Source organism: Temnothorax nylanderi, unplaced genomic scaffold, assembly GCF_030848795.1.
Source record: "Temnothorax nylanderi isolate EJ_2023f unplaced genomic scaffold, tnyl_v1.0 TNYL_tig0241_pilon, whole genome shotgun sequence".
Lineage (NCBI taxonomy): Eukaryota > Metazoa > Arthropoda > Insecta > Hymenoptera > Formicidae > Temnothorax > Temnothorax nylanderi.
Genome location: NW_027249303.1, coordinates 132,729 through 276,907, shown reverse-complemented (window position 1 = coordinate 276,907; position 144,179 = coordinate 132,729). Strand labels below are relative to the sequence as shown.

At 40.0% G+C, this 144,179-nt stretch overlaps 8 protein-coding genes, 1 long non-coding RNA gene and 1 pseudogene across 10 annotated transcripts; 4 read left to right on the top strand and 6 right to left on the bottom strand.

The window, feature by feature from the left end:
• Window positions 1–2,374: 2,374 nt before the first annotated feature.
• On the bottom strand, window positions 2,375–7,597 carry LOC139779775 (uncharacterized). The gene has a single exon (XM_071718250.1). The coding sequence runs from the start codon at window positions 7,595–7,597 to the stop codon at window positions 2,375–2,377; it is 5,223 nt and encodes a 1,740-aa protein (XP_071574351.1).
• A 30,843-nt stretch (window positions 7,598–38,440) lies between these two features.
• Window positions 38,441–40,828, top strand: LOC139779774 (uncharacterized; annotated as a pseudogene).
• Window positions 40,829–53,212: 12,384 nt separating this feature from the next.
• LOC139779777 (tubulin beta-1 chain-like) lies at window positions 53,213–67,253 on the bottom strand. Its single transcript, XM_071718253.1, has 5 exons — window positions 66,658–67,253; window positions 65,409–65,764; window positions 64,948–65,321; window positions 64,740–64,855; window positions 53,213–54,089 (listed from the first exon to the last, which is right to left on the bottom strand). The coding sequence occupies exons 4-5, from the start codon at window positions 64,835–64,837 to the stop codon at window positions 53,915–53,917; spliced, it is 273 nt and encodes a 90-aa protein (XP_071574354.1). The 5' UTR covers window positions 64,838–64,855; window positions 64,948–65,321; window positions 65,409–65,764; window positions 66,658–67,253; the 3' UTR covers window positions 53,213–53,914.
• LOC139779776 (uncharacterized) lies at window positions 54,098–62,764 on the bottom strand. 2 transcript variants are annotated; one of them, XM_071718252.1, is made up of 13 exons: window positions 62,491–62,764; window positions 61,823–61,954; window positions 61,519–61,741; window positions 60,440–60,601; window positions 60,234–60,335; window positions 59,888–60,034; window positions 58,511–58,768; window positions 57,795–57,887; window positions 56,161–56,374; window positions 55,983–56,085; window positions 55,751–55,850; window positions 55,601–55,655; window positions 55,120–55,261 (listed from the first exon to the last, which is right to left on the bottom strand). In XM_071718252.1, the coding sequence occupies exons 3-12, from the start codon at window positions 61,736–61,738 to the stop codon at window positions 55,612–55,614; spliced, it is 1,443 nt and encodes a 480-aa protein (XP_071574353.1). In that variant the 5' UTR covers window positions 61,739–61,741; window positions 61,823–61,954; window positions 62,491–62,764; the 3' UTR covers window positions 55,120–55,261; window positions 55,601–55,611. The 2 variants fall into 2 exon arrangements, with proteins under 2 accessions (XP_071574352.1, XP_071574353.1); XM_071718251.1 differs by lacking the exons at window positions 55,601–55,655; window positions 55,751–55,850; window positions 55,983–56,085; window positions 56,161–56,374 and adding exons at window positions 54,098–54,500; window positions 54,594–54,753 and having other exon boundaries at window positions 55,038–55,261; window positions 62,491–62,757.
• Window positions 67,254–68,524: 1,271 nt separating the features above from the next.
• LOC139779784 (uncharacterized) lies at window positions 68,525–81,977 on the top strand. Its single transcript, XR_011719994.1, has 4 exons — window positions 68,525–68,658; window positions 68,768–69,396; window positions 69,467–69,608; window positions 81,787–81,977. It is a non-coding gene; the product is annotated as an uncharacterized lncRNA (long non-coding RNA).
• Window positions 81,978–85,822: 3,845 nt separating this feature from the next.
• Window positions 85,823–86,537, bottom strand: LOC139779773 (uncharacterized). Its single transcript, XM_071718248.1, has 2 exons — window positions 86,470–86,537; window positions 85,823–86,405 (listed from the first exon to the last, which is right to left on the bottom strand). Exons 1-2 carry the CDS (start codon window positions 86,535–86,537, stop codon window positions 85,823–85,825), a joined length of 651 nt encoding a protein of 216 aa, XP_071574349.1.
• Window positions 86,538–88,589: 2,052 nt separating this feature from the next.
• On the top strand, window positions 88,590–89,304 carry LOC139779772 (uncharacterized). Its single transcript, XM_071718247.1, has 2 exons — window positions 88,590–88,636; window positions 88,731–89,304. Exons 1-2 carry the CDS (start codon window positions 88,590–88,592, stop codon window positions 89,302–89,304), a joined length of 621 nt encoding a protein of 206 aa, XP_071574348.1.
• Window positions 89,305–104,455: 15,151 nt separating this feature from the next.
• On the bottom strand, window positions 104,456–105,421 carry LOC139779770 (uncharacterized). Its single transcript, XM_071718246.1, has one exon. It carries the CDS (start codon window positions 105,419–105,421, stop codon window positions 104,456–104,458), a length of 966 nt encoding a protein of 321 aa, XP_071574347.1.
• Window positions 105,422–106,195: 774 nt separating this feature from the next.
• On the top strand, window positions 106,196–106,928 carry LOC139779769 (uncharacterized). The gene is made up of 2 exons (XM_071718245.1): window positions 106,196–106,263; window positions 106,328–106,928. Exons 1-2 carry the CDS (start codon window positions 106,196–106,198, stop codon window positions 106,911–106,913), a joined length of 654 nt encoding a protein of 217 aa, XP_071574346.1. The 3' UTR covers window positions 106,914–106,928.
• A 14,885-nt stretch (window positions 106,929–121,813) lies between these two features.
• Window positions 121,814–124,546, bottom strand: LOC139779768 (zinc finger MYM-type protein 1-like). Its single transcript, XM_071718244.1, has 2 exons — window positions 124,419–124,546; window positions 121,814–124,007 (listed from the first exon to the last, which is right to left on the bottom strand). The coding sequence occupies exons 1-2, from the start codon at window positions 124,544–124,546 to the stop codon at window positions 121,814–121,816; spliced, it is 2,322 nt and encodes a 773-aa protein (XP_071574345.1).
• Between the last annotated feature and the right edge of the window lie 19,633 nt (window positions 124,547–144,179).

Genomic DNA, 144,179 nt, shown 5'->3' with positions numbered 1-144,179 from the left:
AAGTAACTTGTTACCGTTACTCGTTACTCATTGAAAGAAGTAACTCATCGTTACCGTAACTCGTTATTCTCGTTGAAAAGAGTAACTCGTTACTGTTACTCGTTACCTATTGGAAAAAGTAACTTATTATCGTTATTGTTATTTAAGAAGTAATGAGTCGTTACAAGTTTCGTAAAATTTGACGTAGAACTACGTCTTTGTCAACAGTAAGTAGGGGTAAAATATAGGGAGCACAGATGCAACGAAAACATGTCACACTTTGAACGTTTATATCTTCGAAACTAATAATCGTAGAGTAATGATTAATACGTCATTAGATAGCTTATATAGTCTTATTTCTTCTTGAAAGTCTCAAAAAGTTTCCTAAATGAGGAAGCCAAACAATTATATTTTAATTCTGTACACTTTATACATGTTTTTATATTTACATTAAACAGATAGAGACAGAATAATTGGATTACATGAAAAAAAAGCTCATAAAAGAATCAAAGAATTTTCTGAGATATTTTAAATTTTGTCAATGGTATTCTTTTAATATAAAATATAGGTAAAATTGTGTACATGGAGGGGGTCACCTTGGATGACCTTGATATTTTAGAATGTTTCAAGGTCATCCTCCTGAGTGAGCTTCAGAAGGTTTCAGCCCGCGTTTGTTGTTTATTCAGAAGTTATTAACAAAAAAAATGTGAGAAATGTAGCAGTTATTTTGAGTATTAAAAGGCATAAATAACTAATATATATGTGGAAATAGTACATGTATGAACAAAGGAAAGTCTTTTAAAGCAGTGAATGGAAATTTTAAAGCAGTGGAAAGCCCACGCATGTACTTTGAAGATACATTATGTGTCTAGTTTAACAATAGTGGAACTACCCGCAGGGGGCGGTACCTACTGCCTCCACGCATACACTTTTCACGCGAGACGAGTTGTCACATGGGTTCGTGTCGTGCTTTACGAGCTCGTTTAAGTAGAGGTGGTATTAAACAAGATAAGTTAGTCGATCATCTGTGTGAATATTTGTGGCGATATACAATAAAAAGAATTGGAGGAGACCCATTTTATGTATTACTAGATGACATAAAATATGTGTATTCAGGAAATTAATAGAGAATATATAATATGTTTCATTATGTATATATATATAAACGAGTTCGTAAAACACGCCACGAACCCATGTGACAACTGGTACAATAATTTCGCAGAAAACATGTAGACTCGTGAATGGAGGAGCCGAAAACAACGATTTGCTGCTATAAATAACTTTTCTTTGTTCATGCATGTACTATTTCGACATATATATTAGTCATTTATGCCTTTTAATACTCAAAATAACTGCTACATTTCTCAAATTTGTTTTGTTAATAACTTCTGAATAAACAACGAGCGCAGGCTAAAACCTTCTGAAGGTCACTCAGGAGAGTGACCTTGACAACATACTAAAATATCAAAGTCATCCAAGGTGACCCGCTCCATGTACACAATTACCAAAATATGAAATATTTCATAACGTATTGACTTTTCGATGACTTTACCTCGATACTTTTATACATAGAATAATGAAAGGAATCAATTGTTCTAAAAAGAAAACAGAAAACATTATTTTAAAAACTTTGATTGCATTTTGTAGACGCATTCAATTTGCAAATTGCAAATATAAAAATTAATATTATTATTCGATTCCTTTCACCATTCTGTGTATAAAAGTATGAAGGTAAAGTCATCGAAAAGTGAATACTTTACGAGATATTTCATATTTTATATTAAAAATATTATGATATTGTTTTGTGAGGGTGAATAATGTTAGGAACACTATTTGACTATTTTACAATGGTTTTACTGCGATAACTATTTCTTTACAAAATTCCGCGTGCGTGTGGCTGCCGCCATGTCTAATAACTCTCTGCCTCCTCCTTGCGCGGCCGGCGCCTCGATAGCTCTCGCAGCGCTATCTCTGAGCTTCCATTAGAACTTTTATTCTCACAACCATGAACATTCCGCCTCCCTTGAAATAACCTTTTTTCAACATGTAAGTCAATCTAAAAATTCGCCAGGGAGTCAGCCTTAAATTCACAACCCTTTTAAAGTCAGATAGCAAATTATATTGTCGTTGAATACTCTGAAAATAGACGAGTTAATTATACAAGTCTTAAACTATAGATAAACCTAAAGATAACTAAACCTAAAAACCTAAAATCGGAGCAAAGAAAATATTATTTCGCTGAAACAAAACGCTATTGACTTATAATGCAATTTTTCCGAACAAAAATAAATTAAGCTGGCCATTTCGGCTAACTAAAAAAGGAACGATCTTACATTCTTTACCCGAATGGTGATAATCATAGTGCGATTTAGCACAAGACGTTCCGTAGATATAATTAATCCAGCGATAATCCATCCTGGGGAATCGGACATAAATTTCGGACGGATCGCTTAAAAGTGCCGCTATGAGTCCGCACCGTTACAACTCGTACAATATTATCTGGTCCAGGGTAGAGTTCGACAACTCTCCCAAGCATCCACCTTAGAGGAGATAAGTGATTCTCCTTGAGCAATACTAAGGTATTAAGCGTGATGTTGTCTCCTTCTTTGGTCCATTTGCCTCGTTTCTGTAGTTCTTGTAGATACTCCGTTTGCCATCGAAGCCAAAATTTTTGACGAAGCTTTTGCAAATGTTGCCATCTTGATAGTTTATTATCTGGAGTCTCGGTCCAATCTTGCTGAACGGGCTGTGTTAGAGAATCGCCAATAAGGAAATGGGAAGGAGTGAGGACTGACAGATCCGCTGGATCACTCGACAGAGGGGTCAGGGGTCTGGAATTTAGAATGGCTTCTATTTTAGTAAAAAGCGTGTTATATTCTTCGTAAGTAAGTGTTAAGCCTTGCGTCAGTGTGTAGAGATGACGCTTCAAAGCTTTCACTGCCGCCTCCCATAAACCACCGAAATTTGGAGTTCGGGGCGGAATGAAATTCCATTTTATACATTGTCTCGCGAGATATGTCTCTATCTCGACCTTTTCTTTCTCTAGAAACTCGTAGATTTCTTTCAGCTCCCGAGCCGCACCAACAAAATTCGTTGCGTTGTCGGAAAAGAGCTGTGAACAGATCCCTCTTCGCGCGGTGAATCTTCGTAAAGCTGCGATGAACGCTTCAGTAGTGAGATCGGTCACTAATTCTAGATGCACGGCTTTTGTACTAAAACACGTGAATACTGCTACGTAGCCCTTGGATACGTGAACTCTTCCACGCCGTCGGCTTTCTCGGATTTGGAGGGGACCGGCATAGTCTACGCCGGTAGTCACAAACAGGCGAGAAAATCCGCTAACTCGCTCAGCTGGTAGATCTCCCATTTTTACTTCAGAGAACGTCGGTCTGAAACGATAACAAGGCAGACAAGCCTTTATTACCTTTCGAGCCTCTCTTAAACCGCTTAACGGCCAGAACCTGTATAGTACAGCACTCAATGACTGAGTAGGTAGACAGTGGTGTAAACGTATGTGTTCACTCTTCATTATCAAATTTGTAACGAAATGCTTAGCGGGTAGAATAATCTGATGCTTTTGATCTTCGGACATAGCTGCATGTCGGAGCCTACCGCCAATGCGAATCAATCCTTCTTTGTCTAGAAAGGGGTCTAATGGTCTCAATTTACTTTTGCGATGTACTTTTTGACCGTTTTCTAAGTCTTGAACCTCTTGCAAGAATGCTTCTCGTTGCACTATTTTTGCTATGATTTTTTCGGCATTTCTTAGTTCTTCCACAGCGACAGGGCGATTTCTTGGACCTGCTTGACTGCTGCTTCTCCATCGAAAACAGTAAGCGATAACTCTTTGCAGTTTGCTATAAGAAGAGAATCTCTCGAGAATCTTCTCTGCTGTAGTTGTCACCAATGGTACAGTTACTGGTTTCATCTCTGGTAGTGCCGTATCAGGTGTCTTCATGTTCTTTGGCCACTGATTTTCTTCTGTCAACCACTGAGGCCCATGCCACCACAGCTTATCTTCGATTAATCGGTCTATTTCAATTCCTCGCGACAGCATATCTGCCGGATTATCTTCAGAGGGCACGTGGTACCATTTTATATTCTTCGTTAGCAGTTGGATTTTAGATATGCGATTAGCCACGAATGTTTTTAACACGTTGGGTAAAGTATTGATCCAACCGAGGACTATGGTATTGTCGCTCCATAGTCGCACATTACGGATACGAGCGCCGTAAGCCTTCTCTGTAGTATGATAAAGATCAGATAATAATAGCGCAGCTTCTAGCTCCAAACGTGGCAGAGTTATAGTTTTTAACGGAGCTACTTTGGACTTCGCGCAGATGAGATGAGATTGGACTTTTCCCGATTTGTCTATGCTCACAGCGTACAAACAAGCACCGTAGGCCTTTTCAGACGCGTCTCCAAAACCAAAAATATCGAACTTCTCTTGTGAATTAGCAGGTATGACGTTTCTCGGTATGCGTAATTCATTAACTCTTGGCAAGGAAGTGTAGTACTTTTCCCAAGTCGATAGAAACTCCGGCGGAAGAGTTTGATCCCAACCAATTTCAAGCAGCCATAATCGTTGCATGATGCACTTGCCGTTAATGAGTAGCGGCGCTATCAATCCCAGCGGATCGAATACTTGCGAGATCTTCGAGAGTAAAGTGCGCTTCGTTGTGACCTTTGCCTCTTCGATCTCTACCTTATATTGCAGGCAGTCTTCTGCCGCATTCCAGAGCAAGCCTACAGTTTTTTGGGCTCCTTCCTTGTCCAACACCAGCAGCTTATCAGTTTTACATGCCTCACTGAGATGTTGCAGTATTCTCGAATCATTAGCTCTCCATTTTCGAAGATAGAATTGTCCTCGTGCTAGTAACTCGGACAGTTGTCTCTGCATCTCGATTGCTTCTTCCAATGTGTCAGCTCCTGTTTGGACATCGTCCATGTAGGTTTCTTCTTCCAATGCTTTTGCCGCGAGTGGCAAATCTTTTGCTTCTGCAGCTAACTGCCTCAGACAGCTAATGGCTAGAAAAACCGCACCTGCCTGTCCGTAGGTCACAGTGTTTAGCTCACATAACATAACGCGTACACTCGGACTTCTTCTCCATAGTATGCGCTGAAATATACGATCTGGCTTGGCCACCAAAATCTGCCTGTACATCATGGCCACGTCCGCCGTCATTACGTACACATAGATTCTGAATCGCAGGATTATGTAGACTAAATCCTGTTGCAAGTTCGGTCCCGGAATGAGCTTGTCATTCAGTGATGTTCCGAGTGTTGTCTTGGCAGACGCATCGAAAACAACACGCAATTTGGTAGTGACACTGTCTGGTCGTATCACCGCCTGGTGAGGAAGTACGTAACCTTCCGATCCTTGAATTTCTTCATCCGCTAATACGGACATGTGACCTTGCTTTAGATAGTCATCCATAAATTTGACATACTCCTTCTGAAATTCTGGATCCTTTAAGAATCTTCGTTCGAGCGACAATAACCGTCGATATGCCTGCTCCTTCGAATCTCCTAGAATGACATCCGATCGCTGCGGTAGTCGCACAACGAATCGACCGTCTGGCTCTCGCTTGACTGTATTCACAAAGTATTCCTCGCAATACTTTTCTTCTTCGGTGTATTGAGGGATTTCCGGAAACTTTTCCTGCTTCCAAAATCGTTCGATTTGTCTGTTCAGCACATCATTCGTGATCGATAAATGCGCCATTGCTGATTTCGATTGCTTTCCAGGTATTTCACCTCCGATTATCCAACCTAAGCGCGTATTTTGTAGAGCTGGTTGTCCAGGAACTTGATTCCTCGGGTTGCCGATGAGGATCTTCCAATAGAGTCCTGCTCCTACTAGTAGATTTATTTGACCAGGTTTGTCAAACACTGGGTCTGCTAAACGTATGCTCTTTGGCATTGCTATCTGCGTTACGTCGATTCGACTTTGTGGCAACTGCTCCGTAATGTTTGGCAGTATCAAGCATTCAAGATTCGTCGAGAATTCCTCTTGAAGTGATTCTATTCGAACTGTGACTACCTTGCTGGCATTTGTCTTTGCTAGATTTATACCGCTGATGGGTCGATGTTCCGTTTTATGCCTCAATTTTAGCTGTCTCGCAAAACTTTCCGTTATCAGGTTCGACTGCGACCCTGGATCCAACAGTACTCGACATATCTGAGGATTTCCGTCCATGTCGTAAGCATGCACCCGTGCCGTTGAAAGAATAATGCTCGATGTCGGCTTATGGACGCAATGAATATTCGTTATGTATTCTTCGTCTTCGACCTTCTTTGATGATCTTGACTTTTCAATGGATTTATCTGCACAGTACGTGACCACTGCCGTTGTGTCCGGTTCGCTTTCTGCTTTCGTCTGCGACTCTGTATCTCTGTGCAACAAAGTGTTATGACGCATAGAGCACTTCTTACATGAAGTCGATTTGCAATCTCTTGCAATATGCCCTTCTCCGAGACAATTAATACATAGCCTTTTGCTAACGATTTCCTTCTTTCTGTCGACCGGCGATAGTTTTTGCAACTCTTCACATTTGTAGATTGAGTGAGTTCCCTTGCAGTACTTACATTCCTGCGCCGTGACAGCTAGTGTGACCCTTTTATCACTTTTCTTCTTCTCCGACGATTTCGTAGTAGCTGACTTCTCTTTCTCTTGGTTGAGAACCCTTAGAGTGTTGCACCGATCCGTGAGAAATTTGAGAAATTCCTCTATTCTGGGCATGTTTGCCGCATTCCGATCTTTTATTACGTTTTGCCAATCTCTCTGTTCCACGAAATCAAGCTTCTTCTTCGCTAAATGGAGTATTATCGTTTCCCATTGATTTACTGGCTGACCAAGTGCTTCCAGCGACGTCATGTGTGTTCGTATGTGCCAAACGAACTGTCTGATTGAATCTGCTTTATTTTCCTTGGAGATAACAGGGAAATTTAAGAGCTCGTCGAGATGTGCTTCGATTATGATTATTTTGTTGTCATATGTATCCTTTAAAAGCCTCCATGCATGCTCGTAATTCTCGTTCGAGATCTTGTATCCTTTTATTACTTTTAGTGCTTCGCCTTTGAGTACACCGACCAAATACTGGTGCTTTTGCATCGGGGTGAGATCTCGCTCTTCATGAATCGTCGTTTCAAAGCCATCTTTGAAGAACATCCATTTCGTAAACTCGCCGCTAAACTCTGGGAGTTTTATTTCGGGTAGCTTCGGCCTTTGCCTCGGCATTTCTTGAACGATTGGTCCGATAGGCGGTCCATTTGCCATATCCTGCGCGGCGTTTAGACCCTGCCGGTTTTGCCTTCGATCTTGATCGATAATTGCCTGAGCTTTTCCTGCTGCTTTATAATAGCTCGCCTCGAACACTTCTCTTTCCGCTTCGCCGTCCAACATATGCTGCGCGAGTACTTCCTCGTCTTCTATCGACAATACTTCAATTTCTGTTTGTATTTCTTCGAAAGCTGTCCAACAGTCTTCGAGCTTTGCTAGCCTGATTTGCGCATCTGCTGCCAATTTTTCTTCCGGTGACTCGAAATATGTCAGCACACAAGTGATTTTTCCTTTTATCGTAGCACGCTTTGCTTTTAACTGCTTGTACTCTGCCATTTTGTATGCGAAAAATAACAAGAATACCTGAGGACAAGGAAAGGATTATTAGCGATTCACTTACCCAATATCTAGCCACACGTTGCGTTCATTTTTGCAAGTGGCTGTGCACGAATCTTAATTCGAGCATGCAATACTTCCCTTTGTTTATGAGAGAGACGCTGTGTGCCGTCTCGAGCGTGAGAGAGAGAGACGCTGTGTACGTCCCGCGCACTAGTAGTAGAGAGAGACGCTGTGCCGTCTCGAGCGTGAGAGAGAGAGACGCTGTGTACGCCTCGCGCACTAGTAGTAGAGAGAGACGCTGTGCCGTCCCGAGCGTGAGAGAGAGAGACGCTGCGTACGTCTCAACCGTTGAGAGAGACGCTGTATGCCGCCTCGACCTTGAGAGAGACGCTGCGCGCCTTCCTGGTTGCGCGAGAGGCGCCGTGCGCCGTCTCGATTGCGCGAGGCGCCGCCCGTGCACCGTCTCGATTGCGCGAGGCGCCGCGCCGTGCGCCGTCTCGATTGCGCGAGGCGCCGTGCGCCGTTCCGATTTATGAAAGGCGCCGTACGCCGATCCGATTACGTGAGGGACGCCGTGCGCCGCCTCGATGCGTGAAAGACGCTGTGCGTCGTTACCTTCTTGAAAGAGAGGCTGTGCGTCTTCCTGCTTGTGTTTCTACAGCGGACACGAGTTCCCGCCTTCGGCCATACTTCCTCGTGTCTCGACCGTTTCGTGCTTCTCACACGAATTTTGCGCTTGGCTCGTCTTCCCAGCGCCGTGTGTTCGTATGCTTGTTGGGCGCCAATGTTGGCGAGGGGATGAATAATGTTAGGAACACTATTTGACTATTTTACAATGGCTAACGATTTAGAAACGGCCAAATTTGAGCAATAAACAGATGTTAGAGATATATTTAATTTCGATAAAAAGTATACAGTCAACGTTTCGAGCCTTACTTGGCCTTCTTCAAAACATTAAAAAATAAAAAACTATAAAGAATAATGCATTACATAAACTCGTCTTACTTTACAATCAACGAAAATTTGATCCAACGCTACGGTTTCCATTACTCAAATCTCACCCAAGCAGATGAACAATTAGTCATAGTGAAGTCGGAAGTATATCGTCGAGTATTCGTCAAATCACAAGTCGAATCGGTCGCTACCCTCGTTGCATGACACTCGTGTGTCCATGAAACCCGTGTAATTGTCAGGTCTTTGTCGCCAGACCATCTTAGTGGCAGCTACATCGAAAGTATAGAAATTCACGTAAGATAAAACTCTAAATTTAATTATTGAGTTTGAACTCATAAACGGACTCACATAAGCGGTCAATGCAACAAGGACGCGGGTGAACCCCTTCCATCGTCTCCGAAAAGCGTGTGCTCGACGCGAAAGATAACAGACGACTGAGACGATACACGCATCGCAAGGACACAGCAACCACTAGTCATTGTTATTAAAGGAACATTTATGATAACCGATACAAAATATCAAAATAGGCATCGTTCAGTAATTCCGTGTCCTTGTTTAAATTTATACCATTTGGCTGCTCTTTAATATGTATCATTTCTGCAGTCAATCTCTTTTTGTAATTATGCTCAATTTCCAAGATGCGTGCATTGTCCCAGTCAAACGAATGATTGAATTTGGTAGCATGCTCTGAGACGACTGAATGTTTGGACTCGTCCAATCTGATGTTGCTTTTATGTTCTTTTAATCTAGTTTGTAATTGCCTCTTAGTCTGACCGACGTAAGAGGCATCACAATTCTTACAGCAGATTTTATAGACTACATCATTGTTGGAAAAATGGGCGTTTTTATCTTTCTGGACCTTAATAATACTACTCAGTTTATTTAGAATACGGTATCCCACCGAATTCTCTGATTTATTAACTGCTGAGGCGATGATTTCAGAAGTAGATTTTAAATATGGCATAACAATAAAACTTTTCTTTTGTTGTGTAACCTCCGAATCATTACCTGTATTAATCTTTCTTATCAACTGAAGTTTCCTCAGTCTTTTATTAATATGCAAGAAAATTAGATCGATGGAATACCCATTCCCAAGCAATACGTTGATGACAAACGTTAAATTTTTATTGTAAAAGCTGGGATGTGACAACATGATTGCTCTATCCACTAAGCTATAGATTGTTCCTGTTTTGTGCTGAATAGGATGATTTGAAAAGAAGGACAGTAGCCTGCCAGAAAAAATTTCCTTATGGAACCAATCCGTTATAATCGTGTCACCCTTTGCAATCAACATCAAATCCAAAAAGCTAAGGCGGCCATTGTCTTCGTACTCTATTGTAAATTTTAGTCTGTCATGGTAATTATTAAAGTGATCAAGAACATCATTACTGAACAATGCCTATTTTGATATTTTGTATCGGTTATCATAAATGTTCCTTTAATAACAATGACTAGTGGTTGCTGTGTCCTTGCGATGCGTGTATCGTCTCAGTCGTCTATTATCTTTCGCGTCGAGCACACGCTTTTCGGAGACGATGGAAGGAGTTCACCCGCGTCCTTGTTGCATTGACCGCTTATGTGAGTCCGTTTATGAGTTCAAACTCAATAATTAAATTTAGAGTTTTATCTTACATGAATTTCTATACTTTCGATGTAGTTGCCACTAAGATGGTCTGGCGACAAAGACCTGACAATTACACGGGTTTCATGGACACACGAGTGTCATGCAACGAGGGTAGCGACCGATTCGACTTGTGATTTGACGAATACTCGACGATATACTTCCGACTTCACTATGACTAATTGTTCATCTGCTTGGGTGAGATTTGAGTAATGGAAACCGTAGCGTTGGATCAAATTTTCGTTGATTGTAAAGTAAGACGAGTTTATGTAATGCGTTATTCTTTATAGTTTTTTATTTTTTAATGTTCTGAAGAAGGCCAAGTAAGGCTCGAAACGTTGACTGTATACTTTTTATCGAAATTAAATATATCTCTAACATCTGTTTATTGCTCGAATTTGGCCGTTTCTAAATCGTTAGCTGTTGCTTTGTCAAGCAAAATTATATTGTTATTTTACAATGGTTTTACTGCGATAACTATTTCTTTATAAAATTCCGCGTGCGTGTGGCTGCCGCCATGTCTAATAACTATCTGCCTCCTCCTTGCGCGGCCGGCGCCTCGATAGCTCTCGCAGCGCTATCTCTGAGCTTCCATTAGATTCCTTCCACTAAATTTATTCTCACAACCATGAACAGATATAATTTGAAATATCAGAAAATTCTTAACAAAAGAGAACTTTATTACAGTGTAAAAAAATCATACAATTTTATTTAAAAAAATATAATTTTATATGACGATAATTTGGGTTGGGTACGTCCCTGTAAAACGCCAATGGTTGTACGGAATAGACTTAGGCGAATATTGAAAGATAGGATTGTACAGGGTTGGGTACGTCCCTTTAAAACGCCTTTTAAGACCCCTTGGGGGTAAATAAAGTACCTATTCTAATCTAATCTATATGACGATGATTTTATGTGACCTAAAAAAATTAATTTTTTAAAAATTGACTTTACCATTATTTGTCCTCCTCCAAGTCATACAACTTTTGTCTGAAACATTTTTTCCTAAAACTACATGAGATATCGATATTTGATTGTTCAAATTACTTCCAAAACTTTATTTTTGATTGTAGAAAAAAATGCTTTAGACAAAAGTTGTTTGGTTTGAAAAGAGAATACATAATTCTTACGTAAGTTATGTCGTAGATGTTGTTTTTAATAAATTTTAAAGCGACTAATTTCTTAAATAACTTAATTTTGCCCTTGAGAGAAAAGTTGTAGATCTCGTCGAGACGTTTTCGAAACACTATAATAAATCTCTCTTTCGTTAAAGGTTTCCTGAGATATTTTAAATTTGTCATGATATTTTTATAATATAAAATATGAAATACCTCGTTAGTCTCTAAAGTATTCATCTTTCGACTACTTTACCTTGACACTTTTGTATATAAAATAATGAAAGAAAGCGTATAATAATAAAATTAATTTTTACATTTGCAATTTTGCAACATTGAATGCGTTTACAAAAGGCAATCAAAGTTATTGAGGTGGGTAAATATTAAAATGACTCACTCTGTATGTGCGTGCGTGCGTGCGTGCGTGCGTGTGTGTGTGTGTGTGTGTGTGTGTGTGTGTGTGTGTGTGTGTGTGTGTGTGTGTGTGTGTGTGTGTGTGTGTGTGTGTGTGTGTGTGTGTGTGTGTGTGTGTGTGTGTGTGTGTGTGTGTGTGTGTAAAGAGGGGGGTAACACTATGGTAATATAAATACGGTGCCAAAATTCAATGTATGTAATTTAATTTAAATTATAATTAACATCGATTCTATTAGAAAAAGAGCAAAACTGCTGTTATGCCAGCAAATTTATATTATATTTATGTGCTCTCTCTCTCTCTCTCTCTCTCTCTCTCTCTCTCTCTCTCTTGGATCACGTAAGTACAGATAGACGTGTCATATATCGCTCCGTATTTAGCGAATATTTTCTGCCGCCCACTGCCCTCCGGGGCCTTCCTTTTCTAGTGCATGGATACAGAGCTATCTTGGCTTGCATTATTCGTTTCTGTTTATGCTGGATCCGTTCCTGTGGTGACTTCTGCCTGCATCTATTTCCTCTTTTCCTGGAATTTGGCATCTCCACGTTTCGGTATCTGCGGATCCGAGCGGGCATGCGCTGGATTCCCTGGCTGGCTGCGGGCGTGCGAGGAGTTCGGGAGCGATGCTGGAAAGGGAAACAACTTCGCCCTCCGCAGCGGGCGGAACACGACGGTCGTAGCGAAAACAAAAACAAGCCTGTTAGGAGGGCTTTCTCTTCTGTTTCAAATCGATCTGCTTCGTTTGACAAAGCGCATGAATTCGTTATGAATGTTTCAAGGGTAAATGCATTAAAACAATCGATTAAAGTGCATAGCGATGAGGTCATTTCATCGCTCTTGTCGAGTAGGGAGTCTAAAGACAGGAAGACTCAGATTGAGGCTGCTTTTCGCGTTTGCAGGGAAGCATTTGTAGAACTTTCGGCCGCTTATATAAGTCTTTTAGAGCGTCAGACGCATGCGCCTTTTTCCGAAATGATCGGGGACATTGTTAGGGATGTTCTGGCTGAGGCTCGCGATTGCCCCCGGGCGTGTGAGTCCAGCGGGTGTTCTGCGTCGTGCGAACCGGTGGGCGCTGCTTCCGTGTGCTCATATGCATGCGTTGCTGCCTCCGAGCGGGCTGAGACTAGCGTAGCGGGTGGCCCTCCGCTGAGAGTTCCAAAGACGACGAACCTGATTGTGGTCCCGAGGGATGACTCCTCAACCAAATACGTCACGTCAAGGGACACGAGGGAGGCTTTGCAAAAAGCTGTGAGACCATCGGACTTTAACTTAAAAGTTAAAAGTATATCATCGACCAAGAAAAACGGTGTCCGCATTGAGGCCCTCTTCGTGGACTTGAACAAGATGAAGGAATCGATAATGCTGGTCTCATACTAGAAGAAGAAAGAAAGGCTAATCCTAGGCTGCTTATTCGAGGAATACCTTGCAATCTGTCACGCGATGAAATAAGATGTGAATTCATTGCATTAAATCTGAAAACTTTTGATGCCTCAGAGGTAAAAATAATATATATTTTTCCCGCGAAGAATAATCGCAGGACCACGAGCTGTGTAATCGAAGTGACACCGGGCATACACTCGTATTTGCTGGAGAACGGACTTGCTTTTATTAATTATTCCGCTTGCAGAGTGTCGGATCATATCAGAGTGCTGCAGTGCTACAAGTGCCTAGCTTTTGGTCACTTCGCTGAGCAATGCAGTTTCTCCCCACTTTGCGGTCAATACGCTGGCAATCACGAGACCAAAGCATGTTCCAATAGAGATGCGACTCCCGTCTGCGGAAACTACAAAAGATGGACCTCGCAGGAAGCACAACACCATTCGGCTTTGGACAGTAAACGATGTCCCATTCTGAGACGAAGAATAGCGGAAAGAACAAAAACGATCAACTATGGTTAACGAACTTCCAGAATTTCTACGTATATGTCATGTTAACTGTCAATCGTTAATGGCTCACCTTGACGAGTTTCAAGCCTATTTTGATCCTTCTGGATATCATATAATATGCCTATCCGAGACCTGGTTGAAGCCTGCTGTTTCGGATGGTCTTATCTCACTGCATGGGTACCAAATTTTCAGATGCGACAGGCAGGGTAGGAATGGCGGTGGAGTTGCTTTTTACATCTCTAACTCCCTTCAGGCCAGGATTCTGCTGCATTCGGAAGGTGTATGTGACGGAAAACCGGAATTTCTAGTGGCCGAGATCTCTGTAGGTAGTAGCTCTAAGATACTCCTGGCGGTGGTTTATCGGCCGCCTCATTGTGGCTATAGAATAAGGCCTTTTTCGAATTTTGATATTTTCTTGCGGTTTTCTTGGTAAAAACCTTTGTTGTGACTCCGACAGTGATAATCAATCGGGGGAGCCCGAAAAATATGCACCCTACCTATTTTTTACCTATTTTTACTTTATTTTTTTCCTATTTTGGTAATTGTATAGATGGGGGGCACCTTGGATGACTTTGATACTTTAGTATGTTGTCAAGGTCACCCTCCTGAGTGACTTTTAGAAGGTTTCAGCCCGCGCTCGTTATTCGTTAAAAAGTTATTAACAAAAAAAGTTTGGAAAATATAGCAGCTATTTTGAATATTGAAAGGTATAAATGACTAATAAATATGTCGAAATAGTTCACGCATACACTTTACACGCGAACCTAGGTTCACCCCCACCCCTCCTGCTTTCGGGGAGGTGCGGTAGCCCCTCCCTCGCTTACGTGTGTACTGTTTATACACATGTACTATACACATGTATTATATATACACATGTATTATACACATGTGTATAAACAGTACACAAATAGGCGGGGGAGGGCATTCTCACTGATTTTAGGACACGCCTTCGGCGTATAGATTAGTGACGCGCTTTAAAAGTATTTAAGTGTTTAAAGCGTGTCAACTAACCTATGTAGTGTCTATTAGTACTCAACCTATGTAGGTTAGTTGACGCGCTTTAAACACTTAAATACTTTTAAAGCGCGTCACTAACCTACATAGGTTAGTTGACGCGCTTTAAACACTTAAATACTTTTAAAGCGCGTCACTAACCTACATAGGTTAGTTGACGCGCTTTAAACACTTAAATACCTTTAAAGCGCGTCACTAATCTATTGGGAACGGGCACACGGCCAATATGGCGGCCATAAGCCGGCTCATATACACGCAAAACAATATGTAGGCTACCACACCTCCCCCGAAAGAAGGGGGGGTGGGGGTGAACCTAGGTTCGCGTGGAAAGTGTATGCGTGAACTATTTCGACATATTTATTAGTCATTTATACCTTTCAATACTCAAAATAGCTGCTATATTTTCCAAATTTTTTTTGTTAATAACTTTTTAACGAATAACGAGCGCGGGCTGAAACCTTCTAAAGGTCACTCAGGAGGGTGACCTTGACAACATACTAAAATATCAAGGTCATCCACGGTGGTCCCCCCATCTATACAATTACCAAAATAGATAGGATAAAAAATAGGTAGGGTGCATATTTTTCGGGCTCCCCGATTGATTATCACTGTCGGAGTCACAACAAAGATTTTTACCAAGAAAACCGCAAGAAAATATCAAAATTCGGAATAGGCCTTATTCTATAGAATTACCTTATGATTAAATTATAATTGTTATATTAAGGTGGGGGAAGGGGTTGAGTGGAGCGTGCAAAGCACGTTAGTTTATCTAGTAATTGCAAATTTTCCCCAAAAACACGAATTTTCAGTATGAAAAAATTATTTAGTATAGTTAACGTCATCGTTTCTTTTCTACTGCAACTAATATACTCCTAAAAACGGATACTTTACCAAATTAATAAATGCTAATTTTCTAAAAAAATTAGTAATATATTTTCTAATAATTATCTACTAATTGTTCAAATAATTTACTTTTTAAAAACTACTAATTTTTCAAAAAATTGAAAATATTTTTTTCTAAATGAGTAATTTTTTTAAAAATTGACAATTTATTTTATATAATTGCCAATTTTTAAATTATGAGCAATATATTTTTGATTATTTATTAATTTTTCAGACAGAGTATTATATTTTCAATTAATTAATAATTATTTTAAATTTAGAGCTTAGTATTTTATTAATTACCAATTTTTTGTTAATTAAAATTAAAAACATTCAAATTTTTTATTTTCGATTAATTAAAAATAACCGCCGATATCATTACTAAAAACAGAATTTTTGCCAATCACTGTTTTGGTGTCAATAAGACTTTAGAGAAGATCCGGAAACGTTTTTATTGGGCTTTCTGTAAGCAGGATGTCGAACATTGGTGTAGGACTTGTAAAGTTTGCGTTGCAAGGAGAGGCCCACCTGACAAAGAGAAGTCTTCTATGCAAATTTACAATGTCAGTGAGCCTTTCGAAAGAATTCAAATGGATGTTCTTGGTCCCCTTCCAACTTCTTCTTCGGGAAACAAATATCTGTTGGTGGTTACAGACTGTTTCACGAAATGGGTGGAAGCTTTTCCGCTTGGAAATATTAGGGCTAAAACGATTGCGGAAATTTTCTTGAATCAAGTGGTTTCTAGATACGGCATTCCTTCGGAATTACATACTGACCAGGGAAGGAAGTTTGAATCTCGATTATTCTTGGAACTAACTCAGTTATTGGGAATTAAAAAAACAAGAACTACTTCATTTCATCCTCAATCCAATGGTTAGGTGGAACGTCAACATCAGACGTTGTTAAATTATCTGGCAAAGTTGGTTGCTGAAAATCAACGAGATTGGGATCGTTGGATTTCATTAGGGTTGTTGGCGTATAGATCTTCTAAACATGAAACTACTGGTTTCACTCCTTCTGAATTGCATTTAGGTCGGGAGTTAAGATTACCCTTGGATCTACTTCGCGGACATCCTTCTGATTCTGAGGCTATTCCTTCGGAAAGAGAATATTTCCGTCACTTGAAAGAAAAAATGGATCTCATTCATAACATTGTATGTCAACGTATGGAAATTAAGTCTCAAAAAGCCAAGGCGGAAGGCGCTTTATGATCGGAAGGATAGACAATTATGCTATGAGCCTGGGCAAAAAGTCTGGTTATTTAATCCTCGAAGGAAAATAGGAATAACTCCTAAGTTACAAAGTAATTGGGAAAGTCCTTTTGAAGTCGTTAAAAGAATAAATGATGTAGTTTATTGCATTCGTAGGTCTAAACGGCATAAGAACAAAGTCGTTCATTTAGATAGATTAGCTACTTTTTATGAGAGGTAATTCCTTTCGAATCACGACTTTCATCCGGAGCCCGAAAAATTTCAATTTATTCAATTAGTTTTTAGGTTTTAAGAAGAAGATACAATACTTTTCTTTTGTTGTTACTTTCAGCTACTTCTCCGGGAAGATGGTGCCGAACAACATCAGGCGAAGATATTAGTTGAAAGAAGACCGCCTTCTTGCCCACGGTTTTTGACCGTGGTTTTTCCGTGGAACTTAGGGCAAATGCCAAGGCAGGGACTGGGGAGTCTCGCGAGACGCAGGGTCCACGAAAGCTTCCCCCTCCAGTCCGAAGACTCTCAAGAGGACAGCGCTGGTAGCAGAAGGAAAGCCGACGTTGAAGAGGTTCACACGTGGAAAGAAGCGTTCTTGGATTAAAGGAAGAAACGAAGCTCGTTAACTCGCAGCTTAGCTCGAGGTAGAGCAGGAACCGTTTCAAGTTTCCGAAAGTCTAAGAGAAAGAAACTGCTTGCAACTTCCCTCTAGTTGTCGGGACGACAATTAAAGAAGAGGGGGGCGGTGTTGCGCCCGTGCTGGACACTGAGTAGAGAAGTTGCGGAAAGCTGTGAAGCGCGCTCCTTGACAACGGGAGTTTGTTTAAAAATTTATTGATTTTCTGTCTGGCGGATTTTTGGAATCCGCACGCGTTCTGTTTTTCGAGCTTTGAATAAACGCATTATTTAAGTTTCTCTGTGTTCCCTTTCCTTTCGCGAGTTTCGCGGAGTACGTGCGCGAGTGTAGAGTGCGCGATAGTGCTTCGACGGCGAACTTGCCTTGACGAGCGCAACAATATAATCAATGAACGGACTATTAGATCAAACCTAATATAATTAGAATTCAATATAAATTCCGAATTACCATGCACATATTATACATAATAATATGAAATTCCATATATGGAATAATGCGTGAACTTATAAACAATCTGGATAAACAGAATATATTCAATAAAATAAGTATCGTGAATCTTGATAAGTACGTTAAGGAAACTTATAATCTCAGGAAGACCTTGAATATTGTAATGAATAATCATAAGTATAATTTCTCATTTTGATAAGAAAATAAATCTGAAATAAATATTAACCGCATTAATCCATATCAACTTTTCAAGAAATAAATGTATCAGTGTTATAATTCGCATTAGTAAATTATCTCAATTAAGTACGTTGCTATGCAACCGCTTATCGCAATTCTTTATGTATACTTTGTTCGCAAGAAATGAAGGTTAAGTCCGTATAACAATTTGTATCGTATCAATTACTCAATCTTAGATTCGTTTGAAATAGACCGTAATGTCTTGTTTCGTACAATAGAGTATATCTAGTTCGTTAGATCAAAGTAATTACAATCAAAGAATAAAGTAATGCTTTGCAGAACTTCGTAGTGAAAGCTTTTCTCGAATACAATTAATCCGTCAAAAGAGAAGTAAAGAAAATTAATACTTATAGTTTGGTTGCAACCAGAACGCAAAGAAATTTGTACTCAAATCAGAATTCACAAGAACGAGTATCGTTCGTCTCAGTGCCTCGTATACTCGTATAGCGAAGGCCACGTAAAGTAGAATTGCAATGCCTCGCAGTATAGCGAAGGCCTCTCGAAGTATCTCTCAATGTCCTTTAACGAGGACGGGCAAATCTCTCGAGATTTCTGGAACCAAAGATCAGAAATGTACGCGGACTGAAGCATCTGCGATCTCCCGCTAATATCTAGCGTAATCTCTATATTGATCGATAGCTCGTGTTCAGAAATCTAAGAGTTACCTGAATAATTGTATCCACAGTATGTGGAAGCACTCCTAAAAGGAGATCTCTTTGTACCAAACCAGTAATGGCCGCTCTCTCTCGTCCTTTAAGTACCCGCCGTTGTCTTTAGACGAACCGTGTAATGGCGTCGATCTCTTGTCAAGCCGTGTAATCGAAGTAGCCTTTCGTCACGCCGTGTAATTACGTATCTTCTCTTCATCGAGCGTAATTTGCAAGTGATTCGTTTTACAACTCGTAGAAGTATTCGTAGATACCATAAGAATCGCAACACAGAATGTACGTAAAAGAAATCAGACTTGCACGGCAGAAGGCCAGAATAATGAACCGTGACTCGCAACGGAAAAGAATAGAATGGCGCCGGTAGCCCGGGTCGCAAGCTCATGCATGCACGCACGCACCCCTCTTCACGCGGTGATCACGTGAATCGGAGACGGTTGCGCCGCGCGGTGCGCGCGGTGCGCGCAGTACGCGCTACACGAGTAACTAGGGGAACTAAGTCCGCCATCTCGAGCGTGTTTACAGAATCGCTAGTAACTTAAGGAATGCCATAGATGGCAGCATATATACCTTCTCTCCTCGATATAATCTCGTATTTCAAACAAATAAAGTAAAGTATTTTTATAAAGTAACATTTTTGCTTATAATAAAAATTATAATGTATCTATTATATATATATAATAAATAAAAATTAACTAAAGATCCTATAAAGCAATTAACACACAAACTCAATCAATTGGTGAAATCTTGGCTAGACAATGATATCATATATAATTATATACTCTCATATATGGCCATATAATATTGTTTAAGATTATATTTTCCATTTCTTAAAAAAAAAGAGATAAAAATATATACTTTATTTACCCCGAGGGGCCTTAAAGGGCGTTTTTTGAAGGGACGTACCCAACCCTATTCACTATTCCATCCTATTCTATTCCTCAATTCCTATTTCCTCCTTTGGACCAACGGTTTAACGTCTCTTCCGAAAGACGGAGCCCAGTTTTCCATCTAGGGATACTGTATCCATTTGGGATCTATCCGCCAGATGGGGGGCAGCGTTTTGCTGAGAAAAATTCTCATCGGCCTAGCGGGATTCGAACCCGGTTCTCCGGATTACGAATCTGGCGCTCTACCCACTAGACCAGCCGTCTCCCCTATTTTCCATTTCTTATATGATCATATATGGGTGTTTCTACGTAAATAGCGTTTTTTCAGATTGCAAATATCTCAATTTCAAACATACCTAAAAAAAATTTTTTTTTCCTGTTTTTGAGTGAATATAGAAGCAGAAACATACCCTGAAAGCCAGCGTACTACAACATCAAAAACCTGAAAGTAATGGCTTATTCATCAGTGATCTGGTAAAGTGCGGTAATGAGTCGACTTTGCATATCTAGTAAAATATTGAATTACCTCAACAATGAGTGATTTTGAGAGGAAATGTCAAAAAAATTACGTTTTTGGGGCCAAAACGGGGCCAAAACGTTTTGGGGCCCTTGGGGTCAAAAAAATATTTTACCGTATTTGATTTTATTTCGCCGTATTTTACCGTATTTGATTTTATTTCGCCGTATTTTACCGTGTTTGATTTTATTTCAACGTTTTTTACCGTGTTTGATTTTATTTCAACGTCAAACCCATGAATGGCCAGGTGAATGACATGCCAGTAGACTGACATTTCATGGTTGAATTAATCTCACTTTCTCCTGAATTGACGTAAACCAATTTCCATTAAAAATCAAGTTTAGCCTACCGAATATCATCAGAATTTTACCACTAGAAGGAAAAATTTACTGCGATATAATAAAAAAAGATGTGCCAGGCAAATGACGCGTAATTTTATGACATACCTTTTCTCAAGTGAAATACACGATTACGATTGTATCACGCTCAAAACAACCAACCACCAACAATGTAAACAACACACCTGATGTCCAATTCTTGAAATCTCCACACCAGACTCCCATTGAATCGATGCAACATGGCGGAACCGCGGTAAAATTCAAAATGTGCAATTTTACTCCATATGTCCGGACCAAGTTTGAAGCCGGTTTTTTCGGTTCCAAAGGGAGATTTATGTTTAATAATGATGTTAAAATCTTAGTTCTATATTATGATTGAATGAACATGGGGAATTTTCAATTGAGTTTGCAATTGGAGGGAGTAAGTGTAACTGGAATAGAGAATTTTCGACAATGGACAGGCCAGGTAACTGACATTTTTAGGAGTTTCTGCATGTTTCCATTGGATAAGCCACTCCCCAATTAACAGATTATTGTGCAATACTTCAAATACGATGCAGTAGTGAACTTTCACAACGCTTGCTTACCCTCCTCTCAATCATGAACATATAACAAGCTTGGACAGTAAAAAACGCTATTTACGTAGAAACACCCATATAATCATATATCTACTAATATAAACTAATATGAATAAATAAGAGGTTTTTTTTCCGGGCAATTAAACCACTGCGTGCTGATTCATTTTGGTTAAACCTAACAGGTCATGGGCCCAGCTACATGCTCATAACTGTGATTGTGAGTGAGGTAGAGGTAAAAATCTACAAGAAAGCTGAAAAAGGCAGTGCGGTACTCGTGTAACGGAACGACCGTGGCGGACATTTTGTCCTTGGCGTGTCGGTTAAAAACGAAACGAGCTGCTAATTAAATATTGGCGATCCGAGAAACAATGAATCAGTTAACATCTGCAACCACAGTAAGCGTCGTGAAGCTGGAAGGTGCCAAAAACTGGAATGTGTGGAAATTCCAGGTGGGCGTATTGCTGCGAGGTCTCGGAGTTTTCGAGATCGCAGAAGGTACGAGTGAAACCAGAGGCAGAACCAGATCGGACAGCATGGCTGAAAGAAGATTCCAAAGCTCAAAGCCTAATCGTTACAAGAGTGTCAGAATCTGTAATGTTGCATGTTCTGACATGCACAAGTGCAGCGGAAATGTGGAGAAAGCTGCATAGTGTGTACAAGCAGAGGAGTGACACCAGCATTCACATGGTGCAACAGCCATTTTTTCAACTGAAGTATACTCAAGGTATGGACATGTCGCTATTTATATCAAAAGTACAAGAGTTTCAGAGTAAATTGAAACAACTGGGTGAAGAAATATCGGACAAATTTGTTATGACAAAGATCTTGATGTCCTTGCCTGAGGGATACGGCCACTTTGTATCAGCATGGGAGTCGACATCAGATGAAAGGCAGACGCTAGATAACCTAATAGCGAGACTGATGGTCGAGGAAGAACGGCTGAAAGCGAAGGTGGATACATCTGAGAAAAGTGTTGCGATGTCAGCAGTGAAGAAAAATATAAAATGCTTTAAATGTGGACAATCAGGACATTTTAAGAAAGACTGTAAAAATAATAATGATAGTCGGAACGTGAAACGCTGTTATGTGTGTAATAAAAAGGGACACCTGAAAAGTGAATGTCGGTTCAATAGTGACAATAGCAATAAAAAACAAGCAGAGAACAAGAAGGACAGTAACGCATTTATAGTGTCAGCCATGGTTGGTGACAACCGTGTTACAGTAAATGGTTGGTAGACAGTGACGCTAGCGAACACATGACTTTTGATCGCACCTTGTTTGCGAGCTACAGCAAGCTGCTAAATAAAAGGTTAGTGATCATAGGTGACGGAACAAAATTAGACGCTGTTGATGTGGAACAGATAGTATTAAAAGCGTTTAATGGAAAGTGCTATATTGAAACTACGTTGAACAATGTACTACATGTGCCTGATTTGAAGATGAACTTATTTTCTGTGGCAAGCGCGGTAAATAAAGGTTAAGCATAAAAGCAGACATTAATAAATGCGAGTTCGTAAAAGACAATAAGATAGGTGCCATCGCAACGCGTGATGGAAAATTTTATATAATGGATTTCAAATGTGAAAGTTCAAATAGTGTCTCAGCGAACGTAGGGTACAGCTTGAAAGACTGGCATGAAAAACTGGCACATCAAAATTTTGAGTGTGTTAAAGACATATTAAAGAATAATAATATCAAGTTTTCAGGAAGGGGCAACACTTGTACGGCATGCTTGGAGGGAAAGCAACATAAACTCCCATTCCAGAGAAGCGAATCATCTACATCAAAGGTGGGTGAACTGGTTCATGCGGACGTGTGTGGACCAATGGAGGAAACTTCAATAGGAGGCTCCAGATATTTTCTGCTGTTGAAGGATGACTACTCAAATTACCGCACAGTATATTTTATGTCACATAAATCAGAAACAGAAGAGAAGATCAGACATTTCTTGAAGTTTGCAAAGACCACCACAGGAAACAAGATTCGAACCCTACGAACTGATAATGGCGGGGAGCTTGTCAACACAAGAGTAAAAAAGCTTCTGGAAGAAAAAGGTATAATCCATGAAACAACTGTCTCCTACTCTCCAGAGCAAAATGGAAAGGCAGAGAGGGACACGAGGACAATAGTAGAGGCAGCGCGGACCATAATGCAAGCAAAAAAGATGAACAAAAACTTGTGGGCGGAGGCGGTGAACACATCAGTATATGTATTAAACAGAACCAGTAAAAGCAGAGTGCGCAAGGAATAACGCCGTTTCAACTGCGGACTAAAAAGGACTTTGATCTAAAAAATTTACAGGTATTTGGTACAGAAGTTTATGTACATATCCCAAAGGAAAAACAAAAGAAATGGGACTTCAAGGGAGAGAAAAGAATATTTGTAGGTTATGGAGAAACAACAAAAGGGTACAGAGTGTATTTCCCAGAGAAAGAAACAGTAGAGATTAAACGGAATGTAATATTCGTTACACCAGAAGAAGAGGAAAGCTGTAAAGAAGATAGGCAACACTCCATATGCCTGTAAGATGGCCTCATATTGGATCGAATGGACGGTGGCGAATCCGAACAACTTGAAGAGAGTATCGATGATGAAGAAGTAAGTAAACCTGGGATTGAAGAAATTCAAGAAACAAAGGGAGAAAGTACTGAAGAATACGACACATCAAATGAGGAGACGGATATACCTGCGAATACAACTCGAAGTGGAAGACGAGTAAGGAGACCACAGAGATTAAATGATTACGAGACAGGCTTTGTCGTAAGTCTTGATAACGGACCAATGAGTTATGCAGAAGCCATGAGAAGAAAGGATGCTGAAAAGTGGAAGGAAGCCGTAAATACTGAACTAAGTTTGTTAAATGAGAACAACACATGGACTGAAGTAAGTAAGTTGCCCGAAGGTAAAAAAGCAATAAATACTAAATGGGTATTTAAAATTAAGAGACTAGGTAATAATGAGATTAAGTATAAAGCTAGGTTAGTAGCTAGGGGATTCGAACAAAAAGATAATTTTGATGTTTATTAACTATATGCTGCTGTTGCAAAGTTAAATACGTATAGAGTGTTTATGTCTGTAGCTACAAAACTGAATTTACCAGTGTATTAAATGGACATGTGTAGCGCGTTCCTTAATAGTAAAATCGAAGAAGATATTTATTTAAAGCTTCCAGACGGTACTGTGTGTAAATTAAATAAGTCGATTTATGGTCTTAAAAAGTCCCCAAGGTATTAGAATCAAACATTTGATGAAGTAATGAGTTCAGAAGGCTATGTCAAATCAAGTAAAGATTGTTGCTTGTATACAAAATGTAACGAAAGCGTTAAAATATTTCTGCTATTATATGTTGATCCCGGGAAAAAATGGAGGAGATCTGACCATGTCTGATTTGATAAAATGAGATACAACGAGATCTGAAATTCAAGTAAAGTCAGATCTGATTGGATACAATTTTATCTCGCCAGATCTGCATGGCCATATCTGATCACATGCAGCCAGATATGCTGAATTATAATCCGATCTCACCAGATCTGACCATTGCTGCCGTTCGATATTGAATCGCAGATCCAATCGGATCTCTTCCGATCTAATCGGACATTATCTGATTGCTTCAGATCTCCTGAAGTACGAGCAGACATTACGCCTCAGATCTTGCTGGATCTGAGCAGACTTAGTCAGACATATCTTGATCTCACCAGATAAGACCAATCTTGGCTTACAAAGTTGTGTTGCTGATTGATAAATAGGCAATATATTGACAATGTCTTTGTGTTCTTAAAACTCAGTGCGCCTGCGTTTTATGTCTGACTGTTCGTTCTAGTGAGTTTGCCTATCTAGGTTCAGTTTTTATTTTTATGTTCTTCCTCGCTAGAGAGGCCGCTGTACTCTACTCTTGTTTTATACGCCTGATCGACACAAGTCTAGTGTGTGTCGACTATAATAAAGTTCTGTTTGCCTGAAGTGTTTATGTCCTATTCTGCACAAAACTATCCTGATAACGAAGCGCTATTCTGTCAGGTTATGGGCCCAGACTGATAATAAGTGATTGTTCGGGCAAATAAGTGTGCAACCGCGAATCCTTGTGACGCGTCGTATCGAACGGGATTCCTCTATCAGTCATGGCGGAACAGGACAGGTTCAAGGTCCCTTTGTTTGACGGGACGAACTTCGACAATTGGAAATTTCGCATGGAAACGTTATTAGAGGAACATGAACTACTCGAATACGTAAAAAAGGCGTATACGTCAATGGTCACCATTGAGGAAGCCGATAGTGCGGCAGTGCGTTCTGCAAAAGAGGGACAGTTGGAACAGTTCAAAAGGAATGATCGGAAGTGTAAATCGCAGATTGTGCAGCGGATTGCGGACAGCCATCTTGAATACGTGAAAGATGAAGATACAGCGCATGGAATCTGGACAGTTTTGTCGAACACCTTTGAACGGAAAGGCATAGCTAGCCAACTTAGACTCAGAAAATTACTTCTAACCATGAAATATTCGACGTCGGAAACAATGGGAGGTCACTTCCTGAAATTTGATAGGTTGATACGAGAGTTGCGCTCTACAGGGGCGAAGTTAGAGGACACGGACGTGGTGTGCCATCTACTGTTAACTATGCCTACGGAATATGACGTAGTGGTAACAGCGATCGAGACGTTATCGACCGACAAGCTGACTCTTAGTTTTGTGAAAAATCGTCTACTCGACGAAGAAGCGAAACGAAGCGGATCAGTCGAGAAAGCGCAGAACGATAGTAAATCTTCGACGGCGTTTGTGGCTGCGGCAAATCACAGCAAGGCTAGTGGAAATAAACAACCGGCGTCAAAGCGTTTCCCGTATAAGTGTTACAACTGTGGCCTGATTGGTCATAAAAGAACTGATTGCAAGAAGAAACCAAAGAAGAACAATAACTCGGAGGTTGCAAACGTTGCAGCTGAAGCCAATACTGAAAGTGGTCCAAGCTACACTTTTTGTGCAGGAGAAGAAAACTTTGTTGAGAACTCCGACTGGTATTTGGATTCTGGTGCGACGGAACACATGGCGAACGAACACGTTTGTCTGAATAATGTAAAACTGTTGCCTAAACCATTAAAAATAAAAGTGGCAAAATCCGGTCAAATTCTAACGGCGAAGGAATTTGGCGAACTAAACGTACAGACTCTGGTGAATGGAGAAGTGAAATCAATCACGGTTAAAGAGGTTCTGTTGGTGCCGGGTTTGCAGTGTAATCTCTTGTCAATCAGGAAGTTGGACATGAACAAATTTATTGTAAGTTTTGAAGACAGTAAGGGAGTGATTCGCAAAGGAAATACAGTCGTGGCAATTGCGTATCGGAAAGACAAACTGTATAAACTTGACTTTTGTGAGAAAATGGAAAGTGCAAATATGTGTACGGTGTCAGAAGATGCGGAACTATGGCACAAGAGGTTGGGTCATATCAGTAACAACGGGCTGAAGAAGGTTATGAACATCACTGATGGAATCAAGATCGACAAAGAAGATAAGGTTTCGAAGTTATGTCAGTATTGTGTTGAGGGCAAGCAGACGAAGCTCCCTCATAAACTGGATCGGGTAAGAGCTAAACGTCCGTTACAGTTAATTCACAGCGATCTCTGTGGACCGATGGATACTACTTCATATGACGGAAAGAAATACGTATTGACCTTTATAGATGACTTCACGCATTTCACGGTAGCTTACACTTTGAGTTTAAAAAGTGAAGTACTTAGACACTTTAAAATGTTCAAGGCAATGGCTAAAGCGCACTTTAACAAAAAGGTGAGTCGTTTCAGATGCGATAACGGCCGAGAGTATATCTCCAACGAAACAAGAGAATATTTCGAGAGTAACGGTATACAATATGAATTTACAATCAGGTATACTCCACAGCAGAATGGGGTCGCAGAACGTATGAATAGGACGATTATAGAAAAGGCTCGATGTATGATACTTAATTCAAACACAAACAAACGGTTTTGGACGGAAGCGGTGCTGGCTGCTGTATACCTGATCAACCGTAGTCCAACATGTGCCTTGCAAGATAAAGTACCGGCAGAATTATGGTACGGTGAGCGACCAAATCTTCGGAAACTGAGGGTATTCGGAAGCATAGTTTATCTACACATTCCCAAGGAAATTGTGGGAGGAAAATTCGAGTCTCGCTCGAAGAAATGTCACATGATGGGATATTGTCCAAACGGATATCGATTGTGGTGTCCTGAGGACAATAAGCTACTCTTTGGTAGAGACGTCGTATTCGATGAAACGAAATTTAGTTTCGAAACTGACAACTTCTATGACAAAAGTCTGCCAAGTCAAGCGGAAACTAAAGATAATGAGAAGTTGCGGGATCAAGGCGAAGGAGCAGGAGTTCCAGAAACCAGCGACGATACTGGAAATCAAAGTGAAGTATCAACAGATGACCAATCCGATGAAAAGTCAGAAGCAACTCGACAGAAGGAAAAAGGCAGCAACACAGGTTATCGACGGAGTTCCAGAGTTAGAAGCAAGCCTAAACATCTGGATGATTATTGTGCTATGGCACTCAGCGCGGAAAGTTTTCTTGATGAAATTCCTGAAAATCTCAGCGAAATAGAAAATCGAGAGGACAAAGATCACTGGAAGAAGGCTGTACAAGATGAGATAGATTCATTACTGGAAAACGGAACGTAGGATCTTGTGGAATTGCCGCCTGGGAAGAGAGTGATCGATAACAGATGGATATTTAAAATTAAAAGAGACGAGAACGGAGATATCGAGCGTTATAAAGCACGTTTGGTGGTCAAAGGGTGTTCGCAACGAAAAGGTTTCGATTATTCAGAGACCTATGCACCAGTGGCACGTTTAACCACGGTTCGAACTCTACTATCCGTCATTAATCACGAAGGTTTATTGGCGAGTCAAATGGACGTCAAGAACGCGTTTCTTCATGGACACATCGAAGAAGAAATCTATATGAAGCAGCCAGAAGGTATCAATAACAATTCCAATCTTGTGTGCAAGTTAAACAAGTCCCTATATGGATTAAAACAGGCGCCACGCGCTTGGAACGCAAGATTTGATGAGTTTGTGAGAAGTCTAGGATTTAGAAGATCTGAAAATGATAGGTGTTTGTACATCCGTACGAATGAAAATTCCAAGATCTATCTGCTGCTGTATGTGGATGATATCATCATTGCTGGCGATAATGAAAAGGATTTATGTAAATTAAAGGCCTACCTGATGAACGAGTTCTCCATGAAAGACCTGGGAAAATTGCATAATTTTCTGGGTATTAAATTAGAAAGAACAAAAGCTGGAATGTTCTTAAGTCAAACAGCTTATATGAAGAATCTGTTATCTCGTTTTAAAATGGACGAATGTAAAGCAGCGAAGACGCCGATGGAAGTCAACCCGTGGAAGGAGCAGGACAACCTGAACAAGGAAAATTTGGAGTGCATCATCGAGAAGAAACCATATCGGGAGCTCATCGGATGCCTCATGTACCTGATGTTGACAACAAGGCCGGACTTGAGTGCATCAGTGAATTACTTCAGTCGCTTTCAGAGTAATGCCACTGATCTGCACTGGAATGGTTTGAAACGAATTTTACGTTACATAAGAGGCACGCTCAACTATGGTCTCTTCTATCAACGGTCTGGAAGCGGAAACGACGCAGCACTGATGGGATATGCTGACGCGGACTGGGCAGGAGATGCGGATCGAAAATCGACGTCAGGGTTCCTGTTTCGGGTATACAACGCTACAGTGTTATGGGCAACGCGTAAACAAACCACTGTAGCCCTGTCTTCTACAGAGGCGGAGTACGTGGCACTGGCTAGTGCTGCAACAGAGCTGGTTTGGCTACAAAATTTATTGCGTGATTTTGGTGTAAAGTTTGATGGTCCCACCGTAATTTTTGAAGACAATCAATCTTGCATTCATTTGCTTGACAAATGGGAACATCGTAGACTCAAACATATAGACGTAAAGTATAATTTTATTAGAGAACTGTTTGCTAATAAAGTGATTGATGTAAAGTATGTTCCGTCCAAAGAACAAGTTGCGGATATTTTTATGAAAGGTTTAACTGGTGAGCTCTTTATAAAATTGCGTGAATCTCTTGGTATTACGGAAATGTAAATAAGAAAAATAGACATTTTTGTTTTGTTTAAAATGTTTATGTAGGTACGACATTTTCGTGTTATATTGAGGCGGAGTGATAAATAGGCAATATATTGACAATGTCTTTGTGTTCTTAAAACTCAGTGCGCCTGCGTTTTATGTCTGACTGTTCGTTCTAGTGAGTTTGCCTATCTAGGTTCAGTTTTTATTTTTATGTTCTTCCTCGCTAGAGAGGCCGCTGTACTCTACTCTTGTTTTATACGCTTGATCGACACAAGTCTAGTGTGTGTCGACTATAATAAAGTTCTGTTTGCCTGAAGTGTTTATGTCCTATTCTGCACAAAACTATCCCGATAACGAAGCGCTATTCTGTCACTGATTCAATCAGATCTCTTCCGATCTTGCCGGATCTGAGCAGACTTAGTCAGACATATCTTGATCTCACCAGATAAGACCAATCTTGGGTTACAAAGTTGTGTTGCTGATCCAATCAGATCTCTTCCGATCTTGCCGGATCTGAGCAGATCTCGTCAGTATAGAACTTATAAAAATTTCGTTCTCAAATCGTCCATTATTAATTTTTACACCCAATGTTGGACATTATATCAAATATAATATTAACTCTGTAAAGGGGAAGCTTAAATGATTTTTGGTCAAAAAATCAATTAATTTTTATATTAAAAACAGTTTTCTCAATTTTGAAACATTAACATATATAATAAATATAGTCTCTGCCAATTTGATAATAATTGTTAATTTCAACACCATATTTAGAATTTATTATAAATATTCCATTAAAAAAGTACCATGCAAAATTAATTAATAATAGGTAAATATAAGATTAATGTGTATATGTATATATAAAACATAAATCTTTTAAATTATTTTGCAAACATACCTTATAATTTAAACTGATTTATACTGATAAAATAATATAATCACATATAAACTTATATAGTCTGTCACGACTTTTTCACTCCCGGAGCGGTCCGGGGCGTGTGCCAGATCAAAAGGGGAAAGGAGAGCGGGATGGTAGGCCTCTCCGGTGATTCTCTTGCACCTCCGACACTCCACGAAACGATTTTAATGTTGGGCGCCAGACGCGTAAATTCACGTCCACGAAATCGCGAGAAACCAAAAACGAGACGTAAAACGAAATAAGTCGGTGTGCGAGGGAATGGCTAGCTCGACCTAATAGCAGGGCGGGGTTGATGAAGGGCAGCGCGATACTCGGCGGGGTGACATGTGAATTATCAACTCAGTCAGTTAACAAATAAAGAGCAACATTTATTCTGAGGTATCGCTCAGGCGAAATTATAAGTGCCAATTCGGCTTCCATTACTCAATCATGGAGCTCAAACAAATAACTGATAATACGGGCGTCACGGTGTAGGCAACAAAAATAATGGTAACGCGGACGCCAGAAATGAACGGAGTAATACGTAATTTCATAGTAAACGCGGAGTGCGCCGTTATCAAATTAAGAGGTAGCAATAGAAAATCAAACTTACAACTAACATAAATTATCGACAAAAGGCACAACCGAATGCACAAGAATGGGCGTGAACACGAAATAGTAGAATCAATAGGAAGAATAGTTGAACGTGAAAGATCGCGAAATAATGGTATATCACGCCCGGAGCGCGTGAACGCCACGGTCCAAACCCGTACAGGAATTCTGTCGCCAAACAATCTTAATCCGACGCAAGTAATAATCTTAATCTAACGCAGGGAAATATCTTAAACTAACGCAGAGAACGAACGTGACGCGAGTAACGTCCCAACGCAAGAGGGAACGAATGCACGGTGTGATATCGCCGAGGATATCCTAACGCGAAGAATAAGGCGCCGAGGCGCTCGACGTAACGCGAAACACGATTCTAACGCGAGGAAATATGCGGAATTACCGCAAGCAATACTATAACTAACGCGAAATTACCGATTTACCCTAAAGCCGGGATTACGATGAATTTAACGTAACGGGACGCGACGGACGCGAAGTAACGTAACGTGAACTTAAGAAATTACGATCGCCGTAACGTGAAGCAGCGTGCATTTCAGAAATGATTTGACAGCTTGGTGTGAATAGAAGGTTCGTTGTCATTCTCGTTGGTAGTTCCTGCTTGGTAATTCTAAATGAATTCTGCTATGAGGCATTATCAGTGTTTTAATTTAATTTTGGCCGGATATTTGTATCTTCAACTGCGGAAGAAGAAACGAGTACGAACCGTTGGTGTGAGAGAGATTTTTCGGAGAAGAACCCAGTTTGGTGATGGACATAATTTACTTGAAGAACTCCGTTTCCGTGATCCACTCTTTTTTTTTATTTACACAAGGATGAATGTCGAAAGGTAAGATTTAATGATTGTCTAGTACAAAATATAATCATTTTTACAAATTAATGTCTGTTTTCCTACATTCTGGTTTCTCGAATCTAAGAAAGCGAACATATAATTTGTAAAAATAAACTCTGTGCCAGAAAAATATTTATCTTTTGCGCTTCTTTATCAGTAGACCAAGCAAGATCAAGAGGTACCAGAATGTAGGAAAGCAGACATTAATTTGTAAAAATGATTATATTTTGTACTAGACAATCATTAAATCTTACCTTTCGACATTCATCCTTGTGTAAATAAAAAAAAAGAGTGGATCACGGAAACGGAGTTCTTCAAGTAAATTATGTCCATCACCAAACTGGGTTCTTCTCCGAAAAATCTCTCTCACACCAACGGTTCGTACTCGTTTCTTCTTCCGCAGTTGAAGATACAAATATCCGGCCAAAATTAAATTAAAACACTGATAATGCCTCATAGCAGAATTCATTTAGAATTACCAAGCAGGAACTACCAACGAGAATGACAACGAACCTTCTATTCACACCAAGCTGTCAAATCATTTCTGAAATGCACGCTGCTTCACGTTACGGCGATCGTAATTTCTTAAGTTCACGTTACGTTACTTCGCGTCCGTCGCGTCCCGTTACGTTAAATTCATCGTAATCCCGGCTTAACGCAGGAAACTGAGGTTAACGCAAGTGATTCTGATCGAACGCAACACCCGCGATCGTCAGCGATCGTCCAACGCGAAAAATGATGCACCGAGACACTCGGCATCACGCGAAATACTCGAATTAACGCGAGAAAATTACAAAATTATCGCGAGTAATAACGAGACGCCAGATTAGGTCGACGCGAATGGTATCTTAAGACAAGCAACATCCTAACGCGAATAATATCTCAACGCAGCCGAGATCGCGAGGATAATCTAAGGGTCCGGACGCGAATCGCAAGTACGCACTCAAACCAACGCGAATCACCGTCTGAGGCAATTAATATCGCGTGCGGAATCTAAGATTCGACCGGGCGAAATACTACGCACAACGAGACACGCGGTCGTGAACGCGAAGAAATGGCGAGAAATGGCGTATTCGCGATATCGAACGTCGTCATTGACGCGCCTACCGCGATCTACAGGAGTTCGTAGATTTCGATCGCAATCCCACGGCCACGAGACCATTCCGGTGCCCCTCGCTCTCGCTATCGATCGCTAAATACGCCTTGTCGGCGAATACGCTAATTATCGCGAATATTCCCGAGCGAGAGCGCGACCCGGGGAGCGGTGTCGTGGCTTTACATGCTGAATATTACCGAGGCAACCTCACCGTTCTTCTGCTCTCCCTCGAAAGCTTCTCGCCGTCGCCCAAGGGTCGGGAGAATCGCCAAGAGAATCGTCCCGATATTCGCCAAGAAAATCAACTGTATTTCGCGACTGACTATTTCACGCGTGTTTCGGCTGTCGAGGACGATCCAGGAGTGCTCCCGAAAATTTCGCTCGATGGCGGAATCGATTGCGCGCCCCACCCCGGGCGTACGCAGCCGCTCGACGTTAACGCGCGGACCAATTAGGGGCGAGCACGCAAGCTCGCGACGTATCCTTCCGCAGGGCCGACAATTCCGGCTCCCGCAGGGCGCTTAAGATTTCCTCGCGCGTATGACGATTTCGCCGGGATCCTTCCCGGTAGCGGACGAGACGCAAACGTCCCCGGTTTTTGGTTTCGGTCCGGGAGTGGTGGCCAGCCACCCCGGAGTCCTTTTTGCAGGTGAGGAGGGCAGGCGAAGTTCATTCCGCCCCGGTAACCCGGGGCCCTGCCTCTACGAGTCCGTCCTTCGCCGTATCATGCGCCACGCGCGTGTCCTTCCGCGCTCCCCTGCGCCCGCCGGCCTGCGAGTCTCGCCGCGGTCCGCTCGCGTCGATCGATATCCTGGCTCGATTCCTCTCGGTCGACTCAATCCGCATTTTACGGTCCGCTGCATCTCCTCAGGAACTCCAGTCTCAGCTCGGTGAGGCGCCACGTATCAATACAAAATAACAAAAAAAAGGATCAAAATACGGAAACGCAATTATAATCATGCCCCTGGAGATCTCTCGCTCTGACTCTGTGAACCGTCCTCAGGCGCGAAACGAATAATTATCGAAAACCCGCGCCTTGTGACGGCGGCGGGGCGCTGCCACGTTGCAGCGAAACTGCAACGTCACAAGTCATATAAGATTATATATGATCAGATCATAATGTTGCATCTCAAAGTATCCGATAGATGGCATACGACGGAATCTGATTCTCGTATTTAAAATTTGATGAACAGTGGTATATAAGAACGGTATCAGACACGGCAGTGTCGTGCTAAGTTGCGCCAAGTTATGTAAATCGTGGAACGGCACAACTTTTGTATCGTGGAGTCCACTTTTATAATAAAGTGGCACATTTAAAAAATAACATTTAAAAACAACAATTTTCTGCAGTGGATAGACACCGGATCGGATCAGATCTACTCATGTCTGATTAGATCTGAGCAGATATAATAGATTATTCTCGTTACATATCTGACTCTATCTGCTAGGATCGGATCAGATCTACTCATGTCTGATTGGATCTGATCAGATAGGGCCAATATTTTGATCAAACCAGATCTGAGTGGATCGGATCTGATGAGATCTGATCAAGTTTGTTCAGATCTCTTCCATTTTTTCCCGGGATGACATCTTATTGTTTGGAAATTGTAATACTGAGATAAGAAGGTTGAAAGAAGCATTATCTAAGTTTTTTAAAATGAAAAACATGGGAAAGATAACAAAGTACCTAGATATGAACGTAGAGCAGGATCTTAAGAAGGGTATAACAAGAATTAGTCAGACTGAATACTTAAAAAATATTTTAGAAATATATGGTATGTCAGATTGTAAACCTTTGTCGTTACCTTATGACGACGACGAGTCCCCTCAGTATCGCCTGCCAAGAAGGAGCGCGCCGTCAATTCACGAAATATACTTCAGATTTACAATATTAAGAAATCGGTAAAAGGTATTACTGGTACTGAATGGTAGCTCGACCAGGTATGTCCTCCAGAACTCGGTATGGGCGCCAGGCGCGAATACTCGCACCACGGTACACTAAATCCAAGCCAACGCAAAATACACAAAGATCTCAATATCTCAGGCGTGAATTCTTATTAATTAGTCCAGTCGGCAAGTACATTTTAAAATCGACTAATTAGGACAAAGCTGCAAAAAATTTTAATCGCTTTGTTTGGGTGTCAGTAATGACATACTAAGTTTCCGACCTCCCCCGTGGTGTGCTTCGGCTGCCATTTTGGAAGAAAGGGGTAAAAAATCGGTTTTTCGCGAATATCTCGGTTTCCATTAGACTTAGGCTAAAATAATTTACAGAATAATAACTTCTCTTTTCGCCAGTAATAGAATAACAATTAAAGTAACTTAAATCGACTGTAACTGACTGATCCGAAAAAAGTGCTGTGTGAATCCGACAAAGTGAGTTGGCTCACAGTTTTTTCTATGTTCATATCGGAAAGACGTTATATATTGCCAGTTACAGTCGATTTAAGTTACTTTAATTGTTATTCTATCACTGGCGAAAAGAGAAGTTATTATTCTGTTTATTATACACCGTAGACTAAAGAATCGGTGCTCCATCCTATAGTTGTTATTGCGATAAGAATATTACCACAGCCCCAGTGGTCGAATTGGCACGACACCCGCACGGTATACGGGAGGTTCCAGGTTCAAACCCTGGCTGGGGTAATATTTTTTCGCAATAAAATTTTAAACTATTCAACTTAGAAATTACATCAACTGACCAAAAGTGATGGTCGAAATTAATAATGTCTCGATTTGATCCGAAAAAAGTGCTGTGTGAATCCGACAAAGTGAGTTGGCTCACAGTTTTTTCTATGTTCATATCGGAAAGACGTTATATATTGCCAGTTACAGTCGATTTAAGTTACTTTAATTGTTAAAATAATTTAATACAATATTGTAGGGAATTAAATTCTCTACAAAAAAGGAAGTATATGTTTTTTTCCTAAATAGTTTTGGCGCTAGAGCCGGGAAAAGTAGGATACTTTTTGTAACAAACGGTTTCAGCGACTTTATCTCGCCGTATTTCACTTCTCAGAGGCTGTAGTGTACTTTTGAACTCGTTTCCTCACCACCTTGCGGTAGAGTTAGTGGCGCGTTTTTTTTTTTATGTGGTGTTCCCTGTAGGCCTAATCCACTCAGTTTATTATTAAGATTATGAGAATTTTTTTACCAGGGTTGTCTTAATTATTCAATAATATAATTAAACTCGTGAAAATGTCAACGATTTAAAACGGCGAATGCGAGTCAGGCACGGAACGTGGTGCGCAAATAAAAAAGAAAAAACCGTGTATACAGATGTAATGAACGTTTCGGCTCTTTTTTCGAGTCATCTTCACCATTTATTGAGATAAGAAGATTCTATTCCTACAGAGCTCGAGGCAGAAAGTTCCCTTTTTGAGGAGATGTCGTGACAAGCGAGCTGGTATGCACGGTTATAGTGGACATTTCCGCCGTGAAAAGGAAAAATATATTTAATCAATCGTTAAAACAGAAAGAGAAAGGAGAGAGCTCACCTCAAGGTCTGCAGCAGTCAGAGAAGTACAAAAATTAATTATTCAAATCTTGTTCTTTTTTATGTAGAGGGTCGGCAAATGTCGTCTTCCGCAGCATCTTCCTTTTCCTCAATATTATCTTCCTTTTCTGCTTCTTCTGGTTCTTCCTCGTTGTTCGAATCAATCTCATTGTCAGGATCGGTCAATGTCTCCTCAAAATGTTGAACAGTTACGTCGATTTCTTCATCGTCACAGTGATCTATTATAATGTCGATGTTTGTGCATGCTTGACCTCGACAGTTGAAACAAGTCACAGAGCATCGCAATCCAGCTTTTCTGCAACAACAATTCGCTTTGCAGCCTTTTCTGCATTTGCAGAAGATCTTCTTCAGAATATCCTGCGGAGCGGCTTTCTTCATTGAAGGAACTGGAAATAAACCATTTTTTGTGTATTTCCAGCCCCAATCTTGAGGATTTTTTTTTAAACTCCGCGCCACTGCTGAATCTGATGGTAGACTTTGAAAGAGTGTTGACGTGCAGCTGCTTCAGTAGGTGGTATAGAAGCAATGTTGAACATTACTTTCGACGTAGATTTGGCGAAGCATGAAAATCGAAACTCATCCAGAAAACTATTGCTCTTTGCTCCGTATAAAGCGAGAATACATTTTTGTCCTGCTATGTCAATGAAATCTGGATGAGCATCCGGATCTCCAAAAATTTTTGAAATATTCTGCAAATTTTCATCTTTTTGAAACAGTTTAATAAATTTAATTTTACCCTGCCTGAAAAATGTTGAAGTGGTATCACAACCAGTGAATGCTTGAAGAAACAGAATATGCTCAGCAATATCAGGATTGAAAGGAAGTAGATGAATAAATCTTCTGCTCTGTTTTTCCCTTGCTCGGTTTCATGAAATAGATGTTAGATTTAGATGATGCTAAGGCTGTCAGTAACACTAAAAGATCAATATCTTCGCCAACTATTACTACGGAATCGTAATTCTTCGATGCATCAATCGCAGTATTGACAATAAGAGTGTCAACATCTTCAATAGCTTGCTTGATAATAAATCCTGCAGTTTGAAGTTTTTTACCCAACATTGAGATAAGTCTATCCTTATTTTTTTCATTCGATAGAAATTTTTCTTGGGGCATGGTAACTATCATAGATTCATTGAAAAGTACGCTCGCAGAAACATAATCGTCATAACTATATCTTTTAATTTATTTAAAATCTTGGATGCTCCTAGCTTTTAACAAGGAGTGTACTTATAGCACTGTCGAGTAAATAATACAAAGCCAGATGTGTGAAACAACAACGGTTCACTAGCACAATAACAACGCCATTTACCTGAGAAGTGAGATACGGCGAGATAGAGTCGCTAAAACCGTTTGTTACAAAAAGTATCCTACTCCTCCCGGCTCTAGCGCCAAAACTATTGGTCGTAGGAAAAAAACATATATTCTTTTTTTGTAGAGAATTTAATTCCCTGCAATATTGTATTAAACTATTTTAGCCTAAGTCTAATGGAAACCGAGATATTCGCGAAAAACCAATTTTTCACCCCTTTCTTCCAAGATGGCGGCCGAAGCACACCACGGGGGAGGTCGGAAACTTAGTATGTCATTACTGACACCCAAACAAAGAGATTAAAATTTTTTGCAGCTTTGTCTTAATTAGTCGATTTATTTGTCATTTTTAACGACGTGCCGACTGGACTAAATTCAGATCACTGTTAAGCCGGCTACACACGTTCCGGTAGAACTGTCAGGTATGCCTGCGCAGGCACGCCTGTGCAGGTCTATCGGAACGTGTAGATGATAAAACTGCGCAGTTATTTTGACCTGTGCAGGCGACCGGAGCAAATACGAAAAGTCATTCGATATGCCTGCGCCGGAGTGGCCTGCGCAGGCAAACCGGAGCGTGTGTACCACCAAAGAGAAGCCTGAGAGCGGCCATTGGCGCGATTTAGCTATCAATATTATATGTATATCCATGAAGAATAGAGATAAGGAGGCCGAACTGGCATGGAAAAATTGTCAAAACGTGCGACCGAATGCCGGGCCAAGTAGTAGTATACTAATGCTCCGCAAGGTTGCGCTTTCATCTCACGGGACTCACACGTACATGGTACATACACACACATCTCTATTCTTCATGGATATATCGAAAGCCACCATTTTGTTTTTAGTATAGATGCTCATAAGAAGATGCCAAAGGAGGAAAGTTAAATTGTTAAGAAAAGAAGAAAGTAAGTATTTTCTAAATGAAATTACTGTAGATATTTTTCTATTGTTGTTTTTGTTTCTGACGTTTTTTCAGTTCAGTTCCCGCGTCGTCTCAGATACGAACTTTAGTGCGAAAAGCGTGCGGTTTCTTTGTTTTGTGCTCCCGTTGATTTGATTAGCAACGAAATGGCGTCCCGCAGACTTCAGAAGTGCATAGAAGAATTTATTGAGATTTGTAGAAGTGAACCTTGCCTATGGCACATTAAGTTTAAAGACTACCACGATCGTGCAAGGAGAGAAGCAGCATATTCAAAATTGGTTGAAAAATTGAAAGAGGTTGAACCTTCTGCCAACAAAGAAAGTGTGGTGAAGAAAATAAATAACATTCGAAGCAATTATCGAAAAGAATTTAAAAAAAGTTAAGGCATCGAAGACAGGATCGGGTACAGACGACATTTACGAACCAAAATTATGGTATTTTAAACTCCTATGTTTCTTGAACGATCAAGACATTCCTCGAAAATCCCGTACAAATATTGAAAGCGATGACGACGAAACAAGGATTGAAGTAAGTTAAATAAACATATTTAATTTTTTATGCATGTTATATTTAAACAAAGTGTGTGAAACGTAAAATAAAGCGTGAGATATGGTGTAAAGAATGGCTTAAAAAAAAACAACGTTATTCACATGTGAACTTGTTAAATGAACTGCAGTTTGCACCTAAAGATTGGCATAATAAACACATTGCAACCTTAGGTGCAGTTACAATAAATGCGTTAAGTTTAATAAATGAAGTTATTTTGCCATGGAATTTCACCTTCATTTACAAAATAATTCATAAAATCTTCTCTAACTTTTTTAGCAGCATTAGCGGTATTTCCTGGGTTTCTACGATCTAAACTTTCCATGTTAGAGTCTCTTGTATAAAACCCTGACGCAATAGTCCCATCTTCTGTATTTTCTCGATCAAAACATTCTGGAGGCGAGTAAAAATTCGGCACCGATTTCATTAAAAAATTGTGCAATACACAACTTGCCATTACAACGGAATTAATGTTTTTTGGTTCTAAATTAATTTGTGTATGAAATATTCGAAATCGGGATGTCATGATGCCAAACGCGTTTTCAACAATACGTCTCGCTCGTGATACGCGGTAATTATATACTTTTCTTTCTTGAGAACATAGATCTGCTTGTCTAAACGGTTTCATCATATCCACTCTCAAAGGGAAGGCGTCATCGGCTACAAACACGTAGGGCAGACTTCTAGAACTGTTCTTTATATTCTCTTCAGTTGGTATGCTTAAGAGTTTGTTTTGAAGTCTTTCAAAAAATTTTGTGTTTTGAAGAACACCTCCATCCGAAACTCTGCCGTTTGTACCAAAATCGCACATTATAAATTGATATTTTGCATCCACTATTGCTAATAGAACCATGCTGTGTCGACCTTTGTAGTTGTAAAATTCCGACCCGCTTCCACTTGAAAGAATAATTTCGATGTGCTTCCCATCGATTGCTCCGAGGCAATGTAGAAAGTGCCACCTTTCTTCAAAAAGTTTCGTTACATTTTTCCATTCTTCTTCTGTTCGTGGAAACTGAAAAGAGAAAATAAATACATAAATAATAAAATAAAATAAAAATAAAATAATAAATAATAAATAAATAAAAATAATAATAAAATAATAATTAATAAATAAATATAAATAAATATAAATAATAATAAAATAATAATTAATAAAATTAATAATAATAATAAAATTTAATAACAATTAATAAAATAATGAAAAGTAATTAATAAAATATTTATTGTTTCAGGAATACGACATAGGAATTACATCGGGTGAATCTGTGCCTGATGGTAGCATCGAGGACGCTGACGAATCGCCTGTCTGTACAAGGGATGAAAATTCGTCAGAGCCAGCTGCATTCACTTCTGCATCGACACCTCAATACAACCGTCCAAGACCATCGAAAAAGAATTTATCATCAGATCAAGAAGCCTTAACGAACGACGTATTATTGTCAATAAATAATCATTTCAAGCGTCCAGCAAATCAAGATGATCGTTTTGATATTTTCGGCAAGAACGTTGCCATGAAATTACGCGATCTGCCTAAACAACAAAGGCTCATAGCAGAAAAAATCATCAATGAAACTTTATTTGAAGCCGAAATGGGCAATTTAACTATGTCTCAAGGATTAACTTATCAACATCAACATCAACTCCATACAATTAATCCTATACCTCCGCCAATGTATCAGCAGTACCAGCAACAAGCGTACTCTTATCATTCAGCAACTCCCAGTGTCACGCCAATGAGCCAGCAGCAAACAAACCCTTATGACTTTTCAACTCCTAGTCCAACTACTTCCAGTAGAACTACTCCTAGTCCCAAGCCAATGCAAGGTGTCACGCCAATGAGCCAGCAGCCGAGCCCTCCGCCAGCACCTCGTTCGGTAATTACATATGGTAAACATGTGTTCCGCGACTCTACGCGACTCTCGGAAGGGCCTCGGCCGCAAGAAGAATCTTACTTGTACCCAGATGCTTATTACAAGACGTTCGAGTAGTGGGTGTCGCAAGCTCGGTGGTCCGGGATGTTACCTCTCGCCACGCTGACAAGACAGTGACGATCCTCTGGTCCGGCGGGACCACGCTAGGCCCGCGCGCCTGCGCGCCGTGCTTGCAAGTCCTCCTTGCCGATCAGCCCTTCGCGAACGGCGCGTCCGATCCAAGCGCCTTCCGCTCCTGTCGGCGCCCCTCGCGTCTTCCTCGCCCGCCGGCGGTACGTTTGAAAAACTCCTATGAGTCCGGGTGTCCAGGCCGCGACTTCTGGGCCGGTTATTCGACTGCCAGGCTGGACGGGCCATGGCTACGTCGACCGGTAGGCAGTATCCTGTGGCGATAGGGTCGTTCCGCACCCTTGGCTGGATCCTCCGTGAGCGGGCTTCATCTCGGCGTCGTTGGGGCTGATGCGCTCGCGCTGCGAAACGCTCCAAGCGGTATCGGCAGTGGGCTCAAGCGTGACCCGCCCGCCGGCCAACTCCTCCGTAAAACGCCTTCTAAAAATTCCCGCGGTGCGACTCAAGCCGTTACAATTCCTCTTGGCCATCTACTCGGCATCTGCAATTCTCGCAAAATAATGCAGTTTCTAATAAATTGTGACGTGGTCGCCCCACCCCGCTCAGGCGGAGGCGACATCCCGGACGTTCCCCTCGGTCGAGCTACCGTCTGGACAGGGGACGTGACCTTGTCATGTCACAACCTATAGATAAGAACTTGAAATTTGATACATTGAAGAGAACTATGTCAGAAAGTAAAGAGATAGAGACTGAATGTAGGAAACTAATAGGCTGTTTTATGTACGCTGTAATGAGTTCTAGACCTGATTTATGTGCAACTGTTACAATGTTAAGTAGATTTCAAGACTGTGCAAGTGAAATGTTATATAAACTATTAAAAAATGTATTAAGATATATAAAAGATACGATTGACTTAAAGCTAGTGTATAAGAGAGATGATTATAATGCTGTAGAAGGCTTTGTGGACAGCAATTGGGAAGGTAATTTATAAGACAGAAAATTTATAACAGGTTATTGTTTTAAGGTATTCAATTGTACTGTGGTATGGTCGTCAAAGAAACAACAGTCAGTTGCATTGTCAAGTACAGAGTCAGAATATACAGCTTTAAGTACTGCAACTAGCGAAGCGTGCTGGCTCAAGGAATTGTTATTAGAATTCGGTATTATTGTCGATTGTATAACCTTATACGAAGATAATCAGTCAGCAATTAAGATCGCACATAATCCTGCAAATAGGAGAGTCAAACATTTAGACATTAAACATTACTTTATAAAAGAAAAGTTAGATGCGGGTATTATCAATATTAAATATGTATGTACTAGTGAACAGATAGGCGATATATTTACAAAACCACTGGGAGGTAACTTGTTTAAAAAGTTTAGAGATAAAATTCTTAATACAGAATAGTGAGACAACGTAGTAAGTAGTACGGCAGATTAAGATAATATAATTACTCTGTGTTAAGTGATTGTAAAAGAGTCAGTTTTTTTGTTTGTGTTTTATAAAATAATTCATTGAGAGGGAGTGTGAGGAAAGGCAATGAATTATCGGTGCAAGAGTGCAGTTGAACCGTGTTTAGTAAGTTTAGTTACACCGCTAGAGCAGTTGGCAGTATTGTTGCCGATCTCTTCTTATGTTTGTAATCGTTGAGTTTCGGAACGCTAACCGAGAGAGCCATGCCTGCTAATGGTGGAATGTATAACGTTTCTTTTTAGCTTTTGTGTTTAATAAAGTAATACAATTAAACCACTGCGTGCTGGTTTATTTTGGTTAAACCTAACAAAAAATAGCATGATATTGTTTAAAAAATTATGTATATATACATATACACACTTAGAGAAGGAGTGGGAGTGGGAGAGGGAGAGGGAGAGGAAGAGGGAGAGGGAGAGGCAGAGGGAGAAGCAGAGGCAGAGGCAGAGGGAGAGGGAGAGGGAGAGGGAGAGGGAGAGGGAGAGGGAGAGGGAGAGGGAGAGGGAGATGGAGAGGGAGAGGGAGAGAGAGAGAGAAAGAGAAAGAGAGAGAGCACATGAATATAATATAAATTTGCTGGCATAATTTGCTGGCACAGCAGATTGGCTATTTTTCTAATAAAATCGATTATATTAAATTATAATTAATAAATTAATTAATTATAATTTAAATTAAATTACACATACATTGAATTTTGGCACCGTATTTATATTACTGTACGGGGGGATGTCAGTCCCCCGGAGGCGAGATTGTCTAAATTGCTAAGAAGTGACTCGAAGGACCAAAGGAGGTGCGTTTGCGTCTCCTCAATGCAAATTAAAGTGAAATAGCGATTCACCGTTCGGTCGGCCATCGTCTCCTGGAGGGATTCGTCCTTCTCTAGGCGAAGCTCGTAGGCAGGCAAAGGCGCAAGCAGGCAAAGCAGACAAGGCAGAGGCAAGCAAGCAAAACAGGCAAAGCAGGCAAGGCAGACGCAAGCTTGCAAAGATCAGGCAGAGATCGCACTCCCGGAGGAGCGAGCACTATATGGCCTTCCGGAGGTTCAAGCGTGCACTTGTAGAGGTGTGCACCCCGAGACTTTGTTGCGATGAGTGCCGAGCAAGTTCTGGAACTCGTGTCGCGAGCGAGTACTTGCTCTTCCCTTTCATGACGGGTGCCCTCGTAGGGTGTACGATAGCAGCACCGATTAGTGAGTCGCGGAAATATCGATAACACGATCCGATTGCGATCTACTGACGTTTCGCGCGAGTCACCGAAAATATTGATTTATTGGTAATGTACCGAGTAAAGAGCATTGGCAGCTCATGGTAAAGCCCAAGGGCAAGTACGCGAAATGACTACCGAATGAGAATATTAACGCGAATAATACTAATGACTAATAATACTAATACTAATACTAAATGAAACTAACATCTACTATATACAGAGGCGTGCGCCAAACAATTACCATAGTAACATATCCAATAACTAATACTAAATAAAAGATTAATAAAAATTAAATTAACAGTTAAAATGAAATAAAAGTTGTAAAGATGGAGCGGCACATAAATGCAAATTTAAATATAGCAGAAAGAGAAAGGATAATTGGATTACATCAAGCAGGTCACAACAAAGCAGAAATTGCGCGCATTGTGGGATGCAGTCGTCGAACAGTTGCGTTGTGGATCACGAAGTACGAAGAAGGAGGAATAAATAATCTTCAAGATCATCGAAAAAATAACAGAGCTTCTCAAAAAACAACATCGGAAGAAAATAAAGAAATTGTTAGAGTTATGGATGAAAATCCATTTGGTGCAGCTGAAACTGTATTACAGAACAGGAATTTAAATATTTCAATGAGAACAATTAGACGCCGATTAAATGCTGCAAAGGTTTACTCCCGTCCTGCAGCAAAGAAAATAGAACTAAAGCCAGAACATCGAAGACAAAGAATGCAGTTTGCAAGAGAACATTTGAATACACCTTAAGAAGAATGGAACGCTGTTGTTTGGATGGATGAACAAGTCTTTTCATCCGCAGAAGATGGACGATATCGTGTTTGGCGACCAGAAGGAAAACGTTTAAATCCAAAATACGTTCTCCCATCAGGATATAGCGGGAAAATCACATTAGGATTTTTGGGAAGCATGACTGCCAATGGATTATTAGATCTCGTATAGATAACACCAAGAATGGATGCCGAAGAATATGTAGAAATCTTACAAGAAGTATTAAAACCTGGCATTAGATGCGTTTATCCCGAAGAACAGTATCCGGTCGTGAAAATAGTGCAAGCGTGTAGCAAGACAATAGTGCCGTTCATACCTCTAGATTGGTGCAAGCGTGGTTCGAAGTAAATCCGGACATTCAACAAATTCGATGGCCAGCAAAATCTCCAGATTTGAATCCAATTGAAAACGTTTGGGCTCAAATGAAATCGAAATGGATAGCTGACCAATTAAGAACCAGAGAAGCATTAAGGAACCACGTGCATCAAGTGTGGAACGAATTATCTGTGCGGGTGGATTATACACAGAATTTAGAAAATTCAATGCACAGAAGATTTCAATTAGTCTTTTCCATCTTCACGATGATGATATCGCTCCAATCCAGGCAGTCCGCTGGTTAGCACGCCATATTACATTTCTGAAATAGAAAACAAGTATTGAAATTATTAATATACGTATAATATATTCATTTCCATTTCTTTATTTTAATTTTATACTACTTTATTATTTTATATTACTTACTAATATGGTATCTAATATTCTTCATTTTCATTTTCACAACAATGCTATTGCTCCAATCCAGGCAGTACGCTGGTTAGCACGCTATAACGCCATATTACATTTCTGTAATAGAAAACAATTATTGATATTATTAATGTATATAACATATTTATTTCCATTTTGTTATTTTAATTTTATATTACTTACTAATACGGTATCTAATATTTTTCATTTTCATCTTCACAACGATGCTATCGCTCAAAGACAGGCAGTACACCGATTAGCACGCCACATTGCCTTTCTGAAACACAGAATAAGAACATAATTAATAACAAATTTATTAATACTAATATAATTTTTTATTTAAATATTATATCAATCGAAGAAAAAGGAGCGTCGAGCCGTAACAAGGAGTTAGTGTTAAAAATTTCTATATTAAAGTACCCACTGAATTAATTAGATTAAATTACAATTGTTACAGTATGGTCCATTTCGAATTCAACGTTTTAACTGTTGCGTTAATTTTAGTTGCGTTAATTTAGTTGTAATAATTTGTAACGTATGTTAACTCTATCCGAAATTTTGACTTAAGTTTTATACGACACTGAAAATGGTCCTATATAAAGGTCTGAAACGTTTGTTATTTTTTATTTACTTTAATATAGAAATTTTTAACACTAACACCTTGTTACGGCTCGACGCTCCTTTTTCTTCGATTGATTTTTAATCTTGTGAGCCTTTTTGTTATATATAAATATTATATCTTATTGTTAGATATATTACTTACTAATATGGTATCCAATATCCATTATTTTCAATGACCAATTGAAGTCTTCTCTGCATTGAATTTACTAAATTCTGTGTATAATCCACCCGCACAGATAATTTGTTCCACACTTGATGCACGTGGTTCCTTAAGAGGGTTCTATAGTGGAGGCCAAACTTCCTCGATGTCGATAATGTCAACATTTCTAATCCTGTTTTCTCTATATCTGTCCTTATCTAACTATAGTAATCTGTCCTTGTTCGATCGCTGCGCCATCTCTCGCTACACGCAATACTGCTTATCCTATCAACCTGCATATGCTTTTGCACATATAAAAGTTAAAAGCATGCAACTTTTTTTCTAGGCTTACAATGAGACAAACAACAAAACGTGAGGCGAAACACCGCGCCGCTCGCCAAGGTCAGGAGGGGCGGACGGCTCGAGTTCGAACAAGTGGTCGATGGCGATGGAATATGCTCGAATATTCGATCGCCTTTAACAATATTAAGTTTTCACGGCGAAGTCTGCAACGATTATGCAGAATTTCGCTGTAGCGATTGAATAATGGCACGTGCTCCAGCGAAACTACAATTAGGCGGATGTCTTCGTCGCGACGTGCCTATGCGACGCACGGACGAGAGAGATCACGCGGGGCGAACGTGCACGTGCCGATTATTCCAAATTAATAATAAGTGCTGCAACGATTATGCAGCGATTAGCGAGAGGGATCGAGAGAATGGCGCGCGCGCAAGCGAAACTACAATTACGCGGATATCCTCGTCACGACGTGCCCATGCGACGAACGGACAAGAGAGATCACGCGGGGCGAAACTGCACGCGCCGATTATTCGATACGAGATACGAGGCGATTAGCAACGATTAGGCGACTCGCGCGAAAGGTCGTCGGAGTTTTCTAACGCGAGAAAGAATGATCCGGGTCAAAGGACCAATGCTCGGGGTGGTATGATGCACTCCCCGGATTTGCGAATTTTCTATCGCTCGAAGGACCAGAGGGACCGTTCCCTCACGAAACGCGAACAAAGTGAATGAGCAAAGGCGACTCGCCGTTCCGTTGCCCGATGCCCTCATGGTAGCCTCGTGGTGTCCTGTCCTTTCTGGTAGCGGTGGAGAACGGAAGCAAGCGTGCAGCAGGCAAGGCAACGTGCAATCGGGCAGGCAGGCAGGCAGGCGAGGAAAGCACTCGTCGGATTCCGAGATGCGAGCACTCGCGCGCGACTTCGTCGATTTTACTCGAGCGCGGTAGAACCGTGAGCGATTGTTCTCCTTCGCCGGTCTAACGATGAGTGAGTTCGAGAGTTTTCCGGCCTTTCTTCGGGCTCGCGCACCTGTGTACAGCGCGAGCGAATACTTCCTCCAAAGGACTGGCGCTACCACCCGCGGGTGGGCAGCACGAGTCGAGTGAGTCGCGCGAGTATTGACAATTGATCACGATCACGATCGCGATCCGCCACGTTTCGCGCGAGTCACCGATCAAGAAATCGCGATTACCGACCGCGACGCTTATACTAATGCTAATAACAGAGCGACTTACACGACAATATGTACACGCGAAACAACTAATTACTAACATGTGACGACAACAACTTATGGACTAATCAAACGAATCTATGTACACGCGTGAGCTCCAAACAATTACAGTTTAAAAATAAGCAAAAATTTACTGAGAAAAAGTGATTCCCTAATTCTTTTGAGCAGTGTATTTCATACTTCTGACATTGCATATGGGGACGGCGCGTGCCACTCTTAGCCGCTAGGGGCGCTAACGAAATTGGAGACGCACCGAGCTGTCACCGACTACCGAGCATATCGTTAACGAGAAAATCTATGTACATAAACCTGAATATTTCGGAATTTTTTAACATGCCGGAAATGTGTGTGGCATATGGATGTAAAAATAAGGGAGGGCATCGGTTCCCGAGGGACAAGAATGACAAGATAATGAAAAAACGGTGGATCATCACTGGTATAAAACGCGAGGATTTATGTCCGAATACAAATTCGCAACTAAACATATGTTTTATTATATGTCTATTAATTTTATTGTAAACTCACTACTTTCAAAGCCGGTGGTAATATAATCTTCAGGTCTAAGGTGATTTGTGCATAGCGAATTTGTATTCCGACATAAATCCTCGCGTTTTATAGCAGTCATCCACCGTTTTTTCATCATCTTGTCATTCTTGTCCCTCGGGAACCGATGCCCTCCCTTATTTTTACATCCATATGCCACACACATTCCCGGCATGTTAAAAAATTCCGAAATATTCACGTTTATGTAAGTCGTTCACGGAAAGTTTGCAACACTTTTTTTTTATGATTTTTGGAACGCGCAGAAATTTTGAGATCGCGATCCACCATCTCTGTATACACGTAGTGAACGGTTATGATAGCTGTCAAAGTGAACTATAAAAGGTGGAGGTTCACGAAATGTATCTTGTGCGCCGCGGAAAATCTTAAGATATCAACTGGATACTGTAATATCGGGGTTAGTATAAAAGAATAAGCTAAATAGACCATTTTATTTTATAAATTAATTTTTATTTTTAAGACATGTGTAACATTAAAAATTAATGTAATATAACATATTAATATAATTATTTATAATATAATTATTATATTAATGATTATAATAATTATATTAATTATATTAATTATTTATAATAATTATATTAATATATTGTGTTATATGTTATATTAATTTTAATTACATAATTAATTACATAATTAATAACATTAAAATTAATTAATAACATATTAATTTAAATACATAATATTAATACATAATTAATATAACAGTAAAATTAACCGGTGTCTGGATTAATGTTCGACAAGCAGAGGACATCAGTCGATCGAAGAAGCTGCCGTGGAAGACGTGGATGCTGAGACCGCGAAGCCACATCACCGCTTCAAAGCCAATCCTTCTCGTCAAATAACGATAAAGTAATCTTTCTAAAAAATTACAAATATAAAAATTAATTACTTGCAAATTCAGTTTTAGTACAAAATCATCATTTTATTATAATTATATTAAATTGAGAAGATAGATTTACTTACATAAAATTGCCAAATCGCTGATTACTATTGACTGTTCAGTAAGAACAGATCAATCGCAATCTGTGGTCCGCTGCAATCCAGAGCGAATCTCTTGTAGAAATTCGTTGTGGGATTAAGATGTGCGCGTCTTTGTTCACTCTAGTACTGGGATCTTCTCTCGGCTGCAGGGCCCCTGGACCGATATTAGGCAGGCATGTTTGGAAAACGGAGATACGTCCTCGGGTGCTGGAGAGGAGTTTGTGAGCAGCTTGAAGACCGGCACCAAGGGCGTTGTTATTATCAAAAGTGCCACAGAACTTGATGGGCAGCTAGGCGAGAAGGTCACGGAATCGGCAGGCCCAAAGATATTTTGGATGACTTTTGCCTTGTGCCATGTTCATTCAAGATTTTCATTCCTTCATTTGTTCATTCATTAACGAGAGTTGTTCACGTTACAATCATTCAATGTCAAACATATTATTCATTTATTCATACATCATCTTGGTGAAAAAACTTCTCATATTTTCTCAGAAATCTTACAAGAATTGGGACTTATGAAAAATTCTGAAGAAGTATATGATATTTCTCAGATACTTTCAGAAATAATAATTGAAGATTTTTAGAATATTTCAATATCCGTATATATGAAAATTTCTGATAAATTGCACAGATTTTCTCATATTTATTCAGATTTCTGCAAGGATATATTACCGAAAACTATTTTATTCTTATTTTGTCTGAGTTGTTTAATTCGTATAAAAAATCTGAAAATTTCTGAGTATTCTAAAAAAAATCTGAAAATTTTTATAGAAAATCTGATTAATAATGTGAAAAATTCTGATATTTTTTTACCAGGGCATCCATGGAAGGTCACATAGTATTAATACCGTGTGACACTTCCATGATTCTCTATTACTACATTTAATCTTTGGGGCATAGATGCAACTAAATTTTGGAATAACTCGTGCCTTGCGCGGAAATCTTCCCATATGATGAGAACATGTTGCGCCAATGCCTCGCGTCTACGTGGAAATTCAGGATTCCATATTTTCTGAGTAGCTTGTTCCTCTCGTTTTCCATAATGTTACACGCCCAGATTTATCCATCGAATATACCTTCTCATTCGAGAAAACAGTATTTGTCCATTCATGCTTCTGTGCCAAATGCTGCAAGGCAAAAGCCATCCGTTGTTCTTTGTCGCGTTCGGTTAATTGTTTATATTGAGCCGATTTATATCGATTGTATCTCTGTTCTCGCCATCTGCGCCGCACGGTTTGCGCTATCGCATATTAGGAGCCTGCGGCGCAGATAGCGGGAACAGAGATACGATCGATATAAACCGGCTCAATATAAACAATTAACCGAACGCGACAAAGAACAACGGATGGCTTTTGCCTTGCAGCATTTGGCACAGAAGCATGAATGGACAAATACCATTTTCTCGAATGAGAAGGTATTTTCGATGGATGAATCTTGGCGTGTAACATTATGGAAAACGAGAGGAACAAGCTACTCATAAAATATGGAATCCTCAATTTCCACGTAGACGCGAGGCATTGGCGCAACATGTTCTCATCGTATGGGAAGATTTCCGCGCAAGGCACGAGTTATTCCAAAATTTAGTTGCATCTATGCCACAAAGATTAAATGTAGTAATTGGGAATCATGGAAGTGTCACACGGTATTAATACTATGTGACCTTCTATGGATGCCCTGGTAAAAAAATATCAGAATTTTTTACATTATTAATCAGATTTTCTATAAAAATTTTCAGATTTTTTATACGAATTAAACAACTCAGACAAAATAAAAATAAAATATTTTTCGGTAATATATCCTTGCAGAAATCTGAATAAATATGAGAAAATCTGTGCAATTTATCAGAAATTTTCATATATACGGATATTGAAATATTCTAAAAATCTTCAATTATTTCTGAAAGTATCTGAGAAATATCATATACTTCTTCAGAATTTTTCATAAGTTCCAATTCTTGTAAGATTTCTGAGAAAATATGAGAAGTTTTTTCACCAAGATGATGTATGAATAAATGAATAATATGTTTGACATTGAATGATTGTAACGTGAACAACTCTCGTTAATGAATGAACGAATGAAGGAATGAAAATCTTGAATGAACATGGCACAAGGCAAAAGTCATCCAAAATATCTTTGGGCCTGCCGATTCCGTGACCTTCTCGCCTAGCTGCCCATCAAGTTCTGTGGCACTTTTGATAATAACAACGCCCTTGGTGCCGGTCTTCAAGCTGCTCACAAACTCCTCTCCAGCACCCGAGGACGTATCTCCGTTTTCCAAACATGCCTGCCTAATATCGGTCCAGAGGCCCTGCAGCCGAAAGAAGATCCCAGTACTAGAGTGAACAAAGACGCGCACATCTTAATCCCACAACGAATTTCTACAAGAGATTCGCTCTGGATTGCAGCGGACCACAGATTGCGATTGATCTGTTCTTCCTGAACAGTCAATAGTAATCAGCGATTTGGCAATTTTATGTAAGTAAATCTATCTTCTTAACTTAATATAATTATAATAAAATGATGATTTTGTACTAAAACTGAATTTGCAAGTAATTAATTTTTATAATTGTAATTTTTTAGAAAGATTACTTCATCGTTATTTGACGAGAAGGATTGGCTTTGAAGCGGTGATGTGGCTTCGCGGTCTCAGCATCCACGTCTTCCACGGCAGCTTCTTCGATCGACTGATGTCCTCTGCTTGTCGAACATTAATCCAGACACCGGTTAATTTTACTGTTATATTAATTATGTATTAATATTATGTATTTAAATTAATATGTTATTAATTAATTTTAATGTTATTAATTATGTAATTAAAATTAATATAACATATAACACAATATATTAATATAATTATTATAAATAATTAATATAATTAATATAATTATTATAATTATTAATATAATTATTATAAATAATTATATTAATATGTTATATTACATTAATTTTTTATGTTACACATGTCTTGAAAATAAAAATTAATTTATAAAATAAAATTTTCTATTTAGCTTATTCTTTTATACTAACTCCGATATTACAATATCCAGTTGATATCTTAAGATTTTCCGCGGCGCACAAGATACATTTCGTGAACCTCTACCTTGTATAGTTCACTTTGACAGCTATCATAACCGTTCACTACGTGTATACAGAGATGGTGGATTGCGATCTCAAAATTTCTGCGCGTTCCAAAAATCATCAAAAAAAAGTGTTGCAACCTTTCCGTGAACGACGTGAACGACGTAGTCGTTCACGGAAAGGTTGCAACACTTTTTTTGATGATTTTTGGAACGCGCAGAAATTTTGAGATCGCGATCCACCATCCCTGGATGCACGTAGTGAACGGTTATGATGCTGTCAAAGTGAACTATACAAGGTGAATTCACGAAATGTATTTTGTGCGCCGCGGAAAATCTTAAGATACCAACTGGATACTGTAATATCGAGGTAAGTATAAAAAATAAGCTAAATAGACAATTTTATTTTATAAATTAATTTTTATTTTCAAAACATGTGTAACATTAAAAATTAATATAACATAACATAACATATTAATATAATAATTATATAATAGATAAGATAATGGATACTTTATTACCCACAAGGGGTCTAAAAGAGCGTTTTGTAGGGACGTACCCAACCCTGTACAGTTTCACAACATCCTTTCCAACATCTTTTCCAACATACGTATTGGCGTTTTGAAGGGACGTACCCAACCCTGTACATTTCACTCTTCCTATCCCGACCTGGCACTTGGCCTTATACATTCTCGCTCCCTCCCTCCCCTTCTCGTTCTTTATCCTTTCCCTTTCCGTGGTTGCACCCTTCTCTTCCCCTATTCCCTTATCTCTTCTTCCTTTCTCCTGAAGACTTTAATCCCAGCAAACACAGTTATGTAACCATTATATTGCCGCAATAAAACGAAATGTAACGTGTAATGTAACCTGGAGGTTTCAGTTATATATATGTTAATTGTAATTTCCCACTCACGTGACATTGTGTGGACATAACAGCAATATAACGCATTATATTGAAATTATATAAATGTATATAACTGCAATATATATACAACCGAAATACTGTTATCTAGTATTATCTATATATCTAGTATTGAAATAGCCATAATGGTCGAAGTTATTTGTATCTATAACTGTAAAGTTAAAATTTATATCTTTAATGCAGATACATCTCTGAAATAATTACATGTAGATCTATATAAATGTATTGGCAATGAGAGAGATGCATCTATACAATAGATATAAATTATAACTCTACAGTTAAGATACAAATAACGAATTTTTAATGTTCTAAAGAAAAATAAATATGAAAACATATATTTTTTATTGCATAAATGTTTTATTGATGCACACATTCTTTAAGCTTTTCTTTTTTCTTGAAGCTTTTTTTACAGGTTTAAACTGTAGATATCGTTTATATCAATTTAAGAATTTGTTTTATCCTTTGTATAACAGATTAGTATACTTAATCGAACATAAAATCAAGTAAAAAATATCATATTTATAATCATCAAAATCATATTTCAAAAAATCAAATTTTATCGGTGAAAAATTAAAATAAGCAAATCAGTATAATAACTCTATGGAGATATAAAATAAAAATACAATTTTACAAAATGCGATTAGAAAAAAGTTCTTGGAAACATTTCAAACTTATTCTGTAGAAATTTTCACCTATTTGTACGTAGCGGCCGCTCTCGGCGGTTGTACAGTGGATGATGATAGAGGCGCGCGAGAATCAATAATCAAAAGTAATCTTGTAGAAAGACACATTCAAAAATAAGAAATCAATTTTCGAATTATCGCACTAGGTGCAATATTGACGAGCAGCAATGAAAAACGCGCGCGCGCTCCGCAAAAGTTCGAAACAGAAGTCCGTTAAAAAAAAATACAAAAAAGAGAGATAACGAGTTAAGAAGCATGGGTGAAGGGTGTGTTGCGTTATCGCTCGGTCGAAAGAAAGAGAGAGATAATAAGGAGAGTGTCGCTTCCGTCGCGGGATATATATATTTTTTTTTCTTAGTTCTCGTCGACCTCAGCTTCCTGCTCCTCGTCGAATTCTGCGTCCTCGTCCGCGGTAGCCTCCTGGTACTGCTGGTACTCGGACACCAAGTCATTTATGTTCGATTCGGCCTCACTGAATTCCATCTCGTCCATGTCCTCGCCGGTGTACCAGTGAAGGAAAGCTTTTCTCCTGAACATGACAGTGAACTGTTCAGAGCTTTAACAGTTCCTGGATGGCGGTGGAGTTGCCAATGAACGTGGCGAACATCTTGAGACCGCGCGGTGGAATATCGCACACGGCGGTCTTGACGTTGTTCGGTATCCGCTCGACGAAGTACGAACTGTTCTTGTTGAGCATTTGCTCGTCGACCTCCTTCATCGACATCCTACCGCGGAAGATGGCGACGACTGGTGCTTATTTCCACCCATTGTATGTGTACTCCTCGAGTTGCTTAAGGTTTCGGACAATCAACGTCTTTCTCAGCTGCATTCTTATCGCGACTTTCTCGCTGGCTTCGTTGCTTAGCAAAACGTAGCCATTCCGCCGTAATTTCATCAAATGCGGATTCTGTTAGACTCGCATGATATGAAATCATCTCTCCTGAAAAGAAACGACAAGAATATTCAAAATTAATAAAATTATTACCGTAATTAACAATTAATATGGTAAGCAGTATATATTTTAATTACATACTTTTCATAATCTTAATGAAATATAAATCCGAAACTCGAAAATTGTTTCGAATTCCTTTCCAGGAACAGTTCATTGCACACTCATTCGAAAACAATTTTTTTAATGCTCGATGAATACTATCTCGCGCGTTAGTACCACCTGTTTTTTTCAATAAGTCTGTCTGTAACACAAAAATAACAAAATTTGCATATATTTAAAGTGCTAATAGTAATTATAAATAATTAATTATGCTACAAGGGTTTATTAGCTGATATAAACATACATATATAAACATATATATAATACATATGATATAAATATACATGCATATATATATATACATATATATATATATATATATATATATATGTGTGTTTAAAAATACTTGGAGATGTTTAATTAAAATAATTTCTATTTTAAAATAGGTTTACAATTTCAAATTTCACAAAAATAATTGTAACTTACAAACTGTACTACTGCTCCCTCTGTTCTTCTTAATAATGTATCAAAATCTTTTATTTCACCTATTGTTGATAACGGTAACAATGGTGCAATAATTCTATCATCGTAACCTGCAGAATGTGTTATAGGATGTTTTAGGGTATCTTCCATTCGAGTAAAACGTTGCACAAGATCTTTCAAGATGAGAGTATTTTCACATTGCGTACGCTGCATTTGTCTCAATATCTCTGCAACACGATTATAATACCATGTACATTAAAATAACATATAACAATATATGAAAAGGCTCTCTTGAATAAATTAAAAACATAAATAAATGTGGCAATAGAAGCTAGGAGCGGTAATTAGAGTGCGCTCTATAATTTCGACAAAACAATAAAAGACAAGTACGTTTTGACCCTTTCTTTGGGTCATCCTCAACGCATAACAATAGTGAATTATATAAATATCTTATATAAGTCAGAATTAAACACAATCAATCGGTTAAAACAATTTGCATGTAGATATAGTCGATAGATTTTTTCGTCTCTTATAAATAAAAGTAAAGGCAGATGTATATTACATACGGTACAATGAGTTAAAAATCCGATAATGTCTCAGGAAACTCCAGATCCCAAAAACCTTTAAAAAAATTTTGTTTATTATACATATATATAACATAAAAAAGTGATAATAAAATAAAATATTATAACACATGTGAAAGTATAATATTATACCTTGTGGTGTATTTGGTCGCTCATATTTGGATCGATGTCGCGAGCACTGATTCTTTCGTTTTTGTAAATCTTCTTTTGACAGTGACAACATCTTATAATACTAAAAATCAAATATTATAAATTACTTTATGAGAAAAATATTTATACTTATTTATTTATATTTATATTTATTTCTTATATATTTTTTTTGTTTATTTATATGTTACATAACTATACTGTTAAATTGCATTACTTCTCTGCATTCCCAGCAATCCCAACCGTTTAACTTTGCTCTCTCAGCTTTACATCGCATGTTACGCTGCTCTGAAATGTCCTTTCTTTTTTCCTTTCTTTTTCTGTCAATAATGTTTTCATTATATATATATATAAATGCAACTTCTCCATTACGACAATTGTTGAGCGATATTTACATATTAAACTTATCCAATAAAACCTTTTGTTCAAGTGGCTTGTTTTCTGTGTTATCCAAATTGACTGGATAAAATGCAAGTCTTTTCACTCTCTTCTTTGGTGTAAACAACATAGATGGACTTATTGGTCGATTATTTTCGTCGGTATTTTTGTGCAAAGATTCATATTTTGCAACGGATGAAGCAATTTCCGCATCAGTTAAAATTAATAACTCTATTAATCACATATACATATGTAATAATTAATTAATGAATTAAAATGTTTACACATAAATAATACTGCCGAATTTTTCTTGTATTCCAGGGGGTTGATTGTGTATTTCGACTTATGTAAGATATATATAATTCACTATTGTTATGCATTAAGGCTCCTGGGTACTCGCCGCGGTATGTGAGATCGTAACATTAGAAGCGAAAAATGAGTGGAAAATGACACAGGCGCTGGCAAACGCATAAACCTGCATGGTTACTTCGTATTACATTCATTTTACGGCTGTTTATTAACTGTTAAGGAAAATAGATAGTTTTCGGAGTATTTTTAGAGTGTACTGAAGTGATCTGTAGTGTTATTTGATATTTTTTTATTTGGTAATTTAATGCAAGAATTTTCAACGTGTCATTTCCGCTCATTTCTTGCTTCTGACGTCACGATTTCAACATGGCCGCGGCGAGTACCCAGGAGCCTTAAGGGCTCAAACACAATGAGAAAAATAAGGAATAAGATAAAGGAATAAGGAATAAGGCATGTTGCATCTCACTTTAATGTACATGTACTGAAGTGAGATGCGACATTCCCTTATTCCTTTATCTTATTCCTTATTTTTTTCATTGTGTCTGAGACCTAAGAATAACCCAAAGAAAGGGTCTAAATGTACGCTTGGTTTTTGTTTTATCTAAATTATAATAAATTATAGAGCGTACTCTCAAATTACCACGCCTGGTTCTTATTTCTAAATTTATTTATGTTTTTGATTTAAAAATAATATTATGTACCTATGTTAATCTTAAGTATAATAGAAAAGATAGTTTCGTTTCGCGACCTAATCAATAAAAGAGTTCTTGAATTCGGTATGTGCAGCAGACTCTAAAATTGTATACAACGTTACTGCACTATTACAAATTGAAGGTTTCTGGGTACGGTCATGTCATGTTAGATCGTGAAAAGTTAAGGGCAAGAGATGACATGCTGCAATATATTGCGTGCCATTTTTAAATAAAAAAATATGTGAATGAAAAAAAAACACTTCAGATAGCTTTAGCACATTTCAAAAATACTTTGAAAACTATCCCTTTCCCTTGACAGTTAATAATCAGCCGTAAAACAAATGTAATACAAAGCCTGTAGTCATGCAAACTTATACGTAGGCGCATGACTAGGGTTGGTATTACATTCATTTTACGGCTGTTTATCAATTGTCAAAGGAAAGGGATAGTTTTCGAAGTATTTTTCAAGTGTGCTGAGATGATCTGGTATTTTTTTCATCCATATACTTTTGTATTGGAAAATGGCACGCAATAATTCTCAGCGTGTCATTTCTCGCCTTTGACTTGTCACGATCTAACATGACCGCGGCGAGAGTCCAGGAGCTTTAATATCTATTACTTTTTTCAATATTTATTAACAGTATATCTACCTCTTGATGATGCTGTTGGGCTATCTGGGGAGTTACGATGACATGATTTCTTGCTGGACTGTACACGACGTAAATTATTTTCTTTATCAGAATCTGAAAAGTTACTTCTATTAAAATAAAAACTACACAATTAAGGCTCCTGGATAATCGTCGCTTCTATCCTTGTTTGATGACGTCCGAAGCGAGAAATAAGTGGAAATGACAAGCTGAGAATTCTTGCATTGAATTTCCAAATAAAAAGATATTTGCTTAAAATAACACTACAGATCACTTCTGCACTTCAAAAATACTCCGAAAACTATCCAATTCCCTTGGCAGTTAATAAACAGCCGTAAAATGAATGTAATACGAAGCCTAACCATGCAGGCTTATACGCCTGCGCAAAAGCCAGCATAATTCGACTTCGTATTACATTCATTTTATGGCACTGTTTATTAACTGTCAAGGGAAATGGATAAACCTCGGCCTCGGAGTATTTTTGAAGTGATGTGTTGAAGTGATCTAAAGCTAGTGTTATTTTATGCAAATATATCTTTTATTTAGATCTTATTTTTCTATTTGGAAATTTAATGCAAGAATTCTCAGCGTGTCATTTTTACTTATTTCTCGCTTCTGAAGTCATCAATTAAACAAGGATAGAAGCGACGACTATCCAGGAGCCTTAACAATATTATATTTTATGAAATATCATTATGTTTTAAATGATTTGTATTTACCTTTATTATTATGACGTGACATGTCAAAAGATCCAGAAGTGTTTGAGCACGATTGTCCCGCAGAAAAGACAGAAGAATTTGACTGTCTCTCTATATTATACATACTTTTACCATAATTGTTTTGAGTTTGCTGATTATTGTTCTCTTCTTCATCACTCTCGAAACGATTCACATGTGATCTTTTTCCTCGGCTCAATTGTTCTTCGTCTGTTTCGTTATTGGCATCAGCTGCACTTTTTTGAGCGGATTTGTAAGACGCTAAAATAAAAGATATTAATTTAAGATATTATTACATAGTTTCTGAAAATTCTGTTTTAATATTACTGCCTTTAAAATCTGTTATACGACTATATGGCAAAATTCGTCAAATTATCATGTCGTACATTTTTAAGATTATATTTTTCTTTAAAAAAAAAAAAAAAAAAAAGATTTCCAGAAACCGTAAATGATAATTGTGTTGCTTAAATTCACTGTTGATTGGTAGATAAACTTTTTGAAAGTCAGACACGATTAATCTTTTCGCTTGTCCGCAGACTGTTCGACGACACGAATAAAAAAAAATATAATAAACTTGTCGGGTCCAGCACGTTCGCCGTACAACGAATCGAACACGCATGTGCGTGTTTTCGGATGTATATCGAGGTAAGGAGTGTTTGGTTGAGTCATTTCGCGCAAGTAATTTCCGCGTAAATCGAATACTCGTTCCCGCAGCTGCGAGTACAGAGTCCGCTCGAGAGTTCGGCTTTGCCCCGATTCCTTCTTTGTCCCGCTTTGTCCGAGAAAATACAGCGAGATCAGCGAGCACGTGACTCGATCGACGTAAAAATGACAAGTTTCGTTCAACACAGAACGACGCGAGGCACGATCGTGCGCAGCATGAGCTTGCGCGATGATTTTGCGAGACAAAGAAACAGCAATATTTTTATCGCGCAAACGGTCGCGTCAACGCGACGCACTCAGCCCGCTAATTTTTTACGTTTTTCTCATCGAGAGAAGCAGAACTTCTCTATTTAATTAAATTGCATATTGTGTTTCGCTCGATTGCGCGCAAAGACATTTGCATTCCACAAATTTAGATCAAAATTAGATTATGTTATAATTAAATTAAAACATTAATATACATGTACAAATAATAAATTTAGTATTAAATAATAAATCGTTCTTTTTTAGTCGTAAAAAAGAATTTCATCGCGAAAAAAAAATAAATAATAAAAAAGACAAAAACGTTGATTTATATTAATTTTGCTTCGTCGTACTATGCTGTTTCATTATTATTAGATGCAGCGCAACAGAAACAGCAGAAATTTCTTTATCCAAATCAGGCTGATAACATGTTAATAAAACATCATAAATGTTGTTCAATATACATATTTTTACCATAATTGTTTTGATTTTGCTGATCATTGTTCTCTTCTTCATCACTCTCGAAACGATTCATATGTGATCTTTTTTCTCGGCTCAATTGTTCTTTGTCTGTTTCGTAATTGGCATCAGCTGCACTTTTTTGGGCGGATTTATAAGACGCTAAAATAAAGAAAATTAATTTTAAATAGTATTTTCTCCAGTTCTTTAAGGCTCTGATGTCACAATTCCAATATGTCCGCGACGAGTAATTAAATGTAACAATTGTTAAAAATGTGATTTCTTATCTAAGCAACAAAATTTAATTAATTTATTATTGTTGTGCTGAATTATCATTTTGTATCAATTTAATTATATTTACCTTTATTATTATTGGGCGGCATGTCAAAAGATTTACGAACAGATCCAAAAGTGTCTGGGCACGGTGGTAGCGCAGGAAGGATACATGATTTTGACTGTTTCTCTATAATTAAAAATAATATCATTACACACAATTTTTATATTAATGTTTAAGACAAAACATGTGAATAAAATACTGTTATCATAAATACTGTTCATTATACATACTTTTACAATAAGTTTTTCGAGTTTGCTGATTTATATCGTCCTCTTCATCACTCTCGTAAGGATTATGTGGCACATGTGATCTTTTTCCTCGCCCCAATCGTTCTTCGTCTGTTGTTTCGTAGTTGGAATCAGCTGCACTTTTTCGGGCTGTTTCGTAAGACGCTATAATGAAGAAAATAAATTTGGAATAGTAATTTCTCTCTACAGTTTCTTAAGTCAGAATTCTTAAGGCTCCTGCCTACTCGCTGCTTGTATCCTTATTTGATGTCGTCAGAATCGAGAAATCGTATGCCAAAACTTCTTGTGGTATATGTTGAAATAAGAAGATATCCATAAAACGCAATTGTAACTGATTAAGCATATTTGTACAATATAGCGAACACTTTCCTTTGACTTTAATTATTAAAAAACCGTACAGACAACGTGACATGCAATCTACCTCTTTAACTAGTCTTCTTTCATTTTTTAGCTATATTTATTGATTATTTCAACAAAAGGAAAGTGCTTTATATATTTTACAAATATACTGAATTAATTACAATTTTGTTTTATGGATATACGTTTTTATTATTTCAACGTATACCGTAAGAATTTTTGGCATGCAATTCTCGCTTCTAACGTCAAACAAGAATATCAAACAATTATTAGGATAGCAGCGGCGAGCAGACAGGAGCCCCTTAAAAATGATTAATTATATTTATTTTTCTGATTTTTAGTTATATTATTAAGTTATTTATTATTACATTTATTATACATTTTTCAATTCACTGATTTCTCTATTTTTATTAATTTCGATGTAATCTACAAACAAGTAGAATATCAAATAAACAATAAACATTGTTTAATAATAAGTTTTTCCATTTTATAAAAAAATTGATAAATAACAATGTATTTTTAATGCTGTTATTGAGAACAAAGTTCTTTATAATGAACACAGTGAAGATGTGATATTAACGTAAATCAAGAGACACTACACGCAAAGCGAGACCGTACCGTGACTCTTTTACGCGATGCGACGATTTCCGAGTACTCGAGATGTTGAAATCTCAATGACGAGTGAACGGATCAATAATACGTACAGCAATATTTGATGAATTCCACTTCGAATCGACTCCATGTATTAGGGTTAGGATTAGCACAATTCGCTATTGCTAATGCACTGTTTGTTGTTCGAGGTGGCCACCAACATTGTTGATATTTATTATTATCATCATCACTTATGATGAGCCAGGCTGTTGGAATTTCTGAATACGACGAATACGATTTAAATTTAACTACTGCGTATTTATTTCTGTTCATTTTCTGTAAAAACGTAAAAAACAGAAATATGTATTATATAAATGTAGACTTGCTTGACGAAGAAACTTTGCGTATAATATTAACCTCTCTTAATAATTATGTATACCGCAGTGTTGAGATATTGTGAGAAGACTGACGTACGATGTTCCTTACGTAGGCGTTATAGCCTTATTTTAGGTTGCCGTGCTTTTTCTGAACGAGTTCAAACATAAGTAACTGCAATAGCACAATAAAAAAATAAAACAATAGCTCAATGTAACACAATAACCTTTAATATGACTCTTGCACACAAGACGCTGAAACTTCTTTTTCTTTACTTAATTTATTTTAGCACCAGGCAGAAACGACTGGAAACGACCGCTTATACGACTAAGACGCTGAAACATTTGCCGCGCGCGGTGCGGCACGAAAAAACGCGGTAGCCACTCAACTGCACTCAACGTGCCGTTTCCGCGTCTCGTGTATGCAGGGTCATGCACGAAAGACGCATGCGCGGCGCGCGATACGATTTCCTGCGTTAATCAGAGAAAGTAGCTCAGTGAGAGAATGATTATCGCTCTTAATTTATTTTGGATCTATCAAGAATGTAACAAATATTTCAGTAGATAAAATAAACACAAAAGACTTACTGAGCTAATTTCTCTGCTGAATCTAAATATTGACCGTGTTTTGATTAAACACAGACCAATATCAAATTGCTTTTAATCTATATGTAAAGAAAATGTATATTTTTTAATCAATATTACACTCACCTCTGTCGCATATGTTTTCCATGAAAACCATCACGTACATCTTGCATACAATTAATATTCTACATATATTTAACAGAAAGACTCAGTAACTTCAAGTGGAATTAAAATAAAACGTTTACAAATATCAAAACAAATGACAACTAACATATTAATAATATTTCATAGTTTAACGATTATAATATAGTGTATCATATTTTATTTGTTATATCACAAAACCATAAAATATATTATATATATATATTAAGTGCATCTCAAATCGAATGTCATGCACCTAATTATTGGAGAGTAGAAGCGGTATAGTAACAAATGATTCTACCTCGTCAAAGAGTAAAATTTTAATACATTTGTTACATATTTGCGTAACTGAAATGTTTATAATGTCAAAATTAGTTGTATTAGATATTAAGAATATGCCCAACTTTTCAGAAGGACACGGTATACTAAAAAAAGACTTCGGGTTTAAATAACGTTGTGCACGAATATAGAGTACGCAGTTTTCTTCTACAATGTCCAAAATACAAACTACAAAATTGCTATCAAGTAAAGCAAAATTATTATTGTTATTTTTGGAAATTTTAAAACTTTTAAATTGCAGATAAGAAATTTCCTTGTTTTTTTTATAAACAACAACCGGATATTGTATTATTGGACATGGTTGAATTGGAAGTTGTAGTTCTTCATATACGCGATTTGACAACTGTTCCAAAGGTTTCCGTGATTGACGTACTTTCTTTTTAATCTTCTGCATGTGGTTTTCGAATTTGAAACAACTAAAATTATCCAAACAACCAAAGGTTTGTACATCATCGGAAAGATGAATAAGATTATGAACATTGTACGAAATATATTCGTCCCCATAAATTAAACCGTAATTCGAAACAAACCATACTAACAATGACTTCGCGTAAGCATTGCTTGTTATACATAGTTGCGGATCGGTCAATATTCGTATAGCAACACTTAAAGAAATGAAATGGTTATAGCAATTTTGTGAGAGTACTGATTTCATAATTACAATGCCAGTATATAACAAAAACTGGCGAAATTCAGTAGCTTTCCATCTATCAACTTCTGATAAATCTCTAGGTTTTCTTGCGAATTCTGAGGTAATGTAAGGTTTAATGGCAATTAAATAGTGCGAAACAAAATCAATATTTTCTTTTGATAATCTGACATTTTTACTTCCTCTTGTCCAAAATTGAAGTAACCGTTTCATAACCCCTAGACAAACAAGATGCATATAATCGAGAACAATTTGAGTTACCATTCCAATGAGAAGCATTTCTAGTATAGAATAACCTGTATGATGTTCAGGATGAATTCGATTCTTGAATGAGTAATCTGTACGTAATGTATTATTAGTTTCAGGAAAAGTTACTTTATTTTTTACAAAATCACCCTCTTGTATACATTTGGAACACGAAAAGTATCCTGCATGACCTTTTGTAAATGTAACAAATGCTCTAGCCGGAGCATCACATAGTATAGCATTAATTGCAACAATGTATTTTTTATTTGAAACAGTAATTCCATTTTGAGAAAAGAGAATGAATTCATTGACAAAGTCAGTTAGAAATTCGTTTGCGTCTTGAGGTTTACGCGTGCCGTGATACACACCAATTACAAAAGGCAACGTATAAACGTCAATTCCTTCAATGGCTGCCATTATGGGCCAAAACTGGCTACCAGAACTCTTAGACATGGGTAAACCATCTATATTTATGTTTATTTTAATTTCATTTCCCTTTATGAAATTAGAATATATACGTATAGATCGTTCGAGACTACAAAAAAGACCAAAGTGCTTATAGCACCCATTAGTGTTTAAAGATGTAATAGTTGCATATGCGTTTCGTGGAGTTGCAAGTAAAACCCTAACATCTTTAGGCAAATTTACGTGACCATGTTTTCTGAGAACTTGTAGCAGTTTGTTAGCAGTAGTATGTGGAACGTTATTTTGAATTATTAAAGTTTGTAAATCTACTCGCAAACTCGTTTCATTATTTTCAAACTTCTCATTTATATGATCTTGTTCATCAATTTCATCGTTAAATTGTTTATTGCTTTCTGTATCAGAAAGTAATAAACTACTTTCTGTATCAGAAAGTAATAAACTGGGTGGCTCCGACTGTACTACATGAATTTCATTGTTACTTATAACGCAATATTGTTCAGTATTATTATACTGAACAATATTACGTTCCGCTTCTTGCACTCGATCATTATTAGGCGCTACATTCGATACATACCTTTCTGCTAGTTGTCCATTACTATTATCTCTATTTATTTCTATATTTATTAATTGATTTCTTCGTCTTTTTGTTAAATGTTGAATATCCTTAGGCATGATGCACTTTTTTAATACCTGTAAAAATAGTGATCATCGTTAAATAAGCAATTAGTCGAAAACGTATAAAAATCACTGAGTTCGCGCATTGGCAAAAATCTTAATCTTACCAAATTTTCGCGTCACTGCTGTTGTCGTCGCGGCCTTGGTAGTTATTGTTGTCTTTGTGACAGTGGTTTCACCGCTGATGCTCGAGATCGCCGCTTTGGTTGATCCGTCCAGTTGCTTGGGGCGAGTTGCGGTACTCGTAGCGGTAAAGTATTAGTTTTGCCCAAACTGATGATCGGTCTGACTGTTGACCGAGTAGCGACCGTAGCTCTGAACCGACTTCGAGATCAGATATTTCTCAACGGTACTCTTTGTGTTCTGATAGCCGCCGCCGCGGTGGACATTCGTCGACGCCTCGGACGTTGGCGAGATTGACGTGAAGCGCTCGTTGGAGGCCGATGATTGGGTACTGGTCGTTGTGTACGGCGAGTAATACCTAAATTTCGAAAGAAGAATTAGTACTGATAGCGATTAAATAAAGATTTGTCGAAACATGAGAAATTATCAAAAATCTTAATCTTACCTCGCGTCACTGCTGTTGTCGTCGCGGCCTTGGTAGTTATTGTTGTCTTTGTGACAAAGGTTTCACCGCTGATGCTCGAGATCGCCGCTTTGGTTGATCCGTCCAGTTGCTTGGGACGAGTTGCGGTAAAGTATCAGTCTTGCCCGAACTGATGATCGGTCTGACTGTTGACCGAGTAGCGACCGTAGCTCTGTACCGACTTCGAGATCAGATATTTCTCAACGGTACTCTTTGTGTTCTGATAACCGCCGCCGCGGTGGACATTCGTCGACGCCTCGGACGTCGGCGAGATTGACGTGAAGCGCTCGTTGGAGGCCGATGATTGGGTACTGGTTGTTGTGGACGGCGAGTGATACCTGAATTTCGAAAGAAGAATTAGTACTGATAGCGATTAAATAAAGATTTGTCGAAACATGAGAAATCATCGAGCTATCGCAATTTCGCAGAATTTCAAACAAAGCGTGGAAATTGTATAGATATAATATATATTCGATTTTTAATTCCTTCAATCTATCTATTTATTATTTCTGAAGATACACTTTTAATAAATTGTCCAGCAAGGATTTAGGTCAAAAATTCCGTTATAGCTAAAGAAATCCTAATATCTATCAAAAAATTTTAATATTCTATATCTGTAGTGTCAAAGATTTGCGGGGTAAAAAAAACATTTAAATTCATGGATATTTTAAAGCATTTAAATATTGTAAGATCTTGTGATTCAATATAACGACAGTTCTTTATTTTATAAATATACATATAGTCCAGAAACATTCCCTCGTTACTTTACCGCAAGGCTTTTCGACCGATCTATCTCTCTATATTCATATATCTCGCACGCACCTATGATTCTCTCTCTCTCTCTCTCTCTCTCTCTCTCTCTCTCTCTCTCTCTCTCTCTCTCTCTCTCTCTCTCTCTCTCTCTCTCCAAATTACGTTATGTACTTCTCGCTCAGCGATTCAAATCTCTCTGCCGTTTGTCCATGCCTTCCTGCGCAAAAGCTTTCCCCTACTCCATTTAACCTTCCGGACGTCCTGTTTATTTATTTTCGTGCTAACGCTATCCAACCGACTCATGCCTATCTCTATTTGAAAATTATTTACTTATATCTTTTCAAAAATCTTACAATATTTAGGCGATCAAATATCCACGAAACCAAGAATACATAAAAATGTTAGTGGGAGAAAAAAATCGATATCGAAATATCTCAGTCCTTATAATTTGCTCGAGAAAAGCAAGACGCACACTTACCAGTCTCTGACGAAAAGGACGACGAAGAGGACGTCGACGCCAGGAGACGTTCTGTGGAAGAGACGATATAGCGCGGCGTCTCGGTACTGGATAGCCTGCCGTCGTGCACGGGTGACGATCCGGCCGGGTGACGATCCGGCCAAGTATCGATCACTGGAGAACTCGTATTAAATATTTGATCCGCGGATCCGCGAGCGCACGACCGTCCCAGCCGGGTGACGATCCGGCCAGGTATCGATCACTGGAGAACTCGGCGTCGGCGTATTAATTTGATCCGCAGATCCGCGAGCGCGCGACCGTCTCGGCCGGGTGACGATCCGGCCAGGTATCGATCACTGGAGAACTCGGCGTCGGCGTATTAATTTGATCCGCAGATCCGCGAGCGCGCGACCGTCTCGGCCGGGTGACGATCCGGCCAGGTATCGATCACTGGAGAACTCGGCGTATTAATTAATTTAATCCGCAGATCCGCGAGCGCGCGACCGTCTCGGCCGGGTGACGATCCGACCAGGTATCGATCACTGGAGAACTCGGCGTCGGCGTATTAATTTGATCCGCGGATCCGCGAGCGCGCGACCGTCCCGGCCGAAATGTGATGGAATAATATTTCCTAACCTAACCTCTGTCACCATGCATGGCAATGGGCGCGTTCAACAGATACCAACTGTTGAGTTCGTGTTGTTAACACTTTGCGTTGATTGGTTGATTCTAAAAGTAAGAGCCAATCACGTTCTCACAAATAAATAATAATAGATATTTATTTATTATTATTTATATAGATATAAAATATATAAATAAAACCGTGGCGTCTTAGAATAATTGTGTATACAATTATAAAATAAACCAAAATATATGTATATTAATAACTTAAAACATACTTAAGATGAATTAATAAAAGCGAGTCAATGACGGTCATAGTCCGAATTCTATTATTTTAAGACTGTCTTAAGTATGTTTTATGTTATTGTTAATATACATATTTCGGCTTATTTTATAATTGTACGTACAATATATTATTTTAAGACGCCGCGGTCTTGTTTATATAACTTATATTTATAAAAATAATAAATTCTATAAATATCAATATATTACACGCTTTGTCAGTATATATTTTTGAATGTGTTATGTTGACGTTATATTGTTGTTATTGTAGTGTAACCAATAAATAACAGAGCGATATAATTATTACAAAACACAGTTATATTACTGCTACAAAAAAAATTACATAGCTGCTATATGTATATTACATTACTATAGTTACATTACATGTTACTTCTGTGTTATATAATGGTTATAGTTTGTGTTTACTGGGTATGTAATAAAAAGAAATAAGAAACAAGCAAGCGCCCGACCGCACATACAGAGTGATCCAGCGATGTTATACTAGAAAATAAGAAAAATGTAACCTCAGGAAAAAATAAAAGTGTACGAAAGCGCCCCAATAGAAATAAAAATAGGAGATGTAGCGAAGAGCGTAACGAAAACTACAGACCGTAGTTTCCTTCTCTCAAAGGGGGAGGGATGTTGCGGCCCCAAATTATATTACACAATAGGATTAAGAAACATTGTTATGTATTAAGTAAAGAGATGTACCAAATAGAATTAAGAAATAAGGAAATCGAGACCACGGAACAAAGAGCAGCCAAAACAATGAGTTGCGCGATCGGCCTATATTCGATCGGGCAACTCAGCGAAACCGAAGGACAGACGAGCGAACAAAACGGAACGAGAGAAGAGGACGAGAGGGCAATTGGCGTCTCGGAGCGACGGGCGTTTCACGCGAATAATCAGAGTAACGTTGAGTGATAATTAAAAGTGTTCTTTATTCGAAAAGTGTCCGTTAATTCCCTTGTCCCCGACTCTTCCGTGGACCAAAAAAAACTCGAGTGTCCCGCCGTAAAAAAGGGGCACAACAGAGACAAGCATTCGACACTGTTTCAGATCGGCGCGGCGGCGGATCACCATGCTTCACGCAATCATCCTCCTGGCCGCGATCTTCCTGTAAGTATTAAAAACAACGTGTGGTAACGAAATATAAATAATGAATAAAGTTTTTACGCAATTATTAAAGTTATTACGGTAATTAACGTGATTCTGATGATGTTTCCAGAATCGACAAGTGGAACGCTCATCCCGGCTATGACAAGCCTAAAGACGATATTTCCAGCAAAATGTACAATGACATTCATCAGTTTGCTGTAAAACTTAACGAATTATATTGAAATTTCAATATAGACTTCTTATGAGATTCGTGCAATATCTTCGAGTTCGTAGAAATCGGACGATAACGATTATAGTAGTAAATTCGTTTTATGTGCTTAAAAATGGTTATTTTTGTCCAATCTGATCCTTTTTTCAGGATCCCCGCACCTTTCAACATTGGTTCAATGGACAGTGGATAGTGCCATGGACCAAGTAGTGTGGCACCGGCAATGTGTCTGAATCGTACGATGATTTAGGCTCGGCGCAGGCCATAGATGCGTGCTGTCGCGCGCATGATTTTTGTAATTTGACAATTGAGCCAGGGCACTGCAGCTTAATAGATGAAAAACATGTGCAGTGCAACGATATGTCATTTACGATGTCGCACTGTAGCTGCGACAGTGATTTTAAAAACTGTTTGGACAATATCGATACCTTTTGGGCGAACAAAGCAGGTATAGCGATAAAGATCACATTCTTCGGTGTACTGAAGACGCAATGCTTCAATGGAATGCGAATGTCCCCGCAATAGAAAAGGTATTTTATTTATATAAAAATAAAACGCATTATGTATTTTTTTTAATAAAACGCATTATGTATGTTACAGCCCAACACAAACAATGTACACAGACTTTGGAGTATTACCTGAAAGAGTACCGCCTGAAATGACACCGGAAGTTTATAGCTATGTTACCTGTATGCAAAATCTATATAGAAGTAAACGGAAATATAACTATTGTTAAAAAAAAGTGAGTAAGAACGCCCGATTAACGATTACACAATAATACGACACGTTGTCCCGCTACAGAAGATCGTCTTTAAGTATTCCCAATATTCAAGAGTTGCTATAAAGTTGAATAAAATTTCGGTTTTATTTTCTATTTAAAGTTTCGTATTCGAAGCTCAAGTCACAGTTAGATTTAGAGTTATGTTACAGTTCTTATTTAACAAAAATTTCATTTATGTATATATATATGTATATTCACGAAAGCTATATCGACACTTCGCATTTATCTTAATAATTATTTTCAATTAATGTCGACGCGTTCAGTTCTTCGAAGAGCGTCGCAGGGAGAGTGGGATCTCCCTCTGCGAGACGACGGATCTCCCGATAAAGCGCGCTCGCTAAATATTATCAGTATGTCAATACCGTTGCCTCTCACTAACTGACTGTTACTAATATTTATTAATAAACGCAAAAAAATAGCTAAATATAGTTAACTTTTTCATCGGCACTTCTCTCGCGCCGATTAGTCATCCGTAAAGCGCCTCAGGAACGGCGAGCACCTTTTTAGCGCAGCTCTCGATTAATCCTGCGAAAACCGGGCATGAATGTTTCGGCGAACGCTGCCCTATGTAACGGACAACAGAATAAAATTGGTTGCGTTCACGTGCGCGTCATTGATGTACCTTCCCTCATCCCGGATTAATTCGTTTATCCGCTACACGGGACCGGCCTGCTTCATGCGCAACGCGATGAAATGGTTTGTTTAATGCTGATAATAAATGAAGATAACTCTCAGCTGTTTGCAAGTAACATTGATATTTATTAGCATCTTTGGAATTTCTTTCTTTTTTTTTTTTTAAGAAAAACTTGATTAATTTCAATAAAAGTTGCTACAATTAGGCAATAAAAAATTCGTTTAATTCAACATTGAGATGTACCCCTGAAAAATAAAAACATTTTCAATTTATAATTAGATTATAATTTTGATTTAAAATAGTTTGCATAACGGATTTTGTTGAATTTAATAAAAGTTTATTTAATCCGTTTTATATCAAGATTGGTATATACTGTAGAATGAAAAGTTTATCTCATTCGCAGTTGAATGCGATTCATGTCTCGGCGATATCGCAGAACATTAATTATACTTAGCACAATGTATATCATAGCCAAGACCATAAAATAACCGCCGTAAACGTAGAACTAAAAAGCGAAGACTAATATTATTAGGAAATATACAAATTTGATGCATTATCGGCATAAAATTCTTACCTGCTGTCTAATATCTAACATAATCATATTGACGACTATAAGCGTCAGCAGGCTTTGCATTAATAATGCGAGAAATATGTTCACGCCGAATATTAAGCCGTGACTATCCTCGGATATACATTTAGCGACTTCAAAGCTATAAGCAACCAAAAACAAACTATCTCATTTTTTCTTCCCTTATGTGCAATTTTATTAAGAAATTATTTCAACTTTCGACAGATATCGTAAAGTTTATACCCTAAACAGCACAGAAAACTTTGTTTTAATAATAAAATATAAAAGATGACGATTATTTAAGTCTTTGTTTTATTTCATCACATAATTATTGTCATATAATTTTTCAAAATGAGAACATATATAAATTCATATATATACCGTATGTATTGTATAAAACCTATTACATCAACATTTTAGTAAAATTTATCTGCTGTTTTTTTTTCTCTTAGAAGAACTCTTTAACGAGAGTCATTTTTGTTATAAATCCTCCTGATATTAATTGTATTAATTAAGACATTCACCTTGCGACAATGACCATGGTGTGGTAAATTACGCCGAATATGATATAGCCGGCGTATAAGAGCCAAATGGGTAAACATGGCGTTAAGGGGACCCACTTCCGATGACCTTGAATTTGACATATATTGTCAAGGACACCCTCCCGAGTAACATGCAAGTGATTTTAGTCGGGGGTCGCTTTTTATTAAAAAGTTATTAACAAATAAAGTTTGAAAAATATAGCAGCTATTTTGAGTATTGGAAGGCATAAATGACTAATATACATGTTGAAATAGTTCACGCATACACTTTTCACGCGAGACGAGTTGTCACAGGTTCGTGGCGCGCTTTACAAGCTCGTTTATTGTATATCGCCACAAATATTCACACAGATGATCGACTAACTTATCTTGTTTAATACCACCTCTATCTAAACGAGCTTGTAAAGCGCGCCACGAACCCATGTGGCCCCTCGTTTCGCGTGGTAAGTGCGGCAGTCCCTGTTTGTTTACGTTTGAAATTCTTCATATATTTCCGACACAGAATATTTTCGTTAAAGCAGGGCACACACACACACGTGTGTATGCCCTGCTTTATAAAAGTTGTGATTTTCGTTAAAGCAGGGCACACACACACGTGTGTATACCCTACTTTAACAAAAATATTCTGTGTCGGAAATATAGGTGGTGAGGAAGGTGAGTTGGGGGCGGGGGCGTGTGAGGGCATGTGGGGCGGTGGGGGGCGCGTGTGAGGGTGAAGGATTAAGCAGTGTGTGGAGGAGGGTTGCAGGGGGGCGCAGCCCTCCCGCTCACACATATACTGTTCTCATTTCGCTAACTTTATTTGTTAATAACTTTTTAATAAAAAGCAACCCCCGACTAAAATCACTTGCATGTTACTCGGGAGGGTGTCCTTGACAATATATGTCAAATTCAAGGTCATCGGAAGTGGGTCCCCTTAACGCCATGTTTACCGGCACAGTTCTGGGTGGACAGACCGGAGCAAAATACTATCCAATGATCGATATAGCTGTTGTTAAGGATCACGTAAACAGACGTAAATTTTTCAGATCAGTAGTTTCTACATGTTATGGAAAGACATAGGCCTGAAATAGAAAATGCATTTCGCATGTTTCGCCATTCCCGAGATACCATCTGGCAATCGGAAACTTTCGTTCTTGATGGTGTAATTCGTAACTCGGTTGGATCACGAAGGAATATCGTGGATTTAGGTCACCAGATTTTTTCGTATCGTAAATTATGAGCACGTATCCTGCGACAACTATATCGTGTACACCTGAGAAAAAAAGACAAAATTTTGCAAGTTTTATATAAGTAACGTCATGTAAGTCTATTTTTCCGTCTTGTTTTTTTTCTAATTATGGGGTAAATGAATTAAAGCCAGCTACCATATCTCTCTCTCTTTCTTCATAATGAGCAAAATAATAATTCTTTAATTTAATAAGAGAAAGAATTATATATACAATAATAATTATTTTTTAAATAATTTTTGCTTTACTTTTTGCCTGTTTTTATTCTGTTGCATCAACCATATTTTCAGAATACATATATGACATACTTTTTTAAAATTTTAATGACGTCTGTACTTTTTGTCTTGGGACGGTTTTACAATGTGCAAACTGATAAAATTATACGCCATTTTCAACCTAATGTCAGCGATTTTTTGGGTTATTTAAGTTAGTGAGGAATTGCATTAGTCTCATCGAGTGAAACTGTAAGAGCAACACGATGTTTTCGCATCAAGGATTAGTGAGTAAACTTTTCTGACATATGTTTTACATTTATTTAACATTTTTATGAGTCTTTAACTTCTGGAATTAGAACTTTTTAATATAATTAAACCATATGTCATCAGCGTTAGACAGAAATTCTGTAGAAATTAATACAATGAAATGTTTATTTCTCTTGCGTATTTTTCCTTTAAATCGATTTTTACATTAACAAATGTCGTGCCGCACCTTGAATGGGTACTCAGGGCCGGCACCGGGTTCGTCGGATCCGCAGGAAGGTGAAGAACAACTCTCAGAATGGATCGGTTGCAATAGTGGAGTTTAATAAACGGCTGTTTCTGAGTTACACTTGTATCACTTATTACACTACCCTGACTTGCAGGTTAAAGATATATTACACAGAATAACGCGGTGCGTGCTCTCGATGGTAACTGCCCGCCGCTTATCGGAAGGGCGGGCCTTTTAACGAGCGGTGTCGCTTCCTCGTTGCTGACTCGGCTGTCAGCGCTTTTGCTTCCGGGCTCAGGTCAGTCGCCCGGCGACCTGGTGAAGCCCGGAATGCCACCTAAGATATCTTTGGCAATAGCCGGAACTCGTGCGCTGACAGTTTAGTGTCGCAATGAGGACACCTCGGCTTCCGCATTACAACATCCCTCCCCCCGTGGAAAAAGAAAAACTGAGGTATGAGGTTTTTCGTTAATATTTGTGTTGTTTTCTTTTTCCATGGAAGTTACATTATTCTATTTTTCCAGTTGTTTGCGGAAGTCGCGTCGCGTGTTCTTCTTCGCTTTCTTTTTTATTATCCATGTTATCGTAATTCCTATTCCTATTATGATTACAACTATGGACACGGAGCCCACGGGCTATATCACATTCTTATTTGATAAAAAGCTGACTTGGTTGTTGTCTAGCTCCTCGTTTATTTCCTCGAGGTTAAAGCTCAGTTTAGTTAGTTCTGCGGGATCATTGATCACCGGTTCTAGCCGTAGTTCTGTTCCTGATTTTTTTTTATTTTCGAAATTTTGTGTTATTGTTCTGAAGGTCAGGTTAAATTGTGGTAGATGGTTTTGTATGTACTTGGTGTACTCTCGTTTCTTCGTTCGTATCGTTAAGTCTGTCGTCGTCAGTCTACAATTTTCGTTTAACTTAATTTTTCCCGTTCTATTTATTTCAATTTTGTTTTCTGCCTGATCATTGCATTGTACGATTACTCGATTTTTATACGGGGTAGAAAACAACCATGTCTGCGGTTCTGCTAACGTTATCCAGAGTGTCACATTCGAAAGGATGTGACATCGCTCGCAACTATCTTTTTGTGCTCGTATATAGATTTGCACCTCGCATGGTGCGTGCGCTGTTATGAAATATACGGGGTAGCTTATGTCGCATATAAACGTCGTGTCGGCCTGCGTACATCTGTCTAGATCGTTTTCGTTCAGTGTTATATAGTTTCGGTTTTATTTATTTATCGCCAACACAGCGTGTGTGGTTTTAGGAATTATAAATATATTGTTGTTGTCGTACACTGGCAGGGGTGTTACTCGCACGATTTCATACTTGGGGTATGTAACAATTGGGAATGTCAGGATTGTGTAGACGTTGGGGTTGTCGTAATAGGCATTTATTTTTACAAACTTTTCGATAATGTTCCAATTTTCTATTTGTATCTTGAAAGGGAAGTGTGCGCCCCGGTATAGGTGGGTCGTCGCTTCTCTTAATTCCGATACTAAGGTTTCGAGTGGCAATAGTCGCACGGGAATTATGCCGTGTTTCGCATAGGCCAGGTATTCTAACGTGTCTTCTACGTCGCTTACTAATTTAGCTGTTATTGCGCTTATTACTAGAAGGTGTTTGTCTAATTCTTCGCGGCGTACTATTTTTGCTACTCGTTGTTGTACTCGTCTCGTGACGTTCGCTATTAGATTTTCGTTTTTGCTTAGTGTCCGTTCTAAGGTCTCTATGTGTCCTAACGTGGCGTTTACTATTTTTATCTGGTGCTTCGCCGCGTGCTGTATTGTTTTCTGTTGATTATTTATTGTTTCTAACTGTTCTTGTATCCGTCGTGCGTCGTCGGCGTCCATTGTTCCAAATAGGGTTTTACCTATTGAGCCTATTGCATCTATTAGTCCGCGTCGACTCGTCGTTATCCTATATACGGTTTGTAATCGTAATAGTAGTTGCGTCAGTTTTGTATTACTTTCTTCTGTTACGCGGAGGATGTTGTGGCATGCATCTCGGCTGTCGTCGTCTGCGTTGTTGCATAGCCCTCTGGCCTGTTCGATGTAATTTTGAAGTAGATGGTATCTTACTTCGAATGCCGCGACGTCGACTCTGATGACTAATTTCCACGTGGTTTCCTTTAACTGCATGGTTCCAGTTTTCTCGAAATAAAGTCCTGGTTCGTCGTTGAATGCCGTTACTTCGTACGGTGGCATCGGTTTGGGTGTCCTCGCTCTCGCGAGGTGTAACCCGATGATGGTTATCCTGTAATAGGAATACTTTCTTGGAGTCGTTTCTACTTTTAATCGTATCTTTTGCTGACCGCGGCTGCCCGCGGGTTGCTACTTTTTATAGTGCTTGACGAGTCGCTTCAGTTTGGGTCTGTCGTTAGTCTCGTAACGTTCTAATTTGTTAATATTATGTCGCCGCTTGAACATGTGCCTGTCCGGGCTGACGTTGTTGACCCGAATGAGATTTGGGCTGGTGAGGGGGGGGAGGGGGGGTTGCCGCCCCGGTCTTGGTGGTGGCGGCCGCGCCGGCACTTGGTCGTGCTGCTCGTCTCCTTCCCGTTTTTTGGGAGCTTGCGATTCGGCTTGGCGGGCCCGCGCCCGATTGGTTGCTGGATTTAAGCCGTTTTTGGAGGTTGGAAGATCGTTCTACCGACCCCATGATAGCGTTCTTGCGCTCTCAGGCTCGTGGCCTCCCCCCGATTGGAAGGGGTCGTGCTCCTATGCTGTCTGGTCGAGATCGTTTGATGGCTGGGCGGGGGCATGGTGCACCCCGTCGTGGTTAACGTAAGTCCTCTTATTATGCTATTACTAGGCTATGCCCTGCTTTTGGTAACTTCTTTAACTATGCCTTTCTTTATCTCTAAATTTCGATAAAGTTTTTCAGACGGTTGGCGTGGACGCGTACCGTCTTTCGTTTAATCTTAATTGTGTAATTCACATCGTTGTGTTTCTCGACAATTACGTATGGTCCGATCCATTGGGACTCGAGTTTTTTCGATCGTCCGCGTCGTACCGTCTCGTCGTGTAATAGTACTTTGTCGCTTACCCTAAACGTCTCTTTGTTAGTCTTTTTGTCGAACTGCTGTTTCGCTTTCACTTTTTCCTGCTTGGTGTGCTCTCTTGCGACTTGATTTGTTGCGCGAATTCGTTCTCGAAGTTCCTGCGCGTAATCCTCGTATAAGTACGTTAGTTTTGGGGGCTTTGACAATGCTGTCGGTAGCTTAGCGCGATGTCCGTATATTAATTCAAACGGCGTGAATCCTGTTGTCGTATGAGGCGTTGTGTTATAGGTAAACATCGCGTAGGGTATCCATTCGTCCCAGTCGGTTTGATCTTCGTTTATATAATGCCTCAAGTATTCCGCTAAAGTGCGGTGCGATCTTTCCAACGCTCCGTTACTTTCCGGATGGTATGCTGTCGTCTGGATTTTTTCGATTTTTAGTAGTTTGCACGTGTTTTTAAACATTTCGCTTGTAAAATTCGTGCCTTGATCCGTGAGAATTTTCTCCGGTATCCCGTGTTCCAAGACTACCCTTGTGACGAAAGCTTTCGCGACTGTATTTGCTTCCTGGTTTTCCACCGGTATTGCCTTGCTGAACTTTGTTAGATTGTCTTGAAATGTGAGAATATATCTATTTCCATTATTCGTGATAGTTAATGGACCTACGATATCGAGCGCGCATTTCTCAAATGGTCGCTCGGGTGTATCTGTAATAACTAGTGGCATCTTCGTCTTTCGGCTTAGTTTATTTTTCTGGCAATATTCACATTTGCTTATGTATGCCTCTACGTCTCTTGTTATACCGCTCCAGTTATGCTGTAATCGGATCCGGTTCAACGTGCGCGTGACTCCTTGGTGTCCTCCTGTAGGTGAGTCGTGAAATTCGAAAAATATTTGCTGCTTTTCTTCCTCCGAGTACTCTCTCGCGGAGTCGTCTTTCTGCTGTGTTGCATTTATCGCTGATGCCTCCGCTATCGGGTTTCGGCTTAGCGCGTCGGCGTTCACATTATTCTTTCCGGCCTTATGTATAATTTCGTAGTCGTACTCTTCCAGCTTGAGCCTCCATCTGATTAATCTCGAGCCGGGGTCAGTTACATTAAATAACCAGATCAGTGGCTTATGGTCTGTTATTATTTTGAATTTAGTTCCGTATAAATATGGGCGGAAATGTTTTACCGCTAATAGTTCTTTTTCGGTCGTGTTATAATTTTGTTCCGCTTTGCATAACACTCTGCTGGCGTAAGCGATCGGTCGGTCCTGACCTACTGGCCCCTGTGACAGCACGGCTCCGATGGCGTAATCTGATGCGTCCGTCGTCACTAAGAATTCCTTGTCAAAATCAGGGTAATTTAACACTAGTGCCGTCGTTAATTTCTCTTTTAATAAATCGAACGCGTTCTGCTGGTCTATTAACCAAGTAAACTTTTCGCCCTTTTTTGTGAGCTTTGTCAGAGGTTTTGCTATTTTAGAAAAATTTTCTATGAATTTTCGGTAATAACCGGCTAGACCGATGAAGGATTGTATATCCTTTACTTTTCTCGGGGTCGGAAATTTTTTTACCGCTTGCAATTTCGACGGGTCCGGGGATATTTCTCCCTCGGAAATCACGTGCCCGAGATAAATTACCTCTTTACGTAAAAACGCACATTTGTTTGGCTGTAATTTTAAATTATATTTTCGGAGTCTGATTAGCACGGCTATTAATCGCTTGAGATGCTCCGTTAGCGATGCTCCGTAAATTACTATATCATCTATATACACAAAACATTTCAGGCCTAACAACCCGGCTAGTACTGCGTACATTAGCCTCTGAAACGCTGCTGGCGCGTTTTTTAGTCCGAACGGCATTCGGTTGAACTCGAAATGTCCGTCCGGGGTGGAGAATGCCGTCTTGCTCTTGTGGTCCTCGTGCATCGGGATTTGATGGTATCCCGAGCTAGGTCTAACACCGTAAAGTATTTCGCGTTGCCTAATTGGTCGAGTATGTCGGTGATAACCGGCATGGGGAATGAGTCTCCCATTGTCAGGTCGTTTACCTTTCTAAAGTCTATTACGACTCGAAATCTGAGTTTACCAGACGCGTCAGGTTTTTTCGGTACTACGATTATAGGCGCGTTCCACTGGCTTGCGCTGGGGCGGATTACTCCGTCGTCCAGCATTTTCTGAATTTGCTTCTTGACTTCGGCTTTGTGCTTCTCCGGTAACCGATACGGTCTCACGTTCACCGGCGCGCTATCGGGTCGCGTATTTATTTCCTGTTGTATAGCCGTGGTCGCGCTCAGCTTATCTCCGTCTAAATAGAATACATCGCAAAATTTGTCGCAGATTTGTTCTACTTCTTTTCGCTCTTCATCGTTTAAACGCTCGGTCTGTAGTTGTTCGCGCAATTTTTCGCGTCGCGCGGTAATGGACTCGCGTTCCTCGGTCGCGTGTACCGTGAGCACGTCGGCAGAGTCGTTCACCGGCATCTCTTCTAACGTCACGTGTGGTGTGAGTATCTCGACCGGCTTGTCCGTCACGTTTAGTATGCTTATTGGGCATTTAAATTCAACGGGTTTTACCAGGCAGTGTCCTATGAAAACTCCTGGGGCAGGTTCGCCGCTTTGCACGATACCTACTCGGTTGTGGTCGGTGACTGCTTCTACGATGGTTTCGCTGCGAGGTGGTAGGATTACTTTCCGATACGGTCGGAGTTTAAAGGTGGCTTTACCTATTCTCAGCTGCTTCGACGTGTTTGAGATATCGGCCTTATGTTTCGTCAGGAAGTCGTTTCCAAGTATCCCTTCGTATTCGATCGGGAAGTCGTCCTTCACCACATACATGGTGTGGCGTATCGTTTTGCTCCCGAGATCCACTGTCGCCTTTATTTTTCCGATCGTGTGGATCTGGTGTCCGGTTACGCCGATCAGCGCCAATTTTTCCTCACGCACCATCGTTTTTCCTTTTAGGTTTCCTACTTTAATTAAGGTCAAAGTCGCTCCTGAATCTAGTAGCAGATCCATCTTTCCTCTTTCCGCTTCGTGGATGGGCAGAGTTATCATGTCCAGTGGGCCTACTTTATGTTTACCCGTTATCTGTGTTACTCGATACTCCACGGCGGCGCGTGACTTATTCTTCCTGGGCCGCTCTTCCTCTTCGCTGCTACTGCTGGGGGACGTTTCGTCGCTCGTTTCTCGCGACTTATTCTTTCTCACCGTGCTTACGGGTGCCTGTTTCGTGGCGTCCCTTTTCGGTTGGCGCGGTCGCTCTGTTTTTGGTCGCCCGTTTAACGACCAGCAATCGTCCCGCTTGTGCCCTGCCTTTTTGCAGTAGGTGCATTCTATTGTGTTTATGCCGCCGGGCTTGTCCGCTCTCGGCAGCGAGAGTTTGTTTGCTTGCCGGCTCGTACGGCAATCTCGCCCGTAGTGGCCGGTCTTTCCACATTTGTGACATCGCACGGTCGCGTTTCCCGCGTTTCGCGCGTTTTCCGGATTAAATCGGTTGCGGTTTACCGGGTGTCCGTTTCGCGGGGAGGGGCCTCTAACCTTTTCCTCGGCGCTGGCGCCGGTTATTGCCTCTTGTAGGCTCTGATACCGTTGCGCTCGGACCAGCATCTTTATGTCGTCGTGCAGTCCTATTTGGAAATTGTGCAGTGCTTGCATCTTGATGCTGTCAAGAATTGCCTTCTGCTGTTCTTGGGAGTGCCCTTGGCCTTCTTCCATGGCCTCATATAGCTCGCGTGCTAATTTTTCCACGCGCCTCCCGAATTCCTGCGCGCTTTCTCCCGGTTTTTGTCGTAGGGAGTTAAAGTCTAATTGCAGGTGGGTCATGCCGCGCTTGCCGAGATATTCTGACTCTAGCTCGCGCTTTAACTGTTCGAAATCGCGAATGTCGCGCGTGTCGAAGTCCGTCATGGCTTTGCCCTTAAATTTCGTGCACAGTATTGCTTCTAAGAGCATTGCTTCGTCCGCAGGTTGTATATTTTTCATCGCGTACGTGCTCGCGTTTATAAATTCGCGGACGCGCTCTCGGGATTCTCCGTTTATTTCGGGAATCATGGTTCGGGCTTCCTTCAGGCTGAGGAACCCGATATTGTGTCCCGGTTGGTTACGAACGTCGCTATTCGTTCGCCCGTACGTAACGTCCAGTGGGCCCTGGCTGCGTACGCGGCGCTCTATTTCGGCGGGGCGATCATAAGCACCGGATTCTACCCGGCGCATTCGGTCCTGTAATTCGCGAATCGCGCGGAGCATTTCTACGGAGCGGTCGAATTCCGCCGCCTCGGCACGTTCCATGCGGCTCTGCATGTCGCGCATTAACCGCAGGATGTCGTTAATCACGGTGCCTTGCGCTTCTTGGTCGGTTTGCGATCGTTGTGCCCCTCCTTGACCTGCTCGTGCCAGCTCAGGCGCTCGGCTTTGGTCCCTTTCAGACGGTCGCTGGGCTTCCGATCGTAAACGATTAATTTCCTCGCTCACTTGTTCGGGTGTTATGTCGACTCGTGGCGCAGGGGCCGCATTAGTTCTCTGTTGGCTCATTCTATCTGCCCGCGGGGTGTAATCCTCTTCCGTCGGGTCAAACAAGTCGCTATCGTATGACGTCAGGGAGAATTCTCCTCTCCCTGCGTTCTCGCTCTGGGTATCGGCCGAGGTGTCCGATCGTGCGTCACCTTCGGTCGGGGGCTGTCTGTGCGCGTCACTGTGTTCGTCACTGCTTTCGTTAGCTATGTTCCCTCGCGGGTTTTCGTTCGCGTCACAGAGGCTAGCGTCTAGAAATTCGAATTCGCGTTCTACTATGACGTTGGGGTGTAGCTCGAGCACCGGCGTATCGTTGTCAAGTTGCGCGTCTAAGTTTCGTCGTACGCGGTCTAATTCGTTGCTCGTGAATCGGGCGGCGCGAACGCGGTTTCGGATACTATTCTCGATCGCTTGTTGCGCGCGCTCGCTCAGCACGAAGGACGCGTTGCTGACAGGGGGATGTCGGGGTAAGTCGTCCGACATCTATCGGTGCTTACGCTTGTATCTCCTGTAATCGCGAAGTTTGTGTTCGGCGCTCGCGGTTATATCTCCGGTAGTCGCGGAGTCTATTTTCGGCGCTCGCGGGTATATCTACTGTAATCGCGGAGGTTGTCTTCGGCGCTCGCGGTCCGTTTCCCTAGTTTTCGCACAGTTTGTTATGAGTTGGAACGGACTTACATTAGCGACGCGGTGTGCATGGTGTCGGCTTTTGGCTGAGTCGTCCGCTGCCACGCTGTCCCGCTGGGCCGCTTCGCTGCCTTGCTGCTCCGTGCCACGCTGCTTCGCTGCTCCACTGCTCGGGCTGGCGAGTCCGTGCGGTAGGTCGGGGCCTTCTCCGGTGTCGCTAATATGTAACACTCGGCGGCTGCTACCGTCGTTTCACTCGTTCACTCGGGATCGGCTGGCAGTTCCTCTCCGGGATGTATTGCTGCAGTCTTACGACCCGTTTTCTTTTGCAGGCGTAACTTCTGGCAGGATGTCCCTCCTTCGGTTAGCAGATCCCACCGCTGCCACCAATTTGTCGTGCCGCACCTTGAATGGGTACTCAGGGCCGGCACCGGGTTCGTCGGATCCGCAGGAAGGTGAAGAACAACTCTCAGAATGGATCGGTTGCAATAGTGGAGTTTAATAAACGGCTGTTTCTGAGTTACACTTGTATCACTTATTACACTACCCTGACTTGCGGGTTAAAGATATATTACACAGACTAACGCGGTGCGTGCTCTCGATGGTAACTGCCCGCCGCTTATCGGAAGGGCGGGCCTTTTAACGAGCGGTGTCGCTTCCTCGTTGCTGACTTGGCTGTCAGGGCTTTTGCTTCCGGGCTCAGGTCAGTCGCCCGACGACCTGGTGAAGCCCGGAATGCCACCTAAGATATCTTTGGCAATAGCCGGAACTCGTGAGCTGACAGTTCAGTGTCGCAATGAGGCCACCTCGGCTTCCGCATTACAACACAAAATAATATTCCATAGTAAATCCATAAATATAATCTTTCTCTCAATAATTTTAAATTGTTAAATAAATAATTTAGGGAACAAATTTCTGCCATATCGAACATCTGTTCGAGAACAATCTGCTTAAAGTTTCCTTAATTATTTCAGTTCTTAGCAGTGACAATCTCGTTAGCAAGTATCGCACTTGCCGGCGTCTCGTTCAACCCGGCTATGAACATCAATACGATAGTAATCCACGCTATTTGCAAGATCAGTCTGCTTTGCAGTACTGGACACAATCTCCGATTGAACAATATCGCGCGGAACAATTACCGGATTATCATTTTTTTCTGTTGTCTGAATTGCCGGAATCGACGCGATATCTTCCGGGACAGAAAAAAATGGTAATCCGGACAGTAGGTAAGCTAGGCCGGTTCTAAATAAAATGTGAGCGAGGGGGGTGAGGGGCGGGGGGGTATACCGCGGGGGGGTGGGTATACCGCGGGGGTACCGGGGGGTACCGGGGGTACCGGGGGAGGGGGAGGGGGAGGGGGGAACCGCGTTTCGGGCGCCGCGGGGGAGGGGCGACCGCGTTCGCGTTTTCGCCGCGCCGCGGGGAGGGGTGACCGCGTTCGCGATTTCGCCGCGCCGCGGAGTCCGCGTGCAATGGCCGCGTCGGTCCGCGTGACGTCACACGGCACGCTCCCGCTCGCGTTATCTCCCCCTCGTAGATGTTCTCTCACGCCCCCGTCCCCCGTTCGCGCGCGTCTTCTCGTTCGCGCGGTCTCTCTCCCCCGTTCGCGCGGTCTCTCTCGCTCCCGGCCCCCATTCTTTCTCCCCCGTTCGCGCGCGTCTTCTCGCTTGCGGCCCCCATTCGCGCGCGTCTTCTCGCACTTTTCACGCTATTACGTGCAAGCTTAATTAAATAAATTTATATTGTACATAAAAAATTTGCTTACCACCGCTGGATTTGAACCAGAAACCCCTGGCTCTTAAGTCAGTCACCTTCAGAATACGGGCCATAGTCTCTTAATTTTAGACAATAATATGTATACACTAAAATAGGTAAAAATACTGCAGGCTATTTACACAGGCTATTTACACAGTTAAAATTTACACAAAAACACACATAGGACACAGATTACACGGTGAAATTTGATATAATGGGTCTCCACAAGATGAACAAAAGAGACCATCCATGAGAATATACGGACATATGTCGTGTCGGCGAACAGCGTATAACATTGAGAACAATCCGTGTATTCTGACAATGCATGACGCACAAAACTTCGTATGTCCAGGAGTAAAATAAGAGTATATGCAACACATCTTTGTCTGAGAATTTAACGCATTAATTTCTGCTTGATTCAACACTCTGAAAATTTCGTCCGGAATATCCTCATCAGCCATTTCACTATCATAACACAAATCGTCTGACAATATTGCATCATCATCAACTTCTATTCCTTCCTCTTCATTCACTTCCATTTCTTCAGGCACTTCCATTTCTTCATCGTTTGCTTCAACTTCCATTCTTTCTTCTCCTTCAAACTGCAATTCTTCGAAATCCATTTTATATACACTTTGCTTACTTGCACTCACGACTTTTAATTCTAATGTTTATGGCCTGCGAGCTATACAGCTCTTAAGATGGCGAACCAATTGTCTGTATAAGCCGCACGAACAAGCACGCCAACCGACTCTTACTTCTAGTCCTCGACTACTGAGCGTACCATCAAATTCATCCTTCTATATCCCACTATTGTCACATCGTTTGTTTATCATATCTAATTTCACCATGATCTCAGCATCCATACATTTGGGCCTCACGAAAAATCTACAATGTGCAGTTTTGCACGTGTCCGATGAAGTCACCGCGAGACACGTATGTTCATGAAAACGATATCGCGCCATTAACTTTTAATGGTTTAATTTGTATAACTGCTATTGAACCGCTATCAAACTTCTTTAAAACATCTTTAAAAACAACTTTAAAAACAGCTATCAAACAACTATCAAACAACTAAAAACAGCTATCAAACAACTAAAAACAACTATCAAACAACTAAAAACTGCTATCAAACAACTAAAAACAGCTATCAAACAACTTTAAAAACAGCTATCAAACAACTAAAAACAGCTATCAAACAACTAAAAACAACTAAAACAGCTTTAAAAACAGCTATCAAACAACTATCAAACAACTAAAAACAGCTTTTGAACAGCTATCAAACAACTAAAAACAACTAAAACAGCTTTAAAAACAGCTATCAAACAACTAAAAACAGCTTTTGAACAGCTTTTGAGCAGCTAAAACATCTATATTATACTACAAACTATGTGGGAAAAGGAAATAAAACATTTTATATATACATATATAGTTTATTTTAAAAAAAATAATATTTTTTTCTGGTGTCGCGACCACCAGTTAAATATTTTTAATACATTTTGTAATGCGCAATTCTTAACATGTTTTTCACATCTTATAGTATTAGTAACATCTAGATTATTTAAAGATTCGATATCTTCGTAATCGGTATCCAAAGTCTCAATGTTTAGATTTTTTCTCGCTTTATTCTCAAGTAGATCCACCAGCCATTCTCGTTTCTGGCATCCCTTGACGTACACAAGAGTCGACATCTCGTCGCCCTCTCCAAGCACGGCCGATGTAATTAGATGTTTCGCCATGCTGTATGGCACGTTTCCGTTCTCCCATCGTAGTCCATGGTGATTTGCAATCAACCAAGAAGCGCATGACTCGTCGGATTTCATGAGGAGACTCCATGGCATGGGACATGTAAAAATGTAATGCGCCAAAACGGTCCCGTTTCTCAGAACCGCCACCTCCTTTACGACAAATTTCATTCCGACGGTGAATCCTTGCAGATCGACAAACGTTGGTACGATCATGACGAAACGACGGAGAAATCTGTATCTTATCGCGGTACATCAGTGTATCTTATATCGCAATACCCGCTGATATTGCAATTTACATGATTTTGCGCACTACGTTCGACAATGGACAGTATTCGATTACGTGATCATGCAAGATGAGACAATAGGCGGTAGTATTTGCCGGTACATTCTCTTTGCAGTCAAATTCTATTCGCACATCCACGGTGGCGCTCTTGACAGATTCGTTTTGTCGCGAGTAATCGATGATAACAAAAGGTCCTTTTGTCAGGAATGTAACCACGGTGCAAAGCGTATCGAAGCAGTCGTATCCGTAATAAGCTTTACAAAAACGCGCATACATATCGAAAAGGATGGGCTTGGAAAAATTCCCCGTTCGCGCACGTCTTCTCGCTCCCGTCACCCATTATAGTTAGATCATTTTTATATTATTTTAAGTGATTTATTTATTGGAAATAAGAGGAAGAATATTTAACAATTTATATGAGACAGATGAGAAAAACGTTTAATGATCGCGCGACGAGTGCGGCACGCGCATTCTTATCGAGAGTTACCGCTCTGTAATTCTAAACCGCTGACGGTGGACAAGGGAACGGTAGACAGAAGGAAAGATAATTTTAGATACAGTGATATGCATTTTAATATACATTTATTTCTCATGTAATGCATCGTGTATAATATTATCTGCAGCATACGCCAACAGTTCACAATCAATAATTGAATTTTTATCATAAAATTCATGCAAGATTCTAACTGCATTACATTTATTGGTGATACAATTTTGGCGTAAAATGGTTACAAATTGTTTAAATTTTTCACTTACGCCATGAACATTTTGGCATAGTTGAAAATACACATTCTCGACGCAATGTTCTAGTTCGAACAGGAGGAGTACGGTTGACGGTTTCATGTACAAGCTGGTGTCGCACGATGTCAATTTTACAATATCTGCGTCACGTATTTTAACGAGTTCCAGATCTCGAAACGCTAGCGATGATGGCGCTGGTGACTGCACGAGTCGCTGAATATCTGCACGTTTTTCGACGAATGTCACCCACGTTGCATGAGGCAGAATTATCCGATTGCCTCGGTTATCACCAATAAGTATATCCACAGAGGACATAGGTCCCACGTTGATTCCAACATCCAAAAATTTATACGCTGTCGATGTCAAGGCAAATCTCCTTCCCAAAATACGAGGCGTATAACGGGGTTTATCAAAACTGAAAAAATACAATTATGTTTATAAAAGTTTTTTTTTTTGCACAAGTATATACGAAAATTAGCAGTACTTACTCATTGTGCTGTTTCTCGCACGTTTCATCCTGAATCGGAACGTAGTAGTTCACACCGTGAGTGTTCATCGTATCTGAAGGCTGTTTGTGACGTACTCGAACCGTATCAAACTCTTGACTGCGCGCGCTAGAATCCTCGTAGACTATTTATACATACAAAAATGTGAATCTTGCAAATAGCGCCAATGTACGGCTGCTGCATGGTGACCACCACCACCACAATCCACATATATGTTAAATGTGATATCTTTGTCAAGAACATTCGTAATGAGATTGCCTCATCGGGCAATAGCATCAAATATGATTTTTTTTCAAGACGTGTTTTACGTGTCTCGCGATGATTTCATCGAACACTTGCAAAACTGCAAATTTTGCAATTTCGCATAAGTCAGTGGCGCAATATCGTTTTCAAGAACATGTCGCGACGTGTCTCGATGATTTCATCGAACACGTGCAAAACTGCAAATTTTGCAAATAGCATTGATACAGATCAAATCACCGAAAGTCAATGGCGCGATTTCTTCCTTTGTCTTGCGTCATATGTAAAAATGTATTACAATATAAAAACATATTATACATACAAATGAGTCATTTATTTTCATAAATATCTAAATGTAATTACAATATATATTTACGATGGTATTTTATAATGCCCCCATGGCAGCGTCTCGGTAGAACCGGGTATAATGTATCGCTTATCATCGTACGGACTTAGAGCTATTTTCGTTTCGGTGTACACCTTGTGTTGTTTGGATCTTATGCACGCCTGCTGTGATTCTTAAAGGCCAACCACTTGTCGTTATCGCTCGGTAACTTGATCGCGCAGTCGTTCATCTCCTGACAGTCGACGGTGTGGGCTTCCAATTTCTCGCTTGTGTAGAAATAGTGCAAACATCTGTAAATAATGAAATTTTTTATATATTTTTTTTACGTAAAAATTATTTTTTATTTTTTATTAGAATGTATACTCACCGATCGCAAAGGTATTTCTGACCACGGTGCCTGTTGATTTGCGAGCTCACGAGGCGGGATAGGTTCTTGATCCACGCAAAATGCCCACCATTGTTGTCTCGTGGGTCCTGCACGTATACAGCAGATTTACATGTCTGTCCATCTTTCGACCAGTAACCCGTATTGGCAGGATAGCAAGTTCCTTGTTTTTTTTCTCGATGCTGAAGACGTTGATTGATATATCGTTGTGATTTTCAAACTGTTTAATTTGATCCATCGTCATTGGAAACTCAATGTCTGTAAGATTTAGCACCGACGTGTAATGAGGATACGACGATTCCCGTTCTGCATTTCTTTGGGCTGGATGCAGAGCAGCCACCACTGACCATGCGAAACATGCCATATCCATTGATCGCACATTTATCACCGCTCTCTTCAATTTAATTTCTCGCGGTATTTCTACAAAACACATTTTATTACACGATCCTCTTCCTGACACACTTTATTGTACTCACGACTTCCAATTCTCGACTACTGAGCGTATGTCCCAGATTCGTCATTTTATATTCTACTAATAATGCATCGTTTGCTTTTTTATCATATCTAATTTCACCGTGATCTCAGCATCCGTACATTTGCGCCTTCCGAAAAAATGCAAAATTTGCAGTTTTACACGTGTGTGATGAAATCATTGCGGGACACGTATGTTCTTGAAAACGATATCGCGCCATTGACTTTCGGTGATTTGATCTGTATCAATGCTATTTGCAAAATTTGCAGTTTTGCACGTGTTCGATGAAATCATCGAGACACGTCGCGACATGTTCTTGAAAACGATATTGCGCCACTGACTTATGCGAAATTGCAAAATTTGCAGTTTTGCAAGTGTTCGATGAAATCATCGCGAGACACGTAAAACACGTCTTGAAAAAAAATCATATTTGATGCTATTGCCCGATGAGGCGATCTCATTACGAATGTTCTTGACAAAGATATCACATTTAACATATATGTGGATTGTGGTGGTGGTGGTCACCATGCAGCAGCCGTACATTGGCGCTATTTGCAAGATTCACATTTTTGTATGTATAAATAGTCTACGAGGATTCTAGCGCGTGCAGTCAAGAGTTTGATACGGTTCGAGTACGTCACAAACAGCCTTCAGATACGATGAACACTCACGGTGTGAACTACTACGTTCCGATTCAGGATGAAACGTGCGAGAAACAGCACAATGAGTAAGTACTGCTAATTTTCGTATATACTTGTGCAAAAAAAAAAACTTTTATAAACATAATTGTATTTTTTCAGTTTTGATAAACCCCGTTATACGCCTCGTATTTTGGGAAGGAGATTTGCCTTGACATCGACAGCGTATAAATTTTTGGATGTTGGAATCAACGTGGGACCTATGTCCTCTGTGGATATACTTATTGGTGATAACCGAGGCAATCGGATAATTCTGCCTCATGCAACGTGGGTGACATTCGTCGAAAAACGTGCAGATATTCAGCGACTCGTGCAGTCACCAGCGCCATCATCGCTAGCGTTTCGAGATCTGGAACTCGTTAAAATACGTGACGCAGATATTGTAAAATTGACATCGTGCGACACCAGCTTGTACATGAAACCGTCAACCGTACTCCTCCTGTTCGAACTAGAACATTGCGTCGAGAATGTGTATTTTCAACTATGCCAAAATGTTCATGGCGTAAGTGAAAAATTTAAACAATTTGTAACCATTTTACGCCAAAATTGTATCACCAATAAATGTAATGCAGTTAGAATCTTGCATGAATTTTATGATAAAAATTCAATTATTGATTGTGAACTGTTGGCGTATGCTGCAGATAATATTATACACGATGCATTACATGAGAAATAAATGTATATTAAAATGCATATCACTGTATCTAAAATTATCTTTCCTTCTGTCTACCGTTCCCTTGTCCACCGTCAGCGGTTTAGAATTACAGAGCGGTAACTCTCGATAAGAATGCGCGTGCCGCACTCGTCGCGCGATCATTAAACGTTTTTCTCATCTGTCTCATATAAATTGTTAAATATTCTTCCTCTTATTTCCAATAAATAAATCACTTAAAATAATATAAAAATGATCTAACTATAATGGGTGACGGGAGCGAGAAGACGTGCGCGAACGGGGAATTTTTCCAAGCCCATCCTTTTCGATATGTATGCGCGTTTTTGTAAAGCTTATTACGGATACGACTGCTTCGATACGCTTTGCACCGTGGTTACATTCCTGACAAAAGGACCTTTTGTTATCATCGATTACTCGCGACAAAACGAATCTGTCAAGAGCGCCACCGTGGATGTGCGAATAGAATTTGACTGCAAAGAGAATGTACCGGCAAATACTACCGCCTATTGTCTCATCTTGCATGATCACGTAATCGAATACTGTCCATTGTCGAACGTAGTGCGCAAAATCATGTAAATTGCAATATCAGCGGGTATTGCGATATAAGATACACTGATGTACCGCGATAAGATACAGATTTCTCCGTCGTTTCGTCATGATCGTACCAACGTTTGTCGATCTGCAAGGATTCACCGTCGGAATGAAATTTGTCGTAAAGGAGGTGGCGGTTCTGAGAAACGGGACCGTTTTGGCGCATTACATTTTTACATGTCCCATGCCATGGAGTCTCCTCATGAAATCCGACGAGTCATGCGCTTCTTGGTTGATTGCAAATCACCATGGACTACGATGGGAGAACGGAAACGTGCCATACAGCATGGCGAAACATCTAATTACATCGGCCGTGCTTGGAGAGGGCGACGAGATGTCGACTCTTGTGTACGTCAAGGGATGCCAGAAACGAGAATGGCTGGTGGATCTACTTGAGAATAAAGCGAGAAAAAATCTAAACATTGAGACTTTGGATACCGATTACGAAGATATCGAATCTTTAAATAATCTAGATGTTACTAATACTATAAGATGTGAAAAACATGTTAAGAATTGCGCATTACAAAATGTATTAAAAATATTTAACTGGTGGTCGCGACACCAGAAAAAAATATTATTTTTTTTAAAATAAACTATATATGTATATATAAAATGTTTTATTTCCTTTTCCCACATAGTTTGTAGTATAATATAGATGTTTTAGCTGCTCAAAAGCTGTTCAAAAGCTGTTTTTAGTTGTTTGATAGCTGTTTTTAAAGCTGTTTTAGTTGTTTTTAGTTGTTTGATAGCTGTTCAAAAGCTGTTTTTAGTTGTTTGATAGTTGTTTGATAGCTGTTTTTAAAGCTGTTTTAGTTGTTTTTAGTTGTTTGATAGCTGTTTTTAGTTGTTTGATAGCTGTTTTTAAAGTTGTTTGATAGCTGTTTTTAGTTGTTTGATAGCAGTTTTTAGTTGTTTGATAGTTGTTTTTAGTTGTTTGATAGCTGTTTTTAGTTGTTTGATAGTTGTTTGATAGCTGTTTTTAAAGTTGTTTTTAAAGATGTTTTAAAGAAGTTTGATAGCGGTTCAATAGCAGTTATACAGATTAAACCATTGAAAGTTAATGGCGCGATATCGTTTTCATGAACATACGTGTCTCGCGGTGACTTCATCGGACACGTGCAAAACTGCATATTGTAGATTTTTCGTGAGGCCCAAATGTATGGATGCTGAGATCATGGTGAAATTAGATATGATAAACAAACGACGTGACAATAGTGGGATATAGAAGGATGAATTTGATGGTACGCTCAGTAGTCGAGGACTAGAAGTAAGAGTCGGTTGGCGTGCTTGTTCGTGCGGCTTATACAAACAATTGGTTCGCCATCTTAAGAGCTGTATAGCTCGCAGGCCATAAACATTAGAATTAAAAGTCGTGAGTGCAAGTAAGCAAAGTGTATATAAAATGGATTTCGAAGAATTGCAGTTTGAAGGAGAAGAAAGAATGGAAGTTGAAGCAAACGATGAAGAAATGGAAGTGCCTGAAGAAATGGAAGTGAATGAAGAGGAAGGAATGGAAGTTGATGATGATGCAATATTGTCAGACGATTCGTGTTATGATAGTGAAATGGCTGATGAGGATATTCCGGACGAAATTTTCAGAGTGTTGAATCAAGCAAAAATTAATGCGTTAAATTCTCAGACAAAGATGTGTTGCATATACTCTTATTTCACTCCTGGACATACGAAGTTTTGTGCGTCATGCATTGTCAGAATACACGGATTGTTCTCAATGTTATACGTTGTTCGCCGACACGACATATGTCCGTATATTCTCATGGATGGTCTCTTTTGTTCATCTTGTGGAGACCCATTATATCAAATTTCACCGTGTAATCTGTGTCCTATGTGTGTTTTTGTGTAAATTTTAACTGTGTAAATAGCCTGTGTAAATAACCTGCAGTATTTTTACCTATTTTAGTGTATACATATTATTGTCTAAAATTAAGAGACTATGGCCCGTATTCTGAAGGTGACTGACTCAAGAGCCAGGGGTTTCTGGTTCAAATCCAGCGGTGGTAAGCAAATTTTCTATGTACAATATAAATTTATTTAATTAAGCTTGCACGTAATAGCGTGAAAAGTGCGAGAAGACGCGCGCGAATGGGGGCCGCAAGCGAGAAGACGCGCGCGAACGGGGGAGAAAGAATGGGGGCCGGGAGCGAGAGAGACCGCGCGAACGGGGGAGAGAGACCGCGCGAGTAGGTAAGCTAGGCCGGTTCTACCCCAGGGATCCGAGGGGGGGTGAGGGGCGGGGGGTATACCGCGGGAGGGGGGGTATACCGCGGGAGGGGGGGAACCGCGTTTTCGGGCACCGCGGTGGAGGGGGAGGGGGGACCGCGTTTTCGGGCACCGCGGGGAAGGGGGAAGGGGTTTCCGCGTTTCCGGCGTCGCGGGGTAGGGGTCCGCGGGGTGAGGGGACCCGCGTTCGCGTTTTTGGGCGCCGCGGGAGAGGGGTCCGCGGGGTGAGGGGACCCGCGTTCGCGTTTTCGCCGCGCCGCGGGGTGAGGGGCGACCGCGTTCGCGTTTTCGCCGCGCCGCGGGGAGGGGCGACCGCGTTTTCGCCGCGCCGGTACGTGGAATTAAATAAATTTATATTATACATAGAAATCTTGCTTACCACCGCTGGATTTGAATCAGAAACCCCCGGCTCGTGAGTCAGTCACATCCCGCACTGTGTGACACAATATTGATGAATACGTTTTGTATTGTCTATATATGTTACAGTTATTGTTAGCAGTAGAGTCTCTTAGCAGTATAGGCCATAGTCTCTTAATTTTAGACAATAATATATACACTTAAAATAGTTAAAAAAATACTATTTCAAAGCAGTTAAAATTTACACAAAAACACACATAGGACACAGATTACATGGTGAAATTAAATATAATGGGTCTCCACATGACGAACAGAAGAAACCGTCCATTAGTATATAAGGCCTGGTGTCATGTTTACGATAAACGTACAGCATTGAGAATAATCCACTGATTCTCACAATGCATGACGCACAAAACTTCACCTGTCCTGGAGTGAAATAACAGTATGTGCAGCGCATCTTTGTCAGAGGATTTAACGCATTAATTTCAGCTTGATTCAACACTCTGAAAATTTCATCCGGAATATCCCCATCAGCCATTTCACTATCATAACATGAATCGTCTGACAATATAGCATCATCATCAACTTCCATTCCTTCCTCTTCATTCACTTCTATTTCTTCAGGCACTTCCATTTCTTCATCGTTTGCTTCAACTTCCATTCTTTCTTCCCCTTCAAACTGCAATTCTTCGAAATCCATTTTATATACACTCTGTTCCACTCACGCGCTAAAATATAAACTTTGGAAAATATCCGAAGTTTCTTTTCCAATCAAATTCGCTGTTGAGAAACTCCCGGTTCGATCGAAGATCGGCGATCCCCAATTCGCGACGGATCAAATATCGCGCTATGTCGACGTTCCACAAGTTCAATCTGCTACAATTTCTCATGCGCGGTTCGCTGATTTTCACGATCCTGAATTTAGAATTGAGCACCGGTTTGCACAATTTTATGTACTCGTCGCTCATATCGCGTCATGTGCTGTACTCGCGACTTTCGGTCCACGACTACTGAGCATACCCTCAAATTCATCCTTCTATATCCCACTATTGTCACATCGTTTGTTTAACATATCTAATTTCACAATGATCAAAGCATCCGTACGGATGCGCCTTGCGAAAAATCTACGATGTACAGTTTTGCACGTGTGCGATGAAGTCACCGCGAGACACGTATGTTCATGAAAACGATATCGCGCCATTAACTTTCAATGGTTTATCTGTATAACTGCTATTGAACCGCTATCAAACTTCTTTAAAACAGCTATGAAACAACAACTAAAAACAGCTATCAAACAACTAAAAACATCTTTAGAAACAACTAAAAACAACTAAAAACAGCTATCAAACAACTAAAAACATCTTTAGAAACAACTAAAAACAACTAAAAACAACTATCAAACAGCTATCAAACAACTAAAAACAACTAAAACAGCTTTAAAAACAGCTATCAAACAACTAAAAACAACTAAAAACAACTAAAAACAACTAAAAACAACTAAAAACAACTAAAAACAACTAAAACAGCTTTAAAAAACATCTATCAAACAACTATCAAACAACTAAAAACATCTTTAGAAACAACTAAAAACAACTAAAAACAACTAAAAACAACTATCAAACAGCTATCAAACAACTAAAAACAACTAAAACAGCTTTAAAAACAGCTTTTGAACAGCTAAAACAGCTTTTGAATAGCTTTTAAACAACTAAAACATCTATATTATATTACAAACTATGTGGGAAAAGGAAATAAAACATTTTATATATACATATATAGTTTATTTTAAAAAAATCATAATTTTTTCTGGTGTTGCGACCACCAGTTACATATTTTTAATACATTTTGTAATGCGCAATTCTTAACATGTTTTTCACATCTTATAGTATTAGTAACATCTAGATTATTTAAAGATTCGATGATATCTTCGTAATCGGCATCCAAAGTCTCAATGTTTAGATTTTTTCTAGCTTTATTCTCAAGTAGATCCACCAGCCATTCTCGTTTCTGGCATCCCTTGACGTACACAAGAGTCGACGTCTCGTCGCCCTCTCCAAGCACGGCCGATGTAATTAAATGTTTCGCCATGCTGTATGGCACGTTTCCATCCTCCCATCGTAGTCCATGGTGATTTGCAATCAACCAAGAAGCGCATGATTTGTCGGATTTCGTGAGGAGACTCCATGGCATGGGACATGTAAAAATGTAATGCGCCAAAACGGTCCCGTTTCTCAGAACCGCCACCTCCTTTACGACAAATTTCATCCCGACGGTGAAGCCTTGCAGATCGACAAACGTTGGTACGATCATGACGAAACGACGGAGCAATCTGTATCTTATCGCGGTACATCAGTGTATCTTATATCGCAATACCCGCTGATATTGCAATTTACATGATTTTGCGCACTACGTTCGACAATGGACAGTATTCGATTACGCGATCATGCAAGATGAGACAATAGGCGGTAGTATTTGCCGGTACATTCTCTTTGCAGTTAAATTCTATTCGCACATCCACGGTGGCGCTCTTGACAGATTCGTTTTGTCACGAGCAATCGATGACAACAAAAGGTCCTTCCATCAGGAATGTATACAAGCTGCAAAGCGTATCACTGGAATCGTATCCGTAATAAGCTTTACGAAAACGCGCATACATATCGAAAAAGACGGCGTATCGATTTTTGTCAAAATCCAGATTCAAGTCGTCGTACGGATAAAATTCAGAGTTTAGATAAAGTTTCACGTTGGTCAAGTTACAGTCATCGAATACGCTAACATTTTGAGACATGATATTCTTGCGCCCGGTCTGCAGCGCAAAGATAACGTATCGCTGCTTCTCCAGCTGAGTCGCCGTTTTGACGGCCCACGAATGCTTGGTCGTGCTCTGCAACATGGGGTACTCGTACAGATCCCACGAACGGAAACTAACACTAAGATATCGCCCGCTTTCCAAGGCCCATAGCATGGATAGCTTATTGATCTCGTTTAATGTGACGTGAGGCATTCGCCACTGTACTTTAAACAATTCAATTTCCGGCTCCGTCGCCGGATTTCCCACAATGCAATTGTTGTCGCTGCGCGCTTGTATCAAAATTAATTCGTGACGAGCGTTAACAACCACGCGTTTGTAATCCTCGCAAAAGCCCAGCAACCTCTTGAGCGGTACGCAAAAGTTGAAGTATCCTTCCGGTATGCTCGATGAAACGTCCCATCCAGCATTCCGCATGAGTTGAGAATCATTATACGATAGCGATACATAGTTCTTGATGGTACTGGTTATTCCAACGTTTCTGTTGCGATCAATCTCCACACCGTTGAGCTCGTATCGAATCTCATCGAACATGAAAGCTGCACAATTATTCGCAAGCGTTGCCTGAGACTCGTCATTCCTTTTCTTTATCGTCAATCTTCCTTCAACGTAGAGAAAGCTCTCGCACGGCAACGTGTATAAATCCTGTTGTTGTATGGGTATTCTTATCTCATCGTTATGTCCAAACGTTGTGTTGGCGTACGGATTGTACGTGTGTGTCTCAATCTTGACGACGCTGTCGTCAAAGATCGGTTCACCTCCAATGTTTAAGATATTAGCCATTTCGTACGACGAAACCCAATGATTTCAGAAATTCAACGTTCAACCCCGTGAGTTTCTTCTTTGGCGATCGGATTGTCTCTCTAATTTTGTTTCTCGTCTGTTGCACCTGCTCAGCTTCGTTCAGTACGAGCATCTCACGTTATCGCTGTCGTCTTCGTACATGCAGTCTAACGGTGATCTCCTCTCCACGAAAATCAATCAATCGGCCGTCCTGATCCACGACGCGAAGCGTCAAGTCCGAAATGCTCCGTACGATGATCGGAAGGTAAATGATCTGTGCCGGCGTTTCCGATATCTTATATCCTGGAGGCACACTCGGTGAAAACTCGTGTATCGTGTGCACGTACTTGTCGTTGCTGTACGCACCCGCGGTCACGTTACACTCTATGCGAATGATGTTTACGTTGATGATATTTATCGGAACATCCGATTCGTGCCATTGTCGCGACTCCAGCACGCGATTCGCTGAAAATCCCAGCAGCGATCCAATGTTGTTCGGTTTGGCGAAATTTATCCGATAAGCGCACTTGATCTCGCTCTTCATCGTATTGTTATTAGCCCGAATAATAATCAATGGGTGCGATTCATCTTCGTTTATCGAGACATTATTGGATTGATCCCATAAAAGAGCGCGTTTCAGATACATGTCTATATCACGCAGTTCGTACGATCCTTCGGGTATGGTAATCTCCTTGTCGTCGTCATAGTAGAATTTATTGTTCGACGAATTTACATTCGGTATCGTGTGATAGGTTTCAAAATCTGTCAGACCGAGCTCGTAATCGCCATCGCTCAAATCCACGGCGGGAAAGTAGCTTACCGCGAGGATGCTGCTCTTGCCGGTGAGCGTAAATGTCAGTGACATGTTTGAATGAATACTGAGATTAAACAGCGTAACGCCGGTCTTTAAATTGATTGTCAGCCGACTGTAGAAAACGCAGACACAGTTGTCCACAATTGCTTTGATCGTATCGCTGATATGGCGTGCGATTGTACTCTATTACATTGTTCTTTAGATACTGCGCCAATTCTCTCGGTGGTCGAAGATTGCCAAAACTGTCGAAATATATGGCACGATCTTCTCTCTTCGCGTACGCCACCCAGTGAGTACCCGGTCCCTCAGTATTATCCAAATTCACGATACCGCTCTCGTTTCGACGTACACCGCCGATCGGTAACGAGTCGCGCATGAAAATACCTCGAAAATATGGAATGCGCATACGTTTTGCCAATTGTTGCAGTTGTACGTTGGTAGTTACGCCCTGGGGAATTTTTAGCGTCTCTTCGACGTTTTTTTTTTTCTTGAGACTCCCCGTCCGCGTTTGTATGGAGCGAGATAATGTCCGTGACCTTCCATGGCGCGATTGTGACGTTGCATCTCTTCCAGCTGACGCCGCGCGGCTTTGTTATCGTTCACGGCCTTTGCGACTCCCGCCGCTCCGCCGACCAACGAACCGAGAACCCCTAATAACGGCAGGATCGGTAGGATACCGCCGCGTTTCGCTATCGGAAGTATTCGCTTGTTCTTCTTCTTTTTCTTCGTTTTCAAACCCATACCGAGTTTCGTTTTAGCCTTCATGGCCGCCCAGACGGTTGTAGCTGCAGCTCTCTCTCCGAGAGTCGAATCGTTCGCGGTGACACATTTTCGCGCTTTCGCGGCAAGTATATTGTCTGCCACGTGTCGTTCTGCGAGATCGCTGCTACGCGAGTAGGCTATGTCGTGCTCGCGACACGCTGCGTCCAATGGATTAATACCCCGATCACCTCTTGCCAATCGTGTTTCTAAATGAGTTCCCGGACCGCAAAATTGATAGCCGGGAATGTGTAATTCGATCGGAAGCGCGTTTATCGCGCGATTCAACAGACCTCGACCTATCTTCGGCGACATTCGCCGCAGTTTTTTATCAACGGCGGCGGACCGTCGATGTGCGTTTGCTGACACGGCAAATTATAATGTATTAAACAGCGACGGTATTGCTGAACCTCCGAATCTGCCTTGATATGTTCGGGAAGCTTATCCCACAAATAATCTATATGATTATAAAACTGCCGTAGTAGAATGACCTTTGGTATATACTTTAACTGCTCGGCGGTTAAATTGTAAATATCGCTGTTATCCGACACGAGCAAAAACATTTTAAAGACTGAGCATCTCAGCTCTACGCGCCTCTATAAATAGGCCAGCTTTCTCGATACTGTTTTTCATTTGTTGTGGAGGGGAGGTAAAATGCGGTTCGTACGACAATCGCGGACGATCAAAGTGACAAACTTTGACGATAGGATACAGTTAACGAAAGAGGTACGCAAACATGGAGACATGCTACCGATTTCTATACGTGGTATCATCTGCGGTCCGTCGAATTGCGGCAAGACAAACGTCTTGATAAGCTTGCTGGAAAGTCCGCACGGTGTACGTTTCGAGAACGTGTATGTGTACTCGAAATCGTTGCAACAGTCGAAATACCGATATTTGGAGAATATACTAACACCGATAGAAGAAATTGGCTACTTTACGTTCTCGAATAACAGTGACGTCATTCCACCGAGCGATGCGCTCCCGAATTCTATTTTTATCTTTGATGACATGGCATGCGACAAGCAGGATACGATAAGAGAATACTTTGCAATGGGCCGGCACGCGAACGTTGACTCCTTCTATCTTTGTCAGACGTATGCAAAGATACCGAAGCATCTTATACGCGACAACGCGAATTTATTGATTCTGTTTAAACAGGATGGTACCAATCTGAAACACATATTCAACGATCACGTAAACACAGATATGTCATACAATGATTTCAGTAAATTGTGTCATACATGTTGGCAACAAAAGTATGGATTCGTGGTGATAGACAAGGACAGCGCGATTTCGAATGGTCGATACAGAAAAGGATTTAACGACTTTGCGATACCGAAACGTGGTTAGTTGTTGTCGACGCGCCGATTGAACAACGTTATCGCGACATGGACAGCGGCGAGGAGATTAGAGAGCGCGAGAGGATAGCAAATCAAATTGCGAAAACGAGCGATTCGATTCGCAAAAAGTATCACGCCTTGAAAACTGGTAAAATGGAGGAAGATATCGCGTTGGAGAGACACTTTAAGCCCATCATCGAGCCTCTAAGGCAGATTGCCGAAAACACCGTTGGCAAAGAATCTGACGTGTCAAAGATTGAGAATGAAACGGCGTGGGAAGACGAAGAGCCAAAGTTCAAACGAAAACGACCAAACGCCTCGTTTAACGACTCTGTAATGGCTTCAACTCCGGTTACGTTGAAACGATCGATAAATGTGCCATCTAATTTGAGCGAAATAACCAAAATTTTACAACCGCATAAATCGAAACGATCGACAGGTTCATTGAATGAACCACCGATAACCTCTGCGCCTTCCGTGCAACCCACAATGCTCGAATCACTCGCAAACGAAGATGTTTTCGAAACCACGGATGACTCACTCGTGACGTCCGTTCGACAGCAGTTGCAAACATCTGAGGGTCGAGAAACGTTGCGAGATCACTTTGGACTATTGGGCCAAAAGTACGTCGGGGCAGTTCTGAGCGGCGATCAAGAAAGCGGTATAGACACCGTATACGGCGTTTATTTCAGCAACGATGGAATGATGCTCGGTAATAAACGTTTTGACGTGAACAACGCGGACAACATAATTATCGACGGCATACGATACGCTGGCACACGCGGTCTTTACGAGTTGATCTTTAAGAAATTTCCCAATGACGATATCTACACGGAGGACGATATGCAAACATACAAGAGCATTCTGTTGACGACGAGTGCTCATAAACGCAATTATGATGCTCACGCTCGAATAAATGGCAACAGGGGATACAAGTACACAGAAATAATCGCACCGTTGATTTTGGGTAAAAAAGCTGGAAAAGGTATACCGCGTGCCATGACATTAAACGGCAACAAGATCGACCATATAATTGCATCGTCGATTTTGGGTAAAAAAGCTGGAAAAGGTATACCGCATGCCATGACATTAAACGACAACAAGATCGACTATGTTCATTGGGATGATCCCAACGAGCTTGTAGATCGTCTCCGATTGCTCGAAGCTTCGCGCCTAGCGGGTCACACCGGTCACGATAACGAGATCCTGTCGATTATCGAGGAACTTCGCGAGGCTGGACTTATTATAAATTAAACCGCGCGTCGGCGAGTCGTTTAATCAACATCGAAATGCCGATCAACAAGTTTGGTATATCGCTCGGAAGAGGCGGTGCGGAACCGTACTATCAATGGAGCGGATTAATCAGAAATTACGTGCGCGATAACGCTCTTTGCATGGTCGCCACCGACTTTGACGCGAAATCGCGCAAGATTCGACGGATAGCGCCGCCTGTAGATGATGGCGATGCAGCCAATAAACGTTACGTGCAGCAGAGCGTGCAAATTTTGAAAGATCAGCAGGATGAAATCGAGAGAAAGATGGCCGCATTCCAGAATAACGTGCAAATTACCCTAAACGAACTTCAAAAGATGATTCAAGATGTAATTGCGAATCATCGCGAATAGATAAGAACGTACATCTGGTCGCTGCGTCAGTTGCGCGTCAGCGTCATGGCTAGTAAGAAGCAATCAACTGAGAAACGGAGGCTGGTGGAAGAACTACACGCTCCTGCGAGAAGAAATTTTTCGCGAAGACGCGTCATAGTGCGCGGATACGATGACCTGTGGCAGGCGGATGTGGTCGAGATGCGTCCATACACGCGATTCAACAGAAGCTACTACTACATATACTCACCGTTATCGACGTGCTGAGCAAGCACGCATGGGCCGTACCGCTCAAGGCCAAGAGCGGAACCGAGGTTACTACGGCGATAGCGAAAATAATTCGAGACGGCGGAAGATGTCCGAAAAATCTGCAGACTGACAAGGGCAAAGAATTTTACAACGCAAACGTGCAGAAACTCTTGAAGAAACATAATATCAATCACTATTCGACCTATTCCGTAATGAAGGCATCGGTCGTCGAACGATTCAATCGCACGCTCAAGAACGATATGTGGAAAATGTTTACGCTCAACGGAAATTACAAATGGATCGGCTCGCTGCCGGGTCTCGTATCGGATTACAACGCGCGAAAGCATCGAACTATCGGCATGCGACCCATCGATGTTACCCCCGCGATCGCCGACAAGCTCCTAACAACGGTGTACAGCCACGTAAAGATCGCTGCTCCCGCGCGATTCAAAGTGGGCGACTCGGTACGCGTGAGTAAATTCAAGACAATCTTCGAGAAAGGATACACGCCAAATTGGACCACGGAGGTGTTTAGAATCATCAAAGTGCAGAAAACTAATCCCGTGACGTACCTGTTGGAAGATTCCTGCGGAAAACCCGTCGCCGGCGGCTTCTACGAATACGAGTTACATCGCGTTGCCAATCCCGACGTGTATCTCGTTGAAAAAGTTTTGCGCAAAAGGGGGGATGAGGTTTATGTAAAGTGGTTAGGATTTGATAATTCACACAATTCATGGATACACAAGAATAATGTATTGTAAAAATTTATTACAATATAAAAACATATTATACATACAAATGAGTCATTTATTTTCATACATATCTAAATGTATTTACAATTGTATTTTACAATGATATTTTATAATGCCCCCATGGCAGCGTCTCGGTAGAACCGGGTATAATGTATCGTTTATCATCGTACGGACTTAGAGCTATTTTCGTTTCGGACACGGTGTATACCTCGTGCTGTTTGGATCTTATGCAGGTCTGCTGTCGCGTCATTTCAATTTCATCGCGCAGACACCGCGTGTAATCGTCGAACGTTATCGACCTGGCTACGACGTTACTCTTAACACCTTTAGCTTTTTTCGTATCTTTCTTACCGTCTACTCGCAAGGCATACATCTTTGCTCTAAGCCCGACGAATTCGGTCATTATCGCACCGTTATTTTCGTCTTTCATTAAGCCCGGAACTTTTTTATTGGCGAGTGGGATACCGTACGCATTATCGACCGCGTAATCGCTAGTATCAAATCTAATAATGTGGCGCTTCATGGTGTCATACACATCTTCGCACTCGATATGATAAATGAGACTGTCAGTATCGGTGTACGTGACTTTACACTTGTCGCGATACAACGGTAACATGTACTCGTGATGAAATTCGTACAAACATGTCTTGGATATATCGAGGATGCACATACCCACGTAGATTGGTTTGTCGAACTTCACCTCGAGTTTTCGCATTTCTATTGCTACTAAATTCTCCGAAAAGACGCTTCGGCTATGAAAATTTGGTTTCGCGATCAATGCCTCCGCGCCGTATCTACCCTCCCAATGAGTCACGAGTCGCACGTCAACGTGATTGCGCACATTCTCCATGGTTTTGCCAAACACAGCATTATTCATCAATTTGTATAAATTTTTCTCGAAATCATTCTTGGCCAATGTTCTAAATTTCGTATTAAGTTCTATATAATCGCGAAGCCATGGAGATTGCGCGAATTTCAATATGCGGTGAATCTTTGCTACACGGAGATCGTGACGAGTGCACTGCTGCAGGTTGCGATAATGTATGACATAACGTTTCTTATCGTATAATGTTGCGAGGAGCTTGTCCTGTCGCTTACCGGGTGGTTTATCGCGCGTCGGACAGAATGGTAGGTCAGTGTGCGCGTCGTGAAGATGTTGCGGATACTCCAAGTCGACTTCGAGAATGTAGCCTATCGTGGAATCCACCGCAACATCCATAACATTAAAATCGGTTACGTCGTCGACCCATTGAAAATCTGCGTAAGGCAATGGTTGACACATTGCCCAGCCGTATAAGTTGTTTACGTCAAAATACATCAGATATGACGACGGTTTCGATGGATCGTACGACTGCATGTACTTGTTGTTGGCCAGCGCGTATCTGTTTGAACATTGACTCAAACCGCCGCGTATGCCGCGTTCGATAAACATGACCATGTCAATGTCAGTGAGAAATTCGAAATTGATACGTGTATGCTTCAACATAGCATCCCACGTAAAACCTGGTAGAGTATAATAATACGCCGGATCGAGTCCATAACTCGCGACGCAGCTATCGCGAAAATTTTCAAAGATATCGGCCAACAGCAAGACATCGGTTTTGAGATATAAATCGCTGTAGTCACCGAGCGTTCCAATGGAGAACCGCTGCCAGACGTTGACGGCGTGCGCGTAATCGCTCTCGGATACGGTGTCACCTGTCAATGAACTATAAAACGAGTCGCGCGGCGGTAAACACGAGTCCTCCAACTTTTCGACGCAGTCAATGTACTCATATGGAAATACGCCTTTTCGTGTCAGCATATCAAAATTTTCTGCGGATATTTTACAAAATTCGCGTTGCAATATTCGCAGTTTATCCTTGCTTAGATAAGATGCCAATTTGTCGAGACTAGCGGTGAGAAACTTGTACGAATCGATAAATCGCAATTTGACGCAAGTTTTCTTATCTTTATCTTCGGTGCTTTTAACGTTTTTTGTAAATGAAATGTATTTCTCTTTTGTGATTGGGAGCAAGTCTACATGTCCTTCGTACGCTGTTGCTATTTCAGTTATAATAAAATGCGCGTCGTAGCCAGATAAATTATGAAAAACTATGGGAATGCAATGCGAATCTTTGTAGTTCAGATTACAGTTTGAGTGCGCGGGACCTCTGTACTGACCGGTCAGATGACAATGATCGCGTACTCGCACGTCGTCTGGCTCGAACGGTTTTTCGCACACGTGACAGTGCGTTGCGCTGTTGAACTTTTCCCACTCGTCTCGCGTGAAATTCGCCATGGGTACATTAGTGGACAAGATTGTCTTTACGTCGTGAGCTAAACGTCTTAGCTCCTCGGCGAACCACGCGACGCAATCCTTATCGCGACGAAACCGATACATTGATAACGAATTGTCGTACGAGCAACGCACGTAGTACCCTATGCTAAACACGCGATGATGTTGATATGTGTACCTGGACGTTTCCGGATCCGCTTCCATCTTCTCCAGGGTACATTCCAGGTCGGCGTATACGATAAATGGAACTCGTTCCTTCCTGTTGTGATTTTTAAAGGCCAACCACTTGTCGTTATCGCTCGGTAACTTGATCGCGCAGTCGTTCATCTCCTGACAGTCGACGGTGTGGGCTTCCAATTTCTCGCTGGAGCCGAAGTAGTGCAAACATCTGTAAATAAAGAATTTTTTAAATATATTTTTTACGTAAAAATTATTTTTATTATTATTAGAATGTATACTCACCGATCGCAAAAGTATTTCCTGTGCTCTTTTTTACTCAATTGCGAGCTCACGAGGCGGGACAGGTTCTTGATCCATGCAAAATGTCCCACGTTGTCGTCATGCACGTACAGCAGATTTACATGCCTGCCCATCTTTCGACCAGTAACCCGTATTGGCAAGATAGCAAGTTCTTGTTTTTTTTCTCGATGCTGTAGACGTTGATGGAGATGTCGTTGTGATCTTCAAACCGTTTAATTTGATCCAACGTCATTGGAAACTTAATGTTTGTAAGATTTAGCACCGACGTGTAATGTGGATACGACGATTCCCGTTCTGCATGTCTCTCGGCTGGATGCAGAGCAGCCACCACTGACCATGCGAAACATGCATTGTCCATTGATCGCACGTTTATTACCGCTATCTTCACTTTAATTTCTCGCGGTATTTCCACAAAACACCCCGCGTGCAATGGATTGTACTTGTTCACATTTACCGTTAAATTGAGTATACGCGACAACGCCCATCCGCTATCACGTTCCTGGAATTCCTCCAGCGATGCTAGGGTAGGCTCGATGACGTGTCGCTTGTACCACTCACACAGATCGGACTCACGGAAGAGTTCATAGTTTCTCGTTGCGATACTTTTATTTGCGCGTTTGTCACCCGCAACAAATTCACCATTAAACATTGTGTTTATTTTTACATTGTCATGTCGTTGCAAGACGTTCCGCACATGAATGAGTACAATGTCTCTCGCATCTTTGAGAAATTGATGAGGGCCGATGTGTTTGGAATTTATTACCACACCGGTCAGTATACGACTTTCAAGGGCCGTATCTATCTCGCGCCATCTGAGTCCTGTCTCACTCGCACTGTATCCTGCACCCACATGCACGAAACGTTGACGTACCGAGTCTTTCAGACCTTCGAGTCGTGCGATACAGGCGACCAACGACTGTTTGAGACCGATCGATAATCGTGGCCGTTTAATTCGGCTTTGTTCTTCCAACGATTCGATAAACTCGTCGCATCGTTGCTCCCACGCGGCAAAGTCTTCCCTCGAATTTAAAAGGGTGGATTGGTCCAACAACTCTTTCTCCATGTTCCTCTTTCTACCACAATTTGTTGTACTCGCGACTTCCAGTCCTCAACTGCTGAGCGTATCCCCCAGATTCGTCCTTCTATATTCTACTAATGATGCATCGTTTGTTTTTATCATATCTAATTTCATCTCTGTATCCGTACATTTGCGCCTTCCGAAAAAATGCAAAATTTGCAGTTTTGCACGTGTGCGATGAAATCATTGCGAGACACGTATGTTCTTGAAACGATATCGCGCCATTGACTTTCGGTGATTTGATCTGTATCAATGCAGCAGCCGTACATCGGCGCTATTTGCAAAATTTGCAGTTTTGCACGTGTTCGATGAAATCATCGCGAGACATGTATGTTCTTGAAAACAATAACGCCCCATTGACTTATGTAAAATTGCAGAATTTGCAGTTTTGCACGTGTTCGATAAAATCATCGCCAGACACGTCGCGACATGTTCTTGAAAACAATATCGCGCAATTGACTTATGCGAAATTGCAAAATTTGCAGTTTTGCACGTGTTCGATGAAATCATTGCGAGACACGTATGCTCTTGAAAATAAATCATATTTGATGCCCGATGAGGTGATCTCATCACGAATGTTCTTGACAAAGATATCTCATTTAACATATATGTGGTGGTGGTCACCATGCAGCAGCAGCCGTACATTGGCGCTATTTGCAAGATTCGCATTTTTGTACGTATAAATAGTCTACGAGGATTCTAGAGCGCAGTCAAGAGTTTGATACGGTTCGAGTACGTCGCAAACAGCCTCCAGTTACGATGAACACTTACGGTGCGAACTACTACGTTCCAATTCAGGATGAAACGTGTGAGAAACAGCACAATGAGTAAGTACCGCTAATTTTCGTATATGCTTGTGCAAAAAAAAAAAAATCTTTTATAAACATAATTGTATTTTTTCAGTTTTGATAAACCCCGCTACACGCCTCGTATTTTGGGAAGAAGATTTGCCTTGACATCGACAGCATATAAATTTTTGGATGTTGGAATCAACGCGGGACCTATGTCCTCTGTGGATATACTTATTGGCGATAATCGAGGCAATCGAATAATTTTGCCTCATGCAACGTGGGTGACATTCATCGAAAAACGTGCAGATATTCAGCGACTCGTGCAGTCATCGGCGCCTTCATCGCTAGCGTTTCGAGATCTGGAGCTCGTTAAAATACGTGACGCAGATATTGTAAAGTTGACATCGTGCGACACCAGCTTGTACATGAAACCGTCAACCGTACTCTTCCTATTCGAACTAGAACATTGCGTCGAAAATGTATATTTTCAACTATGTCAAAATGTTCACGGCGTAAGTGAAAAATTTAAACAATTTGTAACAATTTTACGCCAAAATTGTATTACCGATAAATGTAATGCAGTTAGAAGCTTGCATGAAGTTTATGATAAAAATTCGCTAATAGATTGCGAACTGTTGGCGTATGCTGCCGATACTATTGTGTATAATGCGCTACATGATAAATAAATGCATATAATATGATTTAAAAAGTTTTAATTATTTTTCCTTTTCATTTACCGTTCCCTGTCATTAAGCTGTCTTCGTTTATCGTTTAATTAAATGTAATATTAAAAATTAAATATTAAAATCTAAACGATTAAATATCGTCGGCGAAGAAAAGATACGCGATCGTGAGCGAGAACACGAACGGGAGCCGGGAGCCGGGAGCGAGAAGACGCGAGCGAGAACGCGCGAGGGAAAGAGAACGAGAAGACGCGCGCGAACGGGGGAGAGGGATCGCGCGCGACCGTGAAGACGCGCGCGAACGGGGGACGGGGGGGCGCGAGAGAACATCTACGAGGGGGAGATAACGCGAGCGGGAGCGTGCCGTGTGACGTCACGCGGACCGACATGGCCATTGCACGCGGACTCCGCGGCGCGGCGAAAACGCGGTCGCCCCTCCCCGCGGCGCGGCGAAAACGCGAACGCGGTCGCCCCTCACCCCGCGGCGCGGCGAAAACGCGAACGCGGGTCCCCTCACCCCGCGGACCCCTCTCCCGCGGCGCCCGAAAACGCGAACGCGGGTCACCTCACCCCGCGGACCCCTCCCCCGCGGCGCCGGAAACGCGGAACCCCCCTCCCCCTCCCCCGCGGTGCCCGAAAACGCGGTCCCCCCTCCCCCTCCCCCGCGGTGCCCGAAAACGCGGTCCCCCTCCCCCTCCCCCGCGGTGCCCGAAAACGCGGTCCCTCCCCTCCCCCTCCCCCGCGGTGCCCGAAAATGCGGTTCCCCCCCTCCCCCTCCCCGCGGCGCCCGAAAACGCGGTTCCCCCCCTCCCCCTCCCCGCGGTACTCCCCCCCTCCCGCGGTATACCCCCCGCCCCTCACCCCCCTCGGATCCCCTGGGGTAGAACCGGCCTAGCTAACAATGTAGACTTTTAGCGTATTCAATAACTCGAATTTTTTCCATTTTATTTTAGCTTATTTTATAATAATACTGAGGGCGCAAAATGATCATTGGAAGACTGAATAGGTCTATTGTAAAATCTCATAAATGTTTGAGACTGTGCAGGCCAACCAGCTGTTCGTCTAATAGTTGCAATGTCAACGCCTTTATTGAATGCAGCAGAGACCGCTGCATGTCTAGTGCTATACGCAGAGAATTGTTCTGTATCAATACCTGCTTTCGTTAACAGAGATTTTATCCAATATCCTATAGTTTGTGAACTAACCGCGCCATGTGGCTTAATTGTCGAAATTAATAAACGTTTGTTACTTTTATCTCTCAAGTCTTTTGTGATTTCCAAATATTCCAGAACACAGGATGCAACACAGACTAGGCTTTGTTTTAAAAAAGGGTAAATGTAAATCAGGTTGAAAAGACCCTGGTCTTGATGTCTTAATCAAGTCTGGTATTTTAATTGTAATCCCAGATGAAGATTTTGAAATATTGTCAATATTAATTAACGCTAAGATCTGGAGTCTGTATGCCGTCGATAATGCTAACAAGGTTGTTAATTTTTCAGCTGCATCTTTAAGTCTGAGTTGGGACAGTGGCGGAAGATTTTTGATATAAGTTAAGACTGGAGTTTGTGTCCCAAGTACTGGAATATTTTGGTTTAGTCGGTTTTTGTTTAAAAACTCCTTTCAAAAATCGAACTATAAGACCATCTTGAGAAATATCCCTTAACGAAATAAGCGAAATAGCCGATCTGCTTGTATTTACTACGCTGTAACTTGCTCCTTCGTTGAACCTTTTTGATAAGAAACTTAAAATATCTGAAGTTGGAGCATTATAAACATCCAGTCCTCTGTCATGAGCAAACTCCCACCATATCTTCAATACACTTTGGTATTGTTTCAGCGTTGAGTTTGAGTTTGTAATTGAGTTAATCATAATATTTATGGAGTCCTCTCTTACGCCTTTCCTTAACATCGCTGATATGACAATTTCCCTGCCACCAGGGAAAGGTGGGATGCCATAGGATGTGTTCTGTCTCTGTAAGGTGATATTAGAAGATGTTTATTTGGTTTAAAAGTCAATAATTTTGAAATAAGAAGGGACTTGTATAGAGGATACCAAGGTTGTGTTGGCCAAAAGGGCACCACAACCCTCCTTCTGCTTGATCAACAATAATTTTTCTTAAAGTGCATAAAATGAGTGCGAAAGGAGGAAAAGCGTAGAACTTTTTGTTCTTCCAAGAAACTGATGTAAAAGCATCTACTACTGATGCATCTGGATCCGGAAATCTGGAGTAACAAATTTTACATTTTTTGTTCATTCTAGATGCAAAAAGATCTACTGAGGGCATTCCGAAATTTCTAACAATTTGATTGAAATATCTATCAGATAGTTCCCATTCTGTATCAAAATTTGTGATTCTAGACGCAGCATCAGCTTTCACATTTTCCTTGGAGGCAATATAAGAGGCCCGAATCCACAATTTTCTGCTCTCGCACCATTGCCAGATTTTTCTTGCAAGCTCACTTAGATGCGGAAACTGAATGCCGTCTGCTCTGTTTATATAACAGATGGCTGTAGTATTATCTAATCTTAACAAAATTTCTTCGTTCGAGAGATCTAAAGCAAAACACTTAAGGGCAAAGAACGCTGCTAATAACTCTAAGAAATTGATGTGATGTTTTCTTTCCTCCTCGTTCCATGCGCCATGAGAACTTATGTCATTGCAAAAACAACCCCAACTAGTCCGAGATGCGTCTGAGAAAATTTCTAGAGTATAATTTTGGGTTCTAATTGGGTTAGAACTTGTTTGAATATTTTTCTTCCACCATTGAAAATCGTCAAACATAGATTTTTTAATTCAAATTTTTCCTTCGAAGTTGTTATCATTAAATTTTAAGGCTAGACACTTTTCTCTCTCTAATCGTTTACAGTACATGATACCATAAGTTACCGCGGGACAAGCCGCATTTAAAGTACCCAGTAGTTGTGCAAATTCGCGAATTTTATTACCAATTGTTTTTTTAAAACTTATTTAACAAAGATAAAATTTTACATTTCTTATTATTATCCAACTCAAGGCAGAAATTTACTGTGTTAATTATGAATCCCAGATATTTACATTTCTGACTGGGTACCAAGGAACTCTTCTTGTAATTTATGATAAAACCTAGTCGTTCCAGCGAGCTAATTGCTTTTTTAACATTGTTTCGACATTTCCCTATTGACTTCTCTACGAATAAAATATCATCAAGGTAAATAATGCATAAAATACCCGCAAGCCTTAAGTGATTAATAACGGGTTTCATAATTTTTGTAAAAATATATGGACTTGTCCATAGATCAAAGGGTAAGCAATTAAATTGGTATAATTTCTTGTCGAAACGAAATGTTAGAAACCTTCTATCATTCTCTTTCACAAGAACTAAATAATAAGCATCTGTTGTGCCGCGCCTTGAATTGGAACTCAGGGCCGGCACCGGGTTCTTAGGATCCGCCGAATTGGTGGGCGTAAAGGACACTTGCGAGAATGTAGTTGCAGTCGAGTTTATTAAACAGATTGATTTCTTTATACACGTGTTAATCACTCACTACTCTGACTTGCGGGTTACAATATATCGTTACGTTGACTCGCGGTACGCGCTCGGTTCTTAGACTGCCCTCCGTTCATTGGAAGGGCGGGCTTTTTATCGCGCTCGGTATTGCTGACTTAGCAGTCAGCGCTTTTGATTTCGGGATCAGAGGCCTAGCGAGCTGGTGATGTCCAGAATGCCCATAAGTAGGTAAGGTAGGCCGGTTCTAACTGAAGTGCTGGTGCCCGAGGGGGGGTGAGAAGCGGGGGGTGTACCGCGGGAGGAGGGGGGTACCGCGTTTTCGTGCGCCGCGGGTCAAGGGGGAGGGGGGTACCGCGTTTTCCTTCGCCGCGGGGAGGGAGAGGGAGGTACCGCGTTTTCGCCGCGCCGCGGGGTGAGGGAACCCGCGTTCGCGTTTTTGCCGCGCTGCGGGGGAGGGATGACCGCGTTCGCGTTTTCGCCGCGCCGCGGGGGAGGGGTGACCGCGTTCGCGTTTTCAGGCGCCATGTTACATTTAGCCAAAATTGTACCAACGATTTAAAAAAGATCCAATCGCACAAAAACATCCCTGTTAAAGATCCAATTGCACAAAAACATCCCTGGTGGAAATAATTTTACAAATTTTCACGCAGAAATTATGCGAAAACTACAATTTCTTATAACATCATTAACTTTTCACGCTATTACGTGCAAGCTTAATTAAATAAATTTATATTGTACTTAGAAAATTTGCTTACCACCGCTGGATTTGAACCTGAAACCTTTGGTTCTTGAGTCAGTCACCTCCCGCACTGTGTGACACAACATTGATTGATGAAGACGTTTCGTATTGTCTACATATGTTACATTTATTGTTAGCAAACATAACTTAAGACGGTCTTGAAATAAGATCCGACTATGAATACCGACCATAGTCTCTTAATTTTAGACAAAATTTTTAGAGTTTTGAACACAGGTAACTTAGAAAGAAGCAACTCGTAAAAGAAGCTGTAAGCATATATCACTCTGTCTTCGTTGCACATCGAATATCAAACGATGGTCCAATGTCGGCTAAACGTTGTTCAACAAACAGCTGGTATTGCGTCGTCAATCGATTAATAATATATATACACTAAAATAGTTAAAAATACTGCAGGCTATTTCAAAACAGTTAAAATTTACACAAAAACATAACAATGCCTTTTAATTCGTATCAAATAAATAAAAAAAGAAAGTCTATCTAATGATTCATCGGATTGTAGCATTTTAACAATGTCGGTCCAACGTTTCCCCAACACCAATGCTTCCGATTAAAAGCCAACCGTTGGTCAATTAATATGTGCTGCTCGGGCAATTATCTGCAGTTTTATTGATATGCAATACAGAATGCCCTCGGACACCATGTCTTATTGCCACATCGCACTTTCAATCACAAATGTCTTTCACAAAGGACATGTGCACATAGAACACAGATTACATGGCATAATTAGATATAAAGGATCTCCACGTACGAACAGAATAGACCGTCCATGAGTACATAAGGACGAGTGTCGTGTTTTCGAACAGCGTACAACATTGAGAATAGTCCGCTTATTCTCACAATACATGATACACAATACTTCGCATGACCCGAAGTATAATAAAAGTATGTGCAACACATCTTTTTTAAATTATTCAACGTATTCATTTCAGCTTGGTTTAAAACTCGGAAAATTTCTTCCGCAATATTCTCAAACCTTTCGCTGTCATAACATGAATCGTCCGAAAGAATTGCATCATCATCCATTTCTTGATCTTCATTCACTTCAACTTCCATTTCTTCTTTAGACACCCATCACAATATCACATTTAACATATATGTGAATTGTGATGGTGGTGGTCACCATGCAGCAGCCGTACATTGGCGCTATTTGCAAGATTCGCATTTTATATGTATAAATAGTCTACGAAGATTCTAGCGCGCGCAGTCAAGAGTTTGATACGGTTTGTTGTGCCCCTTTTTGGAAGAGACACCGGGTTCTTTTGGTCCACGGAAGAGGCGGAAATAATTATACACGGCACTTCAAATAAACTGATACTTTATTAAATCTGGTTGACAATTATTGTACTCTTAACGCCTGTAACTGCCCGACTCCGATTGCCCTCTCGTCTTCTTCTCTCGCTTCCTTTTGTAGTCTCCTACGTCCTTCGCTATCGCTGAGTTGCTCGATCGGATGTAGGCCGATCGTGCAACTCATAATCTTGCTGTGTCGGCTTTACGCAACTCTTTCGGGCTTTCTCGGTCGCGTTCCTTATTGTTATTCTCGGTCTTTCTTAATTCTATCTTATTTATTAATACATTAATTGGGGCCGCAACATCCCTCATCCCTCCCCCTTTGAGAGAAGGAAACTACGATCTGTAGTTTTCGTTACAGTGTTTCGCTGCTTATCCTACTTCTATTTCTATTAGGGTGGTTTATTCGCTTTATTATTTTCTGTGGTTACATTTTTCTTATCTTCTAGTATAACATCGCTGGATCGCTCTGTATTTGCGGTCGGGCGCTCGCTTGTTTCTTATTTCTTTTTATTACATAGATACTTATTCCTATTACGCTTAATATAATTACAATTGTCAGGGTCGATCCTACGGGATATATGACATAAGAATTTTTTATTATGCTATCTTGGGATTGTTCTAATTCTTTATTTATTTCGTTTATGTCTAAACTTAATTCCATTAGTTCGCTGGGGTTCCTAATTACAGGTTCTAATCTGATTTCTTTTTTCGCTTGTTCTTTAATCGGTCTATTTTCGGTCATTAGCGTTAGGTTAAAGTCCGCTAGGTGCATCTGTATTGGTTTCATAATTGTTTGTCTTTTCGTTTTTATAATAATGTCGGGTGTAGTTAGTTTACAGTTTTTATTTATACTTATTTTTCCTGTTCGTTCGATTTCTAATTTTTGTTCCGCCTGGTCATTACATTGAATCGTTAGCGGTAATTATTTAGTTTAGAGGCCTCACCCCAAATATCGATGAAATTATGCTCAATCGACGCGTTTTTGCACGAAACAAAAGAATCTGGCAGAAAAAAGTGTCACTCTGCCCCGCGACGCGAGATATTAAACGTTAAAGTTGACAGGAATCAGGTTATGATTCCCGTCATACCGACGAGATGTAGCAACACTGAACATGCCCTGCGGCCACATACGCATGCTCAGTGGCCGCACGCGCATGCAAAACTGCGCCAACTTTAAATATACACAGCTAAGAGGAAGCGCAATATTGAGTATAGATTTCGATATTTAAATCATAAGGTAATTCTTTCAATATTTATTGATAACTATAGCAAACAAGTATATTGTTTTTTATTTTTTGTAGCATATGGGACAAATGCGACGCAGCCGTGTGTACAGTTACAGCGTTTTCCATAGAGAAATGTTAGATCAATATGAATCCAATAAATAATTAAAATTGAATGTATTATTTTGAAGTTGTGGTTTTCATTAAAGCAGATATTTTGTATTCATATTAAGATCTAACATTTCTCTATGGAAAACGTTGAAACTGTACACACGGCTGCGTCGCATTTGTCCTATATGCTACAAAGAATAAAAAACAATATACTTGTTTGCTATAGTTATCAATAAATATTGAAAGAATTACCTCATGATTTAAATATCGAAATCTATACTCAATATTGCGCTTCCTTTCAGCTGTGTATATTTAAAGTTGGCGCAGTTTTGCATGCGCGTGCGGCCACTGAGCATGCGCATGTGGCCGCAGGGCATGTTCAGTGTTGCGATATATCGTCGGTGGAAGCGCTTGAGCCACGGTAGCGAGCGGACGTTCCCTCTCTCTTTCCCGTGTCCCTGCGCAGTGTACATGTGCGTTTATTTGCCGATCGACCTTATTCCTTGTGTCGTGCGGGCTTTTAGTAGTGTGCTATTGAGTATATTAATTGCTTTTTGTCTTTTAACACCCGTTTTACGGGCCCTTCTTAGTTTTCTTATTTATCGACTGACTTTTTGCGCGCGTGCAACTACCGATTCGATACAGTGTTCGCCAGGGAAATGCGTGCGGCTTCAGCCACGTGCTATCCCGAGGCCGGCGAAACCAACCCTTAGGAAAATTTACTTAAAAAAACTTAAAATAAACTAGAAAGTTTACCAAAGAAATTACTATTGATAAACTATTGATAAACTAGAAGTGATTTCGAACCAAACTTTAAGTATTTCTATATTATACTTTAAAGGTTACTTTAAGTTAACTCATGCAATTACTATTAATCACCCCAAAAAAAATATTCTGTCATTTAGTGGCTCCCGCTTGATTTTAGAGGATTTTCCTCTGAAATACGGTCTCAAGAAGATATTTTAAAATCTAGAGGAATATCCTCTAACCATGAGACACTAGACTTAAGATTGCTGTCCTCTTAATACTAGAGGACACTGATTTCCGATATTCACCCGGAATAAAAAAAATTATTTATTTCGAAATTTTATTACTATTTTATAACTAAATTTGTTTCTTAAGATGCATTCTATGATTATAAATATTTTCTCGTATTTGAAAAACACACTTACCTTGGTGGGATTCGAACTCGGGACCTCTGGATCGTGAGCCAACTGCCTTACGTGGTAGACTACTTCTTAATTTGATGTAAGTGTTATATATAGTCTACATATGTCATAACCAGCGCAAATATATAATTTTTCAAAAATCATCTTAAGAAACAAATTCAGTTTAAAAAGAGTAATAAAATTTTGAATTGGATATATGGTATAATATTTCTTAATGTCTCGTGTGGTGCAAGTGTGGTGAAAAAGGGAACTTGTCTTTTTAAGTATACTGTTGAAACAACACGCATAAGTTAAAATCAGCTTTAAGTATTACCTTTATAAAAAGTAAAGTTAAAGTATATTTATAAGTATTACGTTTGTTAAAAGTAAATTTAAAGTATATTTGCGACTTGCTTATAAAGTTTTTATTGAGGTTAATAACTTAAAGAAAACTTTACGTTCGGCTGTCAGTATACTATTAGTCTACTATTATACTATTAGTATACTATTATTACGGCTAGTATACTTTATAATACTTTAAAATACTTTAAGTAACTTTAAAGAACTTTAAGTAAATTTTCCTAAGGGAATCAAGGACGACAGAGGATTTCTGTGCCCTTAAGTGAGTTTGACAAATTCAATCTGAGCCTCAACAGTGAGGCTCAAACGTCCCCCTTGCCCGCGGACCGTACCGAGTCGGATGTAATTCGATCTCGCTCTCAGTCTCGCGACCGTGACCGTTTGTCAGATTGTGATATCGATTCAATCAATTCGGATTCCAACAAAGATTTTGATTCAGATCTAGAAATGGGGGGTAAGCGTAATAATAAAAAACACAGTTCCGAGAAACCGAAAAAGACCGTTACATCTCCGTTACGGCCGTTCGACGAAGACCGTTACCAATTAAATATGGCCACTTTAGGCAAGACCTCTCAGGCGGCTTCCGATGCAAATCGAAATAACAATGATGCTAATAATCTTCGCGAAAGCAATAATATTCCCTCTAACACGCTAAACAATGAAAATATAGAAACTCGCGTAATGGACCCTCCCGTTTTGCCCTTGGTTCATACCGAGAGTATGGATTGTGATAAATTGACCGACAATAGAAGGGGTGTCAAGCGACACACCGAGGATGCGGCCCCCCCGAGGGGAGGTAAAGCCAAAGCTCAGGTAAATTCCGCTCCTGCTTCTACTTCTGCTTCTAAGAAGCACAGAAGAGAAGCCAATCGCTACTCATCTACGGATCTCCCCCCTTTTCTTGTACAATTTCAATACGCGGAATCAAATGCCCCCCCTGATTCTTTACTGATTGCTAAAATTATAAACGGGTCGCTCGGTGAAGAAATAGAGGAGATGCGTACTATAGGCAATAGCAAAATCAGAGCTCAATTTTCCATGTTTCAGGCGGCTAACCGCGTTATCGAAAATCCGATTCTCAAAAAACACAACCTTATAGCGTTTATCCCTTCCTTCAAGATTATGCGCGTTGCGCTCGTACGTGGCATTCCTCTTTGTTTCAATGACGACGAGCTCGCAAAAAACATCGAATCCTCGGGGAAAATAATATCGGCTCATCGTCTTAACCGACGTGTCAATAAAGACGGAGAAAGCAAGTTCGAACCCTCAAAAACCGTAATGATAAAGTTCGAAGGTCAATTTTTGCCTGCGGAAATTTCAATTTACAAAACCAAACTCAAAGTCGAGCCATATGTACCTCAGGTACAAATCTGTTTTTCTTGTTTTCGCTTCGGTCATATTGGTGCAGACTGTCGAAGCAAGCCGCGTTGCAATCGATGTGCGCAGTTCGCCCACGCTAAAAAAGAGGACTGTCCCAGAGCTCAACTGCCGCCTCAATGTATCAATTGCAAAGGAGAACATCTCCCTACGTTCTCGCAATGTCCAGTCTTTGCCAAACAGAAACATATTGCTACCATTGCGGCCAGGGAAAACATTCCATACCTGGAGGCGCGAGGTAGACTTGATAACAATTATTCCCCTCCCCCAGATTTAAATTCTTCCGACACCTTCCCTTCGATCTCGTCCAGCCTTGGCCACGCGGCGAAGAATATCAGATTCAATCTTTCTCCATCCCCCTCGCTACATAGTTCCCCCTTGGTATCCTGACCCACATACGCGGGAATCCTGTACAACAGCTCTCCCCCTAGGGACTCAAGTCGCAGAATATCTGACCAATCGTCTACCTTTCGACAACAAAAGCTTAAAGAGGCCCACGAGGCCTGTCTAAACTCTCCTCATGGTAGAATCAGCACGGATGGTGGTCCAGTGTTTTCTTTTGGTAAATCTAGCGAAGGAAATTCGTCAAATGTTCCCCCGCTATACTTCAATATCACCCGTGAAAGTTTCACACCTCTTATTAAAATCATAATCGACTTAATCAACAAAATGCCTGAATTCTTTCTGCCATCAAAGAAACGCAACTTTATGAAACGGTGCTTCAGATTTGCACCGTAGTTAAATGCTTTTTTGGTTTGTAAATGCGTCCTAATATGTCCAAATTTAGCATACTTTACTGGAACTGCAGGGGAGCAGTGCACAAAAGGCCCGATATCGAAAAATTTTGTGAAAAGTTCGACATAATTTTTCTTTCAGAGACTCTACTAAAACCGCAACATTCCTTTTCCTTCTTCGGCTTTAACGTAGTACGAAACGATTCAGAGGCAGGTCGGCGTGGAGTCGCCATGCTTATCCGTCAATCCATCACCTTCTCGCCTATTAACCTTGATTGCATTCTAAACTTAGATGCAAGCATTGAGGCTATCGAAACAAAGATTTTTGTTGACGGCGCCAGCACGGCGCTGTTTGGTGTCTACCGGCACCCGGGAGGCCCATGCTTCCAAAACTCTTGGTCTAAATTTTTTAACTTGGCAAACTCTTTCTCGCATTCACTCCTCATTGGGGACCTTAATGCTCACCACTCTTTTTGGGGCGCCCCGGTGGCTAATCCAGCTGGTAAAGTAATCATGGACTTACTTGATCGATTTCCTTTCATCCTCCTTAACCCCATGACGCCGACCTTCATCCCCCCTCCTGGCATCACTCCCTCCCTAATCGACTTAGTTATAGCATCCTCGAGCCTTGCTACCTTATTGGAAGTTAGCATACTGGAGGATACCCACGGTAGCGACCATAGGCCAATTGAGATTGCTGTTAATTCCAAGATCAAAACAAAGAATATTTTCTCTCATAAATGTAAATTCACTCGTGAGCAATTCAACCAACTGACCCGTATGCTCGAGATGCATGCGAATGACATAGAGTCCAGCGTGCTCAAGATCCCGGATAATGAACCATTGAATCAGTATAAAGTTTTCACCTCCCATCTCCAAGAGTGCATAAATGTCTTCTCTCCTCTGGTAGATAACTCACAATCAGATCGATACAGTAATCTCAACAATCCTAACAATAAATCCCCTCCTTCTCCCTGGTGGAACGAGGACTGCTCTGCGACTGTTCGGGCAAGAAAAATAGCGTGTAAAACGTACAGGAAGAACCCCACTGTTGCTAATTTTCAGACCTATCGTAAGCAAGTTACTGATACCAGAAGGATCCTGAGAACCGCCAAACGAGAGGGATGGAAAAAATACTGTAACTCTCTTGATTTCAAAACCCCCACCCCCTCCATCTGGAGGATGATTAAAAGATTTCGTAATAGAAAGTTGGCCCCCAAAACAGACTCTCATCCTGTCAATCAGGAAGAAATCGACGCCACAACCGCCAATATTTGTCCACCAGCTTGCTCAGAGGAGAAAAGTAATTTGACGAAGAACATTTGTCCGGACGTTAATAATCCTCTAAATTGGCTTGACACTCCCTTCACGTACAGTGAATTCCATCACGCATTAAATACCTCCAAAAGTAATTCAAGCCCTGGTATAGATCGTATAGATTACAAAATCTTAAAATCTTTTCCCATTTTACTCAAAAAATTGCTACTTCGGATCCTCAATAATATTTTTGTTGAAGGTGTTTTTCCGGAACACTGGTCCCATTCCTTGGTATACCTCATTCCTAAGCCTCATGGCAAAGGCGTGCGCCCTATAGCCCTCACTTCCTGTTTCCTTAAACTTCTTGAAAAAATGATACTCAATCGGATTCACTGGTGTGTGGAGTCCGGCTCCAATCCCCTGATCCCGGAACATCAATTCGGGTTCCGTAAGTTTCGCTCATGCTCAGACAATCTCACAATTCTTGTCTCCAAAATCCACAATAACAACCTTCTCGGTAAAGCTACAGCTGCACTGTTTATAGATATCAGAGCAGCCTTCGACAATGTTATCCCTAGTATTCTGGTAAATGATCTTTTACAAGCAGGATTCCCTGGCCAAACCAGTCAGTTCATACAAAACCTAATTGCGGAGAGAATCGTACAATTCGTGATTGAGGGTCGGCTATCATCCCCCCGAATATCGCGTAAGGGAACGCCCCAAGGATCCGTCCTCAGCCCCTTTTTGTTCAACTTTTATCTTAAGGATATTGCAGCCTATCTAAGCCAGCACGTTAAGATTCTACAGTTTGCGGATGACATAGTTATTTATGCCTCGGCTAGGAGGATAAATAAGACCATCAGATGGCTGGAGTCCACCATTAATAATATCAACAAATACCTGCGCGGTCGTGGTTTAGAAATATCGCCTACGAAAACACAGCTTATGATATTTTTCCCTAAAAAGGTTCCCAACGCCGAGCATCATAAGATCCAAATTGAGGAAGCTATTATATCTCCCACAAATTCGGTAAGGTTCCTAGGAGTGGTCCTGGATCCTAAACTCTCTGGTGAATTACATATGAGCGCAGTCATCGACAAAGCCAGAAAAATCGCTGATGTCATTTCTGCACTTAGAGGGGTGTGGTGGGGGTCACACCCCCAACTACTTCTCAACATCTATCGAGCGGTGTTGAGAGGTTCAATAGAGTATGCTTCTCATATTTTTGCTCTTAAAGATAGCCCTCGCTTTCATCGCCTCGAAATTATTCAAAACAAAGCTATTCGAGCTTGCCTGGGGTATAGAATATCAACCCCCATAAATACCATGTTTGCCGAAGCCAAAGAACCCCCCCTCAAACTCCGCCTCCAATTTCTTGCATCCAAATACCTTATCAAAACTCTATCAATTACCAATCACCCGGTGACGGAGGCGTTGTACCAACTGGCTCTCAATAGTCGAGATAATCCAGAGCACGCTGATTACTGTCACAAAAAATTCCCACTGTTCAGCCTATTCTCACGCATTCGGGCTCTCCAGCCATCTCTTCATACAGCAGTTGCCCCCTCCCCCTATCAAAACTCCTTTCAATCCATATTATATGCCCCCCCCCCCCTGTTCCGACCAGCCCCTGACCTTCTCGAGCTTTTCGACCGAGTTCCTGCATCTTCAGTACAAGGATTGTTTATGGACGCATTTAAATCAGTTATGGAAGATTCTATTGTTATTTACACAGATGGCTCTAAGATTGACACCGTTAGTTGGGTCGGAGCCTCGTGTTACTCTCCCCAGCTTCAGAGAAGCCTCATGTTCAAACTCCCCTCGCGTGCGTCTGTCTATACGGCAGAAGCATGGGCTATTTATAATGCAGTACTTCTTTCCCTAGATTTAAACCGAACCAAATATACTATAGTTTCAGATTCAAAAAGCGTACTGGACGCCCTAGGAAATCCGGTTACGTGCCGCTCAAATTATTTGATTCCACTCATCAAAACTAAATTAATCGCATCACAGGAGCGTGGTAAAACTATACAATTTATTTGGATCCCATCCCACAAGGGCATTATTGGTAACGAAAAGGCAGACGAACTCGCTAGAAAGGCCATTCGTTACGGTCAAGAACCCCCCGTTTTCAAACTTCCTCACTCGGACCTGTTTATCGAACAAAAAGAGAGACTATCAGTAGAATTTCACAATTATCTTTTTAAAAGGGCTTTGCACAAAGGTAATCATTTCTTTCGAACGATTTATGTCAGCACCCTCAAACCGTGGTATTACAAACTAAATTTGAAGCGGGATGCGATAGTCACGGTCTCCCGACTGAGAGCAAATCACTACAGTCTAAATCATGCATTGCCTCTTCAGGAAAAATATTGTCGACGACGCTTCGTGCGCTTGCGGGGATCCCTCGCAAGACATAAATCACATCATCTTTTATTGTCCCCTGACGTCTAACCGGGCCGCGGGTCTCCGGCGGGTGGTTGAATCCCTCGCGGGCCCGCACTGCGATGATTTCCTCACGGTATTAAAAAGACCTACAATCAGGATTTGCAGGCTTATTATGGCATTCTGCAAGTCAACGGATTTAAATTTGTAAGTTCGCGCGCCTGCGCGCGCATCTACAACTCCTGAGATCCCCCATATCCTTGTTTGCATTTCTCTCAGTCTCGGCCCCCCACCTATGGCGTCCGACTCAAGTGGCAGAGTCACACTCAAATACGCACCTCTCAGTTGCCTATGCAAACAGAGGCAAATGCTGGCCATATTGTCCTCGTACTAGAGGCAAGAGCCAAAACAAACCTAAGAAGAAGAAGAAGATATCTCGTCGGTATGACAGGAATCATAACCTGATTCCTGTCAACAGGGGCGTAACCTCACTCTTCTCACAAGGGGGGCTGATTCTTAAGAGAGGGGGGCTGGCATCAACGGCCAAGCAAGCAAAAAAAATGCGCTAGCGTTTTTGGTATAACCAAATTAAAGCATACAATTTTTTTCGTATTATATATTATTATTGCACATATTATTATTATTTGTACCGTAATTTAAAATATGCATATATATATATATGTGTATATATATATATATAATTTTAACATAAAAAGCTCAGCTAGTCAACAATGTATGTGCAACTTATATACGTGTGCAGCTGTATTCACGGGATATCTCTTGTCAAAGACAACCTTCTCGTTGTACTCGTTTTTGTCGGGTTTATTTTAATGTGCATACTTGCAAACTCATCCACAACAGCGTCTAAATCAACGTGCTTTCTATCGATACTTAAAAACATTAGATGACCCAACCTCTCTTCGGACATTGTGGAACGGGTGTACGTTTTAACCATTTTCAGGACTGAGAAGGATCTTTCACAAGAGGCATTGGTTATGGGAATAGTTGCTGCTAGTGTAAATAGTCTGCAAAGGCAAATAAATCCATCTTCAAGTTTCTTCAGTTCTTTTAAGACATCGGTGAGGGTATTCATTTGAGACTTTTCTTTCAAATAACCTTCTGCAACAACAATTTCTGCTGTGAGAGTTGAGCAATCAATACCAAATTTCTCCCCCAAAACAAACAGTCTTTCTGCATTCAAAAAACTGGGAGATTTGGGGTTGCAAGCAGCAATCGCAGCAAATAGTTCACTGTTTACTAAAAGCCTAGATGACAACTCTGTGATAAATCTGTCATAAACAACGTTAAAAACATTAATGCGAAAGTATTTCTGAAAGTCGGAAGCATCGTCGCCATCGTCGTTCTGATCGGACAAAGCACGTCTACCTATAGTACTGCATACGTAAGAGTCTTTTAGTAGCACACTGTCAGTTCTCTTTCTTTTTTGTTGTCGTGGTGCGTCTTCTTCAATATTGTGCTCCGTAGCGATTGTCAATGCTCTCTGATATACAGCTGTGAAATACGAATCATGAGTGCGACGCTCATCCAATTTCTTGATCAAGGATTCGGTTAAGTCGATTGCCTCGCATAAATCAATTCTTTTGCTCTGCAACAGTTTAGACAGGACAGATGTCATTAAAAAGAGTTCGTCAAAAATTACCAGGCACAGGATAGAAGAAAATTTCTGCCATAATTTCAGCAACCCGGAAGCAACAGCTCTTTCTTCAATAGTATTATTTTGCCGTGAAGAATGCTGCAAAACGTGTAGAACACACCCTAACCGTTGTAGAAGTATAGATATTGCCGTGTGGTTGTATTCCCACTTGTGAACACAAACTCTTGGAAGCTCTAAAACCTTCATGTCAGGGTTTTCCTTTTGAATATCCACATACAGATCATGTCTAATCTTAGACGATCGAATGTGTTTGACAGTACTTGAAACTAAGTCTAAGAAATCAGAAGCAATTGGCACATCTTTAATTGTGTGAGACAGCACCAGTTGTAACCGGTGGGCGTAGCAGTGGACATATAGACAGGAATTTCCACATTCTTCTCTCATAAAGTTCTGTACACCCCCATATTCTCCGCTCATAACATTTGTGGTGTCGTAGCACTGTGCTACACATTTGGTTTTATCCAAGCCATGTCGTTGAAGCATTGACAGAATGCCAGTAGTGATGGATCTAGCATCATATTTGTGTATATCGATAATATCAAGATAGCGTTCTTGAATCACACCTGCAGTGTCGACAAACCTCAAACAAAGAGTCATTTGTTCTTTTAATCTTATATCTGTCGTTCCATCTGATATAATAGAGAAGTTGCCAGATCTTTTAACTTCCTTGACTAAAGTCTCTCTTGCTACCTTTGCTGCTGCTTCCAGTAATGCGTTTTGGTATGGAGGAGAAGTATACTGTGCTGAGTTTGATGTTTTTTCTCTCAGTCTTGCAAATTCTGACGACAATGTTGCAATCAAATCAAGTAATTCCAAAAAGTTACCTCGGTTCGGCGAGTCATCACTTTCATCATGGCCTCGCAGTCCTACATTTTGCCTTGCACAGAACAGTGCTATTTTTGCAAGATATTTTACGTATTCTCGATGTTCAGCAGTTATCGTCACTTTATGGGAAACAACTTGTTCTACAACAGACCCTCTTTTTTCAGCAATCATAAAACTAACCCAGCTTTCAATTGACTTCTGATGGTTGAAGCTGTCTTGATGAGCATCACATTTTTCAATCATTTTTTTCCAGTTCCTAAATCCATTTTTCGTTAGCGATATGTTCTCCGTTTTCGTGTTGCCAGATGGAAAATGTCTGCATGGGTAACAGTAGGCTGCATCATTTTCCTTAGAATATTCGATCCAGTCGTATTTACTGTACCATGACTGTTGAAATGATCTCGATGAAGACTTGGGATATTCTGTTAATCGAGGCTGAGAAAGAGGATCGCCAGGGCATCTAATATAAAACAGGACAAATAGGTGATGGCTAGTTTAATATAGGAAATAGGGAAATACATTTTCAATGGGCAATACACATGACTGACATTGATGTACTGAAAATTTAAAATTACTGACTTTATACGATTTATGATTTACGAAGTCAGTAATCCTTTAGATTTACTAACTTACATTTTCGCATTAAAACTGACAATCCTAACAAAAAGTGAGTTTGCGCGAAATCTCAACAGCTTACTGTAGGTACGTACATTAACATTAGTGCTATAAGGACGAAGAAATTAATTATTATATTTCAGTATTTTAAACCTACTTATTAGCGATAATTAATATATTTAGTACCTACCAGGTACTACGTGCACATTGTATACAACATAAAATCATTAATTCATTAAATTCGATAGTAACTTACTTAGAGATATCGGATGGTATTTCTTTTAACGCTTGCTTTGGTGACTGAGATATTTCAGTACTGCTCTGTCTCTGTACTGTATTGCTCTTTTTATTATTCTTATTAAAGAAACTCCTTATGTCCTGCATAATGCATAATTGATAATTGCATATTATGAATATTATGATAGGCTGCCTATAACCTTATTTCGCTCACGTCACCTTAATACCGGCATATATACTGGTCGTTAATGATTTGTTTTCTAAGATAAGAAAAGGCGCCATCAGCCGGCAGCGATCGACTAGCGCGGACTTATCGACATTTGATACTGGATCGCGAAAAGGTACGAGCGATTTTTGTCGCGCGACAGAGTACTCTCTCTCTCTCTCTCTCTCTCTCTCTCTCTCTCTCTCTCTCTCTCTCTCTCTCTCTCTCTCTCTCTCTCTCTCTCTCTCTCTCTCTCTCTCTCGCGCGCGCGCGCGCGCGGCGAGAGACAGACGCCGCGTGAGATAGAGAGAGAGTACTCTGTCGCGCGTAAAAGTCGCTCGTGGCCCAGGGGGGGGGGGCTCGATGTAGCCCAAGGGGGGGCTGAGCCCCCTCTAGCCCCCCCTAGTTTACGCCCCTGCCTGTCAACTTTAACGTTTAATATCTCGCGTCGCGAGGCAGAGCGACACTTTTTTCTGCCAGATTCTTTCGTTTCGTGCAAAAACGCGTCGATTGAGCATAATTACATCGATATTTGAGGTGAGGCCTCTAAACTAAATAATTACCGTTAGCGGTAATACACGAGTGAGTATGATTCCTTCTCGCGAATATGTGAGGTAATCTATCGTGTCTTTTACGTCTTCTATTAGGTCTTCCGTAATTGTGGTTATTATCTTAATAACTGTTCGTCTATTTCTTCTCTTCTGGCGTACATGGCTGTGTCCAGCTGTATTCGTGTCGTGACGTTCGTCAGCAGTTGTTCGTTATGATATGACGATTTTTCCGAGGCCTCCATGTGACCTATTGTGGCATTTATCACCTTTAATTGGTTTTTCGCGGTGTGCCGTAGTCTGTTGCTGATTTTGTATCAGCTCAAGCTGCTCCTGTATGTGTTTCGCGTCGTCGGCATCCATAGTACCGAACAGCGTTTTGCTGATCGTGCCGATCGCATCTATTAAACAACGTTTGTTATCGTTTTTTTATATATATTGTTTGTAATCGCGTTAATAGTTGTGTTAATTTTTCATTATCTTTCTCTTTCGTATGGAAAATATTTTTGCACATCTGCTGCGTGTCCCTTGCGAGTATCGTTTCGCATAATTCTTTGGTTTGCTGCAAAAATTCTTGGAGTTGGTGGTATCGGTTTCCTAGGGCTGCTACGTCAATTTTAATCGCTAATTTCCATGGAACTTCTACCTGTTGTAATTGTCCGGTTCTCTCAAAGTATATTCCCGGCTCGCTGCTGAATTGTCGTATCTCGTACGGTGGTGCTGTCTCGGGTTTCGCCTTTTTCGCGAAGTGCCGAACGACGATTAGCGTCCTGTAAGATAAGGACTCAAGATACTTTTCTCTGAATTTTTTCTCTTAGCTTTATTCTATCGTCTCCTTGCATTTATTCTTTCATCGCGCGTTTAGTCGCTCTTGAGTCGTAGCTCTGAGCACTTTTATTTGTATTTATCATTATAAAGTGTTACAAGTGTGACCGTTGGTTCGTGCCCACCACTTGTGATTCTTGCTGGCGCACGTATTGGTTACGTGCGGCTCGTGCGGACGCCGTGACTGTGCGTGCCGCGCCGAGTGGGCGTGTTGGTGCGAATTTGTGTTCGGGGTTGATGTCGCCTCCGCCCCCGTATGAAGATGCGGGCCCAGCCTCTTGGGTCCCTATATTTCCCTTACGGATTACTGTGGATGTGGCCTCCGGTCGGAGGGAAGTTACTCTCCCTCGCCGTTCTTGATTTTCGGTAAGTACTGATTATTTTATTTTTTGTTATTCTACTTTTCTTATTGCGTATTACTATCGCCTACTTTCTATCGCCTATTTTCGTTCTTTTGAATGGTTGTTATTGTTCTATAAAGGGCTTTAATCGGTTTACGTGTACTCGCGTAGTTTTTCGTCCCTTTTTTATCGTATAATTGACGTCTGAATGTTTTTCGGTTATTTCGTACGGTCCTATCCACGGAGATTCTAATTTTTTCGATCTTCCTCTGCGCACCGTTTCGTCGTGCAGCAGAACTTTGTCTCCCACTCGGAATTTGATTTCTTTCGTTTTCTTGTTGTACGTCTCCTTGGCCTTAGTTTTTTCGTTTCGCAAATGTTCCTTTGCAACTCGTTGTGTCTCTCTTAGTTTTTCTTTTAATTCCTGCGCGTAATCATCGTACGTATATGTCGGTTTCGGTGGTTGGGACAGTGCCGTAGGTAGTGTCGCTCGGTGCCCGTATACTAATTCGAAGGGTGTGAAGCCGGTCGCCGTGTGCGGCGTCGTGTTATACGCGAACATTGCGTATAGCGTCCATTCGTCCCAGTCTGTCTGGTCTGCGTTAATATAATGTCGTAAGTATTCCGCCAATGTTCGATGAGAGCGTTCTAGCGCTCCATTGCTCTCGGGATGGTATGCCGTTGTTTGAATTTTTTCTATCTTTAATAATTTGCAAGTGCTTTTAAATATCTCGCTAAGGAAATTCGTTCCTCGGTCCGTCAGAACTTTTTCTGGGATCCCGTATTCAAAGATTATTTTCGTAACAAACTCTTTCGCGATCGTATTCGCTTCTTGATTAGGTACGGGTATCGCTTTACTAAATTTCGATAAATTATCCTGAAACGTGAGGATGTCCTATTTGTTTCCGTTTTCAGTCATTGTCAAAGGTCCTACTATATCTAGAGCACATTTTTCAAACGGTTTATCTGCGGTGTCTGTAATTACTAAGGGTGCTTTACTTTTTCGCGATAACTTATTCTTCTGACATAGTTTGCATTTATTAATATAATCTTCGACGTCTCGTGTTAATCCTCGCCAATTGTGAGTCAATCGTATTCGATTTATGGTGCGTTCCACTCCTTGATGTCCTCCTACAGGTGCATCATGGTATTCGTACAGTATGTGTTGCTTCTCTTCTTCTGTGTATTTTCTTTCGCTCTCCTCGTCGTTGTTCTCTTCCTTCTCTATGTTATTGATATCTGTCGGCACATGTCGACTTAGCGCGTCAGCGTTTCTATTCTCTTGTCCGGCCTTATGTACGATGGTGTAATCATATTCTTCTAATTTCAGTCTCCATCGTATTAATCGTGATCCGGGGTCCTTTACATTGAATAGCCAAACTAATAATTTATGGTCTGTTACTATTGTAAATTTTGTTCCATAAACGTATGGTCGGAAATGTTTCACCGCCCATACTATCGCTAGTAGTTCTTTCTCTGTGGTATTGTAATTTTGCTCGGCTTTTGATAGTACTCGGCTCGCATACGCTACGGGTTGATCTTGGCCTATCTTTCCCTGTGACAGTATGGCTCCGATTGCGTAATCTGACGCGTCTGTCGTCACTACAAATTCTTGGGAGAAGTCCGGGTATTTTAATACCGGTGCTGTAGTTAACTTTTCTTTTAAAATTTCGAATGCGTTTTACGGAATTATTAGATTTGTCATGATTTATTCTCTCTTTATTTGGTCGACCATTTAACAGTCAACATTCTTCGCGTATGTGTCCTGCTTTCTTACAGTATTTGCAGAATTTGTCTATCGTATTTACGCGGGGTGTCCTATCGGGTTTCGGTAAAGAGAAACGGTTCGCGTATCTACTGGTACGACATTCCCTTCCGCATTTTCCGCATTTTTGGCACTGTATTATCGCTCGGTTATCACGCGGTTGCGGCGAGTACGCGTAATTATTTTTGGGACGTGGCGGATTTCCGCTCGGTCCGTTTACCTTTTCTTCAGCGCTCGCTCCGGCAATCGCTTCTTGCAAGGTTGCGAAATGCTGCGCCCGAACGAGTAACTCGTCTCTCAATCCTAGTTGGTAATTTTGTAATGCCTGCTGTTGGATAGTTTCTAAAATAGTTCGCTTGCTTTCCATTGTGTGATTTCTTCCCTCTATCATGGAATCGTATAAATCCATTGCTAATTTATCTGCTCTTAATCCAAATGCTCTTGTGCTTTCTCCGGATTTTTGCTTGAGTGTATTAAACTCTAGTTGTATGTGTGTTGTGCTTTTACGGCTCAAGTAACAAACTTCTAACTCTTTCTTTAACTGTGCGAAGTCTCGTATCTCTCGCGTTTGAAAATCTATCATTGCTCTTCCCTTTAACTTCGTGCATAACACGGCTTCTAATAGTGTTCCTTCTTCCATTGGATTTATATTTTTTATTGCATATGACGCGGCGCTTAAAAACTCTTGCAGTTTACTCGAGGTTCCGTCGAACTCGGGTATCATGTCGCGTGCCTCTTTTAGACGTAGATATCCGATTGCGCGTTTCGCTTGATTCCGAATATCGTACGACGTTCGTCCGTACGTCACTTCGAACGGGAGGTCACTCTGTTCGCGTCTCGCATGAAATTCGCGGCGTTCAGGATTCGCCGTTTCTAATTGATTTACGAGATCTTGTAAGTTGCGGATTCCGTGTAGTATTTCTTCGAGAATGGAATCTCTATCGTCCCGCGGCAGTCCGGCCCGCTCGGGCATCCGGTTACGGTGATTCGCCGGGGTTCTTCTTTGTGATAGCACTCGATTAAGACGTTTATATTCCTCGTCTATTTCCTCTGGGGTTACCGGCGCGTTGTCATTGTTCGCGTCGCGGTTGTCATTTTGTGTTTCCGTCATCTCGATTACGTTTACGTTTTTTGACGCGGAGTAGTATTCTTGCGGATTGAAAAGGCTGCTATCGTACGATGTTAATGAAAACTCTCGTCTTTGTGATAATCTACTGGTCGTACTGTCGGTGTCTTCGGATTGTGCGTGCGCGTGTGAGGGGTGGAGTCTATTTTCCTCGGGGCAGTTATTTTGTCCTATTAAGCTCGCGTCTAAATCGTCGAATTGGAATTCGCGTTCGACATACGATGTTAGGATGTAATTCCGGTTCTGATGTAATTCGCTTTCGCTTGAGTAGTACGCGTCTAAATTTCTACGCACGGTTTCGCGATTGTCGCTTACGACTTCTTCGGTCGTTTGAACGGGGCTTAACGGTCTATTTCTACGCGCTCGTCGTGACGTCTCGCTATGGAGCCACGATCGGTTTAATTCCGCAGGTGGATTATCGCTTTCCGACATCTACGGTAATTGCGCTGTACATGCATTGCTTAATCGACTTACATTACGGTCGCTAGTCGCATGCTGCTGGTCGGTGCTCGTGCCGCTTTATCAGTCGGTGAGCCTTTGTTGAGGTAGGTCGGTGCCGTCTCGAGTTACGCTGCTCGCTTGCCCCTCGTCGGCCGCTACCGTGTTGTCTGCTGCTTTCGAATCTGGCTGCCGTGTCTCCGTTGAGGATGTTGCACTGCCTCACTGATTCACTTGTATTTCTTTTTCAGCTGCCGTTCCCGTCCTTCTTCACCATGGATCCCTCACGCTGCCACCATTTGTTGTATCCCCTTTTGATGGCGGGACACCAGGGATCTTTTTATCCACGGGGGAGGCGGAAAGACTGAACAACACTTTTCAATAAACAATACTTTAATAATTACTTTGAGTTACACAGATTATTCGCGTGAAACGCCCGTCGCTCCGAGACTCCAATTGCCCTCTCGTCTTCTTCTCTCGCTTTCTTTTGTAGTCTCCTACGTCCTTCGTTATCACTGAGTTGCTCGATCGGATGTAGGCCGATCTGAACTCATAATCTTGCTGACTCGGCTTTACGTAATTCTTTCGGGCTTTCTCAGTCGCGTTCCCTATTGTTATTCTCGGTCTTTCTTAATACTATCTTATTTATTGATACATTAATTGGGGCCGCAACAAGTCTGAGTCTGTTACTGGTCTCGTAAAGTCTCAGTACACAGTTCTTTGAATTCGTTGTCATGTCTCCTCTTGAGTGTGTGCCAGTTCGAGCCGCCGTGGTGGGCCCCGAGGAGATCCGGACTGGCGAGGAGGAGGAGGAAACTACCCCCCCAGCTTTGGTTATACCGGAACCAGTGGTTCCCGATCCTCTGGTCCATGGTCGGGGTCGCGCTCGCTTTCTTGCCGAGATGCGAGACTGGATGATTCGTCATGGCCGACCTCTGCCTGCTTGTGCTTACTTGGCCGATGCTCGAGTTTTGCTCGGGCGAGGTCAGGGTTTGGCCATGCGTGAGGTAAACCGTGGACGAGCCCTTGACAGTGATCCCATGGTTTTGGCAGTGATCCCTGCGGTCTCACGCTCGTGGCCTCCCTTAGGCTCGTGGCGCGCCGCTTGTGGCCGCCGTGCGGGCCAGGGGGATCAAACTCCGCGAGTTTTATGGCGACCGAGGTTTAGTTACTGGGTGCATGTTCCAGGCGGCAGCACAATCTGCTTTCTCCTTACCTCTCTTCCCGCTTGCTCACCAAACTCGTTAACTGCCAAATCGCGCGAAATATAGCTTTTGTCGTTATATGGTTATGCAGTATATGGTGTTGCTGGTTTCGCTAATTCTACGCTATTATAAATCATTTACGGTGTTTCTTAGTGTTTTTAGTGATAATTAATTAGTGCAAACACTCCTGTGATTCTGTGTAAAATTTGTGTAACATATTTATTGACGTTTGTGTGTGTGATGTGACAACTTCTTGATAAGTAAAAAGAAAAAATTTTTGTCTATTTATTTATTACATATTGTTTATAAACTCCTCACAAAAATTAAAGGAACACTTAAATTTTCTTAAAAACTAGGCAAAATTTGAGCAGCTGTATCTTCGTTAAAAATGAACGAAATTTAAGTTTTGAAAAAGGGTTTCAAAGCTTGAAATCTCTACTTTCAGAAGATCACTATTTTCTTTTAGTTTCTGTGAGTTTGGTAATTTTTACATATAGAAAACCACGAGCTGAACAAAATGGGAAATTTTCTTCTCACTTTGTGGGCCTGTCACGTGCCCAAAAAAATCCTGCGAAATTTTTTAACTTTCCAATGTGAAAGCTCGAAGTTTTCCCTACAAAATCTTTTTTTGAAAATGTTACTACGATTTTTTGTTACTGAGCTATCGCGGATTGAATAAAAAATGAGCATTTTGACTTCGATTGCTCATAACTCCGTTAAAAATCATTGTACCGCAATTCGCAAAATGGATTCTTAAAGCTAAAACTTTGCTCTATCAAGTGGTATAATCGCCAATTTTTTCATAAAGATTTTTGGATACATTACAAGTGAGTAAAAATATCGTGAAAATTTGCAATTTTTTACTTTCGTATTTAGATCCAAAAAACAATTGTGCAGAACAACAACAAAAATTTATTCTTTACGTTTTTTTGTACTTTTAAGTATCCTACATTTAAAAAAAATTTGCCGAATAGCTAAGAGATTTTCTTCATGGTGGCCACTATGGTTTTACGGAGCAAAACGTACAAAAAATTGTAAAATTGCTTAATTTCAGTAAAAATCAAGGAAAAAAATTAAAAATAACGTTGGGCGGACGTTAAAAAACTGTTTTCAATTACGCTGACAATACATTGAGGATGAGTAAGTGTCAGCATAAGCTAGAAAGACTTTTTTTTATAAAAAATTAATGTTTTGTGTTTTCGAAATTTGGAAAAATAACGCCGGCATTAGCGTTACCCAAAGCGTACCACGAGGAGGTTGCCCGGTCGGATTTACGCTTTGTTATGCGCGAGTGCGCGCGCGTGTGTGTATGTGTGTCATTCAGCTGAGACCCCGCAACTCGTCACTTTCGCAGTATTTTATGACTCCAAACTCATTCATGACTGTGTGCGTGCGTGCGCGTGCGCGCGCATAACAAAGCGTAAATCCGACCGGGCAACCTCCACGTGGTACGCTTTGGGAAACGCTAATGCCGGCGGTATTTTTTCAAATTTCGAAAACACAAAACATTAATTTCTTATTTAAAAAAAGTCTTTCTAGCTTATGCTGACACTTACTCATCTTCAATGTATTGTAACCGTAATTGAAAACAGTTTTTTAACGTCCGCCCAACGTTATTTTTCATTTTTTCCTTGATTTTTACTGAAATTAAGCAATTTCACAATTTTTTGTACGTTTTGCCCCGTAAAACCATAGTGGCCACCATGAAGAAAATCTCTTAGCTATTCGGCAAATTTTTTTTAAATGTGTTTTTTGGATCTAAATACGAAAGTAAAAAATTGCAAATTTTTACGATATTTTTACTCACTTGTAATGTATCCAAAAATCTTTATGAAAAAATTGGCGATTATACCACTTGATAGAGCAAAGTTTTAGCTTTAAGAATCCATTTTGCGAATTGCGGTACGATGATTTTTAACGGAGTTATGAGCAATCAAAGTCAAAATGCTCATTTCTTATTCAATCCGCGATACCTCAGTAACAAAAAATCGTAGAAACATTTTTAAAAAAAGATTTTGTAGGAAAAACTTCGAGCTTTCATATTGGAAAGTCAAAAAATTTCGCAGGATTTTTTTGGGCACGTGACAGGCCCACAAAGTGAGAAGAAAATTTCCCATTTTGTCCAGCTCGTGGTTTTCTATATGTAAAAATTACCAAACTCACAGAAACTAAAAGAAAATAGTGATCTTCTGAAAGTAGAGATTTCAAGCTTTGAAACCCTTTTTTAAAACTTAAATATTGTTCATTTTTAACAAAGATACAGTTGCTCAAATTTTGCCTAGTTTTTAAGAAAATTTAAGTGTTCCTTTAATTTTTGTGAGGAGTTTATATTGTATACTTTCTTCCTTATTTTATAACTATAAATTATTTTTCAGACCATGGTTTATAAATGTTGCGTGCCTAAGTGCACGTTAAATAAACAAATTCTCTTGCACGTTTTTCTGAAGGATGAACAAAGAAGAAGAAGTTGGTTAATAGCAATCCAAAGAATTGATTTAATTGGTAAGTTTATTAACAGAATTAACAGAATTGTCAAAAAAGTTAAATATATATATGTCCTACTGTTTCTCATTTTCTTTGATAGACTGGCAAACAGACAGATAAACACACACACACACACATACATACACACACACACACACACACACACACACACACACACACACACACACACGAGAAAGAGAGAGAGAAAATATATATACTTAACACATTTCGTACTTGCTTTAGATTTTGTGTTCATTTATCTTCAATTACATTATTTTTAGATAAAAAAGTCTTAAAAATGAAACATTTTTTCCCGATATTTAATAAAGAAGTAATTATTTAGTAAGTCTATCCAATTAGTGCCAATCTTTAAACAAATATACGTTCGTTAAGTATTATGATTTTCACCAGTGAGATAGCTTACGGATGTATGTCCATTTGAAAAACTATACCAATTAGATGGATTTTATTTAATAATTTCTTAATTAACCATGGAAAAAATTGATCAGAACTTTTAAATTTCTTCTTCATTCTAAAATAACATTTTGTAATTACTGAGTGGATTACAGGATTACGTAAGCATTGTGTTTCTGTCTAAGAGAACATAAAATCCGAGCCTTATTTCCACGATCAATTCTCTATGATATACATTGTAGTACATAAATTAATGTACAAAATCTGTACTTCTGTTACAGATGCACCAAAACAAAGATTGGATAAATTAAGTATTTGCACCCTACATTTTTCTGACGATCTAATTTGTGATTACACAAAACGGCGAATTTTAAAAGAAATTGCAGTTTCTCTCTAATATTAATATACCCAATATTAATATAGCAGTCATTAATACACCAGATATTAATGTACCAGAAATACATAAACAGCCATGTTGCAATTATGAAGAAAATCCAAATGTACAGATCGCGAAAAATGTTGAATGTAAATCTAATTTAATACCAATTTTTGAAGAAACAGAAGAAATACAAGAAAAGGAAATAAATTACAACACAATTAAAGAAACAAGAGAAATACGAGGAGAGAAAAGAAACTACAGCGCAATGAAATCGTATGAAAATATAATGAAAAAGAAACTTAGAAAAATGCAAAAACAATTATACAAGAAGAGAAAGTACATCCAGCTGCAACGTAAGAAATTGAAGGAATTGTGCAACAAAAATAAATGGGAGGACCTAATGAAGGATTTAAGAAGTACACAAAGAATTTTCATGGAAATAATATTAAAAAATTTGCATTGTGCACCAGAGGTATGTTATTTATACAGGATGTTAAGTAAAGATCGTCTCCTAGGCATATAGCATTATTTTTCACGAACATTAGTCAAACAGTCTTGAACCGTTTTTTTCTATATCGCTTAATAAAATAGTAATTATTGAAAAAAATAATCCAATCGATGTTGTCCTTTAGCCGGAAGTACATCAATGAACCACGCGCCTGATAGTATGCGTGAGCGATTTGTTGCTAAGTTCGCCACTATTAAAAGCGGTTCATTGATGTACTGGTTAAAGGACAACGTTAATTGGATTGTTTTTATATAATAATTTTTGCTTTATTAGACGTATAATGGTTCAGAAGTTTTCGACACAATTTTTCGTGAGTAGTAACGCTTTGTACTTAATGGACGGTCTTTTCTTAACATTCTATATTTTTGTCATCATTTTCAGATACGTGCGCACGCGCACACGTATATATACTTTTAGATGTAATTATGTATAAGTTTAAAAATGTAATGCTACTTGTTACATGTAAATAATTAGGTTTTTTATTTTTGTCACTTTTTAGTATTATTTTTTAATTTATTTCTTATTTTTATTTTGTTTATTTATTACTTTTAAATTGATATAAAAGCCAATATTGAATTTCAAGGGGGGTCAAACTCAAGAAAAAGAGTATATCACAGGAAATACAAAGAAAAATAACAGTTATATAATCACATATAACATTAATATATGTGATATGACAGTACAAGTAAGTTGACATTACATATGATGTACAATGAAATGGGATGTGATTGCTGCCAAGATTTTTTTGCAAGTTTTTATATTTATATTGCATGTACATACATATGTATAATACATATGCATATTACATCCCAATCAGCAAAGAAATGTTTTTAAAAATATTTTTAAAAACATTTGGAAAACATTTTTAAAAACATTTTTAAAAATAGGAGTCTTTATTTATCGACGCAATTGGCAATTATCGTAACAATGTATCACGACGTTTCGACCCGGGGGATTGGGTCCTTCTCAAGTGTCTAACAACAAGAACGGTAACGCAGGAAAAAGATAATTAGTTAAAAGATTTAACAGTAAAAAACGCGGAAAATACAATAAGATTATAGAAATAATGTCCTACCTAAATAAGCATGGAGCTACATACACGCACGAACATCTCAGAATATGAGAATTTTGACCGAAAAAGTCATAAGTCAAAGCTAAATAAAAAATCATTTCGTTAAGAGGCGTCATTAGGTGAAAATGAGGTATACACAGATAGATAATTACATATTCGATTCCGCGGAGCACCTTGATGCGAGTTACATAGTGTTCAAAGACGGAGACCGGTCGGAAGCACGCACACGACTGACAAAATTAAGCAATGTTGTGAGGTTAAAAGAATAAACATCGCGGGTTCATATACTGGAGATGACTTTGTCGTAAATAGGATTTAGATTTTCGGTATCCTTTTGTAGGTTGACGGTGTTCGCTTGATTTTTGATGAAAAACATTTCTGCTATTTCACGCTTCCTGACATTATTCTCTTTATGTAGTATGTCTACTTCTAACCATTTGAAATCATGTTGGTGAAACGCGCGGTGCTTGCTTACTACCGAGCGGGATCCTTCGTCTTTCTTAAGGATGTATTGCACCTATTTTCAAAGCGCTACCAAGTGGATAAAAATTTGTGAGAATGTTCTTTTAGTCTTCCTGATGTGCTACAAAAAAGTAGAAACGAATCCACTAAACGGTTGCTGAGATATAACGATTTTAATTTTCACTGATTTTACACGTATTCTTATGGGAAGAGACGATTTTGGCGGATAAAACAGCTAAAAAAATGTTGAAGGAGCGCTACCAATATTTTGAATTTTTTTGTACATCTAGTATACGAATAGATGAAAATATCTGCCAAGTTTCAATTGTCTTCACTACACCGTTTTAAAGAAATAAATTATAACTTGAGATAATTTTGCTGTCGGCACGAACATCTCGTGAAAGCGCGGCAACGTCGCAATCAGCTGGGCAAGCGAATCATAACCTATGGCTGTGGCTGTCGCTACACGTATAGCTTTTCGTCGAGCGAGTCTTTTTTTATAAACTGCTTTTGTCACTATTTTGCCTTTCCACCGATAACTTTTCGTGTCTGACATTGTAAAAATGTAAACGAACAGACATAACCTCGCAGCTCGCATCAAGTCTCGCACTGTTTTGGTACTGTGCAAGGCTGCCAACCTACGTGAATCGAGTCATAGAGAGTCGCATAACAATGTTTATAATAAATAATATTCAAAATTATCATTTATGATACATATTTATCTTTTTTGACGTTATTAAAGTCACATTTGTTTATCAGCACTGCTGAATAATGTCTTTCGCTTTGAAATAATTTGACGTTATAAAGTTGAAATCAGGGCATTTTCACTGCCAAAAGTTTAGGCTCATAAATTACAAAAATTGCAAATAATACTGGAAAAAACATTTGTAAAGTAAAAAATACCTTTGTAGGAGTAAAAATAAGACTCCTACTATCATTTGAGTATCTTACATCTAGATTTACTATGCGTTAGGCGTAGATATTCAAGTATTTCAAATTTCATGCACTTTTGTCTAAGATTGTACGTGTGATACATCCTTAATATCATTCCGGTGCTCATTAATCTGCGTTTTCAAATATCTCTTTGTCTGCCCGATATAGGATGCGTCGCAATTACCGCAGTTTATTCTGTATACAAGATCGGTTTCACGGTCCTTATTTTTAAAAATGTTAAAAATCATGGGTTAACACACCTTTTTTTCATTAAAAAAATATTTATTTTAACATTTAAAAAAACATTTTTTTAATGTTTAAAAACGTTTATTTTAACGTTTAAGAAAAATGTTTTTTTAATGTTTAAAAAATGTCTATTTTAACGTTTAAAAAGACATTTTTTTATGTTTGAAAATGTTTATTTTAACGTTTGAGAAAATGTTTTTTTTATGTTACAAAAACATCTATTTTAACGTGTTCTAAAATGTTTTTTAATCCAATATGGAGTCCCAAATTGGAATATCGGAAGGGCCCTGCTCGCTGGACCGGACTCCTCGCCTCAATCTTCCCTCTCGGACGCGAGCTGTCGCAGCTCTCCTTTTCCTGGTGGTGAGCTCTCCCTGGGAAGTCAAATCTCGCTCGATTGGTCTCCAGAATACGTGCCGCTTAGCTCAATCACTTACGAAAAAAAGGAAAACGTACTCGTCTCGTCCGAAGAAACGCAGCAAGCGCGGCCATGACACCGAACGAGAGCGAGGAAGGAGGTGGGGGCGCTTTGAGAGTGGCGACTCACGCGTCGCGCCATCTGAATGAAACGATATAGCAAATAAATAATTAATGTAAAATAAATATTAAAATAATGTTAAATAAATGTTAAATAAATGTTTTTTTAAATCATTAGTGCAAATAAACAAGTAATGTAAAATGAATATTAAATTAATGTCGAATAAATGTTTAATAAACGTTTTTTCAATTCATTATTGCAAATAAATAATTAATGTAAAATAAATATTACATTACTGTCGAATAAATGTTAAATAAACGATGTTTCAAATCATTATTGCAAATGAATAATTAATGTAAAATATTAAATTAATGTCGAATAATCGTTACACAAATGTTTTTTTCAAATTATTACAATAAATAAATAATTAATGTAAAATAAATATTAAAATAATGTCGAATAAATGTTAAATAAATGTTTTTTTAAATCATTATGCCAAATAAACAGTTAATGTAAAATAAATATTAAAATAATGTCGAATAGATGTTAAATAAATGTTTTTTCAATTCATTATTGCAAATAAATAATTAATGTAAAATAAATATTAACCCTCCCAAGGCCACATCTCTTTTTTTAATACGCCTCGACCACACTGGTTAGTCGACACCCAGATGGATTCAGTCTCATATCTCCAATTTAATTATGTACACGTAAAAAGTCATGAAACATCTTAAAAGGGTGTTGTTCAAATAAAATATGCAGAACCCGAAATATATATATGCTCGATGAATAAAAATGTTGTAATTTTGGGTTGCAATAAGAAATATACACCGATCGAGATCACACCCCGGGTGGTCACAATTTAACCTATAATAATTTTCAAATGTTTACCAAAAATAACTGACATGGCTTAAAGCCTTTCTGTACGCATCTTCGAGAGAAGGACTCAAACATAGGGATCCTAAGTGGAGGGGCATTGATTTATTAAAGCCTATCTTAAAAATATCGGGCCTGAATTTTTGTTTGGGTGGCCGACACCCACTCGAAGAATTAAAATAATGTCGAATAAATATTAAATAAATATTTTTTAAAATCATTATTGCAAATAAATGAGTAATGTAAAATAAATATTAAATTAATGTCGAATAAATATTAAGTAAATGTTTTTTTCAAATCATTATTGCAAGTGAATAAGTAATGTAAAATAAATATTAAATTAATGTCGAATAAATATTAAATAAATGTTTTTTCAAATTATTATTGCAAATAAATGAGTAATGTAAAATAATTATTAAATTAATGTCGAATAAATATTAAATAAATGTTTTTTAAAATTATTATTGCAAATGAATAAGTAATGTAAAATAAATATTAAATTAATATCGAATAAATGTTAAATAAATGTTTTTTAAAATCATTATTGCAAATAAATTATTAATGTAAAAAAAATATTAAATAAACGTTAAATAAACGTTTAATAAATATTTTTTCTAAATTATTACTTCAAATAAATAATCAATGTAAAATAAATATTTAATAAACATTAAATAAATATTATTTTTACAATGGATTGTATAAATGTATAATTAATAAAAAATAAATATTAAAAACACATTTAAAAAACATTGTCTGCTGATTGGGTATATGTATATGAATCTTTCTTTACTCTACTATTCTATTACTGGTGTGATTATATGATCGAAAAAAACAAAAAGACATTGCTTGTAACTAATAATGACTAAAACAAAGTAGTCCATTTTTTAAATAAAAATATCCTCTTGAATAGTTTGGATGGTTTTTCTGAATCTACAAATTTCTAAACTTACATATAATACATCCGCGCCTCTTCACTGGCAATAATGCATGTACAGGCTAAATTACGTACATACACTCGTGCTTAATATTTTGTATTTTTAGCTTGTGCTTATATAATTAAGGCTATTGTATATAGTCTAAAATTTTAAGAATTCAATCGTATTTATATAATACGCGTAAGGACATAAATTAAAACAGACACAAAAATATGACGGATTAAATTTTAATTTCTAAAGATTTAAGTGTGAATTTAAAAATACTAGTTTCTAATCATTTTTATTTAATCTTGCACTTGCATGTATTAACTTGAATATTTGGCAATTAATAATGTTGAATATTTTTTAGGGACAACGATATAATGCAAAACACAAAGCGTTTGCATTAACTTTATACAAGACAATGGGGAAGCATGCTTATATCTCTTTAAGAACAATTTTTAAACAAATTCCATCTATTCAAACTTTGCAGTCGGTGTTACATAAAATACCTTTGATTTTTGGATTGAACCCTTTCATCCTGAGACATTTGAAGAGTTTAGCTCCAAAAATGTCAAGGAAGGAGAAAGTGTGCATTCTTATGTGGGACGAGGTATCTATCCAACCCAAACTTACTTATGATCGCCGAAAGGATATCATATGTGGTTTTGAGGATTGGGGTAACAATCGTACGCAAAAATTTGCGGATTATTCTTTAGTTTTTATGCTACTAGGATTATATTCAGGTTGGAAAATGCCGGTTTTATTTAATTTTTGTAATAAGCAGACAAATACCGCACAATTAGTTAGATGTATCAAAGAACACATATTAAAATTAAAACAAGCAGGCTTCTTTATTGTTGCTAGTATCTGTGACCAAGGATCTTCCAATACAGCTGCGATAACAGAATTAATATCTATTAGCAATAAAAAGCGAAAATTGGAAAATAGATCAGAGCGTAAGTATAATACACATACACACATACATGCACGTAGTCATATGGATACACAGTAATTATGTTAGCAAAATTAAAATGCATTTTTATAAATGTTTACTCTGTTACTGGGTGAATCTTTTGAAATAGGAGATAATGAAATTATACCGTTATTCGACCCACCGCATCTCATCAAAGGCATTAGAAATAATTTCTTAACGAAAGACCTGGCTATGAAAGTTACAAATAATAATGCGAGAGAAATAGCATCGTGGAATATAATAAAAACTGCATGGATTATGGATAAAGCGTTACATGTAACCCGTCCACATTTAAGAAAAATCACACCAGAACACATTATTGAAAATAAAATTTAAAAAATGCGTGTAAAACACGCAGTACAAGTTCTAAGCGGTACAATGGCCAGCGTAATCGAAACGTTTGCAAGATCGAAATGTAAGTATTTTTATAATAAATACATATTTAAATTATTAAGAAGGTACAAAATACATATCCAAGGAAAACAGAAAAGTCAAAATATGTTAATTTGATCTTATATTGATCAAATCGTGATAAAAAAATTTGATCAATATGAGGTCAAATTGACATTGTTTTGACTTTTCTGTTCTCCTTGAGAATATAACATGAATCTACACAATATATTTCATTCTAAAGATGTTGCAAGGATGTGATGACGTATGTAGATGTCGTTACATCCATATAATGTTCCTAAAGAGTTCTAAAATGAGTTGCAAATGCCTTGTCGCCAGTCGCAAACGTCAGTCGTGATACGGTGATGTGATTCGTTAATTATGTTATTAGCAATTAGCGATAAGACATTTGCAACTTATTGTAGAACCCTCCTTACATGAAGTATGCTGTGTGTACAGTATAGGGGAGACCGGGGCTAAAACGTCTACGGGGTAAATACGTCTAATCAAATATCTCGGAACCTGTATATTGTGCGAATTCGCTATTAACATTGTAAACGCTGCTTATAGTACCCATGTGACCAACGGAGTTTCGGCAGGTTACCTGCCGTGTTATAATTTTTACGAGGGCAAACGTGTTTTCGAAAGGTGAAAGTTACATTTTTTGCGCGTGTAAATTTTGTAATATCTGCAATAATATTTGCTCTCCAAATCTCGAGGTACGTGATTATAAAGAGTAATGCATGCTGAACACGAATCCAGTGTAGTTTTTTCATTATCGTTGATGTCTAATATTTCGTGGGCGATCAAACCTGAAACTTGTGTTTGGGGCTAATCGGTCAGTAAGCAGGCCGGGTGCATTTCCAAGGCATTTTCGGGCTCACTGCATATGGAATATGGATGAGACGGGAATTACAACCGTTCAGACACCGATCGAATAGAGTCATCGGACGTCGAGGAGTGAAACAAGTCGAGCGAGTAACTTCTGCGGAAAGAGGAACCCTCGTAACTATTTTTTAATAATGTTTTGCATAAAAATTTTAAATAAATTTTTATATTTTTCTCTTAAAAAACAATTATTGCATGTATCCTATTATTTTTTAGAATTAGATGTACGTATATGTATTGAAAATGCAGTGCAGACTGTTATACCCCGGCATTTTTGAGATTTCAATTTTTCCACCGTTGTCGTTTTTGCTCTATACCGGTTAAACAAAGCGACGTAGACAAAAATTTTCTATATAAATTTTGTAGCTAAAGGTTCACTCTTTACAGTGGTATACCACATTTAACTACAATTATTTATTTTGTTGTTAAAAATCGGCACCGAAAAAAAACGGACTGTTTAGCCCCGGTCTCCCCTACAAATATACAGATTTTTCTTGTTGCATAGGAAAAATGCATAGTAGATTTAAAAAATGTATTTTTATAATAATATATTTATAAATATATTTATTTTCTCACAAATAACGTAATAAGAATTATATGTAAATTATATGTAAATACATGTGTTTGTATATGTGCAGTAACTGTGAATATAAAAATAAAGGTAATTATGCAGTAATAGGGACCACCATCCGATGACCTTGACCTTGACATATGTTGTCACCCTCCTGGATTCCGGTTGATGGCCCACCAATCTGCTTAGGCAGACAGAGAGAGGCGGCGCGGGTGGGGCTCGGGCGGGGTCCCCACGGGGTCTCCGTCACTAGCGCTCCACCCGCGCCGCGTAGGTAAGGGCGGGGGCGGGGCCCCGGGGTTCGCCCCGGAGTCCTGGCGCCGCCTGCCTTCAAGGGAAGGCGCGGGGGGGGGGGAGGGGCCGTCGACTAGCGATAGCCCTTTTCCCCTCGGGCGGTCGGGGACCACTGCCCGCTCACATGCCGCCCAGGTGGCACCCCTGGGAAGGGGGGGTGGTGAATGGACCAGGGTCGTCCATCCACCACAAATTAGCTTCGGTTAAGGGATTTGCCGAAATGGCAGGACGCGGGGAGGCCCATGGTAGAGATCTCGTGGTCCCGGGGCCTCCCCATACTGCGTCGATAGGGACCCCCGGGGGAGTTTTAGCGGGTGCAACTCCCGCATAACCGCTCTCCTCGCCCCGGAGGAGGTGGTATCCAGAGATTTCTCCCTCGTAAGAAAAAAAAAAAGGTCACCCTCCTGAGTGACCTTCGGAAGGTTTTAGCCATCGCTTGTTATTTGTTAAAAAGTTATTAACAAAAAAAGTTTGGAAAATATACCACTTATTTTAAGTATTGAGAGGTATAAACGACTAATATTACGTCTTTTTTTTTTAAGTAGAGAATATCTCGTTTTGCGTGAAAGTTGCTGCTTTACCAAAACACAACATTTAAAGCAGTAAATTGTTGATAAATTGAAGTCCTTTTGTTAAAACAGAGAATACTTTATTTCGCGAAAAGTCGCTTTACCAAAAAAAGAAATTACGGGACAAAATGATAATAATAATTACTATAATATTTATTCATTTATATTTTCTGTTAAAGGATACATAATGGACATTATTTCAAAAAAAGCATCTAATCGTTCATGAAAATCGTATGCTTTTTTAAACATAAATTCCGCTAAATAATGAGTAAAATGGTACTCTTTACGACCATATCGTGGAATACCTTCGCGAATATCTCTCCATAAACGTTCGATGTTTTGGGTATGGACATCCGTATTTGGATCAACAAAATTTTGAGAATGATTGACTACGCTATGTTACCTCCCGTAAGTTAGCCGGTCAACTTCGACTTTATTAATTTTTTTTTTTTTTAATCGTTTGTTGGTCGTTTGTTGGTGATTGTTGGCCTAATTAGAACGTTTGTTGGTTCTTAATTTTTGTTTAAATTAAAAAAGAAAAATTAGCCTTAAGTTAGCCGGAAAAATTTTATTTTTAATTTAAAAAAAGCCTAATCGATGCGTAATCGTTTGCTGATGATTGTTGGTCTAATTTTAGCGTTTGTTGGTTTATTATTAGTCTTAAAAACGAAAAAAACCGAAAAATTATCTCACATTAAAGTAATCGAAGATTGGTTTATTTGCCTACGACTTAAGGTTTATTTCTATCAATTTAAGGCTAACATCTATAAAACTGGCTATGAATACGGGCCTTAAGGGGATGCTGGAGCCGCAGGCGAACTCGATCAGCGTCGATAAAGAAGTGCTCACCGACTATATCTGTCCTTGTATAGA

Bases quoted from the DNA above. Each gene is read 5' to 3' on its own strand.
- LOC139779775 (XM_071718250.1), bottom strand. From the start codon at position 7,597: ATGGCAGAGTACAAGCAGTTAAAAGCAAAGCGTGCTACGATAAAAGGA.
- LOC139779776 (XM_071718251.1), bottom strand. From the start codon at position 61,738: ATGAACAGAAATAAATACGCAGTAGTTAAATTTAAATCGTATTCGTCG. The intron at 60,035-60,233 runs GTAAATATAATT...TCTTTATTTTAG, and splicing joins GCCGCCCAATAATAATAAAG to CGTCTTATAAATCCGCCCAA. The intron at 55,262-57,794 runs GTAGATATACTG...ATCGTGTTGCAG, and splicing joins CCCAACAGCATCATCAAGAG to AGATATTGAGACAAATGCAG.
- LOC139779777 (XM_071718253.1), bottom strand. From the start codon at position 64,837: ATGCCTAAGGATATTCAACATTTAACAAAAAGACGAAGAAATCAATTA. The intron at 54,090-64,739 runs GTATGTATCGAA...TGTCATGTTCAG, and splicing joins AATGGACAACTAGCAGAAAG to GAGAAAAGCTTTCCTTCACT.
- LOC139779773 (XM_071718248.1), bottom strand. From the start codon at position 86,537: ATGAACACTCACGGTGTGAACTACTACGTTCCGATTCAGGATGAAACG. The intron at 86,406-86,469 runs GTAAGTACTGCT...AACATAATTGTA, and splicing joins TGCGAGAAACAGCACAATGA to TTTTTTCAGTTTTGATAAAC.
- LOC139779772 (XM_071718247.1), top strand. From the start codon at position 88,590: ATGAACACTCACGGTGTGAACTACTACGTTCCGATTCAGGATGAAAC. The intron at 88,637-88,730 runs GTGCGAGAAACA...GTATTTTTTCAG, and splicing joins GTTCCGATTCAGGATGAAAC to TTTTGATAAACCCCGTTATA.
- LOC139779770 (XM_071718246.1), bottom strand. From the start codon at position 105,421: ATGGAGAAAGAGTTGTTGGACCAATCCACCCTTTTAAATTCGAGGGAA.
- LOC139779769 (XM_071718245.1), top strand. From the start codon at position 106,196: ATGAACACTTACGGTGCGAACTACTACGTTCCAATTCAGGATGAAACG. The intron at 106,264-106,327 runs GTAAGTACCGCT...ATAAACATAATT, and splicing joins TGTGAGAAACAGCACAATGA to GTATTTTTTCAGTTTTGATA.
- LOC139779768 (XM_071718244.1), bottom strand. From the start codon at position 124,546: ATGCAGGACATAAGGAGTTTCTTTAATAAGAATAATAAAAAGAGCAAT. The intron at 124,008-124,418 runs GTAAGTTACTAT...GTTTTATATTAG, and splicing joins ATACCATCCGATATCTCTAA to ATGCCCTGGCGATCCTCTTT.